General features: G+C 46.9%; 4 protein-coding genes across 8 annotated transcripts in view; 2 read left to right on the top strand and 2 right to left on the bottom strand.

The window, feature by feature from the left end:
- Nucleotides 1-17,709, bottom strand: part of HSPBP1 (HSPA (Hsp70) binding protein 1) — a 23,372-nt gene extending 5,663 nt beyond the window's left edge. Inside the window, exons 1-6 of one of the 4 annotated variants that reach the window (XM_030197853.1) lie at nucleotides 17,480-17,709; nucleotides 16,596-16,682; nucleotides 9,584-9,783; nucleotides 8,394-8,586; nucleotides 8,082-8,306; nucleotides 6,943-7,098 (exon numbers count right to left, since the gene is read on the bottom strand). In XM_030197853.1, the coding sequence (XP_030053713.1) occupies nucleotides 6,943-7,098; nucleotides 8,082-8,306; nucleotides 8,394-8,586; nucleotides 9,584-9,709 (700 nt within the window). In that variant the 5' untranslated portion in view covers nucleotides 9,710-9,783; nucleotides 16,596-16,682; nucleotides 17,480-17,709. The remainder of the gene's footprint in view (nucleotides 1-6,942; nucleotides 7,099-8,081; nucleotides 8,307-8,393; nucleotides 8,587-9,583; nucleotides 9,784-16,595; nucleotides 16,683-17,479) is intronic. The other 3 variants (XM_030197852.1, XM_030197854.1, XM_030197851.1) reach the window with 3 other exon arrangements.
- Nucleotides 17,710-26,463: 8,754 nt separating this feature from the next.
- BRSK1 (BR serine/threonine kinase 1) lies at nucleotides 26,464-76,606 on the top strand. The gene is given in 20 exon segments (XM_030197849.1): nucleotides 26,464-26,572; nucleotides 50,162-50,256; nucleotides 57,283-57,368; nucleotides 58,034-58,174; nucleotides 58,486-58,602; nucleotides 58,817-58,850; nucleotides 59,547-59,615; nucleotides 59,763-59,909; nucleotides 61,472-61,503; nucleotides 65,876-66,040; nucleotides 66,217-66,314; nucleotides 66,711-66,861; nucleotides 67,605-67,665; nucleotides 68,466-69,015; nucleotides 69,116-69,164; nucleotides 69,755-69,878; nucleotides 69,975-70,155; nucleotides 73,773-73,888; nucleotides 76,277-76,450; nucleotides 76,538-76,606. Coding segments are annotated over 20 exon segments (2,568 nt in total).
- A 9,000-nt stretch (nucleotides 76,607-85,606) lies between these two features.
- TMEM150B (transmembrane protein 150B) lies at nucleotides 85,607-97,615 on the bottom strand. The gene is made up of 7 exons (XM_030195410.1): nucleotides 97,550-97,615; nucleotides 94,901-94,976; nucleotides 90,947-91,006; nucleotides 90,033-90,100; nucleotides 88,073-88,200; nucleotides 87,024-87,201; nucleotides 85,607-86,440 (listed from the first exon to the last, which is right to left on the bottom strand). Exons 2-7 carry the CDS (start codon nucleotides 94,963-94,965, stop codon nucleotides 86,148-86,150), a joined length of 792 nt encoding a protein of 263 aa, XP_030051270.1. The 5' UTR covers nucleotides 94,966-94,976; nucleotides 97,550-97,615; the 3' UTR covers nucleotides 85,607-86,147.
- Nucleotides 97,616-117,680: 20,065 nt separating this feature from the next.
- On the top strand, nucleotides 117,681-141,429 carry KMT5C (lysine methyltransferase 5C). Of its 2 annotated transcripts, none has more exons than XM_030197847.1 (9): nucleotides 117,681-117,735; nucleotides 118,380-118,523; nucleotides 119,247-119,412; nucleotides 126,823-126,932; nucleotides 134,267-134,430; nucleotides 135,172-135,191; nucleotides 135,402-135,538; nucleotides 135,855-136,009; nucleotides 136,707-141,429. In XM_030197847.1, exons 2-9 carry the CDS (start codon nucleotides 118,414-118,416, stop codon nucleotides 138,113-138,115), a joined length of 2,271 nt encoding a protein of 756 aa, XP_030053707.1. In that variant the 5' UTR covers nucleotides 117,681-117,735; nucleotides 118,380-118,413; the 3' UTR covers nucleotides 138,116-141,429. The 2 variants fall into 2 exon arrangements, with proteins under 2 accessions (XP_030053707.1, XP_030053708.1); XM_030197848.1 differs by lacking the exon at nucleotides 117,681-117,735 and adding an exon at nucleotides 117,766-117,778.
- The last annotated feature ends 1,736 nt before the right edge of the window (nucleotides 141,430-143,165 follow it).

The raw sequence follows: 143,165 nt of genomic DNA, 5'->3' as shown, positions 1-143,165 counted from the left end.
ACAAACGAATGCAGCAAGGACCAGACCTCCGCTCTGCAAATATCTTGAGGCGGAACCAAACCGCTCTTAGCCCAGGAGGAAGCTACACCACTGGTTGAGTGCGCCTTCAGAACTTCAGGTACTCTACGGCCCTTAAGCAAATATGCCGAGGAAACCGCCTCCTTCAACCATCTGGAAATAGTTGCCTTAGAAGCCGCAGCCCCCTTCTTCAGACCTCCATACAAACAAACAACCTATCCGAAGACCGAAACTCTCAAGTCCTGGCCAAATAAGTCTTCAAGACTCGCCGAACATCCAGTTTAGCTAAACGACGCTGAGACGCATCTCCCAACTTATCACCCAGAACTGGCAAAGAAGTGTCCTGATTTACGTGAAAAGAAGACACTACCTTGGGTAAAAAGGAAGGGACCGGCTTCAAAGAGACCTTTTCCTTAGAAAAGGATAGAAAAAGCGCACGACAAGACGCCTGCAACTCCGAGACTCGACGAGCCAAAGTAATAGCCACCAAAAATACCAACTTCAAAGTAAGATCCTTAAGAGTACTCGACCCTAACGGCTCAAAGGGAGGCCCTACCAAAACTTCCAAAACCAAGTTACTACTACTACTACTACTATTTAGCATTTCTATAGCGCTACAATGCGTACGCAGCGCTGCACAAACATAGAAGAAAGACAGTCCCTGCTCAAAGAGCTTACAATCTAATAGACAAAAAATAAATAAAGTAAGCAAATCAAATCAATTAATGTGAACGGGAAGGAAGAGAGGAGGGTAGGTGGAGGCAAGTGGTTACAAGTAGTTACGAGTCAAAAGCAATGTTAAAGAGGTGGGCTTTCAGTCTAGATTTAAAGGTGGCCAAGGATGGGGCAAGACGTAGGGGCTCAGGAAGTTTATTCCAGGCGTAGGGTGCAGCGAGACAGAAGGCGCGAAGTCTGGAGTTGGCAGTAGTGGAGAAGGGAACAGATAAGAAGGATTTATCCATGGAGCGGAGTGCACGGGAAGGGGTGTAGGGAAGGACGAGTGTGGAGAGATACTGGGGAGCAGCAGAGTGAGTACATTTATAGGTTAGTAGAAGAAGTTTGAACAGGATGCGAACACGGATAGGGAGCCAGTGAAGGGTCTTGAGGAGAGGGGTAGTATGAGTAAAGCGACCCTGGCGGAAGATGAGACGGGCAGCAGAGTTTTGAACCGACTGGAGAGGGGAGAGGTGACTAAGTGGGAGGCCACCAAGAAGCAGATTGCAGTAGTCTAAACGAGAGGTGACAAGGGTGTGGATGAGGGTTTTGGTAGAGTGCTCGGAAAGCAAGGGGCAGATTTTACGGATGTTGTAAAGAAAGAAACGACAGGTCTTGGCAATCTGCTGGATATGAGCAGAGAAGGAGAGAGAAGAGTCAAAGATGACCCCAAGGTTTCGAGCTGAGGAGACACGGAGAACGAGAGAGCCATCAACAGAAATAGAAAACGAGGGGGGATTTTTTGAGCAGGCACATGTTGGACCCGGGAGAGTGGTCGGTTCAAATCCCACGGCGGTACAACCGTCCGACGAGGAGGAAAAATCAGCTTCACAGCTCTCAAAAAACGAAGCACATCAGGAGAAGACGCTAAGGAAACTCCCCGTATCCTCCCCCGGAAACACGACAGAGCCGCAATCTGCACCTTCAAAGAGGAGAGAGCAAGACCTTGATCTACACCATCCTGTAAAAACTCTAACACCTCCGGAACGGAAGCAGACCAAGGAGAACAAGATCGACTCTCACACCAGCCTTCAAAAATCCACCACACTCTAACATACGCGAAGGACGTGGACCGTTTACGGGACTGCAACATAGTCTCAATCACCTTAGCTGAAAAACCTTTCTTCTTCAGCCTGTCCCTCTCAAGAACCAGGCCGTAAGCAAGAACGGAGACGAGTCTGGCATCACGATTGGGCCTTGCACCAACACCACCGACTCCTCCAGTGCGAGAGGCCAGCCTATCGCCAGACGTACTAGATCGGCAAACCACGGCCAACGAGGCCAATTCGGAGCCACAAGAATAACTGTCCCGGCGTACCGCTCTATTCTTTGAACTATCCTTCCTATTAATGGCCAAGGAGGAAACACGTACAACAGCTGGTGAGGAAGCCACGAGAGCACCAGAGCATCGATCCCCTCGGCCCTTGAATCTCGTCGCCGACTGAAAAACCTGGGCACTTGAGCACTGGCTGACAAGGCCATGAGATCTATCACCGGAAGACCCCACTCCTTCACTAGGCGACGGAACAATGGACGATGTAGCGACCACTCTCCCGGGTCCAACGTGTGCCTGCTCAAAAAATCCGCACTGACGTTGTCTACCCCGGCTACATGACTTGCCGAAAGACTCTGAAGATGGAGTTCTGCTCAACACATTAACTCCACTGTCTCCTCTGCCACCTCTCGACTCTTGGTGCCCCCCTGATGATTTACGTACGCCACCGCCGTGGCATTGTCGGATAGAACCCGAACTGCCTTGCCCTCGAGAAGATACTGAAGGGACTGCAAAGCCAATCTTATCGCCCGAGTCTCTAACCGATTTATGGACCACAAGGTTTCCTCCTCTGACCAGCGACCCTGAGCTATCTCCCCGAGACAATGCGCCCCCCAACCTGCTAGACTGGCATCCGTCGTTAAGATCATCCACTCCGGAGGATCCAAGGGCATGCCCTTTTCCAGATTCGGCGTGTGAAGCCACCATCGCAGGCTGAGACGGACCGGATCCAGTAAGCGCAGTCTTTTGTCCAAGCTCTGAGTCTGAGGAGACCACCGCTCCAAGAGGGCCACCTGCAACCGCCTCATGTGAGCCCTGGCCCACGGCACTACCTCTATCGATGCCGCCATGAGCCCCAAGATCTGAAGGTAAGAGTGAGCTGATGGGAATCGTTTGGCACAAAACTGACGAATCAATAACTGCATCTTGGCAATTCGAACTGCTGGTAAAAACACCCGGCCCTTCGCCGTATCGAATCGAACTCCCAGATATTCAAGGGACTGAGACGGTACTAGATACGGGTGTACCAACCCTCGTTTCCTCAAGGCCGCCGCCACGACCACCATAACCTTGGAAAAGGTACGAGGCGCCGTAGCCAGACTGAACGGCAGCGCACAGAATTGAAAATGCTGCCCCAGAACTGCAAAACGGAGAAACCGATGATGGGCCGCCCGAATGGGAATATGAAGATAAGCCTCTGTCAGATCCAATGACGTGAGAAACTCGCCCTTCTGCACTGCTACAATAACCGAGCGCAACGTTTCCATGCGAAATGAGGGCACCTTCAAAGCCTCGTTGATCCTCTTGAGATCTAGAATAGGCCGGCAGGAACCCTCCTTCTTGGGGACCACAAAATAAATCGAAAAACAACCTGTCCCCCTTTCTGAAACTGGCACGGGAACGACCGCCCCCAGATCTAGTAGCCGACGAAGCGTCTGCCGAATCGCCCTGGCCTTGACCCGAGAGCGGCACGGAGAGGCGACGAAAAAATCTGGAAGGAACGTCTCGAATTCTAGCACGTACCCGTCTCGCACTACTTCGAGGACCCACTGATCCGACGTGATATGGGTCCACCTCTGATAGAATTGACTCAAACGAGCCCCTACCCTTACCAGAGGCTGGACCCGCACACCTTCATTGAGAAGCACGTCCGGAGGACAGACTGCCCCCCGGTGCGTCACGGCCCCCTCACCGACCTCCACGAAAGGGCTGAGTACGCTGGAAATATCGACCTCTAGGCGCAACACTGAACCTACCCAGCCTATAGCGCCGAGTATCCTTGAAACGCGCACGCCCTGCCATACCTTGACCCCCTGCTTTGGGGCGCAACTCCGGCAATCGCGGCATTTTGGACTCTCCCAGGCCACGAACCAACTTATCCAACTCTTCTCCAAACAGCAAGGTCCCCTTGAAGGGAGAGAACATAACTTGGACTTTGACGCCGCATCCGCCGTCCAACCACGAAGCCAAAGAGCCCGACGAGCTCCAACTGCCAATGCTATATTCTTAGCAGAAGCTCTCAGGAGATCATAACTAGAATCTGCCAGGAAAGAAGAGCCCATCTCTAACTTGGCTAACTCCTGCACCAAGGAAGCCCTATCTAAGGCCGGGCTATCCAAAAGTCTTTCAGCCCAACGGAAACACGCCCTGGCTACTAAACCCCCGCACAGAGCAGCCTGAAGGGACAATGCCGAGAGATCAAAACTGCGCCGAATGAAAGACTCTAATCTCCTATCCTACGGATCTCTGAGGGCAGCCCCCCATCAACCGGAATAGCTGTAGCCTTGGTAACCGCGGTCACCACCGCATCCACTGTCGGCGACTTAAAGGAGTCTTTATCCTCTTGCGGAATAGGATATAGACTCAAACCTAAAAGAGTGGACACTACCTGCTCAATCAACTCCGGGAGCTCATCCCTGGGAAAAATACGCACCACTGAGGGATCTTCGCCTGGCCAGGGCCCCTCCTCCTCAGAGAACTTGTCCCCCAGGAACTCATCCCCCAACAGACTACCCTCGTCGTCTGAGGGAGGCAAAGAAAACAAGTCTGGATCTTCTGACCAATCCAGACGCTGTCGCTTAGCTACCAAAGGCTCTGCTCCCTTGGAAGAATCTGCCTGAGAAGGGCCTGCCTGCCAAGCCTGAAACATGGCCCAAATAAATTCAGGAGAGAACCCCATGGCCCCCGCACCCTCAGGAGGCCTGCAAACACTCTGCCCCAGAGCATCCAACACGGGGCGCGATCCCCCTGGGACGCCCGAATCCAAGATGGCGGCGGTTCCCGCCAAAATCGGAACCGCTGCTACAGCCCCGGAGGGCAAATCAGTGCCAGGCAAAGCCTTACTGCTACCCGAAACTTCCTCAGCCAACACCGGAGGCGAAGAATCAGACTGTTTAGGCTCCCCGCAGAAGCGGCTTTGAGCTCCTGGTGCGTCTATGCCCCTTCGCGCACAGGAACGCCAGCGCGATGGCTTTCCCGCCAACATCGCTAATTTGAAGCGATACACACACCAAAAATACACAATCGCCCCAGCTCTCTCAAACTTGCTGAAAATTCACAGGCTTCTTTGTCAGCTTCCCAAACAACCAGCAAAGCACTGCCAAACAGCCAAACGCTGTCTGAGGCTCCTCTTTTTTTTTTTTTTTTTTACACTCACAATCACACCAGAGCCCAGTTGCTACAAGCTGACAGGGGCTAAAGCACTCAAGGTTCCTACAGAGCAGGAGCCGAGGCAAAAGGCAGAGAGCTCAGAAAGAGAAGCAAAGAGCTTAAACCTGCCAGAAGCTATGGCTCTCAAGGTTCATCACTAGAGGAGCCGAGGCACAGGGCTGCCTAACCAAAGGCCAGCAGAGGAATAGCCACACAAAGCCTAAATTCCCCAGAGGAAAGTGAATCCCACTGGACCCGCTTATCCCGAAGCTCTCAAAATTCCAAGTACAGGGTACTATCCAAGTAAATCTAATCCTACTAGACCAGACTGACTGCTCAGGCTGCACGTCTACCCTCTGCTGGAGACTGAGATTTACTGGCTGCTGGGGGTTTGGCTGCTAGCTTATGTTGGTTTAAGTTTTAGTGTTCTCAGTCTCCCTCTGCTGGTAGGCGTGCATAACCCAAGCGTCTTGACCGGTCTGGAGGGTCGCTGAGGAAGTTGTAAATTTATGATGGTCTGTTTGTATTATTTTTGAACACCGCACTGAACCCTTTTAGGGAAATTTGCAGTTAATTAGAGCTATATTGACAGCACCTTGACATAACAGCCCCGACAAAAAAGCCTGGTAACAAAATAGCCCTTGACAAATTTGACTCTAGCAAAATAGCCTAATCATTTCTATAGCGCTATACTAGACGTACGTAGCGCTGTACACTTGAACATGAAGAGATAGTCCCTGCTAGACAGAGCTTACAATCTAATTAGGACAGACAAACAGGACAAATAAGGGATAACGACAAAGGGTAGCAAGATTCCATGCAGAATCCCAAAGAGTAGCAAGATTCCGGAATCCCAAAGAGTAGCGAATAAGGGAGAAGGACAAAGAGTAATAAGATTCCGGAAGAACAAAGAGTAATAAGATTCCGGAATCCCAAAGAGTAGCAAATATGGGAAAAGGACAAAGAGTTGCAAGATTCCGGAATCCAAAAGAGTAGCAAATATGGGAAAAGAACAAAGAGTAGCAAGATTCCGGAATCCCAGAGTAGCAAATATGGGAAAGGACAAAAAGTAATAAGATTCTGAAGTCCCATAATAAAAAGAAACAGTAAATAAAAAGGGGTGGGGGGGAAGGGGGACAAGGACAAGCCGCTAGCCTCAATAATTGGTAAGAAGGTATTGCTCAGATATCCATGATTTAACGCCGGCGGATTCCAGAGGCCAGGCGCCAAATGTAGAGAAACAAGCCTGCCCAGTGGTATCTAAAACAACGCTCGGCGGGGGCGGGAATGGCCAGTCGATTAGCTTGTACATAATCAATCCAGAATTTGAGTGGCAGATCAGAATAATAGGCACAAAGCATTGATGACGTGCCCTGTTCCAAGTCTGGGCTCGAGGCGAGGTACAATTCAGGTACTGTAGGTATTAACCTTCCTGACGGGCCTCATGTTCTGCTGTATCTCAGACCGTGGAGGGTGAAGTGACCTGTCGAAGGTCACAAGGAGCATCGGCAGGAAGAGAACCCTGGTTTCCTGCTTTTTCACCCACTAGACTATTCTTCCAGTAACTGAACGACAGAGGGCAGAAGGTTGGAGAATGGCCACAGCTATGTGAATACTTACTCACATGGTCCAGGGGTATAGATTGTGGACAAGGAGCTGTTCTGAGTAGCCTTTTCACTCATCTACCCCCCCCCCCCCCCCCAAAAGCTGGGCCACACAGAAGAGTCGGGCGAATGTCCCTGTCTCTCTTCTACTAGAATCTCTCCCCAGCCTCCCAACCTGCTTACCTTTGTGCTCAGGGTGGCTGAGAAGCAAGTTCTGTAAGAGGAAGGCCGATTTGACCTTCAGTTTCATCACGTCACTCTGCATGGCCCGCATCAGCACGGAGAAACCATCCTCCTTCAGGAACTCCAGCAAGCCGACCTCCTGCTCCCGTACCAGACCTAAGGCAGAGAAGCAGAGGGGAGGAGAAACAAGAAAGCGAGCGAGTGAGCGAGCAAGCTGCAGAAATCGGCAGCCCCCTGTGACAATACTACGACTCGGGCTGGGTCATAGTAAAATACAGTGGTTAAACTGATCTTCAGTAGAGGTTATTTTGAATCTGTGACTGTTTTTATGAGAAATCTTCATTGGCTATCTATTGATCAGCAGATTAGATTTAAGCTTGCTTGGTTTTCAAATCAATCTGTGGATCATTTGTTTTTTCCAGCCTCTGGGCGCAGTAATTGTTTTTTTGCTCACTTTACAAATTGGCTATTCCACACTTAAAAATATATGTTTAAAAACTGTTCCAGAGAGTTTATTTCCTTTTCAGGCAGTTAAGATACTAGATTTCTCTCTATATAATAATTGGTCAAGCTGCCTCCCTGGATGGCTCACTGGCTGGGTTCGTAACCATATACTAATGAGTTTACGTCAGCTCGCCTCCAGCATTCTCTTCCCTGTGTCCCGCCCTCGCGGAAAGACAAAATGATGTCAGAGGAGGGAGGGACACTGAAAGGGAAGGCAAGGGAAGGCTGGAGGCAACGCAAGCCAAGCCTGCCGCTGCTGTGACCTGAGGTATGGATGGGAGGGGAGGGGAGAGAAAGACGAGAAAACGCTTACATGATAGCCTTCCTAGGGCCCGTTTCATTTGTTCCGAAATGGGCGTTTTTGCTTGCACCATCATACTTTGCATTTAGAAAGGCTTTTAAAATATTTTTGTTTGAGCTTTAGTATGGATGTAAAATGATTGTAACGCTTAGGGGATTATAATATGTAATTTTTTTCATATGTGCAGGTTATTTCCTGCTTGTTAACGGCTTTGAATCTTTCGGGAAAGCTGGCAGTACACGAGAAGTGCATAGAATAGAATCCCAGCTGTGTCGGAGGCCTCTGTACAAGGCCTTCTCGCCCCCCAGTGATGCCCCTCAGATGCTTCACTCACAAGAGGTTGCAAACAGGGCCTTCACCCTGACGGTCTCGTGATGGTCCCGGTCCAGCAGCCTCAGCAGCATTCCCATTGCGCCCAGGGCCAGGGCGTGCTCCTGAACGAAGGGCACATTCTGACTGCAAGTGCCCACCAGGTGCGCTGCCCTCCACCGCAGCTCCGCCTCTGGCCGCTCCAGGTAGCGCTCCACCAGCAGGCGCATTCCGTCCAGTTTACAGAAGTCTGCAAAAGAAATCAGTAAGGACAAGAAGAGGTGTTGATCTGCTCTTCAGCCTAAATCTCTCCCCTCACCCTGTCTTGTTCACTTACCTGCGGCGTTGTCTATGTTCTCGCACAGGTCAGCTAGTAAATCCAGGGCCTGCTCTCGCCTCTCTTCCTCCTCCTCCTCCACGCCGTCTCCGGGCTCCCCCTGCAAACACTGCAGGCACTCTTTGATCTGCTGCACCTCATCTGCCGGCCCCAAAAAGGCACTCGCCAGGGCCTCCTGCAACCACTGCCGTCTCTGACAAGGGGAAGGACGGGGAGTGGGAAGGCGCGAAGAAAGGATTTAAAAAAAAGAGAGAAAAACAGTCCGTTAGTACAAAGATCATACCACAAAGAGAAGGGAAGGGAGCCTCTGCAGGCTCAGCCCCGCCAGTCCATGAATTCCCTAAAAATGTTGCCTCCTAAGTGGCTGTTTGCTCGAGGTATCGTTCCCAAAACACCTGCTCTCTACACTGAGCTCTCCCTTCCCAGGATACAACTCTGGCTTTATGTTATATTTGACTTATTTTGTTTAGTGGGAGGCCTATACTATGCCCAAGTCCCTGCTTATCCTTCACCTATTTAAAAAACTAAATTCCTTCCCTGGGTCTCTTCTTCAGCTGTCCGTGCTGTATTCATGCTTTAGGTGTGTATTAGTGTGACATCTGCATGGGGATGGGATGAAGAACTGCTCTTCAGCTGTATTCATCTTTTACATTTATCAGTACAGTATTTTTCCTGAATTCAGATACCCCCTGTTGTTGTTCTATGATGCCAAGTAAGCCTCAGGGTGATCAGAGAAAAATAAAATTGATGGGAAAGTGGAACAGAACACCAGGATCCCACACATGCCGACAGTTCATTAGTCTAAATTGGGGAGTGAGGGGTAAATCCTGGGATAAGCTCAGAGGATCCTCAGTGGTGGTGGAGTGAGGGGTAAAGCCTGGGAGGGGCACAGAGGATCCTCTGGTTTGTAGTGCTGTAGAACAAGGATCCCAACTGCTGTCATATTTTCTATAAGATTTCATAAATTAAAAATACCCCTCTATAAGGCTCTGTTCCTCCTCACATCAGTAACAATGTAACATCTCAAATTTATCTTTGCTGAGAGAAATCAGCGGGATCAAGGGACACTTGGCCCTTTCCTCATTTCTCTGCTGATGGTGATCGATCAAAGCTGCTGGGCTCACATTCCATTGTACTAGACAGAAAATTCAGTAATTTCAGAATGAGGGTACAGCAGGATCTCTCCTCACCTCTTGCGGCATGGGCTCGGCGGCGCTGCCCTCTCCGGATGCTGCTCCTGCCTCCACGGCCATGCGCAGGAGGCCCTGCAGATTCTGTGGCAGCTGTCTATTTCTCTCGGATCCTCCGTCTGCCATCCTCTGCGTTCCTGTTAATTAATGTCTTCTGCCTTCGTCTGCCAGAGGAGACTTTGCAATATCAGCAAGTTAATCTGAAAAACAGCAAAATAAAATTTGAAAAAAAGATGATTCCCCCCATCCCTCACAATTTAAACCTCTCACTACATAGTAACATAGCAGATAAAGACCTGTACGGTCCATCCAGTCTGCCCAACCAGATAAACTCATAGCATAAAGTATGATGTGATACTACATATGCAAACTTGATCTTGATTTGTCCTTGCCAGACTGTAGAAGTCTGACCGGCACTGGCTTCGCTTCCCAATTACTTGCGTTACCATCTAATCATTGATAAGGTTGTTTCGTACTGGGCCTTCTATACATATTCCTTTGTGTTTATCCCACACATATTTGAAGTTCATTACTGTTTTCTTCTCCACCACCTCCTACGGGAGGGCATTCAAGGTATCTACCACCCACTTTGTAAAAAAAAGTTCTTCCTGACGTTACTCCTGCCTCCCTTCAACCTCAAGGGCTGAGGGGAGATATGAGAGGGGTCTATAAAATAATGAATGGAGTTGAACGGGTAGGTGTGAAGCGTCTGTTTACGCTTTCCAAAAATACTAGGATTAGGGGACATGCAATGAAGCTACAAAGTAGTAAATTTAAAACGAATCGGAGAAACCTTTTTTTCACTCAATGTGTAATTAAACTCTGGAATTCGTTACCGGAGAATGTGGTAAAGGCGGTTGGCTTAGCGGGGTTTAAATAAAAAAAGGTTTGGACGGCTTCCTAAAGGAAAAGTCCATAGACCATTATTAAATTGGACTTGGGGAAAATCCACTATTTCTGGGATAAGCAGTATAAAATGTTTTGTACTTTTTTGGGATCTTGCCAGGTATTTGTGACCTGGATTGGCCACTGTTGGAAACAGGATGCTGGGCTTGATGGACCTTTGGTCTGTCCCCAGTATGGCAATACTTATGTACCAACTGGTCAGTGGAGCTTAAAGTGAAAATATAGCAAGTTTTAAAGTGTCCCTTAAACAGGAGGAAAAATCCAACCTCTACAAACTTTGTCTAACAAATGGAACCTCAAACCTCCAACAAGGGACCATACCCAAGTACTTGTAACACCTTGTAAATACTGGAGTAAATTCCTATCATTGGTTCCTACTAAGAAAGGAGAACAGAAAAAAAGCCCAACCGAAAAAACTCATCCTAAATGAGAAAACCGTATGGGTTAAAAAACTGTCCTCCTTTCTTGTATATAAATAGACACTGTAAAAGGAACACCAAAACCTAACCTACCTACGCTAACCCCAACCCAGAACCAAACTATTTAATAGGAGACCCCTCAGAAAAGAGAGCCCTAAGTAAATTATTCAAACACTAGAGCAGTAGGGAAAAAACCCTACCCTGCCCTCTATTAGAAAAACTTAGAAGCCCCCCGTAGCCAAGCTTCCAAAACGTAAAAAGTCTTATACTTAGCTTTGTCCCCAACTCGAAAGCTTCAAAACAAGCCTGCAAAGATGACGTATCAGGAATGCTGGCCACTAGCGATCTGCAGACCCTCAAGGGCTCCGGAGCCTCACTCAAAATACCAAAAATTCAACGACAGGCGCCGACCCTCCAACAAGAGCGCCTTGTTTCGCCAGCTCCTATTCCATTTGTGGCACCTATACGACAGAGACTCAGTTTCCAACGTCATTTTTCAGTAGCGGATGGATTTCAAGCGCCCTTCCTGAGGCAGCCACGCGAAACAAGGCTCTCTTGTTGGAGGGTCGGCGCCTGTCGTTGAATTTTTGGTATTTTGAGTGAGGCTCCGGAGCCCTTGAGGGTCTGCAGATCGCTAGTGGCCAGCATTCCTGATACGTCATCTTTGCAGGCTTGTTTTGAAGCTTTCGAGTTGGGGACAAAGCTAAGTATAAGACTTTTTACGTTTTGGAAGCTTGGCTACGGAGGGCTTCTAAGTTTTTCTAATAGAGGGCAGGGTAGGGTTTTTTCCCTACTGCTCTAGTGTTTGAATAATTTACTTAGGGCTCTCTTTTCTGAGGGGTCTCCTATTAAATAGTTTGGTTCTGGGTTGGGGTTAGCGTAGGTAGGTTAGGTTTTGGTGTTCCTTTTACAGTGTCTATTTATATACAAGAAAGGAGGACAGTTTTTTAACCCATACGGTTTTCTCATTTAGGATGAGTTTTTTCGGTTGGGCTTTTTTTCTGTTCTCCTTTCTTAGTAGGAACCAATGATAGGAATTTACTCCAGTATTTACAAGGTGTTACAAGTACTTGGGTATGGTCCCTTGTTGGAGGTTTGAGGTTCCATTTGTTAGACAAAGTTTGTAGAGGTTGGATTTTTCCTCCTGTTTAAGGGACACTTTAAAACTTGCTATATTTTCACTTTAAGCTCCACTGACCAGTTTGTAATAATTTATTTAGAGCTTGAGTTCTCCAGTAATTGTTAGATTTTCAATACTTATGTACCACCATCCCGTCTCCGGAAAAGGTTTGTTTGTGGATTAATACCTTTCAAATATTTGAACGTCTGTATCATATCACCCCTGTCTCTCCTTTCCTCCAGGGTATAATATGAAGGTCATCAAGTCTCTCCTCATGCCATCTTACATAAAACACAGTAGTAACATAGTAAGTGATGGCAGATAAAGACCTGTACGGTCCATCCAGTCTGCCCTGCGGCACAAACCCCATACTATTTTTGTTGCTTTTCTCTGAACCACTTTAAGTCTTTTTCCATTTTTAGCAAGATACAGCCTCCAAAACTGAACACAATACTCCAAGTGGGGCCTCACAGACGACTTGTACAGGGGCATCAACACCTCCTTCCTTCTGCTGGTTATACCCCTCTCTATGCATCCTAGCATCGTTCTGGCTGCAGCCACCGCGTTGTCGCACTGTTTCTTCACCTTCAGATCCTCAGATACATCACCACAAAGGCCCCGCCCGCGCCTGAGCTGTACTTACCAATCTCTCTCCTCCTACCTGGTCCATCTCTTTTGGATTTCTTCACCCCAAGTGCATCATTCTGCTCTTCTTTGCATTAAACTTTACCTGCCAGACCCTTGATCATTCTTCTAACCTTTGGAGATCCCAGTTTCTACTCCTTCTGTGGTATCCACTCTATTGGCTATCTTCGTGTCATCAGAATCAGCCCCAGCACCAACCCGTGAGTCACTCTACTGCTCACTTTCTTTTTCTCAGAGCCGATTCCATTGACCACCACCTCTGCTGCCCGTCAGTCAACCAGTTTCCAATTCAGTTCACCGCTTTGGGTTCTAAGTTCAGCCCTATCAGCTTATTCAAGAGTCTGCTGCAATGTAACTCCGATTTTTAAAAAGAGTTCCAGGGGTGATACGGGAAATTACAGACTGGTAAACCTGACATCAGTGCTGGAGAAAATAGTGTAAACTATTACAAAAAATAAAATTACAGAACACACAAGACAAACATGGTTTAATCTGACAGAGTCAGAATGAGTTCAGCCAAGGGAAGTCTTGCCTCACCAATTTGCTTCATTTCTTTGAAGGCGTGAATAAACGTGGATAAAGGTGAGCTGGTTGATGTAGTGTATCTGGATTTTCAGAAAGGTTTTCATAAAGTTCCTCATAAGTAAATTTAAAAGTAATGGGGTAGGAGGCAATGTCCTTCTGTGGATTAGGAATTGGTTATTGGATAGAAAACAGACGGTAGGATTAAATGGCCATTTTTGTCATGGAGCAGGGTGAAAAGTGGAGTGCCACAGGGATCTGTATTGGGACCAGTGCTATTTAACATATTTATAAATGATTTGGAAATCGGAAGACGAGCGAGTTGATTACATTTGCAGATGATACAGAACTATTCAAAGTTGTCAAAACACATGTAGACTGTGAAAAGTTGCAGGAAGACCAAATGGCAAATGAAATTTAATGTGGACAAATGGACAGTGATGCACATTGGGAAGAATAATCCGAATCATAGTTACCTGACGGGGTTCAGCACTTAAGAAAAAGATCTAGGTGTTCTTGTAGGCAATACACTGAAATATTCTGCTTGGTGTGTGTAAGTGACAAAAAAAAAAACAGCAAACAGGATGCTAGGGATTATTAGGAAAGGGATGTAAAATACATAAGTACATAAGTAATGCCATACTGGGAAAAGACCAAGGGTCCATCGAGCCCAGCATCCTGTCCACGACAGCGGCCAATCCAGGCCAAGGGCACCTGGCAAGCTTCCCAAACGTACAAACATTCTATACATGTTATTCCTGGAATATTATAATGCCTCTGTATCAATCCATGGTGTGACTCACCTTGAAGACTGCATTAAATTATCGTCACTATATCTCAAAAAGATACAGCGGAATTAGAAAAGGTTCAAAGAACAATGACCAAAATGATAAAGGGGATGAACTCCTCTCGTATGAGGAAAGGCTAAAGAGGTAGGGCTCTTCACCCTGGAAAAGAGAAGGATGAGGGGGGATATGATCCAGGTCTATAAAATCCTGAATGGTGTAGAAAGGGTAGAAGTAAATCGATTTTTCACTCTTTCAAAAAGTACAAAGATGAGGGGACACTCAAGGAAATTACATGGAAATACTTTTCAAACAAATAGGAGGAAATATTTTTTTCACTAAAGAATAGTTAAGCTCTGGAACTCACTGCTGGAGGATGTGGTAACAGCGGTTAGTATATCTGGGTTTAAAAAAAGGTTTGGACAAGTCCATATACTGTCATTAAGATGGACATGGGGGAAGCCACTGCTTGCCCTGGGATTAGTTACATAGAATGGTGCTATTATTTGGGTTCCTGCCAGGTACTTGTGGGGTTAAATGGGCAGTATTCACAATGGAAAAGGGTAGTTAGTGGGGTTCCTCAGGGGTCTGTGCTAGGACCGCTGCTTTTTAATATATTTATAAATGATTTAGAGATGGGAGTAACTAGCGAGGTAATTAAATTTGCTGATGACACAAAGTTATTCAAAGTCGTTAACTCGCAACAGGATTGTGAAAAATTACAAGAGGAACTTACGAGACTGGGAGACTGGGCGGCTAAATGGCAGATGACGTTTAATGTGAGCAAGTGCAAGGTGATGCATGTGGGAAAAAAGAGCCCGAATTATAGCTACGTCATGCAAGGTTCCACGTTAGGAGTTACGGACCAAGAAAGGGATCTGGGTGTCGTCGTCGATAACACACTGAAACCTTCTGCTCAGTGTGCTGCTGCGGCTAGGAAAGCGAATAGAATGTTGGGTATTATTAGGAAAGGTATGGAAAACAGGTGTGAGGATGTTATAATGCCGTTGTATCGCTCCATGGTGCGACCGCACCTTGAGAATTGTGTTCAATTCTGGTCGCCGCATCTCAAGAAAGACATAGTACAATTGGAAAAGGTGCAGCGAAGGGCGACTAAAATGATAGCGGGGATGGGACGACTTCCCTATGAAGAAAGACTAAGGAGGCTAGGGCTTTTCAGCTTGGAGAAGAGACAGCTGAGGGGAGACATGATAGAGGTATATAAAACAATGAGTGGAGTGGAACAGGTGGATCTGAAGCGTCTGTTCACGCTTTCCAAAAATACTAGGACTAGGGGGCATGTGATGAAACTACAGTGTAGTAAATTTAAAACAAATCGGAGAAAATTTTTCTTCACCCAACGTGTAATTAAACTCTGGAATTCATTGCCGGAAAATGTGGTGAAGGCAGTTAGCTTAGCAGAGTTTAAAAAGGGGTTGGACGGTTTCCTAAAGGACGAGTCCATAAACCGCTACTAAACAGACTTGGAAAAATCCAAAATCCCAGGAATAACATGTATAGAATGTTTGTACATTTGGGAAGCTTGCCAGGTGCCCTTGGCCTGGATTGGCCGCTGTCGTGGACAAGATGCTGGGCTCGATGGACCCTTAGTCTTTTCCCAGTATGGCATTACTTATGTACTTATGGATTGGCCACTGTTGGAAAGCAGGATACTGGGATAGATGGACCATTGGTCTGACCCAGTATAGTTATTCTTATGTAATCCAAATAGATTATATCTAGCACGTCCTTCATCCAGTTCTTTGGTCACCCAGTGAAAGAAATAAATCAGATTCATTTGGCAGGATTTTCCTTTAGGAAAGCCATGTTGCCTCAGATCCTACAACCTGTTAAGATTCTAGAAATTTAACTCTCTTTTCCTTCAGCAGCAAATCCATTATTGTTCCTACCACAGATGTAAGGCTTACCGGCCTGTAGTTTCCCCACTTCTTCCCTGTCCCCACTTTTGTGAAGAAAGACCACATCCGCTTGTCTCCAATATCACGGAACCTCTTCCGTCTCTAAAGATCTATTAAATAAATCCATAAGAGGTCATACCAGGATTTCTCTGAGCTCTCTCAGTATCCTGGGTTGTACCCCATAGCTTTGTCCACTTTCAGATTTTCAAGTTGTTTATAAACGCTTTCTTCTGTCAACGGTGCAATATCCACTCCACTCCCAGATTTACCCTCGACAGCAACCCTGGTCCTTCTCCAGGATTTTCTTTCGCGAACACCAACGAGAAATATTTGCTTAGCACATATGCTTTAGCCTCATCACTTTCCACAAAGCTATTCTCAGCATCTTTCAGTCTTCCAATTCCATTCACAGCTTTTCTCCTTTCCCCAATATATCTGAAAAAAAGCCTAGTCACTTCTCTTAGTAATTTTTTTTCTTCTGCCTGCGCTTTCACTAGTCATATTTCCCTCTTCATTTCTTTGAGCTTTTCTGTATTTTTTTGAACAAAGCCTCTTTTGCTTTTATTTTTTCAGCCACTTGTTTGGAGAACAATATAGGCTTCCTGTTTGTTTTGTTTCCTTGTATAAAGATCTGTTGTCATATTTATAGCAGCTTTTCAGCTTGGACGATTGTGCTTTCACTTCTGCTATGCCTACCCTTGCTGTCAGCTCCTTCTTCAAGTATTCCCTCATTTTATCGAAATCAGCACGTCTGAAATCCAGTACTTTTGAGTTTTGAGTCACCTGCGGAAAGATATAGACAGGATGGAGTCGGTCCAGAGGGCGGCTATCAAATTGGTAAACAGTCTCTGTCATAAAACATATAAGGACAGGCTTATGGAGCTCAACATGTATACGCTGGAAGAGAGGCAGGAGAGAGGGGATACGATAAAGATGTTTAGTGGTGTTAAAGTACAGAAAGTGAGCCTTTTTTAAATGAATGAAAATTCAGGTATGAGGGGGCATTATATAAAGTTAAGAGGAAACAGGCTTAGGAAAAATTTAATAAAATACTCTTTCACGGAAAGGGTGGTGGAATGGCCTCTCGGTGTAGGTCATGGAGACGAAGGCTGTCAGAATTTAAGAAAGCATGGGCCAGGCATATGGGCTCCCCTAGAAAAAGGAGGAGTTATTGGTAACGGAGGATGGGAAGACTGGATGGGCCATTCGGCTCTTATCTGCGGTCATGTTTACCTTACACAATTAGAAAGACCATCAATCTAGTCTGAGACCCCACATCATTTCTAACCCCTTCTAGCCAATTATAAACAATAAAATTGTACTGCTTTGTCACCTTCATATCTGCATGCACATCTCCCTGTCTCTCACCTATCCCATCCCTCATTCTGTTAGACTGTCACTGAAATGATTTATACTTATATATACTGTCATCTACCAACATTTGCTTATTTCCGATTATTTTCTTTTCCACGTTTTATTTTATTTCTATTGCAAGTGGGTGGGGGTGGGCGGCGAAACAGACTTTTAGAAAAAATGGCGCCTATGCGCCGCCGCCGCCACATTACAATATTGTTCTCTACCTCCGTCCTCTCACCTCCCGTACGACCTTCTCCTGCCTCTCCCATCCGCGTGGCCGTTTTTACAGCCCTGAAGCGTTCTCCGTCCGGCACCGGCGATTCAGATAGTCAGCCTTCTTGCCTGCGTCGGGGCCTCTCCTCAGGCGCGTCCCTACTGTAATGCAACGTCGCGTTTTCCGCAGAGGTGGGACACGCCTGAGAAGAGGCCCCGACGCTGGCATGAAGGCTGACTATGTGAATCGCCGGTGCGGTACTATACACGGTGTCCTGGGAAGGGGAGGGGCTGATGTACTATAAATAGTGCCCTGGGAGGGGCGGGGCTACTGCCCTACATCTAGCCTGGCTTCAACTAGGTGTCTCTGTGGGGAGGGGGTGCAACTGCAGGGTCTGAGCGCTGCCCTGTATATAGTATCCTGGGAGTGGGAGGAGTGAACAGACTGATGTCCACTCCTGTCTATACAGTTAGGAAGGGGAGGGGGGGGGGAGTTGGGCTGTAAGGGACTTGTATGTATCCACTCGCCTCCACCTACCCTCCTCTCCTCTTTCCTCTACACATAATTGATTTGTTTGCTTTATTTATTTATTTATTTATGTAAGCTCTTTGAGAAGGGACTGGCTTTCTTCTATGTTTGTGCAGCGCTGCGTAGGCTTTGTAGCGCTATACAAATGCTAAATAGTAGTAGTAGTAGTTCTGTTCTCTATACAGTGTTTTCGGAGGGAAGAGGTGGAGAGACTGCTGCCCTGTATGCAGTGTCCTGGGATGGGGAGGGGTGAATGACCTGCTACTCTATATACAGTGTCCTTGGAGGCGGAGGGGTGAAGGGACTGCTGCCCTACATATATAGTGTCCGGGGGGGGGGGGGGGGTTGGCATAGAATCTGCTGCCCTGTATACGTTGCCATAGGGTGGGGTGGTGTGAAGGGATTGGTTGTGCCTTCAGCCAGGGAAAGTGGCTAAGTAGGAGCCTCTGCAGCCTGTATGCTGTACCCCTGGGAGAGGACAATTGCAGAGATGCCAAGTTCTCCAGTTCCAGGCTAGAGACTTTTTGGTTACATCCTAGACCAGTGTGGGATTTACAGTGCCTCATCGTGCCCATTGAAATCGTGCTGCAAGTCCCATAATGCACCCGGATGGGGTACTCAAAAATCCAGGACTTTCACAAAATCTCCAGCCTGGACCAGGGTAACTTGGCATCTCTGTAATTGACTCACTGAAGGTCTCTGGGGGGAGTGGTGGGACACTGCCACCTTGTAACCTCTGACCTGAGAAAGGGAGGAGTGGGAGCACTGTAATCCTGCAGTCTGTGCCCTGGGAGGAGGAGAGGTGAAGAGACTGGACAGGAGGCATTGCTGATTGAGTTTGTGGTGTCAAGTCCCCAAGGTCTGGCCTTAGTGCTCACAAGTTTAACACTTTGCTAATTCAGTCCCTCTTGACCATCTGTTTCCTTGTTCCCAATATGCAGACAGCTGTGTCATATATTCTAAGCTCTTGAAAGCAGGGACTTTATTCAAAAATCCACACATTGTAAATGAGCTGAATTTCTAACCCTTTGGCTGGTGCATGGCCTAACCTCTTCTTTCCAAGCCATCTACCTCTGCTCTTTCCACCATCTCACGTTTGGACAGGGATGTGCAGTGACATACAACACCCATTCTGCACCTGGACCAGCTTGCTAGACATACTGTAACTTAGATCAGTTCCTTATCTCTTGCTTAACTATACAAAGAACTTGCCTTGAGTTTAGCTAACGATCAAATTATCCCAACTGACTCTGTACCACGCATCTTGTTCCCATCATATATCTGCACTTGGTCCCTCAGCTATTGGTAAGCTGTATTGTAGAAAATTTTTAGCATCATGTCTATGTTAGTTGAATGTTCTAATGCTTATTAGATGTATCATTAGTATTATGCTAACATTGTATTATATCTCTGGTATTTGAATTCCACTGCTGTTAAATGTGTATATTTTTTATACCGTCTCACGGTAGTTCTATTATTAGCTTTCAATTTACCGTTTTCAAGTTTACCTCATTTACTGTATTTATGTTTATTCTTGGTTATTTTACTATTGTTATGCTGTTAACAAAATTGTAAGTTTTATGTTAAACTGTACCTACTGTACACCACGTTGAGTAAATCTCTTCATAAATGCGGTTAATAAATCCCAATAAATAAATATCCTCCCCAAAATATAAACACTCCCTCATTTCTTCTGAAATTCCCCTTGTCCTCAACGCTCATTGAAGGTGCTGACAGGTTAAAACTTTACAATGATTTTAAGTCTATTTAGGTTTAGTATAAAGCGAAGGACAATGCAGCTTTCTTCTGCCCCCTTCCCCAGAAATGTTTAACATTCTTCATCTTTTTTTCTTTTTTTTTTTATAATCCCTGCTCTTTTTAAAATCTTGGTATTGAAACTTCCTAGCAGAGTAATATCGAAGGGTGTTTTAAGGGAATTTAAAGACCATAAACTATTAGAACTAGAAGTTTTTCTCATTCCATGAAAATAATGAACTGGTCCTAAGCCAGGGTATGTGGTGTATGATCTCAGGCTGTCAAATTTACTGGTAACGCTTGCATAGTCCAAAGAGAGCTTCCCTCTGGGGTTCATAAGATGTAACATGTACAAGCAACTTATCTAGGTGCACTTGGATATTCTTTTTGATGATGTTGTGGCACCAAAAATGATGGGAAGTATTTCAGCATCTTTCTACCACATTTTCTTGGTCTCAGACTGCATTTCTTGGTACTTGAGGATCTTTTCTCTCTCCACACGGAGTTGGAAGAAGACTGTAAAACAGAAGACCCATGTTCAAATCCTATTAAGTGCAAGCAGAAGCACCATACCATACACCTGGTTGCTGCAAACCACCCTGGGTTCAAAGCTTCAGCACTGAGGCACACAGCACAGAAACACAGCCCTCCAATGCTCAAAGCTAATGGCATTCAAGCTATATGCACACTGCAAAAGCAAGGGAAGTACATGAGTGGGACATGCACAGATTAGTTTCACAGTAAGCACAGCTCTTGTGCATACACACCAGGCAAAGCACATATCAATGCTCTTCTGCACCTTTAAATATAAGCTTCTCAATAATTTTTTTAATATTTAAGTGCAGAAAACAGGCACCACTATGCTTATTTTTTTAGTTTGCTCAGACTCGAACACATTTGTTTTTCAGTACCAGCGCACAGAGGCTAGCACGGGCTTTCTTCCACCTTCCAAAACAAATGAAAACCGACAGATTGTAAAGAGAAAATGACAAAACATTCTCTCTTCAAACCCCTAAACACCAGCTCTAAGCTGGTGTTATTTTCCAGCGGTAAGAACAGGGTTTGTTTATGCGCTGTTCTCTGAGCACTGAGAGGTTCTAGCAAATCACCTCATTTACATTCCGTTTGACTATGTTTCAAATCAATTCGCAGCCATCTCTGGCGCGCATGCTGTTTCCTGCGCTAGAGTTCTTTGAGCATTCCGTGCAGATTAGCACCAGTGCTGGTCCAGCACTATTCGGCTCTAATGCCTGTTGTTGGGTTTTGAGCATTTGGGCTCACAGAAAATTAAAAGTTTACACTGATTACAGAAAAGGACTGATTGACACACCCAGTTTCCTCATTCATTTGGATTCCCCTCCACACTGCTAAGGACATATTCCAGTTGTCAGTTAGTTCTGTGGGCGCCAGTGGGTTCTGAGCACCCCCAGTATTGAGCAGGCTCCTTCATTGTGTTCATGGAGGGGTGAATTGTATTGGGTTTGCCCCCCCCCCCCCCCCTATCATTTGGAAATGTTGGCACCTATCCTTGTAGGATATTATTTCCAGACCGTTGGTTTCTCTTTTCCCCTTCCTTGGGTTAGACAACCCCCCTCCAACAGTCCAAACAGCTGCCAAAACCAGTGACACGGTGCCTAGTTCTCCAGTCTCCTAGATCCTCTTAGCTTTGCTGGACGGCACCCAGACGCAACCAACTTACCAGTATTAATCCACTTGGTTTCTGGGACACTCTAGTTTGTTGGTATCAACTTGGCTAGCCAGCGACCTATAGTGTTGCTAGGTCTTAAGTAATCCATGCATGAAATGTGATAAAACCAGGCCTAAATTGGCCTGTTCTGTTGTTCTGAAGCAAGGTGGCAACTCAAAGCTGTACTGCCATCTTGTGTTGTATGCGCTTGAGTGCTTGAGGTGTTGACATTTTTTTCAGCCAAACTCTTGTGTCCCTAGGGTCACCAGCTAATCCAAGTCGAACTTAAAGAGGCTGTTAGAGTCCTGATTTTATCACCATTGAATGCAAGTCTGCAATAGGTTTGAGTTCCCCTAAGGAAAATAGGACCATTATCTTCCTGCATCAACTTCTCTAGGTTGACTTTGGTGAGGTGGCAGACCTGTGTGTCATCATGAGATTATTATGATCCAGTCTTGGTTTTATAGCAACCATCCCAAAGTACTGTCTAGCACAAGCAGCCTGCTGCATAGGGAGAGGCATTAGAAGATCAGGACAGGACTTCCATGTTAGGATGGCATGGAGCTCAGGAGAAGGTATCCAATGCCTCCTTAGAATATTTCTTGGTGAATAGCTGCTATCACCCACTTCCCTCACATCAGCCCTTCCTACCCCAGAGCCATGCATGCCTGGGGCAACTCAGTACTGCTCACAGTCACCATTTATCATTGTGTCGTTTCATTGTCCCTCAGCTCTTTAAATATTCTGTCAAAAGAATCCAAACGTTAGCAAAATACCTTTGAGACCAAAAGCAGATGGTAGGGCTCTGATTTGGATGCTCTTAAAAACTAATCTCATGTGATATAAATGTGAGACAGTCCTTGCTGCAGTGTTTGTAGTTATTTGTGCATTTAAAGCCCCCAAACACTCTTGTCTTCCAGAGATTGTCTAAGAAGCTGGACAATATTTTCTATCACAGCTCAAAATTTGCTAGAGTCTTCTGATTTTCATTCCCCCATCCTACTGGAGTCTCCTTTGGAATTTTCCTGGACTCTCCTCTGGTATTTTCAGGCCCCTGTGCTTTCTGCATGTTGCTGGAGTTTTCCTCTGATTGTTCTAGGCCCCATTTGATATAAGGCTGTTCACATGGTTGCAAAACACATGTGCTACAGAGTAGAATTTGATGCCATTCTAGAAGTCTCTATTAGCCATGGTATCACTGTTAATTTGGAGGGTGTTGTACTGTAGGTCTCCTTCTCACATGGTATCACTGTTAGTGTGGAGGGTGTTGCACTTCTGAAAGTATTCTGTCCTCTAGTCTTGTGGAATTGCTGTCAGGTAAACTGGGAGACTCTTGTCTCTCTTACCTCTGGTGAATGTGGTAGCTTCTGTCATGTGCTATACAACAGGAATTCCTTCCTTATCAAAGAGTTCAGTAGGAAGGCATCCCACACTATATTGTCAAATGGTGACAGCACATCCACTGGAGGTCAGAGTGTCTTTAAAAGGAAGCACCCCAAAAGTATATCATTATTAGATGGTATAGTGTCGGACTCTATCCTTCTGAAAGTTCTCCAGTTTCTGGTGGATGTGTATCAATACTGGCAGGTATTCTATGGGTCTCTATCCTGCCAAAGAATCTCCTGATCCAGTGTACATGGCATTACTGTCCGGAGCAATAGCATGGGATTTCCTTCTCCATGGCTTGGGTGGATATATAGTAGGATTTCAAAGGTATGTTGGCGTTCGCTGGAGGTGATCTCACTGGTGGTTTTCTGTAGGACTCCTTTCTGAAGCTTCTCTTTGATTAGCGGATGTGGTTTCACTATCAGATGGCATACTGTGGGACTCTTTCCTTATGAAGGTTTGCTGGTCATCACTGGATGTCATACCGCTGTTATAAAGTCACTATGGCCTCTGATAGATGTGTTGTCAATGGAAGATGCTCTACCATGGGTCTCCTTCCTTCTGAAGTCACTTTTAGTGGACACAGTTTCACTGTCTGGTGGTATACCGTGCTACTCTTTTTCTGGCCTCCATTGAATATGGTACCACTATTGGGTGATATACTTTGAGACTCTTTGCTTCTGAAGATGTTCTGATGTCCAGTAGATGTGGTATTATTATTGGGTGATATTCAGTGGGTCTGCTTCCTTTTAAAGACACTCTGACTTCCAGTGGATGTGTGAGGAAAGGGGGAGTAGGAGGAGTAGGCTCTTGAACAACACCAGTAGGCGACGTAGATAGGAACAATCTCTTTATTTAAATATACACTCGACTCAACACAGCCGTGTTTCGGCGCTACAGACGCCTTCTTCAGGAGTCTTGTGATATATAAATATACGAATATTAAGCTCAAAGAGAATGAAAGCAAGGCTTCTGCTACAATTGTAATCCACTGCCGATGCAGGAAAAAAGCTCAGCGTATTCAACTGAGCTTTTTTCCTGCATCGGCAGTGGATTACAATTGTAGCAGAAGCCTTGCTTTCATTCTCTTTGAGCTTAATATTCGTATATTTATATATCACAAGACTCCTGAAGAAGGCGTCTGTAGCGCCGAAACAAGGCTGTGTTGAGTCGAGTGTATATTTAAATAAAGAGATTGTTCCTATCTACGTCGCCTACTGGTGTTGTTCAAGAGCCTACTCCGCCTACTCCCCCTTTCCTCAGATTCTACTTTTCGTAGGAATTTGTGTACCTCCACCCATGTGGTGGTTTGGCTTGCTTCCAGTGGATGTGTGTCACGATTGGGTGATATTGTGAGGGACTCCTTCCTTCTGAAGATGTTCTAGCCTCCAGCTGATGTGCTTTCACTGTTTTGTGATATACTGAGGAACTTCTTCCTTCTGAAGATATGCTGACTTCCAGTAGACGTGGTATCACTATTGGGTAATATACTTTGGGACTCCTTCCTTCTGAAGATGTTCTGACATCCAATGGATGTGCTATCGTTATTGAGTGATATACTGTGGGTCTGCTTCCTTCTGAAGACACTCTGGCCTCCAGTAGATGTGGTATCGTGATTGGGTGATATTCATGGAACTGCTTCCTTCTGAATACAATCTGGCCTCTAGTGGATGTGGTATTGTGATTGGGAGATATACTGTGGGATGTCTTCCTTCTGAAGAGACTCTGGCCTCCAGTAGATGTGGTATCATCATTGGGAGATATACTGTGGAATGTCTTCCTTTTATAGCGACTCTGGCCTCCAGTAGATGCGGTATCATGATTGGGTGATATTTATGAGACTGCTTTCTTCTGAAAACATTCTGGCCTCTAGTGGATGTGGTATCATGATTGGGAAATAGCTTCTGGCTTCCATTAGATGGGGGTATTATGATTGGGGAGATATACTGTGGGATGCCTTCCTTTTGAAGAGACTCTGGCCTCCTGTAGATGTGGTGTCTTGATTGGGTGATATACTGTGCATCTGCTTCTCTGGTCTCCAGTGGGTGTGGTGTCACTATTGGGTGACATACTGTGGGACTTCTTCTTTCTGAAGATGTTATGACATCTAGGTGATATTCTATGGGACTACTACCTTCTGAAGACACTTTAGTCTCCAGTGGATATTATGTCACTATTGGTTGATATACTATGGGACGCCTTCCTTCTGAAGATATTCTGGTCTCCAGTGGATGCTCCAAAGATGCTTCTTCTGTGGTGGATGTGGTATTGCTGTCTGGCAGTATACTGAAGATCCCCTTCCTATGGCATACATTCTGGCTCCCTCATTGATGTGCTAGGACTGCTGGGTTGTATACTACTGAAGGTGATCTGTGGATATGTGCCCTGAAAATGGTAGATATAAATCAAGGCCAGGTATACATATAAAGTAGCGCATATGAGTTTATCTTGTTGGGCAGACTGGATGGACCGTATAGGTCTTTTTCTGCAGTCACCTACTATGTTATGTTTTATATATATATATATATGTTATATGATATGACATGATATCGCGGTCAGGAGATCTATAATGGGAATACTTCCTTAAATAGGTAGACATGGTTTCACAGGTGCTCCTTTCTTCTGAAGGTCTTTTGGCCTTAGGGACTCCTTCCTTCTGAATATGCTCTGGTGGGCGGTATTGCACAGGACTCCTCCATCCTGGAGCTTGCATATACGTTATTGGATGATGAAATCACTGGGTCGGGTTTGAGAGAACATCTGAACATTCAGTCTTGAAAAAAGATTGCATGTCCTCTTCTCTTGCTGGTCCAAACACTGCCTGTTTCTCTTCTATCTCATCCCTGGGACTCTTTCTTTCTCTTCTGTTATGTCGCACTCCTTCCCTCTGTCTCCGTCCTTGCACAAGTCCTGGCAGTGAAATCACTCTCTCTCAGCTCTTTGCAGGTTGTCAGGTTGTGAATGACTTAGAGCCAGAAGTGAATATGATAGGTTCCCTCTATGCCCCTCCCTCCCTAATCTGCTGTTCCCTTCTCATTCCCCAGGACAGGCTGCAGAAGACCCAAGCTGGGAAATAGAAAAGGGGGGGATGGGAGGAGCAGCAGCAGTGAAAGGGTTAAACCAATTTTAGCTGTCAGCCAGTCCCCGGATGCTGATGAAAGAAAAGAAAGAAAGAGCCAGAGGAGAGAGAGAGAGAGAACATAGAGGAGAAAGGAGAGAAGGAGAAAGGGAGGAGGGAGCAGAGGGAGGGAGGGAGGAGGGAGCTGCAGCCTCAGCATCACTGAGAAAGCAGCATCCAGTGGAGGACCACACAGCTCGGATGATGCTAGTACCAGGACCCTAGCATTGGTTCCCCCCCCCCCTCTCTTTCCCCTCCCACTTGGATGCATCAGCAAAGAGGACAAGCAGCAATCCACTTCCTACCCTCCCCCCTTGTGCCCCCCATCCAGGGCGAAAAAAGAGATCAAGCATTTAAATCGAGGGAAAGGACCGTAGAAAAGGAGGAGGCGGAGGGAGGGCTAGGAAGAGACAAATCCGGCATCTGTGTCTCCTTTTTTTTATTCCCCCCCCCCCCCATTGTTCTAGCCCTGGGAGGGGAAGGCCGGGCCCCGCTGGAGGAGTGACAAAGCCGGGACAGTATGTCTGGGGGTAAGGAGACAGGAGGCGTGCATCCTTACCAGCAAACCCAGCACGCGCAGTATGTGGGACCATACCGGCTGGAGAAGACACTGGGCAAGGGACAGACAGGTGGGCCTTCTTCCTCTCTGTACTATTGCTGGGTTTTGTGGGGGAGGGAGAGGCGGGAGACGAAGCAGGTGTCAGTAGGTATGGGGATGTGCGTGGAGGTGGGGGGGGCTGATTTGGGAATGGTAATGATGCATGATACCCTTGGGGACTGTGGGACAGCTTTGTACATCAAGGCAAGAGAAAGCAGCACCTCTGTATCTCTCCTGCAGTGTATTCCCAGGATTTCTCTAGCTCATCTGTCTGCAGGCTGCAGATCCCCCTGCCAGGTATTTCCTAATCATTCATCCATGATCCGGTTCTCACTCTGCAGACGCTAGCTTGAGCACACATCCCTGGTACCAGCTGCTAATCTCTCGCTGCCCTTGACTGTCTTCCCCCTTCCCCAGCCAGAAATAACTAACCCCCCCTCTCAACCCCGTTCCATGCCAGAAATGAGGAAGAGATTCCTGGGAAGAGATGGCGACGCTGCTCAGATTTTGGCCCTGCAAATGGATATTTGATACGTGACAATTAGATCAACTCAGGGAAATAGGGTTTGCTGAGTCTCATTTACTGTTGCTGCTAATGCTAGAGGCGAAGGGAGAAATGAAAGATGTTTTTTTTTTTGGCGGGGGGAGGCATTCTCTGCAGAGAGGAGGTATGGCCTGACGTGGTTTGAGAGAATCAGGTCAGGGGAATCCCATCACTTTGAAATATTAATAATCCAAATGGGCTTGACAGAGAGAGGGGCAGAAGTCGAGGGGGGGGGGGGTTATTTTCTGAGCATGGAGAGAGGAGAGCAATTGATCTGGCAGGTGGCCTGGTATACAGAGAGATGGAGGCTCAAAATTGGGCAGACTTTGTGAGAGAGAAATTCCCTGTCTCTGAGGTGTGCAGACACACTGCACTGGGATCTGATACTGGGAACGGTGTGTCTGTGAGAGAGAAGCTTCCGGCCTCTGAGGTGTGCAGACCAGGACCACAGAGAGACAAAGATGGATCTGGGGGAAACAATCTTAAGGGCCTTGCCCCCGCCCCCATGGTCTGCCATCTCTGACCCTCTCCGCCGTTCTTGCTCACTGGCATCTCCCTGCCTGCACATGGGCTGGCATCTTTTACCCTTCTTCCCCCCTCCACCCCCGCGGTCCAGTATGGCTGTCGTCCTTTCCTCCTCCCCTTCAGTGGTCTTTTTGCAGGCTGCCGTCAGAGTCAATAAGGAGATCAAGCTGTCTCTGGCTGGCCCTGGAAGCATTTCCTCTGCGCTATGTCTCACCTACACAGACACAGGAAGTTGTGTCAGAGGAGGCGGAACACAGCAGAGGAAATGCTTCCAGGGTCAGCGATTGGCAGCCTGCTCTCCTTATTGACGCTGCTGACAGCCCGCAGAAATGATGGAGGACTGCTCAAGGTGAGGAGGGAAGGATGATAGTGATATCGGACCGCGGAGGGCACATCTAGGTTTCTATGGTCAGCGCCAGGCCCTCATCCCCCCCCCCCCCCCCCCCCACTTGGCAGCCCTGATGCAGACACACTGCTTTGGGATCTGATACTGGGAATAGTGTATCAGTGAGAGAGAACTTCTTGCTGCTGTGGTGATGATGGGAATCACTTTTCTCCTGCTTCCTGATTGCAGAAGTTTGCATGCTGTGTGCACTTGCTGCTGGATAATTATACAGCTTGCCCTCCTCGTCACGTAATGCTGAACAACTGTCAGTGGGCATGCTGGGAAATGTAGTTCCTGTCCTGTTCATCACCCTAGGCCAGGAGGCCATTGGTCACTTCTTCCAGCTCTGCTGATGGAAGCACTGGAATGCCCATGGGGTTTTGTGCTGTTACGGGATTAAATTGGCACTATTTTAGGAGGGCTGGACTTGCCAGCATCATGGCTGTTTTGTTTACATGTGGAATTGACTGTGGATGAGGCCATGATAATGTAGTATACAGCTGTTATCTCCAGGATCAGAGAATATGCGAATGGCGAGGGCCAGCAGCCCAGAAGTAGAGAACAGGGCAGAAAGCTGACTGGAAATAGAAACATAGAAATAGAGAAAAATGAAGGCAGATAAAGACCATATGCTCATCCATGCCGTCTACTATCCCTATCACTCATTTAGAGATCCTATGTACTTGTCCCAAGCACTCTTCAGTTCAGATACTGTTTTCGTCTCCACCACTTCCACCACCCTTTCCTTGAAGAAGTATTTCCTCAGGTTACTTATCACCTTCATCCTATGCCCTCTCTTTCCAGACCTTCCTTTCAGTTGAAAGAGACTCGACTCCTGTGCATTTATGCCGCATAAGTATTTAAACGCCTCTATCGTATCTCCCCTCTCCTGCCTTTCTTCCAAAGTATACATACTGAGATTATTAAGTCTATCCCCAGACGTTTTATGGCGAAGACCACTGACCATTTTAGTAGCTGCCTTCTGGACCGACTCCATCCTGCTTATATCTTTTTGAAGGTTCAGTCTCCAGAATTGTACACAATATTGTAAATGAGGTCTCACCAGAGTCTAATACAGGGGCAGCATCACCTCCTTTTTCCTGCTGGACATTCCTCTCCCTATGCACCCAAGCATCCTTCTAGCTTTCGCCGTCGCCTTTTCTACCTGTTTGGCCATCTTAAGATCATCACATACGATCACACCCAAGTCCTGCTCCTCTTTCATGCACAAAAGTTCTTCACCCCCTAAACTGTACCATTCCCTCGGGTTTTCACATTTCAAATCCACGACCCTGCATTTTTTAATATTAAATCTAAGCTGCCAAATTTCAGTCCATTCCTCTAGCTTTGCTAAATCCTTCCTCGTGTTATCCACACTACCAAGGGTGTCTACCCTATTGCAGATTTTGGTGTCATCCGTAAATTCTAGTGGAATTAGAAAAGGTACAGAGAAGGGCAATGAAAATGATAAAGGGGATGGGACGACTTCCCTGTGAGGAAAGGCTAAAGTGACTAGGTCTCTTCAACTTGGAGAAAAGGCGGCTGAGAGAAGATATGATAGAAGTCTATAAAATAATGAGTGGAGTTGAACGGGTAGATGTGAAGTGTCTGTTTACGCTTTCCAAAAATACTAGGACTAGGGGGCATGTAATGAAGCTACAATTTAAAACGAATCAGAGAAAATGTTTCTTCAATCAACGTGTAATTAAACTCTGGAATTCGTTCCCAGAGACTGTGGTAAAGGCGGTTAGCTTAGCGGAGTTTAAAAAAGGTTTGAACGGCTTCCTAAAGGAAAAGTCCATAGACCATTATTAAGTGGACTTGGGGAAAATCCACTATTTCTGGGATAATCAGTAACATAGTAACATACCAGCTTATTTTCGAACAAGAAGGCCGGCGATCTTCCAACATTACTACTACTACTTATCATTTCTATAGCACTACTAGACGTACGCAGCACTGTACAATTGAACATGAAGAGACAGTCCCTGCTCGACAGAGCTTACAATCTAATTAGGACAGACAAACAGGACAAACAAGAGATAAGGGAATATTAAAGTGAGGATGATAAAATAAGGGTTCTGAATAAGTGAACAAGGGTTAGGAGTTAAAAGCAGCATCAAACAGGTGGACTTTTAGCTTAGATTTGAAGACGGCCAGAGATGGAGCTTGACGTACCGGCTCCGGAAGTCTATTCCAGGCATAAGTTGCAGCAAGATAAAAGGAACGGAGTCTGGAGTTAGCAGTGGAGGAGAAGGGTGCAGATAAGAGAGATTTACCCAGTGAACGGAGTTCCTGGGGAGGAATGTAGGGAGAGATGAGAGCGGAGAGGTACTGAGGAGCTGCAGAGTGAATGCACTTATAGGTCAATAAGAGGAGTTTGAACTGTATGTGGAAATGGATAGGAAGCCAGTGAAGTGACTTGAGGGAGAGGGCTAATATGAGCATAACGACACTGGCGGAATACTAGTCGTGCAGCAGAATTTTGAACAGATTGAAAAGGAGAGAGATGGCTAAGTGGGAGACCTGTGAGAAACAAGTTGCAATAGTCTAAGTGAGAGGTGAAAAGAGTGTGGATGAGGGTTCTGGTAGTGTGCTCAGAAAGGAAAGGGCGAATTTTGGTGATATTATAGAGAAAGAAACAACAGGTTTTAGCAGTCTGTTGAATATGTGCAGAGAAGGAGAGGGAGGAGTCGAAGATGACCCCAAGGTTACGAGCTGATGAGACAGGAAGGATGAGAGTGTTATCCACAGAAATAGAGAATGGAGGAGGAGGAGAGGTTGGTTTAGGGGGAAAGATAAGAAGCTCAGTCTTGGTCATGTTTAGTTTCAGATGGCGCTGAGACATCCAGGCGGCAATGTCAGACAAGCAGGCTGATACTTTGGCCTGGATTTCGGCTAGATTTCTGGTGTGAAGAGGTAGATCTGGGAGTCATCAGCGTAAAGATGATACTGAAAACCATGGGATAAGATCAGAGTACCAAGGGAAGAAGTGTAGATGGAGAAAAGAAGAGGTCCCAGGACAGATCCCTGAGGTACACCAACTGACAGTGGGATAGAAGTAGAGGAGGATCCACTAGATTATACACTAAAGGTACGCTGGGAGAGATAAGAAGAAAATCAGGAAAGAACAGAACCCTGAAAGCCAAGTGAGGATAGTGTATCAAGGAGTAGGCAGTAAAAAAGTAAAGCAGCCTAGCTGTATCATAAGCAGCCTAGCTGCGCATCTCAATACTAGCGAACACAATGCAAAGCATAAAGTATACCGTACAGGTAAAGTAAAACAGCCTAGCTGCATAGGGAAATCAAACATAAGCAGCATAGCTGCACATCTCAATATTAGCAAAGCAATGCAAACATATGGCATACATATGGCATTCATGTGTACATTAAAAGCCATATGATCCCGCATGACTTGCGAATAGATGCAAGCCATAGCGTTAGGGCATGGCCGCAGCCAGGAGGGGTGGGGGACCACGGCAAATGAGGTGTCGTTGCCGTGGCCTGTGGTGTTAGACTACAATGTTTACACACAGCCAGCAATGGGTACACAGCAGCTTGAGTTGATAGGTCTGAGTGTGTGCCGAATGCCCGAGTTGAGGCAATGGGTACACAGCAGCTTGAGTTGATACGTCTGAGTGTGTGCCGAATGCCCGAGTTGAGAACCAGGCACACCCGTTTAAGGGGGGCTGCCCACAACCGAGCTGAAGGCCAGCGAAAACAGAAGGGTGGGGGAGGGTACAGGGAGGGCCAGCTAGAGAGCACAGGTAGTAGTGGGAGGGAAACAAGGGGTAGCAAGGGGAGGGGGCAGGAAAGAAGGGGAGGAGCAAGAGAGGAGGAGAGAGGAATTCGAAATGCACAAGAAGTCCTTTTGAATTTGGAGGCAGGAGAAGAGCAACACAAGTCGGGAGATGGCTGGCGAAATCGGTATAAATCGAAAGCCGATTTTCACCGGCTTCAACTGCTTTCCGTCGCAGGGCCAGCCAAACTTCAAGGGGTATGGAAGGCGGGACGGGGGCGTGGTTACGAGATGGCCGGCTTCGGCCAATAATGGAAAAAAGAAGGCCGGCTCTGATGAGCACTTCGCCAGCTTCACTTGGGACATTTATTTTTAGGACCAAGCCTCAAAAAAGTGCCCCAACTGAGCAGATGACCACCGGAGGGAATCAGGGATGACCTCCCCTTACTCCCCCAGTGGTCACCAACCCCCTCCCACCCCCCCAAAAAAATTAAAAATCATTCTTTTGCCAGCCTCTATGCCAGCCTCAAATGTCATACCCAGCTCCATGACAGCAGTATGCAGGTCCCTGGAGCAGTTTTTAGTGGGTGCAGTGGACTTCAGGCAGGTGAACCCAGGCCCATCCCCCCTACCTGTTACACTTGTGGTGGTAAATGTGAGCCCTCCAACCCCCCCCCCCCAAACCCACTGTACCCACATGTAGGTGCCCCCCTTCACCCCTTAGGGCTATGGTAGTGTTGTACAGTTGTGGGTAGTGGGTTTTGGGGGGGATTTGGGGGGCTCAGCACACAAGGTAAGGGAGGTATGCACCTGGGAGCAATTTTTGAAGTCCACTGCAGTGCCACCTAGGGTGCCCGGTTGGTGTCCTAGCATGTGAGGGGGACCAGTGCACTACAAATGCTGGCTCCTCCCACGACCATAAGCCTTGGATTTGGCTGGGTTTGAGATGGCTGGCATCGGTTTCCATTATTGGCGAAAACCGATGCCGGCCATCTCAAACCTGGCCATCTCTGACATTTGGCCGGCCCCAACCGTATTATCGAAATGAAAGATGGCCGGCCATCTTTTTCGATAATACGGTTCGGGACCGCCGTTTGCAGCACTGGCCATATAGATGGCCGCCCATATAGATGGCCGGCACCGTTCGATTATGCCCCTCATAGTAACATAGTAGACGACGGCAGAGAAAGACCTGCACGGTCTAGCGGCCATCCAGTCTGCCCAACAAGATAACTCATATGTGCTACTTTTTGTGTATACCTGACCTTGATTTGTATCTGCCATTTTCAGGGCACAGACTGTAGAAGTCTGCCCAGCACTAGCCCCGCCTCCCAACCACCAGCCCCACCTCCCACCACCGGCTCTGTAACCCAATCTCGGCTAAGCTTCTGAGGATCCATTCCTTCTGAACAGGATTCCTTTATGTTTATCCCACGCATTTTTGAATTCCGTTACCTTTTTCATCTCCACCACCTCCCGCGAGAGGGCATTCCAAGTATCCACCACTCTCTCCATGAAAAAATACTTCCTGACGTTTTTCTTGAGTCTGTCCCCCTTCAATCTCATTTCATGTCCTCTCGTTCTATCGCCTTCCCATTTACGGAAAAGGTTTGTTTGCGGATTAATACCTTTCAAATATTTGAACGTCTGTATCATGTCACCCCTGTTTCTCCTTTCCTCCAGGGTATACATGTTCAGGTCAGCAAGTCCCTCCTCATACGTCTTGTAACGCAAATCTCATACCATTTTCGTAGCTTTTCTTTACACCGCTTCAATTCTTTTTACATCCTTAACAAGATACGGCCTCCAAAACTGAACACAATAATCCAGGTGGGGCCTCACCAACGACTTATACAGGGGCATCAACTCCTCCTTTCTTCTGCTGGTCACACCTCTCTCTATACAGCCTAAAATGTTTTGTACTTTTTTGGGATATTGCCAGGTATTTGTGACCTGGATTGGCCACTGTTGGAAACAGGATGCTGGGCTTGGTGGACCTTTGGTCTGTCCCAGTATGGCAACACTTATGTACTTATGACTGCCCTTCAGTAATATCACTTACAAAACTGTTAAAAAGAACTGGCCCAATAACCAAACCTTGCGTCATACCACTGGTAACATCCTTTTCCTCAGAATGAGCTCTCTTTACCACAACCCTCTGTCACCTTCCACTTAACCAGTTCCTAATCCAGTCAGTCACTTTAAAGCTCATACGGAGGGCACTCAGTTTATTTATAAGTCGTCTATGTGGAACTGTGTCAAAGGCTTTGCTAAAATCTAAATACACCACATCTAACGCTTTCCCTCGATCAAATTCTCTGGTCACTCAGTCCTTGCTATTAATGATCAAGCACTACCTCCTTAAACCTTATGTCAAATAGGGTCTCTCTATAGTCGATGACCTAATGTATGTTATAATCCTATTTATTACTCAGGAACCTTCATTCAATACCATAAAGTATTATTCTTTACCATGTATGTATGCACATGGTTTATATATACAGTGGTGGAAATAAGTATTTGATCCCTTGCTGATTTTGTAAGTTTGCCCACTGACAAAGACATGAGCAGCCCATAATTGAAGGGTAGGTTATTGGTAACAGTGAGAGATAGCACATCACAAATTAAATCCGGAAAATCACATTGTGGAAAGTATATGAATTTATTTGCATTCTGCAGAGGGAAATAAGTATTTAATCCCTCTGGCAAACAAGACCTAATACTTGGTGGCAAAACCCTTGTTGGCAAGCACAGCGGTCAGACGTCTTCTGTAGTTGATGATGAGGTTTGCACACATGTCAGGAGGAATTTTGGTCCACTCCTCTTTGCAGATCATCTCTAAATCATTAAGAGTTCTGGGCTGTCGCTTGGCAACTCGCAGCTTCAGCTCCCTCCATAAGTTTTTTATGGGATTAAGGTCTGGTGACTGGCTAGGCCACTCCATGACCCTAATGTGCTTCTTCCTGAGCCACTCCTTTGTTGCCTTGGCTGTATGTTTTGGGTCATTGTCGTGCTGGAAGACCCAGCCACGACCCATTTTTAAGGCCCTGGCGGAGGGAAGGAGGTTGTCACTCAGAATTGTACGGTACATGGCCCCATCCATTCTCCCATTGATGCGGTGAAGTAGTCCTGTGCCCTTAGCAGAGAAACACCCCCAAAACATAACATTTCCACCTCCATGCTTGACAGTGGGGACGGTGTTCTTTGGGTCATAGGCAGCATTTCTCTTCCTCCAAACACGGCGAGTTGAGTTCATGCCAAAGAGCTCAATTTTTGTCTCATCTGACCACAGCACCTTCTCCCAATCACTCTCGGCATCATCCAGGTGTTCACTGGCAAACTTCAGACGGGCCGTCACATGTGCCTTCCGGAGCAGGGGGACCTTGCGGGCACTGCAGGATTGCAATCCGTTATGTCGTAATGTGTTACCAATGGTTTTCGTGGTGACAGTGGTCCCAGCTGCCTTGAGATCATTGACAAGTTCCCCCCTTGTAGTTGTAGGCTGATTTCTAACCTTCCTCATGATCAAGGATACCCCACGAGGTGAGATTTTGCGTGGAGCCCCAGATCTTTGTCGATTGACAGTCATTTTGTACTTCTTCCATTTTCTTACTATGGCACCAACAGTTGTCTCCTTCTCGCCCAGCATCTTACTGATGGTTTTGTAGCCCATTCCAGCCTTGTGCAGGTGTATGATCTTGTCCCTGACATCCTTAGACAGCTCCTTGCTCTTGGCCATTTTGTAGAGGTTAGAGTCTGACTGATTCACTGAGTCTGTGGACAGGTGTCTTTCATACAGGTGACCATTGCCGACAGCTGTCTGTCATGCAGGTAACGAGTTGATTTGGAGCATCTACCTGGTCTGTAGGGGCCAGATCTCTTACTGGTTGGTGGGGGATCAAATACTTATTTCCCTCTGCAGAATGCAAATAAATTCATATACTTTCCACAATGTGATTTTCCGGATTTAATTTGTGATGTGCTATCTCTCACTGTTACCAATAACCTACCCTTCAATTATGGGCTGCTCATGTCTTTGTCAGTGGGCAAACTTACAAAATCAGCAAGGGATCAAATACTTATTTCCACCACTGTATACCATAATCTGTTCCATTTATGTTATGTTCCATGTATGTTACCATGTATGTATGCATCTCAATGTATGTATGCATTAAGGTGCAGTACCGTTTGTAATGCTACTACCCGGAAATGGCAACCGCCATTACGGCAAATGTAAGCCATATTGAGCCTGCAAATTGGTGGGAAAATGTGGGATACAAATGCTACAAATAAATAAATAAAAGAAATCAATCAGATTTGTCTGACAAGACCTGCCTCTAGTGAAACCATTGGATTCCAAAAACTTTACTATTCTCTGTTTTTAAAGCGTTTCTATTAATTGACACCACAGAAGTCAGACTTACCAGCCTGTAGTTCCCAATCTCTTCTTTACTTCCACTTTTATGGACAGGGACCGCATCTGCTCTTCTCCAGTCCTCCGGGACCACTCCTGACTCCAAAGCATTGAAAAGGTCAGCCAGCGGAGCCGCTTGAATGTCCCTAAATTCCTTCAATACCCTCAGATGTATCCACTTTTGCACTTCCTCCTTTCACTGACATATCTTAAAAATGTATTGTCCCCCGATCAAACACCCAGACTCTTCTGCCTTCACTAACCTGGCTCTAAATTTCGGAAGGGTTGCAGTGTTAGTCTATAGGGAGCAATGGATATTGCTCAGCTCGCAGTCATATGCACTGGTCCATATGCAACAGATCACTCTCTCCATGTTGGAAATGCAGAAGTTTCAACCTGTAGCTGCAGATGTGGCTCATGGCCTCCTTTTCCTGCTTAGATGTGACGGGACACTGAAATCTCTTTCAGGGAGTTTGATGCACTGTAATGGGGGGTAGGGGGCACGTACTGATCCCTCTTTGGCCTTCTGTAGATCCATACCATGAGCAGAGAGGATTCCATAACCCGCATTATATCAGTGCAAGGACTTTGTGTGTGAGAGAGAAAGGGGATTATTGTAGGAAGGGTTAGGGTCACTTTCACCATTCTCTGTCCCCTCTACCATCCCGGCCTCTGCTGGGGGCTCACATCTGGTGTCACACACCTCCTTTCTCCTGTTGAGAGCTGAGATCTCACTGATTTAAATGGGCAGGATCAGGCACTACAAATCCCACAGTGCTTTGGAATGGAAGTTTAAAACCAGGACTGGCCCAAAAACTCCAGCCTGAACTTAGCATCTCTGATTGATCTAGCCCTGGGTTTACTCTAGTGCTTGCAAGGACTTGGTCTTGCTTTTCCGAAGGAACGCAATTATGAAATCAGAACTACGAGTCCCTGCATGCAATGGGGTAAACCCAGGATCGGATCAACCCCATCAGGTGAATCTGGATACAGTTGGCAACCCTAACACATATATTTCAAAAAAAGTGATCTACAGAACTGTCCATTCTGCAGCCTTCACTTACCTGGGAACCAAATGGTGGAACTCCTTACCACCCAAAATAAGAAATATACAAGAATTGCTAGATTCCGCAAAATCCTCAAATCGTTCCTATTCAAACAAACCCTCATAAAGAACAACCATATATCAAACAATTAATTATTACCTGAATTGGTTATTACTTTATTTACTTTCTCTTTGCTTCATGTACAATTTCTCATTCATAATAGATTTTCTAAATGTTAAACATCCATAGCTATCCCAGTATGTTTATGATATTGTATTGTAAAATTGGATTCTTACAACAAATTACTTTCTTGTGCATTATTCTTTGTTATGTATCCTATACTGTTTATTGTAAGCCACACTGAACTCAAACTTGTTTGGGATAATGTGGGATATAAATGTCACAAATAAAGAAATATACAGGCCTTTAGAGATTACTTATCTGTTTAAAGTTAGGACTACTATTTCTGTCAGTTTCCAGATGGAGGCTGAATAATATTGCTCTGTGGGTATCTTTTGACCCCATCCCTGGAATGTACCTAACCCTTCCTTTTGTTATGCGGACAAATTTTGAACGGGCAGAGAGATGTCAGGCGGCTGCCACAGAATTTTTAAATGAAAGCACTTATGCTGGGGCCCCCCAGTGCAAGACGGATGCAGCCCACCTGCCCTGGCCCATGTGAGATATTTTAGGAAAAGATTTTGAAGTATTGCAGAACTGTTCGCTGGATATGAAGACACAATGTAAGAAGAGATTGACAGGTTTTGACAAGTATAAATCATTGCTATAATGGTAATATATTCATGGAGCCCAGTATAAAAAGATTGCAGTTTCGGTTCATGCGGCCCCCTTGTGGGGAATACCTGGATGCCCCTGACTTATGTAATCATCAACAGAGGATAACGGCATAAGTGCTTTCAAATTGTAACCCTTGTATTGTCAAGGCTACGTCTATTAATTTCCATGTTAAACAATCATCAAGCGACATTGTCCAGGATTAATTGTTCCTGCCACACATGTTCCACAGGTCTAGCATGACACTGCATGTATTCTATAGTGTCCAAAGGCTCTGGTGTGGTGCTTTGTACAGCATTAAGGTCACTGTTTGTATGTGCATGTTCTCTTGTGAGCAATTGTGAAGTGACGCATGTAGGGAAAAATGTCTCTGTATCGCTCCATTGTGCGACCTCAGCTTGAGTATTGCATTCAGTTCTGGTCACTGTATCTCAAAAAAGATGTAGCGGAATTAGAAAAGGTTCAAAGAAGAGCGATCAAAATGATAAAAGGGGATGGAACTCCTCTCGTATGAAGAAAGGCTAGAGAGGTTATGGCTCTTCGGCTTGGAAAAGAGACGGCTGGGAGGGGGGGGGGTATATAATTGAGGTCTACAAACTCCTGAGTGGTGTAAAACGAGCAGAAGTAAATCGATTTTTTTTCCTCGTTCCAAAAGTACAAAGACTAGGGTACACTTGAGGAAGTTACATGGAAATACTTTTAAAACAAATATGAGGAAATATTTTTTTCACTCAATGAAGAGTTAAGCTCTGGAACTCTTTGCCGGAGGATGTAGTAACAGTGGTTAGCGTATCTGGGTTTAAAAAAGGTTTGGACAAATTCCTGGAGGAAAAGTCCATAGTCTGTTATTGAGACAGACATGGGGGAAGCCACTGTTTGTCCCGGGATTGGTAGCATGGAACGTTGCTGCTAATTGGGTTTCTGCCAGGTACTTGTGACCTGGTTTGGCCACTGTTTGGAAAACAGGATACTGGGCTAGATGGACCATTGGTCTGACCCAGTATGGCTACTCTTATGTTCTTATACAGCTATAGTGCTATAGTGCTGAAATCTTCTGCTCAGTGTGCAGCGGCGGTCAAAAAAGCAAACGAGATGCTAGGAATTATTAGGAAAGGGATGGTGAAAAAGACCAAAAATACTATAATGCCTCTGTATTGCTCCATGGTGCGTTTGCACCTTGAGTATTTTGTTCAGTTCTGGTCGCCGTATCTCAAATAAGATGTAGCGGAATTAGAAAAGGTTCAAAGAAGAGCGACCAAAATGATAAAGGGGATGGAACTCCTCCCGTATGAGGAAAGGCTAAAGAGGTTAGGGCTCCTCAGCTTGGAAAACAGGCGGTTGAGGAGGAAATGATAGAGGTCTACAATATCCTGAAGGGTAAATGTGGATCAATTGTTTTACTGTTTCAAACTGCACAAAGGATAAGCAGCATTCACTGAAGTCACAGAGCGGCACGTTGAAAACAAATAGGAGAACAACGTTTTTCACTCAGTGTACAGTATAGTCAAGCTCTGGATCTTGTTGCGGGAAGATGTGGTAAAAGCAGTTAATGTAGTTGGGTTTGAAAAAGGTTTGGACAAGTTCCTGCAGAAAAAGTCCATAAACCCTTATTAACAAAGACGCGGAGAAAGACACTGCTTGACCTGGGGTTAAGGAGCAGGGAATATTGCTAATTTTGGAGACTCTGCCACTGCTGGAAACAGGATGCTGGGCTAGATGGACTCTTGGTCTGACCCAGTATGGCAACTCTTATGTTCTTATACAGCTATAGTGCTATAGTGTTACATATTGCACAAGATTAACATGACTGTATGTGCTCGTTGTGTTGTGCTGTGAGGTTGTAGTGTAACACGTTGCACACAATTAAGGTGCTTGTTCTGTTGTACTAGAAGGTTATGGTATAAGGTCACTGTATATGGGGTTATAGTGTGACATTGCACAAGGATTAAGATCACTGTATGTGCTCATTGTGTTGTGCTGTGGGGTTGTAGTGTGACACGTTGCACAAGGTTAAGGTCACTCTTGTTCTGTTGTGCTAGAGGGTTATAGTGTAAGGTCACTGTATGTGGGATTATAGTGTTACATATTGCACAAGATTAACATGACTGTATGTGCTTGTTCTGTTGTGCCAGGGGGTTATAGTGTGACACATTGCACAAGATTAAGGTCACTGTATGTGCTTGTTCTGTTGTATTTTCGGGCTATAGTGTGACACGTTGCACGACTGTATGTGCTTAATCTGGTGTGCTGGAAAGATATAGTGTGACATGCTCAGGATTAAGGTCACTGTAAGTGCTTGTCTGCTGTGTTATATTGTTACAATGTGACACATTGCACAAGATTAAGATCACTATATCTGCTTGTTCTGTTGTGCTGTGGGGTTATAGTGTAATAAATTGCACAGGATTAAGGTCACTCTATGCAGTCATTGTGTTATGCACAAAATTAAGGTCACTGTGGAGCTCATTTTCTAACAAGAAAAACGTTCAAAAAGTGACATAAATCTGCATTTGGATGTTTTTCTCACAAGAACGTGCAAATTGGTATTTTCAAAACCAATTTTTAGACGTTTTTCTATGAAGTCCGTCAGAAGTGCGTTGAAATCACAAGGGAGCGTGTCAGGAGCATGTTAAGGGTGTAATCTGGGCGTTCCTAACACTTGGACGTTTTTCAACCATAATGGAAGAAAACCAAACCGTCTAGTACTAAAACTAAGATGTTTTGAGTTAGAACTGTTTTTAGGGATTGCACATGTTGCATAAGATTAAGATCACTGTATCTGCTTGTTCAGTTGTGCTAGGTTATAGTGTAACGTCACTGTATATGCTTGCTATGTTGTGCTGTGAGGTTATAGTGTGACACGTTGCACAAGATTAATGTAACTGTATGTGTTTGTTCTTTTGTGCTGTGAGGATATAGTGTGACACGTTGCACAAGATTAAGGTCACTGTATCTGCTTGTTCTGTTGTGGTTTGCTGTTATAGTACATAAGTGTTGCCATACTGAGACAGACTGAAGGTCCATCAAGCCCAGAATAGTATTTCCAACAGTGGCCAATCCAGGTGACTACCTGGCATGATCCCAAAATAGTACAATACATTTATGCTGCTTATCCTAGAAATAAGCAGTGGATTATCCTCAAGTCCATCTTAATAATGGCTTATCGACTTTTCTTTTAGGAAGTTAGCCAAACCCTTTTTTAAACCCTGCTAAGCTAACTGCTTTTACCATATTCTCTGGCAACAAATTCCAGAGTTTAATTACACGTTGAGTGAAGAAAGATTTCCTCTGATTTGTTTTAAAATTTACTACTTTTGTAGCTTCATTGCATGCCCCCTAGTACTAGTATTTTTGGAAAGAGTAAACAAGCAATTCACATCTACCCATTCAACTCCACTCATTATTTTATAGACCTCTATTACATCTTCCCTCAGCCGTCTTTTCTCCAAGCTGAAGAGCACAGGATTAAGTTCACTGTATGTGCTTGTTCTGCTGTGCTGTAAGGGTATAGTGTGAAATGTTGCGCAAAATTAAGGTCACTTTCCTGCTTATAATCGAACGAGAAAAACGCCCAAGTTCCGACCTAAATCGGGAGATGGACGTTTATCTCACAAAAATGAATTACGCGGTATAATCGAAAGCCAAACTTGGACGTTTTCAACTGCACTCCATCGCAGAAGCGTACAAAGTTGACGGGGGCGTGTCGGAGGCATGGTGAAGGCGGGAATGGGGCATGGTTATCACCCGAACAGAGATGGGCGCCTTTCGCCGATAATGGAAAAAAAGTATGCGTTTGTAGCTAGAATTTAGGGCACTTTTCCTGGACCCTGTTTTTTCACGAATAAGGCCCCAAAAAGTGCCCTAAATGACCAGATGACCACCGGAGGGAATCGGGGATGACCTCCCCTGACTCCCCCAGTGGTCACTAACCCCCTCCCACCACAAAAAATGATGTTTCACAACTTTTTATTTTCACCCTCAAATGTCATACTCACCTCCCTAGCAGCAGTATGCAGGTCCCTGGAGCAGTTGTTAGGAGGTGCAGTGGACTTCAGGCAGGTGGACCCAGGCCCATCCCCCCCTACCTGTTACAATTGTGCTGCTTAATGCTTAGTCGTCTAACCCCCCCAAACCCACTGTACCCACATGTAGGTGCCCCCCTTCACCCCTTAGGGCTGTAGTAATGGTGTAGACTTGTGGGCAGTGGGTTTTGAGGGGGATTTGGGGGGCTCAACACACAAGGGAAGGGTGCTATGCACCTGGGAGCTCTTTAAATTTTTTTTTTTTTTTTTTTGTAAAAGTGCCCCCTAGGGTGCCCGGTTGGTGTCCTGGCATGTGAGGGGGACCAGTGCACTACGAATCCTGGCCCCTCCCACGAACAAATGCCTTGGATTTAGTTGTTTTTGAGCTAGGCGCTTTCATTTTCCATTATCGCTGAAAAACAAAAACGCCCAGCTCACAAATTGTTGAATAAAACATGGACGTCTATTTTTTGCGAAAATACGGTTCAGTCCGCCCCTTCACGGACCCGTTCTCGGAGATAAACGCCCATGGCGATAGACGTTTTTGTTCGATTATGCCCCTCTGTATGTGCTTGCTGTGTTGTGCTAAAGGATTATAGTGTAATACGTTGCACAGGATAAAGATCACTGTATCTTCTTGTTCTATTGTGCTGGAGAGATATAGAGGCGTGTTTGTAAAGCAATTAGCCTTAGAAAGTTACATATTAACCTATGGAAATTTTTAAGTCTAAGTGCTTTGAAAATGAGCCCTGATAGTGTGACAGGTTGCACAAGACTAAGATCACTGTCCAGCTTATTTTCGAAAGAGAAAGATGCCCATATTTCGACCCAAATTGGGAGATGGGCACCTTTCTCCCATGGGTGCCCAAATCGGTATAATCGAAAGCTGATTTTGGGCGCCTCCAACTGCAGTCTGTCGCGGGAACAAACAAAGTTGACGGGGGGTGTCGGCGGCGTGGTGAAGGTCGGACTGGGGCGTGTTTATCGGTCGAGGAGAGATGGGTGCGCTCGGGCGATAATGGAAAAAAGAAGGGCGGCAGAAGCGAGAATTTGGGCCGCTTTTTTGGACCCTTTTTTTCATGAACAAGTCCCCAAAAAGTGCCCCAACTGCCCAGATGACCACCGGAGGGAATCGGGGATCACCTCCCCTGACTCCCCCAGTGGTCATTAACCCCCTCCCACCAAAACAAAAGAACTTTAAAAACTTTTTTTTCCAACCTGTATGCCAGCCTCAAATGTCATACCCAAGCACCATCACAGCGTCCCTGGAGCAGTTGTTAGTGGGTGCAGTGCACTTCAGGCAGGTGGACCCAGGCCCCCCCTCTACCTGTTACACTTGTGGTGGTAAATGTGAGCCCTCCAAACCGCCCCCAAAACCCACTGTACCCACATGTAGGTGCCCCCCTTCACCCATCAGTGCTATGGTACTGGTGTAGAGTTGTGGGGTTTTGGGGGGCTCAGCACCCAAGGGAAGGGAGCTATGGACTTGGAATGTATTTTACTGTTTTTTTTTCACTGTTTACAAGTGGCCCCTAGGGTGCCCGGTTGGTGTCCTGGCATGTGAGGGGGACCAGTGACCTACGAATCCTGGCCCCTCCCACGACCAAATGCCTTGGGTGTGTTTGTTTTTGAGCTGGGTGGCTTCGGTTTCCATTATCGCTGACAACCGATACCGCCCATCTCAAATCCGCCCAAATCCGATGCATTTTCCCGGCACCAACCGTATTATCGAAACAAAAGATGGACGCCCATCTTTTTCGAAAATACGGTCTGTCCTGTTCCTTTGCGTACCCGTCCTCAGAGAAAGTGCCCATGGAGATGGGCGTTCGCGTTCGATTATACCCCTTTGTGTGTGCGTATTCTGGTGTGCTGGAAAGATATCATGTGACATGTTGCTCAGGATTAAGGTCACTATGAGGTGTATTTTCAAAGCATTTAGACTTGTAAAGTTACATAGCAACCTGTAGAAGTTTGTAAGTCTAAGTGCTTTGAAAATGAGCCTCTTAATGTACTAGTCTGCTGTGTTGTATTATTACAGTGTGACACATTGCACAAGATTAAAGTCATTGTATCTGTTTGTTATGTTGTGTTGTAGGGTTATAGTATGACATATTGCACCACTGTATGTGCTTGTTAAGTTGTGCCAGAGGGTTATAGTGTAATAAATTGCACAGGATTAAGGTCACTGTATATGGTCGTCGTGTTGTGCTGTGAGGTTATAGTGTGACACGTTGCACAAGATTCAGCTCACTGTATGTGCTTGCTGTGTTGTGCTAAAGGGTTATAGTGTAACACTTTGCCCAGGATTAAGGTTACTGTATCTGCTTGTTCTGTTGTGCCAGAGGGTTATGGTGTAATAAATTGCACAGGATTAAGGTAACTGTATGTGGTCGTTTTGTTGTGCTGTAGGATTCTTTGTCTAATATGGCTTAATTGAGGATTTCCCTGATCTAGCAGTTGGAAGGCACACACGAGCTTTCATGATACGCATGAGGAGGTGTACCCAGATGCATGCTCAGACCCATCTAGGAAATGTTGCACGGAGCGTGACATTTCACAAATTTATGAACTTTTATCCCTCTCTCAGCCACCCAATCAGAAAAAGCAGATGCACATTGCACGGCTGCTCTTTGAAGTATGTTTTGAGGAGAAAGCACTAATCATCTTATTTTCTGAAAATTTGCAGAAATTTGTATGCTAAGAGCAAGAAAGTGTGGCACCTTATAATTGCTGTCTATAATATTTCATGGGTACAGCACAATAATGTCACTGACTGAGCAATCTCCATAGTGTTCCACGATTATTTTCTAGCTCACTGCACCGTAATAATATCATAATCTATGCAGGCTCCATAGTGATAAAGAATTATCTTCTAACCCATTGTACTGTAATAAAATCACAGTCTGTACATGCTCCATAGTGTTTTTACAGTTATCTTCTAACCTGTTCTAGCATAATAGCATCATAGATTGTGCACACTTCATAGTGTTGCACGATTATCTTCTAACCTGTTACACTATAATAATTTCAGAGATTGTGCACACTCCATAGTGTTTCACAGTTATCTTTCTAACCTGTTCTAGCATAATAGCATCATAGTTTGTGCACACTTCATAGTGTTACACTGTTATCTTCTAACCTGTTACACTATAATAACTTCAGAGTTTGTGAACACTCCATAGGGTTACACAGTTATTTTGTAACCTTTTCTAGCATAATAGCATCATAGTTAGTGCACACTTCATAAGTACATAAGTACATAAGTATTGCCATACTGGGAAAGACCAAAGGTCCATCGAACCCAGCATCCTGTTTCCAACAGTGGCCAATCCAGGTCACAAATACCCGGCAAGATCCCAAAAATGTACAAAACATTTTATACTGCTTATCCCAGAAATAGTGGATTTTCCCCAAGTCCATTTAATAACGGTCTATGGACTTTTCCTTTAGGAAGCCATCCAAACCTTTTTAAAACTCCGCTAAGCTGACCGCCTTTACCACATTCTCTGGCAACGAATCCCAGTGTTTAATTACACGTTGAGTGAAGAAAAATTTATCCGATTCGTTTTAAATTTACTACATTGTATCTTCATCGCATGCCCCCTAGTCCTAGTCAACAGACGCTTCATATCTACCCGTTCAACTCCACTCATTATTTTATAGACCTCTATCATATCTCCCCTCAGCCGCCTTTTCTCCAAGCTGAAGAGCCCTAGCCGCTTTAGCCTTTCCTCATAGGGAAGTCGTCCCATCCCCTTTATCATTTTCGTCGCCCTTCTCTGTACCTTTTCTAATTCCACTATATCTTTTTTGAGATGCGGCAACCAGAATTGAACACAATATTCGAGGTGCGGTCGCACCATGGAGCGATACAAAGGCATTATAACACCCTCATTTTTGTTTTCCATTCCTTTCCTAATAATACCTAACATTCTATTTGCTTTCTTAGCCACAGCAGCCAACTGAGCAGAAGTTTTCAATGTATCATCAACAACGACACCTAGATCCCTTTCTTGGTCCGTGACTCCTAACGTGGAACCTTGCATGATATAGCTATAATTCGGGTTCCTCTTTCCCACATGCATCACTTTGCACTTGCTCACATTAAACGTCATCTGCCATTTAGACGTCCAGTCTCGTAAGGTTCTCTTGTAATTTTTCTCAATCCTCCCGCGATATAATGACTTTGAATAACTTTGTGTCATCAGCAAATTTAATTACCTCACTAGTTATTCCCATCTCTAGGTCATTTATAAATATGTTAAAAAGCAGCGGTCCGAGCACAGACCCCTGGAGAACCCCACTAACTTCCCTTCTCCATTGAGAATAATGACCATTTAACCCTACTCTCTGTTTTTTATCTTTTAACCGGTTTTTAATCCACAATAGAACACTACCTCCTATCCCATGACTCTCCAATTTCCTCTGGAGTCTTTCATGAGGTACTTTGTCAAACGCCTTCCGAAAATCCAGATACACAATATCAACCGGCTCCCCGTTATCCACGTGTTTGTTCACACCTTCAAAGAAATGTAGTGGATTGGTGAGACAAGATTTCCCTTCACTAAATCCATGTTGACTTTGTCTCATTAATCCATGCTTTTGAATATGCTCTGTAATTTTGTTCTTAATAATAGTCTCTACCATTTTGCCTGGCACAGACGTCAGACTCACTGGTCTATAATTCCCCGGATCTCCTCTGGAACCTTTTTTTAAAAATCGGCGTTACATTGGCCACCCTCCAATCTTCCAGTACCATGCTCGATTTCAAGGATAAATTACATATTTCTAACAATAGCTCCGCAAGCTCATTTTTCAGTTCTATCAATACTCTGGGATGAATACCATCTGGTCCAGGAGATTTGCTACTCTTCAGTTTGTAGAACTGCCCCATTACATCCTTCAGGTTTACAGAGAATTCATTAAGTTTCTCCGACTCGCCAGCTTCGAATACCATTTCCGGCACCGGTATCCCACCCAAACCTTCCTCGGTGAAGACCGAAGCAAAGAATTCATTTAATCTCTCCGCTACGGCTTTGTCTTCCCTGATCACCCCTTTTACTCCTCGGTTATCTAGCGGTCCAACTGATTCTTTTGCTGGCTTCCTGCTTTTAATATATCTAAAAAATTTTTACTATGTGTTTTTGCCTCCAACGCAATCTTTTTTTTCTTTTTTTTATTATTCATTTATTTATAATTAACAAGCATTACATCTTGAATTTAGAAACACAGAAAAGCAAAAATCTTTTTTTCGAAATCCCTCTTAGCTTTCCTTATCAGCGCTTTGCATTTGACTTGACATTCCTTATGCCGTTTCTTATTATTTTCAGTCGGTTCCTTTTTCCATTTTCTGAAGGATTTTCTTTTAGCTCTAATAGCTTCCTTCACCTCACTATTTAACCACGCCGGCTGTAGTTTGGTCTTCCGTCCTCCTTTTTTAATACGTGGAATATATTTGGCCTGGGCTTCCAGGATGGTGTTTTTGAACAGCATCCACACCTGATGTAAATTTTTGACCCTCGTAGTCGCTCCTCTAAGTTTTCTTTTCACCGTTCTTCTCATTTTATCATAGTCTCCTTTTAAAAAATTAAACGCTAACGTATTTCATTTCCTATCTATACTTACTTCAAAGCTAATATCAAATCCGATCATATTATGATCACTGTTATCAAGCGGCCCCAGCACCATTACCTCCCGCACCAGATCATGCGCTCCACTAAGGACTAGGTCTAGAAGTTTTCCTTCTCTCGTCGGTTCCTGTACTAGCTGCTCCATAAAGCTGTCCTTGATTTCATCAAGGAATTTTTCCTCCCTAGCGTGTCCCGATGTTACATTTACCCAGTCAATATCAGGGTAATTGAAATCACCCATTATTATTGTGTTGCCCAGTTTGTTTGTGTCCCTAATTTCCTTGCATGATTATCTTCTAACCTGTTATACTATAATAACTTCAGAGTTTGTGCACACTCCATAGTGTTTCACAGTTATCCTGTAACCTGTTACAATGCAATAAAATCGTAGTTTGTGCACACTTCATAATGTTACACTGTTATCTTCTAACCCGTTGCACTTTAATAATATCATAGTCTGCACACGCTCCATAGTGTTTCACAGTTATCTTTCTAACCTGCATAATAGCATCATAGTTTGTGCACACTTCATAGTGTTACATGGTTATCTTCTAACCCATTATACTGTAATAATATAGTTTGTGTTTCACTCTTATCTTCTAACTTGTTAGTAGTAGTAGTAGTAGTAGTTATAGCATAATAGAATCATAGTTTGTGCACACATCATAGTGTCACACAATTATCTTCTAACCTGTTACACTGTAATAACTTCAAAGTTTGTGCACATTTCATAGTGTTACACTGTTGTCTTATAACCCATTGCACTTTAATAATATCACAGTGTGCACACTTCATAGTGTTTCACAGTTACCCACTACACTGTAATAGCATCTTAATTTATGTGTGCTCCATAGTGTTTCACATTTATAGTCTGACATATGGCATATTATTTGATACTGGCATCATTTTCTTTGTGTATTTTGTGGTGTTAAGTGGTTTGAGTATCAAAGTTACCTGTTTCTGAATGATACACAGCTTTAGTGTGATGTGATTTATGGTTATATGACCATTTGTGAGTGCTCCATAGTATTACATGGAAATAATGTGTTGTGTTCTAAGTTGGTCAGTGTCTCTGGGTTGTGTGTAATGTTTTGTGCTTATAATTTGATGTAATTATGAAATGGCATGTTTTAAGTAATGATTATTCTCAGAAGCATGTTCCATAGTGTTATGTTGCAGATTTGTCAGTATTAACTACCATTTGTGTGTGTTCTATAGTATTAAACGGCCTTAATGTCACTTATTAGATAGCATTACCATTGTTGATTCTGCATGCTCGGAAGTGTTTCTCGGTTCGAGTCTGACCTGTTATAACACCGTCAGCGTTTCCTTAGCATCCATACCAGACCAGTCCGGGGCATGTGAGTTCTGTCTGTCAGCCAGCAGATGGAGACAGAGTAAAACAAAGTAATTCCTCATGATCTGCTCTGCAAGAGCACCACACAGCTGTGGAATGTTCAGTATTTCTCTGTCTCCAGCGGATGGTGACGTGCAGACCATGTAGCTGCTGAACAGGATTTTGGTGGCTCCTGACCAGGTTGGAGGACTTGATATCAATTGAACAGGGGGTTTATGAATTATCTGTCAGACGTAAATGTTGAAGATGGATTTAAGGGGATATCTCAGAGGAGTATCAGATCCCTCCCCACCCCCTTCCCTCCTCACAACCCATCTGTGTTTGGCAGTATGGTAAAACCAGAACTCTCTTCATATTTCTCCTCTTCTTGGAACAGTATATTTTATTTACTGTTTTTATTTGTGGTCGCTGAGAAAGAGTTCCAATTGGGTTAAGTCTTGAGTTTTGCAGTCAGTCTTTGCTTCCAGGAAGGCTGCAGCAGAATATCGACATAGCTGGTTATCTTCAAACCGGCTGAAAAAAACCCTGGATATTCAGTGCCAGTCAACGGAAACAGCCTGGCATTGAACATCCAGGTTCAGCGTGGACTGAGGGAGACTATCTACCACAGTCTGAATATTGGGGCCTTTGTCTTTACCTGATAATTTTCTTTCCTTTAGTCCCACCAGACCAGTCCAGAATCTACCCAAGGATATTTATTCTCTCAATGTACTTTTGTTATTTCTATTTTTCTAAATTTTCACAAAGTTTAGAGTTCTGTTTTTTTTCCCCAGTTCAACAGTTCATATGTTTTCCTTAAAAAAACAAACAAACAAAAAGAGACAAAAGTTAAACAAGATTAAGCGCCAGATAATGCAGAATCTCCTGTTCATCATTGCTTGATCATTTGAGTGTTCCACAGTTGCACTGTTCCCTTGAAGGGCGAATTGTGTGGAACTGCTTTGTTTTTTTCTATTTTCATCCACTGGTCGATGGACAAACCTACATGTTCTGGACTGGTCTGTTAGGGCTAAAGGAAAGAAAATGATCAGGTAAGACTTAAATTCTCCTTGTGCGTGCAGCTCCATATTGCACAGTTCTGGTGTGACATCTTACACAGCAGTACTGCCTCTCTTTGCCATTCGCTGATGGGTCCCTCCTCTCTCTCTCCACCTCCGTTACAGGGCTGGTGAAATTGGGCGTGCATTGCATCACGGGACAGAAAGTAGCCATAAAGATCGTGAACCGGGAGAAGCTGTCCGAGTCGGTGCTGATGAAGGTGAGTTGGTTTCAGCCTCCACTGTATCTGTGGTTGCGCCATGATCACTGGCTCAACATTCACTGATGTAAAGTTTTTAAATTTTTATTTTACACCCTTAGAGATGAAAAACCCTGCTTAGAGAAATTCATTTTCCCTTAATTTCTAACTCCCTCTTATTCACAGAAATCTTTAAACTATGTCGGACAAGGGTTGGGGGAGGGGCTCGCCTTCTCTGTGGGCTCCTGATGCAACACTGCTGAGACTGCACCATGCTCAAGTTTTACCTCTCACACCTAAAACTCCTCTGTGCTTATCCCAGACTTTAATCCTCACACCTAAGACTCCTCTATGCTAATCCAAGACTTTAGCCCTCATACCTAAGACTCCTCTGTGCTTCTCCCGGACTTTACCGCTCACACCTAAGACTCCTCTGTGCTAATCCCAGACTTTACCCCTCACACCTAAGACTCCTCTGTGCTTCTCCCAGACTTTACCCCTCACACCTATTATTATTATTATTATTATTATTATTAGCATTTACATAGCGCTACCAAGACTCCTCTGTGCTTATTGCAGACTTTCTACCATGCTCTGATGTTCAAAACCTCTCCTCCAAGAATCAGCTAATTCCTTGTCATCAGCAGCAGATGAATCCATTAACTGATGGGTTGTATCCGCCTACCAGCAGGTGGAGATAGAGAACACTGAAGAACCACAGTGACCCTTGGACGACTAGCCCCATCTGCCTTTAGTATTTCTCTATCTCCCAGCAGGTGTGGACGTAGCTTAATCAGCTCCTGGATTTCTGCCTGGGGTGGCTCCTCTGCTTTGCCAGTTGAGCAGGGGTGTTGTGGCTGGTGTTGCCCACTTTAAAGGCATATAGGTTCACCCTTTCCCTGCCTTACCTATTCCCCCCTTCTCCCGGAGTCCCTCTGTTGCTGCCTGCCTCCAACTTTCCTCACAGCGTTAAAAAAAAAACAACAACGGCGCGCTTGTACAGCGTTGTTATTTCTGAGGCTTTCTCCAGAGATTCTGGTTCAGTGCAGCTTGACTGGAGCTTGTTGACTCGGTCTTCTGAGGTGAGAGTGGTGCCCAGCTCCTCCTGGGAGGTTTCTGCGGACAGCGTTCCAAGTAGGGTAAGTTTTGGTGCAAAGCCACCATTTTATTGCTATATTTTTGTCCAGTCGGGCGATGGCTGCTGAAGGAGTTAAGCGCTGCTCCCGCTGTGGTAAACGCAGGTCAGCAGCGGGGCTTTGCAGTAAGTGCTCCTTAGACGCTCGCACTAGTACAAGCATGGCGAGTGGTGATTCTTCCCGCTCGATGGAGGTGGCAGCGGGCGCCATTTTGGAAGCGCCGCATGACTCGACCCTTGCGGTGGCAGAGGAGTCTGAGTGCAGGGGGATGCCTCGTTTCGAGGCTGCTAGAGGAGCTCCAACCTCCGTTTCTCCTAATTCGGGGACGGAGGGTCAGGGTGAATTTTTCTCCCGAGTTTGTGCTACTGATGCATAAGGCCTTCATGCTGAAAAGAGCTCTGCCGCAGGTGTCTAACACTGCGTTGCATTCTGGATTCCCTCCGGGTGTTGATGCCCCAGGGATGGCTACAGATGGTATTTCTTCCCCCGAGTGTTGGAAGGACGCTAAATTCCCCGTCTGAAAGTGGCGCATCTCCATTTCCCCCCCCGTGGTCAGGCTGTGGGGAGTCTGAGGGATCTGGCAGGCCCTCATGGATGGATGATCCAGAGGAGGGTGCCTGTTTGCCACTGGATTCGGATGATCCCAATGTGGTTCAGGTTTTCCACCGTGATGAGCTGCCAGCTCTCATTGCTGACGCCTTGCAGGCCTTCTCGATTGATGATCCTGCTGAGGGCGATGCCTCCTCTGTTAATCTTAGGATGGCGAGTACTATGAAGCCTATGCAGGCCTTTCCTGTGCATGACTCCATCCAGGAGCTTATTTCAGCTCAATGGTCTGACCCCGATGGGCCTTTGAAAGTGGCTAGGGCTATGGGTCAGCTTTACCCTCTGAGTGAGGATCACTTGGCCCTTTTTGGGATGCCTAAAGTGGACGCGTTGGTCATGGCGGTGACTAAAAAGACCACTCTTCCAGTAGAGGGAGGGGTCGCATTGAAAGACATGCAGGACCGGCGGCTAGAATCCACGCTGAAGCGGTCCTTTGAAATATCGGGCCTTGCCTTAAGGGCGTCTGTTTACAGTTCCTATGCAGCTCGGGCCTGTCTTTCCTGGTTACAACCGGCGGTGGATCAGCCCGCGGATGGTGCGGGGTCCCTCTCTGAGGTTGCCCCGCGGATGTAGTCGGCCCTTTATGACCTGGTCAGAGCTTCGGCTAAGCAGATGTCTGTGGCGGTTTCTGCTCTGCCGCCTTCTTTGGCTGTGGCATTGGGCGGCTGATATGGCCTCTAAGCAAAGGCTGGTGAGGTTACCCTTTCGGGGCCTCCTGTTATTTGGAGAGGAATTGGAGAAGATTGTTAAAGACCTAGGGGACTCTAAGCCCCAGCAGTTACCTGAGGATAGGCCGAGGCCTTCTTCTAAGGGTCCTGTGTTTCCCTCCTCTTCCAGACCTTGTTCCGTGAAGCTGACAGGTATCGCCTGGGGCGCTCTGCTGGGTTTTCTCAACGTGCCCGTTTTCAGCAGAGGAACTCCTTTCGCTCGGACAAATGCTCCGCAGCGGCTGGGTCATGGCCAGGAGTTCAGGGGCATCCTCCACAATGATGGGACGCCGGTCCACTCCTCGATTCCTGCAGGTTGAGGACGTCTTTCCCTCTTTCTCGAGGAGTGGACCAAGATTACTTCGGATCAGTGGGTCCTGGACCTGATCAGAGAAGGTTACCGATTGGAATTCGGTGCCCCGGTGAGAGACATGTTTTTGGAGTCCCGATGCAGCACTGCCATCAAACGGGTGGCGGTAGAGGAGACCTTGCAAGTCTTGCTGCACCTTGGAGCGGTGATCCCGGTGCCTTCCGCCAAGGCGGCTGTGGCCGCTACTCCATTTATTTTGTGGTGCCTCGAAAAGGCGGGTCTTTCAGACCGATCCTCGACATATGGAGAGTCAATGAGGCTCTAAGAGTGCGTCATTTTCACATGGAAACCCTGCGCTTCGTCATTGAGGTGGTACAACCAGGAGAGTTTCTCACGTCTCTGGATCTAAAAGAAGCGTATTTGCACATTCCTATTTGGCCCCTGCATCAGCGGTTTCTCCAGTTTACGGTGTTGGGACAACATTTCCAGTTTCGGGCCTTGCCTTTCGGCCTAGCCACAGCTCCCCGTACCTTTTCCAAGGTAATGGTGGTGGTAGCTGCCTATCTCAGGCAAGAGGGTATCAGAGTTCACCCTTATCTTAACGACTGGCTCATCAGAGCGGATTCGGCAGACGAAAGTCGTCTTGTCACAGCCAGAGTGGTTACAGTCCTGCAGACTCTAGGCTGGGTGGTCAATATACCCAAAAGTCACCTGACCCCCTCTCACTCTCGAGTATTTGGGGGTCCGGTTCGACACGGCCTCGGGGTTTGTCTTTCTCCCCGACCAAAGGCGGTGCAAGCTTCAGAATGAGGTCCGTCTGCTCCCGCGGATGCCTCGCCCTCGAGCTTGGGACTTTGTCCAGCTGCTGGGGTCGATGACGGCCACCTTGGAGGTGGTTCCATGGGCGAGAGTGCATATGAGGCCACTGCAGATTGCCCTGCTCCAACAATGGTCTCCGATTTTCCAGGAATATCAACGCAGACTAACGTGGCTCCCTGCGGCCCGGCACAGTATGGATTGGTGGCTCTCCGACAGGATGCTGCGTCAAGTAATGTCGCTCGCGCTTCCTTCTTGGTGCCTGGTGATAACGGATGCCAGCCTTTTGGACTGGGGAGCGCATTGCCAGGGACGCTATGCTCAGGGTCAGTGGACACCCGTGGAAGCGGGGTGGTCCATCAATCGCTTGGAACTGAGAGCAATATTCCAGGCTCTTATGGCCTTCCACAGGACTCTGAAGGCGCTTGCTGTCCGGGTTCTGTCAGACAACACGACAGCGGTGGCCTACATAAATCGTCAGGGCAGCACTCAGTGCAGGGCCCTGGCTGCGGAGGCCGCTCAGATTTGCCACTGGGCCGAGCTCCACCTGTAGCTTCTCTCAGCAGCTCACATAGCAGGTCAGAGCAATGTGCAAGCTGATTTTCTCAGCAGGCATCAAATCAACCCGTGGAATGGGAACTGGCAGAAGAAGTTTTTCTTCAGATTTGTGCCAAATGGGGGACTCCCGGAATGGATCTAATGGCGTCAAGTGCAAATGCCAAAGTCCCTCACTTTTTCAGCAGAAGGAGAGATCCTCGCTCGGCGGGGTTGGATGCACTGGCTCAACCCTGGCCCTCGGGCTTCCTGTATGTGTTCCCTCCTTGGCCCTTGATAGGGCGAGTCCTCCTGCGGATTCGACTACACCGGGGATTGGTGATTCTCATCGCTCCGGACTGGCCAAGGCGTCCGTGGTATGCGGATCTCCGTTGGATGATGGTGGAGGCTCCATTTCCTTTGCCTCTGGTGCCGAACTTGTTGGTTCAAGGTCCGGTGTCTATGGAGGATCCCTGCCGATTTGGTCTTACAGCCTGGCTCTTGAGAGGGCGCAATTGAGAGATAAGGGCTACTCTAACAAGGTCATATCCACTCTCTTGCAGGCCCGCAAGCAGTCTACCTCCGCAGCTTATGCTCGGATCTGGCGCAAGTTTGAGGCGTGGTGTGTTTCAAAGGCGATCACACCCACGCGGGCTACAGTCTCGCCGGTGCTGGACTTTTTGCAGGATGGCTTACAAAAAGGTCTGGCTTACAATTCCCTGCGAGTTCAAGTGGCAGCATTGGCATGCTTCCGAGGGAAAGTCTAGGGCTTATCCCTTGTTGCTCATCCGGACATTGCCCGATTTCTCAGAGGGGCGCTTCGGCTCCATCCTCCTGTGCGGGCGCCTTGTCCGGCCTGGAACCTGGGGCTGGTGTTGAAGGCTCTCCAGCGTTCGCCTTTCGAGCCGCTTAAGCAAGCTTCGGAGAAGGATGTGACTCTCAAGACAGTCTTTTTGGTGGCCATGACATCGGCTAGACGCATGTCTGAGCTTCAGGCGCTGTCCTGTCGGGACCCTTTTCTACAATTCTCGGAGTCCAGAGTAATGGTACGTACAGTGCCTTCCTTCCTGCCTAAAGTGGTTTCAGCGTTTCACCTGAACCAGCCCATTTTTCTTCCTTCCTTTTCTAGGGAAGATTTTCCGGATTCCTTTGGACAATTACATCTTTTGGATGTCTGCAGGGCTCTGTTGCAGTATCTACAGATGTCAAATGACTTCAGGACTTCTGATCACCTTTTTGTATTGTTGTCAGGTCCTCAGTGTGGGTGTCCGGCGTCTAAGGCCACTATAGCCCGTTGGGTCAAGGAAGTTATTTTTTCTGCGTATCTGCTTTCAGGACGGTCTCCACCTGAAGCGTTTAGGGCGCATTTCACGAGAGCGATTTCCTCCTCGTGGGCTGAAACGGGTGCACTCTCTCTTCAAGAGAGCTGTAGTGCAGCTACTTGGGCTTCTCAGCTCTCATTTGTCCGGCATTACAGGCTGGATGTTGCAGCGAAGCAGGACGCACTTTCTGGAGCGCAAGTGCTTGCTCGTGGAGTGGCCTGTTCCCACCTTAAGTAGGGAGTGCTTTTGTACATCCCATCAGTTAATGGATTCATCTGCTGCTCATGACAAGGAAGGGAAAATTAGGTTCTTACCTTGGTAATTTTCTTTCCTTTAGTCACAGCAGATGAATCCATGATCCCTCCCTGGCTGACTTTGTTTTTTTGTTCAGATCTTTCATACAGATATTGTATCTCATCAGGAGGAGTTGAAGACCAGCTCTCAGAGCTTCTACATGCTGTTCTATTGCAGGAGGTTGAGTTCGTCCCTCCTTTGTGTGGTTATTGCTCCGGTTCTGGGGCATTTGTTCGCTGTGAGGAAAGTTTATGTTATTCTACCTTTATGATTCACAATGCTTTGGAAATTTCAAATACTGAAGGCTAGCTGTCCAAGGGTCACTGTGGTTCTTCAGTGTTCTCTATCTCCACCTGCTGGTGGGCGGATACAACCCATCAGTTAATGGATTCATCTGCTGTGACTAAAGGAAAGAAAATTACCAAGGTAAGAACCTAATTTTCCCATTTTGGCCGTGCAAATCATTGCTCAGACAAAATTTAACTGGAAAAGAAAGAGATGGTATTTGTGCTGCAGGGGTGACATTCCCAGAGCTGATATTCAGCCATGGGCAGGTAAAACATCGCCTGGGTAACTCAGGCTGGCTAAGTAGGTGCTCTAGAATTAACCAGATAACTTTACTGGACTCACTTTAGACCTGTTCATGTGTCCGAGAGGTCTTTCCATCGAATATCCTGGTGAAGTTAACAGACCAATGCTGTCGAGCATTCTGCCTGCAGGTGACACCGTGTTAGCCTCTTTCTTTAAAGAAATATTCTCGTTAGCCTTGGTTTTACCCCTTGATGTCTCATTCTGTGGCCTCTCCTGGTACCACCTTTCCTCTGATCTTTGCTTTTCAGGTATTTGAATGTCTTGGTTATATCCCGTCTGAATCTCCTGCTCTTCAGTGGATGTACAGCTATGTTTACTAAAAGGCATTGCCGTGTTACCACATGCTAACACATGTTATCGCATGATGTTTACTAACAAGTCACACTGTAGCTCACTTTAGTAAATCAAGCAGTTATGTTTTCACCTATTGTTCACCACCTTGCGTGAATCTCTTCATAACAGTGGTTAATAAATTCCAATGAATAAATACGTGAGTTTCATTCTTAGAACTTCTCGTGAAGTTCCTGCACCCTTTTGGTTGCCCTTCTTGGGACTGTTTCCAGTTTTTCTGTATCCTTGTAGAGGTACAATCTCCGGAAATGGACACAGTACTCCAGATGAGGTCTCATCGATATCCCGTACAGAGCTATTATCTCCGTTCTCTCTCCCCGTTTCCAAAACCCTGTGTTCAGGAAACTGCTCTTTTTGTCTCTCGCTGTCATCTCTTGCAGGTGGAGCGTGAGATCGCCATCCTGAAATTGATTGAGCATCCGCATGTCCTGAAACTCCATGATGTATACGAGAACAAGAAATATTTGTAGGTATTTAGAGACATTCCCTGACTTTACCAGGCTTAGCTACTGCTTGCATGTGCTATTAGTAAGACAGTGTATCCACATGACAGGGCGTTATGATATGCTGGTGAGTGGGTGTGTTGTAGAGACACCAGCTAGTGTGTACTAGTGAGGGGTGATGGTGAAAAATACCAGTTAGCATGTGCTGGTGTATGGGTGTCTGTGGAGATACCAGTTAGTGTGTACTTGTGAGAAAGCAATGGTGAAAAACACCACTTAGCATGTGCTGGTGAGTGGCTGTCTGCAGAGGTACCAGTTATTGTGTACTTGTGAGAAAGCAATGGTGAAAAACACCACTTAGCATGTGCTGGTGAATGGGTATTTGCAGAGACACCAGTTAGTGTGTACTTATGAGAGGGTGATGGTGAAAAACACCGGTTAGCATGTGCTGGTGAGCGGTTGTCAGTAGAGACACTAGTTAGTGTGTACTTGTGAGAGGGTGATAGTGAAAAACACCAGTTAGTATGTGGTGGTGAATCATTGTCTGTGGAGATACCAGTTAGCGTGTACTTGTGACAGGGTGATGGTGAAAACCCCGATAAGCCTGTGCTGGTGGGAAGATGTCAGTGCAGACGCTGGTTAGTGTGTGTTGGTGACTGACTATGGGCAGTGTTTCCCTCTCTGGCAGGTACCTGGTATTGGAGCATGTATCAGGAGGGGAGCTTTTTGATTACCTGGTCAAGAAAGGGCGCCTGACACCCAAGGAGGCTCGGAAGTTTTTCCGGCAGATCATCTCCGCTCTGGACTTCTGCCACAGTTATTCTATCTGGTGAGCAGGAGGACTTGCCGGACTCTCTATCCCAGCATACAACGGGGCCAGCTAAGACACCCTGCTGACTTGGAGCTTGGAGGAGGAGGGATGGTGGGCAGAGGGAAACGTTCATAATTGTCCGTATCCGTGTATGTGAATGTTGTTACATCCATTTCTGAGTGTCGTTATGGTTATCTTTGTGCGCGCACGTATGTTTTTGCATTTCTGGGTGTAGATATATGTTTGTGTCTGCCTCTGTCGGTTTTTCTGAGGGATGGCGAGCTTTGGTAAGGGGTGGGATCTGATCTCTGACCTTTGCCTGCTGCCAGTCATAGAGACCTGAAGCCGGAGAACCTGCTCTTAGATGAGAAGAACAACATGCGGATTGCGGATTTCGGCATGGCCTCCCTGCAAGTGGGGGGTAACCTGCTGGAGACCAGCTGTGGGTGAGTGCCAGACCTGGGGCACCCAGGGGGAAGGGGGGGCAGGGGAGGTGGAGGTGGCTGTTCTCTTCCAACGGTTTTTGCAACAAGTAGGTGTGTGGAGGATGGATCTAAAAAAGGGAAGCTTACGCTGTTCACAGGGTGTCACCTCCATTAGTGCTCTCTGGCCTGGATGAGCCCCAACGGTCTTACTCTTAATTCTTCCTCCTTTTCCCAGGTCCCCGCACTATGCTTGTCCAGAGGTGATCAAGGTAAGTTGCAGCAGCCGTGAACCATATATTCTCTTCCTGTAATCTGCGTGGTGCTCGGCAGGTATGGAACGCCTGTGGATTTGGGGTTCACTTCTTCCCCTCTGTGGCAAAACAGTAGGTTTCCAAACCTGAAAACTGTATTATTTCATGATGTGTATTTCTCCTAATTGGTTAACAAATGGCGCTTGTTTTAAGCTTTAAAGCAGTTGCAGAAAAAGATTTCCTCTTCTCCAGTTTCAGCTAATGGAAAGGCAATCTGCAGTACCATTGGGCATCTACTTTCAAAATTTATGCCCTGGGCTCTGATTGGCCCTGGTCAAATCTAGCCTGAAGGTACTGGATTTTCCCCCGTCTCAACCGGGGAGAGAGAAAGATCTTTTTACTGAGGCCCTGTGAGCAGTTATATTTTATAACCTGTGAGCAATTACAGTTCCTGAACTCCCCAGGGACTACCCAGGTAGTAAACAAATGTCTAGATTTCTAATTGATCCATATTCAGTTACCTGTTATTGCTTGCTAATTTCACATTTTTCTGTTCACTGTTCAAGTTCTATGATAATAAACCTTATTTAGTTTACTGACTCTGCTGTCCTGGACTGACCCTGTCACATGTATGTGGGATGACAGTGCTGGAAGCTCGCCACATGCAGTGTCAGGGCTCAGTGAGTTTCTCTATTCTTTTTTTTCTCACTGCAGGGAGAGAAGTATGACGGACGACGAGCAGACGTCTGGAGCTGTGGCGTCATCCTCTTTGCCCTGTTGGTGGTAAGGCATTTCCTCCTCTGATTCTCCTGTAGAAATCCTTGGACCTTCTAATTTGCAACACATGAGCCCTAAGTCAGGAATGGAACCCAAGGACATACTCAGCTCCAAAAGTAGCTCTGATTGACCCGTCTTTTCCCCCACTTGCAGGGGGCACTGCCCTTTGATGATGACAACCTGCGCCAGCTGTTAGAGAAGGTGAAACGGGGGGTCTTCCACATGCCTCACTTCATTCCACCCGACTGCCAAAATCTTCTGCGGGGTATGATCGAGGTGGAGCCTGAAAAAAGACTCAGCGTGAGTATCAGAGTCCTATCTCTGTGCCAGTCAGTGCTATACAACCTTGAACCCCACGTTCAGCCAGAACTGCTCCCTTCACCCTTATAACAGGGAATGCCACTCCCTAGTGCTAGCTACAACTGTGCCCCCATCCCTATACTAGTGATTGCCACCCTGGTGCCAACTATACCCCATCCCTATTCCAGTGAATGGCACCCCCATGCCAGCTACAACCACCCCTATACCAGTGAACGCCACCTTTCCCCTTGAAATTCCATGTCGTCCTCTTCTCCTTCTCCACTTTCAGTCTGTGCAGCTTCTGTGTTCCCCTTTCCATGCTGAGCTGCCATTCGTATATTTCCTTCCCAACAGAGAGGGAAGTGACAGAGCAAGAACTGTGTTAGAAAACATACATTCTTATAGCAAAAAACATGTTCAAGTCACTTACAAAATTACCCTTAAAGAGAGTGGTCTTGCTTTCAGAAATGTTCGCTTAGTGAGATGCATTTTATACCTGTGAAGGCTCCTTCCTATTCTTAATTTATGATTTGCTTCCCCAGTGTTTGTGTCAGATCATGTATACTATAGTCATACACAACTCCACAATTCTCCTCTCCTCAAACTGTATTCGGTTTTCCCTGGGTGTTTTGAACAAGGATGTGATTTTCTTGGAGATGATTCTGCTATTCAAAAATTGCATATCCTGTGCATAGGTAGAACTATGTGTGGGCATCAACACTTCTTGTGTTTATCCCTGAAGGCCAAAGTAGGTGGGATGAGAAGCGGGATTTTAGGTCAGGAGAGGCAACAACATGCAGGGTTCTGCATTTTCTAAACTGTATGCGTTTTCCCGGGAAAGAGTATTTGCAGAAGAAGCAGATGCGATTGCTATGGGCACTTTTTCCCTGGGCCAAGCGGTCCTGTTCAGAGCTGGCTCTTTGGTTCACATCCATTTCATCTTAGTGGGTGATTTCTGAAACAAGATCATTTTTTCGATGATTTCATAATCAAGGTAATTAAAGAGAACTTTAGCAGCCTAGGAGAATAGAAAACATCTGAAATTAAGAGGCTGTAACAGAGTATGCAGACAACCTCATGCGTACCATGTTTTTATTAGATTTTATATGTGTTTTAATTGTACCCCTCCTGGATTTGTGGATAGTGCATGTAATACATGTTTTAAATAAAGAAATAAAAACCCCAGTGTAACTACACTTTCTTTAGTGTTCAACTGATCAGTCCAGAACGCTGATCTGTTGGGATTAAAGGAAAGAAAATGATCAGGTAAGACATAATTTTCCCCTCTCTTCACTGAATTGATGAAGAGAACAGAGCTCTCAAATGCTCACTACAGATATATCAAGTTGGGCAACGTATATGCTGTCACCTAAACGTGTTTCTACATATCCCCTTGAAAATGAAAGGAAAATGTTTGGCTTGTGCTCAGAACAGGCAAGATGAGCAGCAGCTGATTTGAATCCAGGCTTCCTCCGTAAAGATTAAATTACTAAGCTGCTATATTAGAAGCCCCTTCTGACTTTGCAGTTAACTTTTTATTTTTATATTTGATCTCTCGACAGCTGGAGCAGATCCAGAAGCACCCTTGGTACCTGTGAGTAACTTATATATAATCTAAGAGGTAGATCTTTGTTTGTTAATGTTTATTGGAAATTTGATGAGCTCGCCCTTAATTGTAAAGCAACTCAGAGCAATTTACAATAAAACCTAGTAAAATGAAAAGAACTCTATTAAATAAAAGGAAAGATACCAGACATTCCAAAGAGACATTCAAATAATAAAGCTAAAGGGGTCAGGAGGAGATAGTCAATGGCCCTTAACTGGGCAGTGCCACTGAATATCTCCTCTGACTGCTGTGCTGGGGCAAAAGCTGGCAGATATGCAGTCATCAGTCATATTCCATGCTGGTCTGGTGCCAAGTGTATCTAAGCAGGGCAGATAGGACCACATCAGAAAAAGATATAGTGGAGTTAGAAAAGGCACAGCGAAGGGCAACAAAAGAGATAAAGAGGGTGGGATGACTTCCCTATGAGGAAAGGCTGAGGGGAGATATGATAGAGGTCTATAAAATAATGAGTGGAGTGGAACGGGTAGACGTGAATCGCTTGTTTATTCTTTCCAAATATACTAGGACTAGGGAGCACACAATGAAGCTATTAAGTAGTAAATTTAAAACAAATTGGAAAAAATATTTCTTCACTCAGTGTGTAATTAAATTCTGGAATTCGTTGCCAGAGAATGTGGTAAAAGCAGTTAGCATAGCAGGGTTTAAAAAAGGTTTGGCTAATTTCCTAAAAGAAAAGTCCATAAGCCATTATTAAGATGGACTTGGGAAAATCCACTGCTTATTTCTAAGATAAGCAGCATAAAATCTGTTTTCTTTGGGATCTTGCCAGGTACTTGTAACCTGGATTTGCCGCTGTTGGAAGCAGGATACTGGGCTTGATGGACCTTCGGTCTGTCCCACTATAGCAACGCTTATGTTCTTATGTACTTAAAAGAAGTTCTACCTTGCTCCAGTCAGCTATACAGATGCCAGTACTAAATCTATTCACTAGTACCTACTACTTATCATTTCTATAGCGCTACTAGATGCTGGGTGTTTTGAATGAGGATGTGATTTTCTTGGAGATGATTCTACTATTGAAAAATTGCACACCTTGTGCATGGGTAGAACTTTGTGCAGAGTGGTAGACTTAAGAGTAATGTCAGAAAATTCTTTTTCAAGGAGAGGGTGGTTGATGCCTGGAATGCCCTCCCGAGGGAGGTGGTGGAGAAAAAAACGGTGGCGGAATTCAAAAAGGCATTGGATGAACACAGAGGATCTCTAATTAAAAAAGGTTTGGACGGCTTCCTAAAGGAATAGTCCATATACTGTTATTAAATTGGACTTGGGGAAAATCCACTATTTCTGGGATAAGCAGTTTAAAATGTTTTGTACTTTTTTGGGATCTTGCCAGGTATTTGAGACCTGGATTGGCCACTGTTGGAAACAAGATGCTGGTTGCATATGTGTTTGCATATCAAGTGGTGCTTAGACGGCGACTCTGGCTGTAAAAACTAAGGCCGATGCTTGGGAGACTTGTATAATCTGGGTCCCGCATATGGCAATCCAGTTTAGGATGGGCTGGAGAGGGCTTCGACGGAAACTCCAGTAATTTGTAATGTGTGAGGACAGTGCCGGGCTGAATTTTACAGTCTATTTCTGGCAAATGACAAGACAGATTCGGATAGGCTAGAGTGGGCTTTGACAGCAACTCCAGTCGTTGAAACATAATGACAGAGCCGGGCGGACTTCTACGGTCTGTGTCCCAGAAACACCAAAGAAAGACCATGATCAAGTATATAATATCATGTTCATTGCTGATTTAATTATGAATCGATAATGAATATGACAGTTGGGCAGACTGGATGGAGCGTGCAGGTCTTTATCTACCGTCACTTACTGTTACTATGTTGGCTGTTATTCCACTGCTGGCCACCAGGTGTCTATTTGCTCTGTGCTATTGAGTAAAGGTTTACTAGATGGCAGAGTAAGACTGAAAATAGAAGTCTCTGTAGATACAGCACTGAACTGCTATGGATTTAAGCCTGCCTCACTGACACAGACTACCCAATAATTACTGTGGATTCTTTTGGATTCGTATCAAGTAAATAAGACCTTTATTAGAGGAGCTAAATTCTACAATGATTAAGGTATATACAATGATTAGCTCTATACACACAATGGTTAGCTAAACAATCATTACATCACTGGTCTCTACATCTAAGCAATGCAAAGAGACCAGGAAAAGAAGCAATACATACACTATACATACAACATCACTGGTCCTTACATCATCCAGACTCGTAACATCAGCTGGGGGGGGGGGGGGGGCAGTTCAGTTGCTTAGATGTAGAGACCAGTGATGTAATGATTGTTTAGCTAATCATGGAACCAGAACTGTCCTACTCTATTACTTGCTAAGATATTATCATGTTTTATTATTATCACCTTACCCTTAGATCCTTTTGCTATACTAAATGTATTTTTTCAGACAGATTTCCACAACTCATGATGTATTGTAAGCCACATTGAGCCTGCAAAAAGGTGGGAAAATGTGGGATAAAAATGCAATAAATAAATATATGTGCTAACCGTTGTATATACCTTAATCATTGTAGAATTTAGTTCCTCTAATAAAGGTCTTATTTACTTGATACGAATCCAAAAGAATCCACAGTAATTATTGGGTAGTCTGTGTCAGTGAGGCAGGTTGTAAATCCATAGCAGTTCAAGCACTTGAGGGAGAAGTACAGAACCCCTGCAAAGGAGACTTACAGTTATCGCTGAAACAAGGACATGCTAGCTTCTTTTATTGTGCTAAGGCACTGACCCAAGAGTAAGAAAAGCTCATAAGAACACAAGAATAACCTTAACCATACTGGGTCAGACCAATGGTCCATCCAGCCCAGTATCCTGCTTCCGACAGTGGCCAATCTGGGTCACCTGTACCTGGCAGAAACCCAAATAGTAGCAACATTACATGCTACCAATCCCAGGGCAAGCAGTGGCTTCCCCATGTCTATCTCCTTAGTTTGCATACAGTTTCCAAGGACTCAGATTCACCCTTTCTAAAACTGACAGGGAAGAAGTTCTGTTTCCTAGTGGTTACTGGCTAAAACTAGTGCCGAGAAGGTCCCCACAGACTTAGTCTTGTGGAAATAGATCCAGTGATGTTCAGTCCTGGGTTTCAGCGGTGCACCATGCAATGGCTTTGGTACAGACTGATAAAAACATATTAAACTTTAGTGTCCAGTGTCCCCATCAATGTGTTCCCATATGGCTTATTATGGGAACATTGGATACTAAAGGGTTAAATTCAGATAGCCAGACAGTTCTATTTGCTGGTAGGGTCTGTTCCTATCAATGACCAGATTCGAGTCAGAGAGGATGGGGACCCTTCTCTTTCCCTCTGAGGCAGGATCTCTACAGGCTAAGGATAGGAATGCATGCATGCAGAAAGAGCAGATTTAGAAGAGTGGAGGAGTGGCTTAGTGGTTAGAGCACCGGTCTTGCCAGTGGCGTTCCTAGGGTGGCTGACACCCGGGGCGGATCGGCGATGCGCACCCCCCCGGGTGCAGTGGCCCGCCCGGCAAAACGATACCTTCTCCCCCCCCCCCCCAGCAAAACGACACCTCCCCCCCCCCCCCGGCGAAGTGACACTCCTTCCTGGGTGCAATTTTACCTGCTGGGGGGGGGGGGGGGTGCCACGTGCCTGTCGGCGTCGCTCGTTCCATGCTCCCTCTGCCCCGGAACAGGAAGTAACCTGTTCCGGGGCAGAGGGAGCACGGAACGAGCGGCGCCGACAGGCGCATGACACTACCCCTAGCGGACCGCACCTGGGGCGGACCGCACCCACCGCCCTCCCCCCCTAGTAACGCCACTGGGTCTTGCAATCCAGAGGTGGCCGGTTCAAATCCCACTGCTGCTCCTTGTGATCTTGGGCAAGTCACTTAACCCTCCATTGCCTCAGGTACAAACTTAGATTGTGAGTCCTCCTGGGACAGAGAAATATCCAGAGTACCTGAATGTAACTCACCTTGAGCTACTAATGAAAAAGGTGTGAGCAAAATCTAAATAAATAAATAAGATAAGAATCAGGAATCCACAGTGCTGGATTGAAGCACTTGCTTGTGATCAGTGCAGTGTCAACACCTGTGCCTGATGATGGTTTTATTCTATACGAATTCTGGAACATAAAAGTGTGTGCAACCAAGCTATTATGCAAAAACAAAAAAGCAATGGGAATGTTTATTCGGGTTCTCTTGCCAAGTTCACACATCCTCCCCTTTTCTTCTGAAGTTGTTGAAATTAAAATCCTCGAGCCCAAAGCTGAGTAGTTTAAAAATTGAGTGGTCTGGGTATCACTGGGTGGAATGAGATCATTCACTGCACGTTGCCATTCCTTTTGTTGTAATTTCAGGGGGGGTAAGAATGAGCCAGAGCCAGAACAACCCAGCCCGCGGAAGGTGGCGATTGGCAGGATCCACTCTGTCAGCGAGTTTGACCCCGATGTGCTTGACAGCATGCACTCTCTGGGCTGCTTCAGAGACAAAACGCGGCTGAAACTTGAACTGCAGAATGAGGAGTGAGTGCCAGGGAAGGATAGAACTGGGGGGGGGGGGGGGGGGGTCTCGTGAATAGGAACTGGTTTGTGGGCTGGCAGAGGAGTGGTCTTAGTGCTGCTTCTATGTTCCCCCCACCCCACTCCACCGGGTCTTCCTGCTGTCTCTTTTTCCATCCTTAGCAATCTCTCTCTTCCAGGGAGAATCAGGAGAAGATGATTTATTACTTGCTTCTGGACCGTAAAGAGCGATATCCCAGCTGTGAGGATGAAGATCTGCCCCCAAGAAATGACATTGGTAACAGCAACCCCTAACCTCAGAAAGTCTGGCAAGATTCCTCAGGGGAACATTTAGAATCAGAGAAAGATGGGGCTGGGAAGGAGCTCAGGAGATCATCTAGAATCTTGGAAAGATGGGGCTGGGAAGGAGCTCAGGAGATCATCTAGAATCAAAGAAAGGTGGGACTTGGAAGAACTTCAGGGGATCATCTAGAATCTTGGAAAGATGGGGCTGGGAAGGAGCTCAGGAGATCATCTAGAATCAAAGAAAGGTGGGACTGGGAAGAACTTCAGGGGATCATCTAGAATCTTGGAAAGATGGGGCTGGGAAGGAGCTCAGGAGATCATCTAGAATTAGAGAAAGATGCCACCATATTGGGAGATTTGTCACTGCAGTTCTCTCTCTTTTATCCAGACCCTCCACGGAAACGTGTCGACTCGCCAATGCTGAACCGTCATGGGAAGCGCCGGCCTGAAAGGAAGTCCATGGAGGTCCTAAGTGTGACAGACGGAGGGTCTCCCGTGCCTGCCCGGCGGGCTATAGAGATGGCCCAGCACAGTCAGAGGTGAGTCCAGCCTCTCTCCCATGCGCCTTCCTCATCTTCGCCCATCCCATGTGGATATGTTAGTCTGCAGTATCAAAGAGTGCTAGAAAACATACATTCATATCTCAAAAACCACAACCACAGAACTGAATCATACAAGGTAACCTAGTATTTCTTCTAGATGCACTGTGTGATACATGTGTAGGAAGTTGTCATGAGTTTTAATTGCTGAGCCACCAAATTCACAGGATCCTGCCTGAGAGTCCTAGAGAATGACACGGGGACAAAGTTTGTCCCCATCCCCGTGGGTTCTGTCTCCAACCCCACCCCATCCTCGTGGGACCTGTCTCCATCCTCACCTCATCCCCGCAGGTCCTGTCTCCATCCCCGTCCTGTCCCCGCAGGTTCTGTCCCCGTCCCATCCCCGTGGGCTCTGTCCTCATTTACAGAAGCCTTGAACACTTATGATTTTATATTTAAATCTTATTAAAGTATAAAAAGGAACAATATACTGTGCGACTGTTGTGTATAAATTACAAATAAAAAACAGTAATAACAATGAGCAGCTATAATAAACCCTCCTTCCCACCACCACCCTCTGCCCTTCCAACTAGAAAATGACACGGGGACAAAGTTTGTCCCCATCCCCGCCCCATCCCCATCCCCATCCCCGCGGTTACTGCAGTTCCCCATCCCCGTGTCATTCTCTAGTGAGTCTTCAGACATAACCTGTGACCAGTGTCCTTCTGTCCTGTCTACCTCAGGTCACGATCTGTCAGTGGTGCCTCCACAGGCCTCTCTTCCAGCCCCCTCAGCAGCCCCAGGGTAAGTATATGCCTGGATATGGCTTCAATTCGATTTTCCCCATCCCGTCTAACTCAGGACAGTCATCAACCCTGTTAGAAAGATGCTGAATGAAAATCAAAGGGGAGTCAGGGAAGGGGGAGATAGGGAGGTGAGGGACAGCCGAAGAATCAAAGCATCCCTCTGGTGCATCAGCCCCTCTTGTTCACTTCCAATTTTTTGAAGTGTGTCTGTCTTTTATGTTTTTTTCATATAATGTTTTATTATTTCACATTAACAAAAATGTGTTTGATGTTCCCCACCTTAAAACCCTTTGGGGTAAAGGGAGCATATAAATGGTTAAATTAAATTAATTAAATTATATTTGTGTTATATATCAACAGCCAGTGCTGAGGTCCAGTCCACAGGCTTTAGTAGACAGTGGGCTCAAGGCTTGAGACTAATTAAACCCAGAGGATGGGACAGGAGGAGGCAGTAGAGAGCTGGAATAAAGAATGGCATCTTCCTGTAATCTCTAGGAGTCTCGACCACCCTCCCAAGAGGACTGTATTCTCTGTAGTAGTATGCACCCACTTTACGGGACTCAGGGAATAGGACGTCTCATGGAGATGTTGTGCCAGCGGTTCTTCAGTATTTCAGCCTTGGGTTGGTCTATGGTTGATTTGGGGAGGTGGGGGGGTGAAGGGAGAGGATGCAGTTGTGCCTGTTCGCAGAGGAGAGTGAGTTGAGGCCCCCGCCTGTATCATGCTGTACCATTCTGCCATTTCATGTCAAACCTCAATGCCCACAGGCCCATTTTCTGTCACCTCCCCCTTTGCCAGAGCCCAGTTTTCACGTTTTCCCCTGCACCGCTGGAGCCCACCGAAGGGGAGGACCCTCGTGCCATCTGGCAGTCCAAAGCCACGCCGCGTCAGGCTGACCCGAAGACCCAAACGCTGCCGGCCAAACCCAGCCTGGGAGAGAAGCCCCTGCAGAGCATCAAGTCAAACCCTTTCCCTATGCCCACCTCTGTCACCTCCTCCTCCTGCTCCCCCCAGCATGAGCCCTCCTCATCTCCACCTCGTCGTTCTCCCCTCTCCCCTCCCTTCTTTTCCCCCACCTCATTCCCTGCTCGGTTCTTCCCTGGTACTAAATCCACCACCAAATCTGTCCCTCTGACACAGGTGACTCCCCATCCTTCCCCCCGAGGTAGCCCCCTCCCTACCCCGCTGGGAACCCCGGTGCACACGCCCAAGGACAGCCCAACAGGAACCCCCGGAGGTACTCCACCCACCAGCCCCGGCATCGGAGGCATGGCCTGGAAGACGCGTCTCAACTCTATCAAGAACAGCTTTCTTGGGTCGCCTCGCTTCCACCGTCGGAAACTGCAAGGTCAGCCCTGAAACCTTTACTCCCCTCCCCATCTGTCTGAGTCTGTCTTTGTCAGGGAAGGGGTGAGATCTGTTTTAATTATGTCTTTCTATCCTTCTAGTTCCTACCCCTGAGGAAATGTCCAGCCTGACACCTGAATCCTCTCCTGAGTGAGTAGTCATCTGGTACTTGCAGTTGGGGGGAAGGGAGCTGGCACCAGGATGATGCTCTCAGAATTCTTGCCCTATGTCAAACCCTGGGGGAAGACCATCACTTTTACTGCCCTTGAGGTTGTATACTGCTCATTCATTAGTAGACTTAAGAGTGACTCAATTGAATCTCCTTGCAGAAGTTGGGGAGGGCAGGACTTAAAACTCTACCCCAGAGGATGCCTCACTATTCCAGCCCTGGAGGGAGTGTCCTCCATGCTGTCTCCTTCACAGGGCCGCATCACCTATTAGGCAAAACTAGGCAATCACCTAGGGCAACAGCTTGGGGGGGGGGGGGGGGAAGACAGCAAAGAGCAGCAGTAGTCAAAGCACCACAATAGGTCCTGACGGCCAAACAAACTCCAAGAACCGTCGATGTATAGCTCTTACTTGCATGAATTGTGGGCAGTTTTCAAAAACGCCCATTGGAAATTACACTCATTACAAGTTACGGTCGATATTTTGCGGGAGGGGCAGATTAAAGGTCTGAAAATACGGCACCCAACACTCTTGCACCGGCTCTGCTCCTTTACCTTCTTTCTGTCTTTCAGGCTTGCCAAAAAGTCCTGGTTTGGGAATTTCATTAACTTAGATAAAGAGGAACAGATTTTCGTAGTGATCAAAGACAAGCCTTTGAGTTCCATTAAGGCGGACATTGTCCATGCTTTCCTGTCTGTGAGTATCTGGGCTGGGAGGTTGACAGGTTGGGTAGGGGGAACGGGAACCGGATCCCACCCAACAGAGTCTGAATGCTCCTGTGTGTTCCGGCAGATCCCAAGCTTGAGCCACAGCGTGGTCTCACAAACCAGCTTCCGAGCAGAGTACAAGTCTTCGGGCGGGCCATCTGTCTTCCAGAAACCTATCAAGTTCCAGGTGGACATCAGCTACTCAGAGGGGGCAGAGGCGCAGAAGGAGAACGGGATCTATTCTGTGACCTTCACACTAATATCAGGTCAGCTTGGGCTAGCAACAGCCAGCTTAATATAGAGAACAACCCAGTTCATAGATCCAACAGCCACTTCCGAGGCGCATATATCAAAGCTGCATTGTATCAAAGCTTGTCAAGAGGGAAGAAGAGGAAAGGAACGTTGTACAAGAAGCCCTCAGTATTTAATTACATTTGTTCCTAACTCAAGTTTTACTGGTCTAACATTATATGATGTATTTTACTTTCTGTTAATATATTCTGAACATGTTCATGTTTTTCTAATTGTCACATAAGCCACATTGAACCCAAGTTCTACTCGGGCTAATGTGGGATATCCTATGTAATAATTTGCACCTCCGTCTGGCTGCCTGGGTTCGTAACCGAGTTCCTATTGGTCCGCTCTGGGGATGACGTCACAGGGCGGACCAATGGGAAGTGAGAGAGAAGGGAACCCAGCAGCAGCCACTGGAGGTGAGAAACCAAATGCCACCTCGAGTTCCATGATCCTCAACCTCCCTCCCTCCTTCCATTCCCGTCGTCCGAATTCTGGGCCCACTGCAGTCCAACGGGCCCACTCCTGTACGAGTACCACGCCCCCCCTTTCCTCTGATTAAAACGTTTTACCTCTTGCTCCGCGTCCGAGTTCCAGGCCCACTGCAATCCAACGGCCCCACTCCCATACGAGTACCACACCCCCCTCTCCTTCGTTCCGTGGCCCCCCCCTCTCCTCCAAAGAAAACGTTTTACCTCCTGCTCGGCGTCCGAGTTCCAGGCCCACTGCAGTCCGACGGCCCCACTTCCGTACGAGTACCACGCCCCCTCTCTTCCATTCCGCGCCCCCTCTCTCCTCCGATGAAAACGTTTTACCTCCTGCTCCACGCTCCTCCTCCGTTCCGCGCCCCCCTCCTCCGATGAAAACGTTTTGCCTCCTGCTCTGCCAGCAATGCTGAAGTCCAGCACGCACGGACGCTGCTTCTCACTGCCTTTGCTTTCTTTCTGTTTCAGCTGTTCCTCTGGTCCCGCCATCATTTCCTGTTTGAGGAAACCAGAGGAAGAGCAGAAACAGAAGCGAAAGTGAAGGCACTGTGAAGCGGCGTTCGTGCGTGCTCCCCTTCACTCTTGCTGGCGCTGCAGGAGGTATTAACGAAGGCAAGGGGCAGCAGCACATGTCCTGCTTGCAGTCGGAGTCCACAGACAGAGAGGGAGGGAGCTGCGGGGTGGGGGTCCTGAGACGACAGAGGAGGGGTCCTGAAACAAGAGAGGAGGGGGGAGGCGGGTCCTGAAATGAGAGGAGGGGGGAGGGGGTCCTGAAACGAGGGGGGGAGGGAAGGGGGGTCCTGAAACAACAGGGGAGGTGGGGATGGGGGTCCTGAGACCAGAGAGGAGGGGGAAGGGGCGTCCTGAAACCTGAGAGGAGAGGGGGGGTCCTGAGACCTGAGAGGAGCAGGAGGGGGGTTCTGAGACTAGAGGTGGGGTCCAGAGACCGGAAAGCAGGGGGGAGGGGGGTCCTGAGACGAGAGGGGAGGGGAAGGGGGGTCCTGAGACCTGAGAGGAGGGGGGGTCCTGAGACCACAAAGGAGGGAGGGTGGGGGTCCTGAAACCACAGAGAGGAGGGGGGTCCTGAGACTGGAGGGGGTCCTGAGAACAGACAGCGGGGGAGGGGGAGGGGGTGTCCTGAGACCACAGGGGATGGAGTCCAGAGACCAGAGGGGGGGGAGGGGGGTTCAGATCAGAGAGGGGGAGGGGTCCAGAGACCAAAATGGGGGAGGGGGGTCCTGAGACCTGATACAGGGAGGAGGGGGTCCAGAGACCACATGGGGGGAGGGGGTCCTGGCACAAGATGTTGGGGGGGGGGGGAACGGGGTCCAGAGACAATAGGTGGGGGGGGAGTGCTGACACAGAGGGAGGGGTGCCTGCACCTCGGCCGGAAGGGGGGCCCTGCTGCCTTTCACAGTGTCTGTCTCTCACACTCTTTCTCTGTCTCTCACACACACACTTATATCACTCACTCTCACACACTCTCAGACTCTCACTCTGTCTCACACACTCACTGTCTCACACACAGTCGCACACAATCTCTCTCTGTCTCACACACTCTCACACTCTTTCTCTCAATCACTGTCACACACTCTGTCTCTCACACATTCACTCTCTATCTTTCATACAGTCAGTCTCCGTCTCATACACTCAGTCTCTCACATACTCGCACATACTGTCTCACTCTGTCTCTCTCACACACACTCTCTCTGTCTCTCACACACACTGTATCTGTCTCTAACACACTATCTCTCTGTCTCACATACACACTCGCACACAGTGTAATTCTTACACACCAACTCTGTCTCACACACACACTGTCTCACATACACACTCTCTCTCAAAGATACACTTTTTCACTCTCTCTCACACTCTATCTGTGGCTTTTTCACGAGTTCGAACATCTTGTGATGCAATGGTAAAAGTCATAGATGGTCCTGAACAAGGAAAGCTTTTCCCTCTTTGTAACAAAGTTTTCACAAAAAATATTGTTTATAAAGAAATCTTGCAAATATAAACAAACATTATATTTCTATTAAACATTTTATTATTTCGTCGTCCTCTTTCTCTTTTCAACAATCCTATATAATATTTTCCACCTCCAACATTATATGTCTGCATGGCTTGGTTTCTAACACTATTCCCATTGCTCTGCCCTCGCATGTAAAGGAGGACAGCGAGGCAGCCAATGACCAGGGGCTGGCCCTTGAACTCAGAGGACACAGACGGCGTCCTGCAACTCAGACGACAGAGAACGAGGGAGGGTCAGCAACAACTCCGAGACCAGGGGAGCATGCAACTCCGACAACCGGGAGGGGGCTCTGTAATTCACATGACAAGGAGGGAGGCTGGAGGCCAAGCTGCAACTGCGAGGAATACCTTGCTAGCGCCCGTTTCATTTCTGTCAGAAACGGGCCTTTTTTACATTTTGAGAGAGCCTGTGTAGTTACAAACTATGTGGGCTGTTTTAACCTGTGAGGATAGTACACCGGCTATCATATACCTTAAATATTTATTTAAAAACAAGCAAAAAACAAGTAAAACCCTACACAGTTATGTGTTGGCACACGCCCTCATCAACAGACGTTCTACATCATAAGACAAAAATAAGGGAAAGGGAAATGGGACTTGATATACCGCCTTTCTGAGGTTTTTGCAACTACATTCAAAGCGGTTTACATATATTCAGGCACAAGGAGCTGTAGTGGGAATCGAACATAAAGATCAAAATACATCGTATAAATAAAACCAAATACAAATAACATTAAAAAACATGTAAACAAATAAATACATTTGTAGAAAACAAAGATACATAAATAAAATGTACACTTGATTTATTCTATCTTGGTTTTTCTATATATATGTACTTGTGCTGGAGGAAAGTGGGAGATAGCCAGAGGTGATAAAGGCATTATTACTACAGATTCTGTCTGTGAAGGCAGTAGGGAGTAATTTCATGTTGGAATGTCTGCAGCACTTTATATGCTGGGCAGACTGGTCCTCTGCCATCATTTATTGTGCTAGACAGCCACTTGGACTAGAGTATGAACATCATGTAATGTTTACTGATCTCTGCTGTTTCTGTCCAATCTCTTCTTCCCCAGGTCCCAGCCGCAGGTTTAAAAGAGTGGTGGAAACAATTCAAGCTCAGCTCTTGAGCACACATGACCAGCCCTCAGTGCAAGCCCTGGCAGGTAAGGGAGAGGAAGAGACAGAGAGAGTGGGAGAAAGAGAGGGGGGGAGGGACGGGAGAGGGAAAAGAAGAGGGAGACAGAGGGAGAGGAGAGAGAGAAAGTGGGAGAAATGGACAGAGAGAGAGAGAGGGAGGGAGGGAAAGACAGGGAGGAGAGAGAGAGTGGGAGAAACAGAGGGACAGAGTGATAGAGAGGGGGAGAGGGAGGGAGAGAGAGAGTGGGAGAAACAGAGGGACAGAGTGATACAGAGGGGGGGAGAGGGTAGGGTTACCATTTTGTGTCCTCTGAAAAAGAGGACACACGCCACGCCCCCGCCACGCCCACTGCCACGCCCCTTTCATATCCTCATTCCGCCCCCTTTCCCCTTCCCCGTCACATAGTCCCCTCCCCCACACCCCCCATCACATACTCCCCTCCCCCATCACATGCTCCCCTCCCCTTCCTTACCATCTTCCCTGGTGGTCTAGTGACGTCTTCGGGGCAGGAAAGAGCCCCCTCTTTCCTGCTGGGAGCGCTGCCTGCCCTTGCCTACATCCTTCTCGGTCTCGGCTGGGGATTCAAAATGGCCACTGAGAGTTGAAGCGGCCTGGCGGGACTTCAACTCTCGGCGGCCATTTTGAATCCCCAGCCGAGACCGAGAAGGAGGATGGGCAAGGCAGCGCTCCGGGCAGGAAAGAGGGGGCTCTTTCCTGCCTCAAAGACGTCATTAGACCACCAGGGAAGATGGTAAGGAAGGGGAGGGGAGAGCCACTGCGCCGATGGATCATGCAACCGCACGCACGCCCTCCCGCACGCACGTTTGTCCAGAAATCTGGACAAACATGCGTGCGGGCAAAACCCGCCGGACGCCCCGGACATGCCGTCAAAAAGAGGACATGTCCGGGGAAATCCGGACGAATGGTAACCCTAGGAGAGGGAGAGAGAGAGGGAGGGAGGGACAAGGGAGAAACAGGAAGGAAGAGAGGGGTGAGAGAAAATGAGTGGGAGAAACGGGGGGAAGAGAGAGGGAGAAGGGGAAGAGAGCAACAGAGGGAGGAAGGAAGAGACAGAAGAGGAGAGAGAGTGGGAGAAGCAGAGGGAGAGAGAGGAGGAGAGGGAGACTGGGAGAAATGGGGGAGGGAGAGGGAGGGAGGGAGAGATAAGGGGAAAGAGAGAGGGGGTGAGGAGAGAGAGACAGAGTGTGAGAAAGAGGGAAAGGAACAGGGAGAGGGGAAGGAGAGAGAGAGACACACACACAAGAGGAGGAAGTGAGAGCAGAGAGAAAGAGAGTCATTTGGCTAGAAACGTAATTGGATCATAGAAGGTATGGACCAGCACCGGAACTTGGAAATTGCCTTGGGTATTCTTCTTGGTCTGCTCTGTAATTTCATCTCACTGTTATGACCACTATTAGATCTAAAACTTCAGGAAGTGATGACGTGTTTTCCAGAAAGAGTCACCAAAGTCAGTGAACTTGGGTAGTCAGCTCTTGGAGTCACAAGGGTTCAGGATAAGTTACTCCAGCTCCCGCCTGGAATTTGTAGGCACATTACCTTGTTATCTGTCATTTCAGAGATAAAGGAAAGTAGACTCAATATGTGGAGGTGATTCAGCAGGACATGAAGCTCCCTTTGCACCTCTAGTATAAGTCCAGTAGATCTTTCTCTTTCAGTGTATTCAGGCCAATCCGAGCTTCTGAGGCACCTTCTGAGTCAGCCAGCAGCTCGAGGACTCTGTCCTAGTGGCTAATTGCATGAAATCTGCCAGGGGCATCTTTTTCCAGATTCCTCAGACCCAAATTATCCTACTCAAGAATGTGGCCAGACTGTGCCAGGAGTTCATGTAGGACCTTTAGCCTGTTCAGGAAAACGTCATCCGATAAAATTCTAAGAGCTCAGGGTGATCTGGAACGTTTTAAAGCAGAGCTTCCCAAACTGTGGTTTACGACCCCAAACAGGGTCCCACAACCCATGTTGGGAGTTGTGTCTTGGGCAGATGCTCTGTAGGATGTCTTGTCCTGCACCACCCGGGGGTCGTGGCCACAGAAAGATCTTAATTCGGACAACAGACAATCAGATACTGATGTTCTGCTAGACCAGCAAGGTGGAACTGGGCCACAACTGCTGTGTCGGGAGACTGTCAGAATGTGGAACTGAGTCATCTCATGGGGTGACCCTCAAGAGTTGTGACCTAGAAGGATAGGACACATTCATGGACAAGCAGAATCATGAGTGGTCCCTGGACAGATGGGAAAACGAACAAGGTATTCTGAGAGAGGGAAACAGCCTAATAGGTCTGTGGGTGTCTCCTCTGAACAGGAAAGTTCTCAATCTGTGAGATGGTGGGTTGGGAGAGAGAAGGTGACAGAGTGAGAGACACATACACAGAGATAGAGACAGGGAAGGAAAGAGACAGACAGAAACGAATAAAGATAGAGCGAGAGACCAGAATGATCACTCAGTTCTTCATTTCTCCACCTCCTCTGTCCACCCCTCCCTCTCCTCTCCTCCTCCTCTGCAGATGAGAAGAACGGGCAGCAGAGCCGGCCCCCGGGAACCCCAACCAGATCCTGCCAGAGCTCACGCCGACCAGAGCCAGATGGTGCCGAGCAGCAGCTGCCAACGCCACCACCGCCACCGCCGCCTCCGCCGCCTCCACCCCCCCCACCACAGCATCACCACCACCACCACCCACACCACCACCGTCGAGGTTCCTCCAAGGACAAAAAAGTGCTAGCATCGAACGGGATGCAAGCGCAGCCCTGACCCTTCCTACCGCTGCCATCAACAGCAGGCACCTCCGCGAGCGGAGCAGAGGCCGGCCGGCCGCGCAGGGAGCATGGGCCGCGCCAAGCAGAGCACGGACAGGACACAGCCTTGGCGCTAACTGTGAAGATTGTAAATATTTCAGGACAGATGAAGAAAAAAAAATCTACCCCAGCAACCGCTGATCAAACTGAACCTCGGCCACAAGGATGTTAGAAACCTCAGCAGGAAACAGCGCAGAACCAGCAGCAAGAAGTCACAAGAGACAGGAAAAAAGTGTCCCATCTTATAGTCCTTTTTAAGCCATTTATTTGAAGGGTGTCCTTTTTTATTTCTGTAATTTTGGCTAAAATGTACCTGCCTTCCCCCTCAGGACAGGATCAGGGTGTGCAAAGGGAGACCTGCTTCCCATGGGTATGGGATCAGGGCGTGCAAAGGGAGACCTGCTTCCTGTGGGATCAGGGTATGAAAAGGGAGACCTACTTCCAGTGGCATAGCCACGGGGGGAGGGGGGGAGCTCACCTTCAGCTTGGGACCTCTGTGCTTTCCTGGCTGGCAGGGATACCAAGCCCCGCCAGCTGAAGACCTCTCCTGCCTGAGTCGCGCCTGTAGTAGCATTTATTCAGCAGGTGCACTTCGTGGCTCTCTCGTTCAGGTCTAACTGAGCATGCGCGGGAGAGCCAACAAAGGTAATATTTTATTGCAGGGGGAGGGGGAGAGAATGCAGGGACTCCCTCAGTCCACTTTTGGGACCCCCCCAAAAGTAGACCTGGCTACGCCTTTGCCTGCTTCCCATGGGATCAGAGTATGAAAAGGGAGAACGACTCATGGTATGGAATCAGGATATGCAAAGGGAGACATACCTTTCCCTTGGGCCAGGGGCATGCAAAAGGAGACCTACTTCCCATGGGATCAGGGTGTGCAAAGGGAGACCTGCTTCTCATGGGATCAGGGTGTGCAACGGGAGACCTGCTTCTCAAGTGCCCCCTGTCCCATGTAAGTGAAACTTCTTTCCCAGTCTTCTGTTTTTTTCTGGGGCGTTTACCATTTCCTGCCTGGTCCACTGCCGGCACAGGGGGAAGGATTTATTTTGGGGACTGAGGTAATGTGTGGTTGGGGGTCAAGAGAAAACCAGGGAGGTGAAAATGGTTATGCATCCCTTTTCTGTCTGGTAGCTGCTTCCAAAGGGAGACCTGCCTTTTCTTTGAACTGGGATTAGGATGTGAAAAAGGAGCCCTGCCTTCTCTTGGATTGGATCTTTCTGTATTCACACTTTAGCCATATGCCTCCTTTTGGGAAGGGCTGTCTCCCTTGTGTGCAGTGATCCTGTGCTGAGGGAAGGGAAGGTCTCCTTTATTAAATGTAAGTGTGGTGGAGGAGGCAGCCTCTCCATGTCTCTTCCTCAGTGCTGTCTCTTGTTGCAGGCCTAGGAGTTGGTATTTTTTTTTTCTTTTGCTGCTTTTACTGAATGTGAATTTTTTTTTCTTTTTCTGTATTTTTAAAATTATTTAATATCTATCTATTTATTTATTTATTTATAATTTAACGTTCCTCCCGTAAGTAATTCGCACTGTGAAAATAAAACGCTGCCGTTGAATATGTATTTCCCATTTTTGACATCCAGGGCCACAGTAAAACGTTTTCCAGCTGAGGCTCCTGAAGAGCCAATCTAGCAGAGGAAGACTTAGCAGTGGTCCTGGCTGTTTAAAAATCACCTTCTTTAAAAAAAAGAAGATGAAGAAGAGGAAAGAGTTGAATTTTCAGAGTGAGCTACACAGCATGCTGGCGTGCACATACTGAGGCTAAAGCCTGTATTAAAGCCCTCTTCCCATCAGACGTGCCCTGCTCCTCACTGTCTTCCAGTTGTCTGCCTTCTTCCCAGACACACAGGCTGCCCCGGATCTGCAGTCTCAGGCCTTGGAATTCCCTCTCGGTCTCCTTCCCTGTGCCTCTCATATGCTTTTCTCTCATTTTCTAAATCTGCTCTAACATGCAAGAACTAAATTACAAATAGAAGAAAATAAAAATGCATTTCCTGCTGGAGAGGCTTCCTTTGGCACTCGCTATATAAACTTTAAACCAAGTGGAAAAGAAATAGACATCCCCCCCCCCCCCATCACTCCACAGTCCAACTTGCCACCTCCCATTTTCACCCTTTCCAGCAGCTGCAGTTACTCCTTTAGAACAGACTGTATGACACAGGAAATGTGCCCCCCACCCAGCCCATCCAGCAGAGTCAACCCTTCCCTCACCATCACCTTCAGTAGAGCCAGAGTGACACAGGAAATGCATCCCCCAGCCCATCCAGCAGTGGCAGTGTAGCCCAGGGTACCCCCACCATCACCTTTAAGGAAGCCAGGACACAAGAAACATGCCCCCCCCCAGTCCATCCAGCAGAATCATTGCAGCCCAGGAAACGTGACCTCTCCACCATCACCTTTAGCAGAGCCAGGATGACACAAATGTGTGTCCCCCCCCCCCCCCCCCCCACTTCAGCCCATCCAATAGAGTCATTGCAGCCCTGGAAGAGTGAAACCCCCATTACCTTGGTCTGAGCCAGGATGACGTGGGAAGAAAATGTTAGGAAGGGGGTGAATGTAGTCCAAGCTATCTCTGTGGACTGGAGACACTTGTGATTAGCTGACATTTGAGAAGAAAATAATTCTTAGTGCACTTTTCTCTGCAGTGTGCATTTTACTCTCAGATTTAAGATGGTCTTTGGTGAGTTTAAAAAAAAATAGCACTGCAAAAATGTTATCTTAAATTTAGCCCAAGACCCTGGACAGGCCAAATCCCTGGTGACTCGAATGTTCTGCCCCTTCTTAAAAGGCCCTGGTAGGTGGTCCTTGGTACCCTTCCCTCTTCTTTTCAAGGGCTGATCCCTACTCGCTCCTGTCCTGAGGCCATGTTATAAAATGGAGGCACCTGATCCCTAGTGGTACATTCCAGGAACTTCAGACACCCCAGAGAGGTCCCTCAATGGGGCTACTGGACTCCTACTATGGATTTAGCCCCCTCCCCGGGCCTACTATCCCCAGGTTCTTTTTTTAATTGTAGTAAAGTTCTAGCGCACAGCCCCATGTGAAAATATGGACCGAGTCTTCAATTTACTGCAGATTTATGTGTTAGCATATCAATAACTGCACTGGACATTCACAAGTTGTTTTATAGTATGAGTAAAGGAAAATCCATGCTCAAAATGAGTGGTTCATGAGACCAGGCTATGCTCTCTCTAGAATGCTACCTGTCTAATTCACAGCAATAGAAAAAAAAAAAAAGTGCCACAGCTACAGCTTCATGTTCTTGTGCCACTCTGCAGTGACTGCACGGTAAGCAAAGAATATGTAACTGAAATAGGTAAGAGGAGAGAGAAAGAGTTCATTTGGAGAGTCAGACCTTTATCACTAAAGAAACGCTTTAACAAAGACCCTACTCATACATAAGGTTGTGCCCTGCCCCACAGCTGCCTGGAGTTCTTGGTATATGGGATCCCGAGGGATCACAGCAATTGGAGGGGATGGCAGGGCTAAATCCCAGCCTGTGTTCCCTTGCCTTCCTCCGTAAGTGAAAAGAGCTCAGCTAGAGAGCTACACTGGCAGGCGGGCAAACCTCTCCCCCCTCCCCAACAAGAAAGTGACAGCACAAAAAGCCTGCTAGTTCTTCTTTTCTGCCCAGTGTCCCAGGGCTCTCTGGGAATAAGGCATCCTGCTTCTCTATCTTATCGAAAGGCAGCAAAAAGTCTCATCTTTCAGTTTTCACATCTTTGATCTGCCCAGCTTTGAGCAGGAGGCACTTTCAAAGTCCAAGTGCCACGTTACAATAGGACACGGTTCACAACTGACAGCCACAGCCAGAGCTGGCCTTCATCATCAAGCTAGTTAGGCAGCCACCTAGGGAGGAGGGGGAGGAGGCAAATTATAGCAGTTAGGGCATGGGAAATTTTAAAATAGCCCAGTGTATCTCTATACCAAAGTTTAATTTTAAGAAAGTTTCAAGTCTAGATATATTTATTTATTGCATTTGTATCCCACATTATCCCACCTATTTGCAGGCTCAATGTGGCTTACATAGTTTTGTTAACATTGTCATTACAGGGTGACAGATACATTTAATATTGTGCAGAGGTTAAATAGGGGTAGAAAGAGGAAGGAAAGGAATGATTAAGGTAGTTATAGTAGGTGAGCTATCTTAACTGATTGACAGGATTGTTCAGGGAGGGGTGGTGTCAGAGTGATCATGATTGTTGAGTTTAATAATAAAAACCCTGGGGGGAGGGGGAACAACCTTAGGAGATTAAAACCCTGTAGAAAGGCATGGGGGTGGGGAACCTGCAAGGAATGCAAGCTACAACCCCAAAGGCAAGGGGGATTAACCTGCTGAAAATGGCAGCTGCTTACAACCTTAAACACACAACAGGGAGCCTGGGAAGACTAGAATGGACCCTTTCAGAAGCACAGGTACCAAAACAATAGCAATACCAGTGGCACCAGCAAGAACAATGACAGTAGCAGCAGCAGCTGGAACAAGAGGAACAATAGCAGTACCAAGGTCATGAAACAGCAGCACTGCTAAGAATAATGACTGTAGAACCATAAGCAATGACAGCAGCAGCAACAATAGCAGCAGCAGCAGCAGCAGCACTGCTAATATACTGACTCTAGAACCATAAGCAATGACAGCAGCAGCAGTACCACCATCAGAACAATGACAGCAGCAGCACCACCACCAGAGCAATGACTACAACAGCAGCACTGCTAAGAATAATTATTGTAGTACTATAAGCAATAACAGCAGTAGTAACAACACCACACCAATGACAGGAGCAGTAGCAGCAGCAGCAGCAGGACCACCACCACAAGCAATGACAGCAGCAGCAACAACAGCAGCAGCAGCAGCAGCAGCAGCACTAAAGCAATGACAACAGCAGCAGCAGCAGCAGCAGAGCAATGACAACAGCAGCAGCACTGCTAAGAATAATGACTCTAGAACCATAAGCAATGACAGCTGCAGTAGCAGCACCACCACCACAGCAATGACAGCAGCAGCAACAACAACAGCAGCAGCAGCAGCAGCAGCACTAGAGCAATGACAACAGCAGCAGCAGTACCACCAGCAGAGCAATAACAGCAGAAGCAGTAGCAGCAGCACCACCACCACCAGAGCAATGACTACAACAGCAGCACTGCTAAGAATAATGATTGTAGTACTATAAGCAATAACAGCAGCAGTAGCAACACCAGACCAATGACAGGAGCAGTAGCAGCAGCAGCAGCAGCAGCACCACCACCACAAGCAATGACAGCAGCAGCAACAACAGCAGCAGCAGCAGCAGCAGCACTAGAGCAATGACAACAGCAGCAGCAGTACCACCAGCAGAGCAATAACAGCAGCAGCAGTAGCAGCAGCACCACCAGAGCAATGACAACAGCAGTAGCACTGCTAAGAATAATGATTGTAGTATTATAAGCAGTAACAGCAGCAGCAGCACCACCACCACCACCAGAGCAATGACAGCAGCAGCAGCAGCACCACCACCACCAGAGCAACGACAGCAACAGTAGCACCACCACTGGAGCAATGACAGCATCAGCATTACCAGAACAATGACAGCAGCAGGCACCACCACCACCAGAGCAATAACAGCAGCAGTACTACCAACACCACCAGCTGCACCAAGAGCAAAGGTAGTAGCAGCAGCAGAAGAAGTAAGAACAGCCATAGCGGTAGCACCAAGAGCAGTGACACAAGCAACAAGAACAACATCAGCAGTTCAAAGAGCAGAAACAACAGGAGAAACAGCAGCAGCAGTAGTACAAAGAGCATAAGAATAGCCATATAAGAATAGCCATGCTGGGTTAGACAAATGGTCCATCTAGCCCAGTATCCTGCTTCCAGCAGTGAGATAAAAAACAAGAGCAACAACACAACCAAGGATAGCAGCAAGAGCAGCAGCACCAAGATCAAGAACAGGAGCAACAACAACAAAACCAAGAACAGCAGCAACAGGAGTAACAGCAGCAGTACAAAGAACAGCAGCACTGAGACCAAGAATAGCAGCAACAGGAACAACAACAAAACAATGAGCAACAGGAACAGCAACAACAACAAAACCAAGAACAGCAGCAACAGGAGTAACAGCAGCAGCACAAAGAGCAGCAGCACTGAGACCAAGAATAGCAGTAACAGAAGTAACAACAAAACCAAGAACAGCAGCACCAAGACCAAGAACAGCAGCAACAGGAGCAACAGCAAAACCATCAGGAACAGCAACAACAACAAAACCAAGAACAGCAGCAACAGGAGTAACAGCAGCAGTACAAAGAGCAGTAATACTGAGACCAAGAATAGCAGCAGCAACAGCAGCAGCACTAAAACCAAGAACAGGAGTAACAGCAGCAGTACAAAGAATAGCAGCAACAGGAACAACAACAGCAGTTCAAAGAGCAGTAATACCAAGACAAAGAATAGCTGCTGCAGCAACAACAGTAGCACCAAAACCAAGAGCAGGAGTAACAGCAGCATTGAGACCAAGAATAGCAGCAACAGGAGCAACAACAGCAGTTCAAAGAGCAGTAATACCGAGACCAAGAATAGCAGCAACAACAGTAGCACCAAAACCAAGAACAGGAATAACAGCAGCAGCACTGAGACCAAGAATAACAGCAACAGAAGTATCAGCAGCAGTACAAAGATCAGTAATACCAAGACCAAGAACAGCAGCAAGAGGAGTAACAACAAAACCAAGAACAGTAGGAACAGTAGCACTGAAACCAAGAACAGCAGCAACAGTACAAAGGGCAGCAGCACCGCAACCCAGAACAACAGCATCAGGAGTAACGGCAGCAATACATAGACTAGTAATACTGATAATAAAAAATAGTAACAACATGAGTAATAACAAATCCATGAACAGCAGCAACAGGAGTAACAGCAGCAATGCAAAGAACAGTAATACCAAGACCAAGAACAGCAGCAACAGAAGTAACAACAAAACAAAAAACAGCAGCAACAGTACAAAGGGCAGCAGCACTGAGACCAAGAATAGCAGCAACAGGAGTAACAGCAGCAATACAAAGAGCATTAATACTGAGATGAAGAATAGTAGCAACAGGAGTAGCAACAAAGAACTGCAACAACAGTAGTACCAAAACCAAGAACAGGAGCAACAGGAGTAACATCAGCAGTACAAAAAAAAACAGTAATAGACCAAGAATGGCACCAACAGGCGTAATTAAGACCAAGAACAGCAGCAACAGGAGCAACAACAACAATACAAAGAACAGTGATACTGAAGCTAAGAACAGAAACAACCATAGCAACAGAAGTAGCAGTAGAAGAGCAGTGTGTAAGCAATGATGGGAACAACCACACCAAGAGCATAAAAACTGTGAGTTTCAGCTGCTTATTCAAAGCACTGTACTTCAGTGGGTCTGGATCTGTGAACTGAAAAAAATCTCTGGACTGTCCACCCCCTCCCAGAACACGAAGACTCTAGATTTAGCACAGCCCTCCTGCATGTCATCTTTCCATGCCTTTGATCAGTTCTGCATCCAGGCTGCCCCCTTCCTTCTGTATGAAGCACTGAGGGTGAGTGGGGGCTCTGTCATTTGACCCTCACCACCTGGAGTCCAGTAACAGCACACTGCTATATTTTAAAAATAAATCTTTTATTGTCAATATAATTATGAAAGCAGAGGATTTTTAAGGATCTATGCAGAAACTGAGGTTCCAGTTGCAGTCTTACACCTCAGTACTCAAATGAAGAGCACTATTACAGGACAGGAACAGCACAGGTAGAGGCAGTGCAACACACACACACACACACCACTGTGCCCCATCACAACACAGGTACAGCACAGGCAGAAGCAGTAGAAATTCCACAGACAGACAGACACACATCACTCTGCCTCATCACAACACAGATACAGCACAGGCAGGAACAGTAGAAACTCCACAGACAGACACATCAATCTGCCCCATCACAATACAGATTCAGCACAGGCAGGATCAGTAGAAACTCCACAGACAGACACACACACATCACTCTACCCCATCACAGCACAGGCAGGAATAGTAGATATTCCACAGACAGACAGGCACACATCACTCTACCTCATCACAACATAGGTACAGCACAGGCAAGAACAGTAGAAACTCCACAGACACACACACATACATCACTCTGCCCCATCACAACACAAGTACAGCACAGGCATGAACAGTAGAAACTCCACAGACACACACACATATATCACTCTGCCCCATCACAACACATGTAGAGCACAGGCAGGAACAGTAGAAACTGCACAGACAGACACACATCTGTGAAGAAACAGTGTGTTTTAAGCCTGTAAAATGTATTGGATATTTCCCTATTTTAATTATGTCTGAAGTGTATTTTTCCTATTTGGCCAGTAGATGATGCATGTTTATGCTTAAAGCTGTTATAGGGAAGTGGGTGTTCTTTTTCTTTAACACAGACAGAAAGCAAGCAGCAGTATACATTTAAAACTTGTTGACTGGGCTCTGATTGGCCTGGAGTTTGAAATTATCCAGTAGTGCTGACTGTTGCTTCAGTCTTAGCCAGGAAGAAAGAGAGATAGATCTATTTGCTGAGGCTTGGTGAATTATATGCCCTGATCTTCCCCGGTACTGTTGAGCCTGTATATACATGTTTAGTTAGTTTTCTAATTGATCCATTTGTCACTTCCTTGTTACTGTTTGCTATTTGCACATTTTTTTGTCCACTGTTCCAAGTTCTGAGAAGAAACACAATTGTTTGTTTGTTCTGCCTGTCTGAACTGATAAAAAATCCTGGTGGCTTGTCTGTTAGGTCTGTGAGTGCTTTCTGGGAACCATAGGACCACTGGGAGTGTAGCCCCAGTAATCTAGAAATCACTGGGGATAATTTGAGTGTGGGAGACTTGGCCAGAGGCGGTTGTGACCCAGTTGGTGGGAGGAGGGTTCTAGTGTAGAGCACAAGCGGCAGGTGCAGGCGGACCTGAGCTGTGCTGGGGATAGACCCAGGCAGGTTGCTAGGTGTTTCGTGACAGTGCCCCATCATAACACAGGTACAGCACAGGAAACTGCACAGACAGACACACGTCCCCCTATCCCATCACAACACAGGTACAACACAGGCAAGAGCAGTAGAAACTCCACAGACAGATAGACAGACACACACATACATCACTCTGCCCCATCACAACACAGGTACAGTACAGGCAGGAGAAGTAGAAACTCCACAGACAGACATACTCATATACACACACATACATAGCACAGACAGGAGCAGTAGACACACACACACACACACACACAAGAGGCACAGCACAGGCAGGAGCAGCTCATTCCCTCACCCCTTCTCACTGTTATACTGCTGTATTTCATGTTATTAGCTAAGAAGGGACTGAACGCATGGAGGGGAATGCAAATGTCCACAGCCATGTCCTTGCTGATTCTCTACTTGCCCTGTAGTATGAGTTGTGACAGTGATTCAGACTCCAGCCCAAGCGTGCTCCACAAACTCAAAGTGCAATGGTCAGAGAACGATTGGTCCATCCTGAGCTCCATTTTCTGCAGTCCCCACCTTCTGTTCCCTTTTTAGCCCTGGGGGGTCGCTCCGCACTGATGTGCAGTATGAGCCCAGGGTGGCACTGGAAGACGTCATCTCGTGGAACATGTCCAGCCGCTTCTTCTGTACGTGAAAGGAGTGGCCATCCAGGTGCCACAAATCCACAGCAAAGAGGCCGTAGAGGAAGAAAAGGATCATTGCCGCTATCCATTCGCAGATGGCTGCCACGGTTTTCAGGTTGTGCACGTGAAAAACCGCCACTGGCACCCAAAGTGAAGGAAAAGCGTTAGTACAAAGCAACCTCCCGCTCCACCCCTCGCTCCTCTTTCGTCTGCCTCTCCCCACTCCCTCTCTTCTTCCTCTCTTCCCTTCATACTAGTCCTCTTCCAACTTTTTTACTATTCCTTGGTTTGCCAGCTAGCTCCACTGTGTTCAGTACAGCATACTCTAGTCCTGGTTTTACCGTATTCAACCCCTAAAAGGAGGCTGAGTTACCAGTCTCAGGCTGACATAGGACTGGATTCAGTAAATAGCAGTTAACTTGTATAAAGGGCACTCCATGCCAGGTGCCCTTTACAAAAATAGCATTTAGTGCTGATTCCTGCACCCAAAACTTATGCTTGCTGAAACCTGGTGTCAATCCTGGCATGCATAGCAGGCGTGCAACCCAGGAATTCTATATCGCCTGGGCCAAAATGTTTGGAATGCCTCTGACCCACCCATGCCTCTCTTTCTTCCCTCTTGAATGACCCATCCATAAGACCCTCCCCAAGCCCCCCTCCCCCTCTTCCTGAACCCAAAAGATGTCAGAGTGGATGCAGGCTGGGGGAATGGAAAGGATACTCATCACGATGAGAGCTGTGCAGAATAAGCAGAGGCAGAACCGCAGAGGCCCAATCCAGTTGCCACCGTGCCGTGGCTTCACCTGGTAGGTGAGGGCCGTCTGAAGCCAGAAGTATGCCACGCCCACAAAGAAAGCCAGGAAGGCTCCCACCAGGTGCGTCTCTAGCTGGTTGGTTTGCTGGAAGCAGGAGGAACATGTTGGTAACAGAACAAAGCAGACCCTGCCGACCTCTTATCTCACTAAGAGACTCCCACAGGTATAAGATGCTGAATTTGGTTTTAATTTCCCTTTTTTTTTAAAAACAGCAAAGTTCTAGAACAACTGATTGATCTACTATCATCATGAGCATTATGATGTCAGAAAAGGTATTTCTCACACACAATGCTGGAGCCAATCAGACAGCTGCATTTGTATGAGATCACTGGGGCATTATTCTTAACACGGTTCCCCAGGGGATCTTGCAGACTGCCTTGTTCACGTTTGACAAACTGCAGTGGGAAGAACTGGTCTTTATATTATTAATCTGGGCCTGATATTCAGTGTTTTGCTCACCTTCCGGCATTACCCACAGAAATTCATTGCTGAGTCAGGCTCTGGTATTGATTTTCTGGGTATATAGAGCAATATTCAGCACTTCACCGGCTCTGGGTTACCACATAGAGACAGGACTGACTTTTATGTGGTCCTATTTATGACGTTACCTTGGCTGGTTAAGTGCTGAATCAGCATTTAACCGGCCAAGTGCTGACTCTGCCCCAGAACGCCCCCAAAATAGACGGTTTTACGTTGGACACTAACCGGACATTTTCAGCGGTGCTTCTGAATATGACCAGTTAGCTCCAAACAGGCAATTTAGCCAGCTAGGAGCTTTTTTTTGGCTGGTTAAATCACTTTGAATACTGTCCCATTTATGTTCATGGGATTGTTTGCTCTACCTATGCTGAGGGGACATGGGGGAGGGAGAGGTGCTGAAAGGAGAACTGCAGGCACCCCAAGCTAAGACACAATGGGGAGGGGGTCTCTGCTTTACCAGTGTCATGATTCTTACCTGGAAGTTGCCAACCATGGAGGTCCCTAGGATCGTCAACATTCCCAAGATCAGGCTGACTGTGTTCAGGCGACAGTGACACCCGTAATCTCGGATCTGCTGATAACGAATGAAGCTGATCCAAAGCCCTAAGGAAGAAGAGTCTTAAGTCACATGTGATAGATCAACTTATCCCCACAGTGTTTTCAGAGATGCCATTTGCTTCTTGAGCTGTGGTACATCACATTGATGAGCAGCTATGGTAGATACTACTACTACTACTTATCATTTCTATAGCGCTATTAGACATACGCAGCGTTGTACACTGGACATGAAGAGACAGTCACTGCTCGAAAGAGCTTATAATCTAATTAGGACAGACAAACAGGACAAATAAGGGATAAGGACAAAGGGTAGCAAGATTCCATGCAGAATCCCAAAGGGTAGCAAGATTCTGGAATCCCAAAGAGTAGCAAATAAGGGAAAAGGACAAAGAGTAGCAAGATTCCAGAATCCCAAAGAGTAGCAAATAAGGGGAAAGGACAAAAAGTAGCAAGATTCTGGAATCCCAAAGAGTAGCAAGAATCCGGAATCCCACAGACTACTACTACCTATCATTTCTATAGCGCTACTAGACGTACACAGCACTGTACGCTGGACATAAAGAGACAGTCCCTTCTCAACAGAGCTTACAATCTAATTAGGACAGACAAACAGGACAAATAAGAGATAAGGGAATTACTAAGGTGGGGATGATAAAATAAGGGTACTGAACAAGAGAGTAAGGGTTAGGAGTTAAAAACAGTATCAAAAGGTGGGCTTTTAACCTAGATTGAAGACAGCCAGAGCTGGAGCTTGACCTACCAGCTCAGGAAGTCTATTCCAGGCATATGGTGCAGCAAGATAAAAGAAACGGAGTCTGGAGTTAGCGGTGGAGGAGAAGGGTGCAAATAAGAGAGATTTACCCAGTGAACGGAGTTCCCGGGGAGGAGTGTAGGGAGAGATGAGAGTGGAGAGGTACTGAGGAGCTGTTGTAAATGGTTGACCTAACTGTTGCCAGTTGGGAGCATAATCCCTAGAAATCTATAACCCACGTGCATGACTCCTAGGCATGCCCCTGACCCACCCATGCCTTTCCCAAGCCCACACCCCCTAGAAGTTGTGCTTGATAGAAATTCTGTGCACAATCGTGACTAACAGCAGTTCATTTTGCAACTGCTAGCAGGTGCCAATTATCACCAATTTAAAGCCCAGCCAATTATAAAATTATGTTGTGTGTGAGCAACTGCCCTTATTTTCTATAAATTGTGTGAAGTTGGTACCCAATTGTATTGAAGTAGGGGGAAAGCGTGTTGTGTTTCTTAGAAACATGACCTGGTAGAGGTCAAAAGAGACACTTAAAATGGTTCCAGGTCATGGTTACTCCTCACCCAGATGCCCAATAGGAAGAGACCAAGACCAGCCCAGCCTGGCCTCTTAAGTCAGGTTGGGGCTCTTCAGCTTGGAGAAAAGACGGCTGAGGGGAGATATGATAGAGGTCTATAAAATAATGAGTGGAGTGGAACAGGTAGACATGAATCGCTTGTTTACTCTGTCCAAAAATACTAGGACTAGGGGGCATGCAATGAAGCTACAAAGTAGTAAATTTAAAACAAATTGAAGAAAATTCTTCTTCACTCAACGTGTAATTCAACTCTGGAATTAATTGCCATAAAATTTGGTAAAGGCGGTTAGCTTAGCAGAGTTTTAAAAAAGCTGGCTTCCTAAAGGAAAAGTCCATAGACCATTATTAAATTGACTTGGGGAAAATGCACTGCTATTTCTGGGATAAGCAGCATAAAATGTTTTGTACTTTTTTGTGATCTTGCCAGGTATTTGTGACCTGGATTGGCCACTGTTGGAAGCAGGATACTGGGCTTGATGGACCTTTGGTCTGTCCCAGGTACTTATCTTATGTTGAAGCCTATAGTGCTCTACTTACCCAGAATGGCTCCAATATTAAGAACCTGAGCAAATATACAGCTCTGAGGAGCGTAGGACCCACAGGTGCTAGAAAATATAAAGATCAAGGGTCTCTGATTAGTGTTATCACAACTGGTACAAAAATAGAAGCACTGGAAACCGTGTGCCGTGGCTCCCAGATAAGAGACAGATGTAAGGAGCAAGAATGAGCAATGAGCCTTGAGGGTCAATGAAAGCACAACCCACTGCTGTTCAGCACCATAAGTGCTGGACAGCTCCTGAGAGGGACAAAGGGGTATTCTGAAGTTTTCAAAGATTTAAAAAAGAGAAGAGATCGAAAAGAACTAGAGGCAGGAAGGAGAAGAAAGTGTAGCCCTGAAGAATAAGAATCTCTCACGCTATCTGGCTGTTGAAGAGATGTCTGTGTGAGCAGCTGCTCTCTGCACTTTAGAATGGGGGTGAATGGGAGAGATCCATAGTAGATGACGGCAGATAAAGACCTGTTCGGTCCATCCAGTCTGCCCAACAAGATAAACTCATAGCTAAGGTATGATGGGATACTACATATGTATACTTGATCTTGATTTGCCTTTACCATTTTCAGGGCATGGACCGTAAAAGTCTGCCCGGCACTGGTCTTGTTCTCCAACTTCTGAAGTTGTCCTCAAAGCCCCACTCCAGCCCACCCAGCCCAGGTTAAAATCTATCCCCTTCCCTATCTGAGGGTGGCCCAGTCAAGCCTTGACATGCCATGGAAATGACTGCACCTTTAATCAGTCTATCAATGATAGTGAGGGAGCACTTTACTCTGAAGCCGGGCAAGGGGTGGGGAGAGGAGAGGAAAGACAGGACACCGCTTCAAAGCAAAAGAAAATAAAGATGCAGGTTAGCCAGGAACTCTGGCAGGGAAGATCTTGTCTGGTTGAGGCTTACCTGATGTAAGGGAAGACAACCGTGACATTAACAGAGCCGTTAGCCACAGCCATGGCATATCTAAGAGAGAAAAAGAGTGATATAAGGCAGAAAGCTGGCAGATTTCAAATTGCTGGGATGGAACATAGAAAGGTGAGATATCAACTTATCAAATAATAACATTATTGAATGGGGAGTGTGCAGCCTGAAAATTCAGATGTTATATCATTTCCTATGTCATGTATGAGAATTTTCATTATGTGTTGTGTGTGTGTGTGGGGGGGGGGGGGGGGGGTTTGCATTGTTTTCTTCAGAAGGCATGCTTTCTTGGAAACAGTGTGCAGTACTGGCAACAACAAAAAAAAATCCAAATTTTATTGTTTTCCCTGTTGTTTCAGAAAAAAAGATGACACAAAATGACATGAGAAATGACAAATTATTTCTAATTTCAAATTAATGCACATCACTAGAATTGAATTAAAGGGGGGAAGTGGTCCCAGAGCCAAAGTCTAGAGGGGGCTCATACAGGGTCAAATTAATGGTAAGAGTGAACATTATTTTCATATGAACGGGGGGGGGGGGGGAGCCATGACAAGAGTACAACCCAGAACCCAAGCATAGAGAGACCCATGCAGGGCTGCATTAAAGGGGGAGGGGCTCAGGACAAGGGTACTGTCTGGAGCACACAGCTCCTTTAAGCCATCACAGAATGAGGGTATTCATTGCAGAACTGATGTGATGAGTGATCTCAGAGGAAAGGGGGAGGAGGTAAGAGTTTAAAATTAATTTCAGTGAGGTTTAGGACCAGAGTGTGACAACCTGCACCATTTTTGAGGCGAGGGAACAAGGATTCAGTGGCCTGTACAATATGTTCAAATGACCACTTGTATTTGAGGTGGGGGGTAGTGACACAGAGCAGAGGAGGGGGAGGGTTCACAATGCAGTACTCACAGCTTCTCACCTCCCTCATCTCCCAAGCCATCATCCTGCTTCCCTTGGCTAGCCAGAAGGTTAACCCCTCCCCCCCCCTAGAATGGAATGTTGCCCACCTGTATGCTGAATTCATTCCCTGTACAGATGTGACACAACCCTGAGCAAGTGGCATAGTGCCAAGGAAAAACTATCAAAGAGCTGTTAGTCTGCACTGGCAAAAGCCGGCAGTGGGTAATAGGAAGTCCATTCCTCAAAGACTCACCTCACCCATCAAGGGCTAACAGAGCAGTGTCAAGGGCCTGTCAGAGTGGTTGAGTTATTTTAGCTCTGAAGAGGTTTGGAAAGCTGCAAATAAAAAAAACAACCTTCTCCACCCATCACCTTGAGATCTCTCCTTCCACCAGATGTTTTATGGGTCACCCAGTCAAGGTTGACAGTTTCTCATGTGTGTTCCTGAAAACCTCACTTCACCCTCTCTTCCTCTTGGGGTTTTGAGGAGTTTGCTGAGCAGAATTTGTCCCTTCCGGTGTAACACATGCATCCTGTCTGTGGCCTCACCTTTTTAAAATGTCCTGTCACACTTCACCTTCAGGCCCAAAACAGCCAAATGGTTAGTGCAGCTGCTGAGAACCAGGGGAACTGGGTTGAATCCCCACTGCAGCTCCTTGTGACCCTGGACAAGTCACTTAACCCTCCATTGCCCCAGGTACAAAAGCTTAGATTGGGAGCCCACTAGGGACAGTGAAAATACATGCATGGGGGAGGGAGGGAGGGAGGGGGAGGGATCTATAAATGGCACTCAAAATTCAGGACTAAGCACAATTCTATCAGAGTGAGACGTATTTATTTATTTATTTCATGGATTTATATCCCACTTTAGAATCAAAACAGGCTACAAGAAAAACAGTCACAATATCAAAATACACACTGACAATCACTTGCAACAGTAAATCTTAATTGCCATAGACAAAACAGGTAGAACTGCCAAAGAAATAGACTTGGTTTTATCCATCGTTCAATGCTTTTACAAAATAAAAAGTGTTTAACAGTTTCTTAAATTGCCAATAGTCAGTGCAAAGTCTTAAATAACCTGGAAGAAGGTTCCACAAATTCCCTCCAGCTACTGAAAAAGTACAATTCCGCGTTTCTGATAAATGACAAACAGGCACAGAGCGCGAAGATCTTGTTGTGGTTCACACATAATCGAAGCATCCATAAAATATTGCGGAGTTACACCATATATGCGTCGATGGATGAAAGTCAATATTTTCTACATAAGTACATAAGTATTGCCATACTGGGAAAGACCAAAGGTCCATCAAGCCCAGCATCCTGTTTCCAATCCAGGTCACAAATACCTGGCAAGATCCCAAAAAAGTACAAAACATTTTATGCTACTTATCCCAGAAATAGTGGATTTTCCCCAAGTCCATTTATTTATTTATAGCATTTATATCCCACATTTTCCCACCCACGGGCAGGCTCAATGTGGCTTACATCAGTCTGCAAAAAACATACATCAATGTAGCTAACAATCAAAATCAATAAAGTAAAGAGAGGCAAGTAACAGCAAAGGAGTGGAAAAGGAGAAAGTGTAATAGAATTCAATATGTCGTAATGTCTGCAGCAGTTCAGAAGTTAGAGATGCTAGGCGGGTCTGCAGCCTAAGCTTTCGCAAATAATAGGGTCTCTAGAGACTTTCGGAAGGCCAAATGATCTTGAATAGATTTTACAGGTTTTGGTAATCCATTCCACAAGTGAGCACTAACATAAGGAAAGGTGGATGCGTAGGTGGTTTTATATTTGATGCCACAACTGGCTGGGTAGTGAAGATTCAAGTGCGTGCGTGACGATCTGGAAGAGTTCCTAGGTGGTAAGCTGATAAGGGCATCCATTTAATAATGGTCTATGGACTTTTCCTTTAGGAAGCTGTCCAAACCTTTTTTTAAACTCCGCTAAGCCAACCACCTTTACCACATTCTCTTCTACGATACGCAAAATTTTACTGGCAGCCAGTGCAAACATTTCTGCTGATTCCCACACCAGACTTACACCAGCTGAAACCTGGTGTAAATGTTGGCACCCGAGTTAGGCGTGCTGAGGCAGTGTTCTGCAACTACGTACGCATCTTTTCAGAATGCCCATGGCCACGCCCCCTTTTGACTTATACGCTAGTAGAGTTAGACGCCATGCCGTATGGAATAGCGTGTAGCCAGATCCATGCAAATTTTTATTAATTTCAATAACTGATTGTTAGCACCCAATTATTGATGTTAATTGGCTCGTTAATTAATTTGCATGCGCATCTCAGGAGTGCACCCAAATTTCAATGCGCAAATCTGAGCACCATATATCGAATCCGGGGGCTAATGTACATAAGCCAGTTTGAGGTATATCAAATCTTGTACAGAACAGAATCGCAAACAACTGTATGAAGATTTTCATGCAAAGGCTGAAAATGAAATCAGTGGCTCCAGCACTTGATTTTCTATTACTTTTTTTTGGAGGGGAGCGGGAATCTGTAGGTGGAATAAATCATAGATAGGTGACAACTCCTACGAAAATGTCTCAGGGATGTTTCCCCCTTGTGTAATAATTTAGGAACTGTAGCCAAAGGTCCAGAGCACTTTTGGTCAAAGACTTTTCCTTCTAGAATTTCAGGAATGTCTTTGACCAAAAGTGCTCTGGACCTTTGGCTGCAGTTCCTAAATTATTCCACAAGGGGGAATCTGTAGGATTTCAGGAATGTGATGGGTGATTTTACAGAGAGCTGGGAGGTGAGGATCATGGACTGAGCCAGGATGTTTAGAGGGGTGAAGCAAATTTGGGGGGGTGAAGAGGACTTAGCTGGAGGGAGCTGGTGGGGAGGGGGAGGGGTGGAGGGAAGTGTTATAATGGTTTTCTCAGACCCTTTGCACCACGCTACTTACCACAGGAGCCCCCACTATTGAGAAATCACCTTGACTATGTCCAGGGAGGGATCATTTCTACAGTGTTTGTCTCCCTCAATCATTCTGGAATGTTGATACCTGTGATACTCACACTATCCATAAACCAAGCGTGGCCCAGACGCTCAGGAAGATGGGAAGCAGAGCCCAGGTCCACATTGTCTGTAGATCTGTAATGGATTAAAGGCAGGGCAGGAGTGAGAACTCGCCAGCAATTACCACGTCCTCCAAATGCAGAAGAGAAGCATAGGAGATGGGACGTTCTTTGCTTTGGGCTTCCCTGATCCCAGCTGCATCACTGCTGAAAAAAACACCAAAGCCAGGAGGAATTCTAGGATGGGAGTGGGGCAAAATAAACAATTCATATTCCCCTCATTGTAGGAGACAGGAATAGAGAAAAGTACCAGACACACAGCTTATGTCCATCCCCTGTACCCTCCAGTCCTAGAGGTGACAGGCTGTGTGTCCTTGTGTCCATTCCCTGAACCCTCCAGTCCTAGAGGTGACAGTCCCTGTGTCCATCCCCTGAGCCCTCCAGTCCTAAAGGTGACAGACTCCGTGTCCCTGTGTCCATCTCCTGAGCCCTCCAGTCCTAGAGGTCAAAGGCTCTGTATCCCTGTGTCCATCCCCTGAACCTTCCAGTCCTAAAGGTGACAGGCTCTGTATCCCTGTGTCCATCCCCTGAACCCTCCAGTCCTAAAGGTGACAGACTCCGTGTCCCTGTGTCCATCTCCTGAGCCCTCCAGTCCTAGAGGTCAAAGGCTCTGTATCCCTGGGTCCATCCCCTGAACCTTCCAGTCCTAAAGGTGACAGGCTCTGTATCCCTGTGTCCATCCCCTGAACCCTCCAGTCCTAGAGGTCAAAGGCTCTGTATCCCTGTGTCCATCCCCTGAACCCTCCAGTCCTAAAGGTGACAGACTCCGTGTCCCTGTGTCCATCCCCTGTACCCTCCAGTCCTAGAGGCGACAGGCTCTGTATCCCTGTGTCCATCCCTTGAACCCTCCAGTCCTAGAGGTGACCGGCTTTGTATCCCTGTGCCTGTTAACTCATTCAGCTCAGGCTGGTTATAGCAGAGTGGCTGTGAATGAAGCACCGCCTCCCCTTCTGTGCCTGGAAAGCTTGTGTGGGGTCTTCACAATATTTCATAACACCTTGACCTCTGGCAGAGAACTTGTTCCGGGTTCTTGAATTCCCATGCCGAAAGAGGCAGGATTATTTCACCCTGTCCTTATCCCTACCCCCCCCCCCCCCCACACACACACACACAAATATTTCCAATTAAAAAACTGCTGGTTTCTCTCCTTATTCCAGGTGACACACCAGTGTTTTCCAGGATGCCATTTTGCTAACAGGATTTTGACCTGCTGCACCCTGCTCCCTGGAGAGCTCCCTCCTGATCCAAAGTGCAGCCCTGCAGCCAGCTCTAAACTGTTGCCTTCTTTCCTAGCACAAGTCATCCCCCCTGTTCTGGAAATTTCCCTTTCTATCTTCCAACAAGGAAAACGGGGGTAATAGAGGAGGGGGGGGGGGGGTCCCACCATACTGTCCACAGAGCAGGTAATGGGCTTCTAACTCTGGCTTCACACTGCCTGTAGCTGAACCTCCCTCCCCTCCCTCCTAGTTTGCTGGATGCTTCCCTTGGAAATGGGCACTTTGGATATGACTACACTGGTGTGAGGTCATAATGCAGAGGATGTGACATCACAATGTGGTAATTTACATGTTTTCATGTCTCCAAAGGAATGTTACCACTAGTGTGATGTCACAATGCAAAGACAGTCCAGGCTGTGACATCACAGTGTGGTGATGTCAGAGACAAGCCCCATCCATGTGAATTGTCAGTGAAGCTGAAAAAATGCTGCTTTATCTTCCCTCTCTCTCCCTCCCTCTTTCCTCATTTGATCTCCCTCTCCCTACCTCCCTTTCTGTCCGTGCACCCCCCTCTCTCTATAACCTATTCATTAACCTCCCACCCTCCCCAGAATGGTAACTTTCCCTTATCATCTCCACCTTTCCTAAGGCAGGCAGCAAGTTTTGGACGCTTATTAGAAAGATTTGCTGCCTTGGCCAGGGGATCCCAGGGGGAACACCTGAAAACCAGTGGGATCCAGGGACGGCCATGCAGTTGAATCTGCAGTCATGGCAGACTCCGGTCCGGGCGGGGGAGGTGGTCTGGTCCCGGGACAGCCAAAGTTGTGTAAGTAAGGGAGAGGGCTTGATTAATACCAGACTCTTTCCAAAACAGAACACAAACATTTCCCTAACAGTCAGATGCTATAACTAGTTCCAGAAATTATGCTTGCAAAATTCAACTTTGTATTTTTTTTTTTTACTTTTGGTTTCCTTCTCACGCCAGCCTACGGTTCTCCAGCCCTGAAACCACCAAAGATCTGCAGTGCCACGGGATGCTGGAGCTTTGCCTTCAGCCGAAATCTCCAGGATGCTGGCGGGGAGGGGGGGGGGGGGGGGGGGAGGCGGTAGCAGCCCCTTCCCTTTCTGACTAGGGCCAGTCACACTTTTGTGGCAAGAGGAAAGCAACTTCTCCTCTCACCCCCTTCAGGGAAACGGGAGGGCTGGGGACCAGTGTAGCCCCTGAGACCTCCCCATTTCAGAGTGCGACCTTCTCCTTAACCCCCTCGGGCTGAAGGAAGAGGACAGAAGTGTCCCAGACTTTTAAATGAAGTTTGATTCCCAGAAAGGCTAGAAAGACTGATCCTGAAGACGTCTCCCCTTCCCTACTTACCTCTCTGCTCTTCTCCCCCTCCGGGCTCTAGTGCTGCCTCCCCAACTCCTTCCCTAGTGCTGCAGGCTAAAGCCACGCCTCCTTCTCTCCGCCCCACGAGAAACTCAGCCCTCCTGGGTGAAAAGTCCCCTCAGTGTCGGTTTCCTCTTTCTCGCCTTGGCACACCCATTGCTGCTGTGCTTCTTATCTCTACTTTAATTAACTCTTGTTCTTTTATTTTTTTTTATTAAGCACGGGGGAAAAGGTCAGAAAGAAGACATCCCAGTCGAGAAATGAGTTTGCTTCCCATCACACCTTAACTAACCCCCCAAAATAAATGAAATTCATCCTATACTGCCTTACATCTGCTTTAGCAATGAAGACAGGAGAGAAAAAAAAAAACCCAGCAGCCTGCACCCCTTTATTTTAGGGGAGCTAGACCCGAGCAGTCCTTCTTCCTGGGGGAGAAGGGACAGAGGTGGGCACCCTTTACAAGCTGTGGGACCCTGTAATAAGGCAAGGACTGGGCTTTTGAGGTTGCCATTTCTCAAATTCAGGTTCGATTTACAGTCAAGTACAGTAGACAGTTCCCTACCTCGGAGGGCTTAATTTGAGGCTGATAGTAGAAGGTGAAAGGGTCTGTCAAGGATGGCGAGCGGGAGTCCAGGGATTTCAACCCTAGTTTCCAACCTAACTTTCAAGAGAGCCTATGGAAGTGTCTCTGGGGACCATTCCTACAGTGGGGGAAATAAGTATTTGATCCCTTGCTGATTTTGTAAGTTTGCCCACTGACAAAGACATGAGCAGCCCATAATTGAAGGGTAGGTTATTGGTAACAGTGAGAGATAGCACATCACAAATTAAATCCGGAAAATCACATTGTGGAAAGTATATGAATTTATTTGCATTCTGCAGAGGGAAATAAGTATTTAATCCCTCTGGCAAACAAGACCTAATACTTGGTGGCAAAACCCTTGTTGGCAAGCACAGCGGTCAGACGTCTTCTGTAGTTGATGATGAGGTTTGCACACATGTCAGGAGGAATTTTGGTCCACTCCTCTTTGCAGATCATCTCTAAATCATTAAGAGTTCTGGGCTGTCGCTTGGCAACTCGCAGCTTCAGCTCCCTCCATAAGTTTTCAATGGGATTAAGGTCTGGTGACTGGCTAGGCCACTCCATGACCCTAATGTGCTTCTTCCTGAGCCACTCCTTTGTTGCCTTGGCTGTATGTTTTGGGTCATTGTCGTGCTGGAAGACCCAGCCACGACCCATTTTTAAGGCCCTGGCGGAGGGAAGGAGGTTGTCACTCAGAATTGTACGGTACATGGCCCCATCCATTCTCCCATTGATGCGGTGAAGTAGTCCTGTGCCCTTAGCAGAGAAACACCCCCAAAACATAACATTTCCACCTCCATGCTTGACAGTGGGGACGGTGTTCTTTGGGTCATAGGCAGCATTTTTCTTCCTCCAAACACGGCGAGTTGAGTTCATGCCAAAGAGCTCAATTTTTGTCTCATCTGACCACAGCACCTTCTCCCAATCACTCTCGGCATCATCCAGGTGTTCACTGGCAAACTTCAGACGGGCCGTCACATGTGCCTTCCGGAGCAGGGGGACCTTGCGGGCACTGCAGGATTGCAATCCGTTATGTCGTAATGTGTTACCAATGGTTTTCGTGGTGACAGTGGTCCCAGCTGCCTTGAGATCATTGACAAGTTCCCCCCTTGTAGTTGTAGGCTGATTTCTAACCTTCCTCATGATCAAGGATACCCCACGAGGTGAGATTTTGCGTGGAGCCCCAGATCTTTGTCGATTGACAGTCATTTTGTACTTCTTCCATTTTCTTACTATGGCACCAACAGTTGTCTCCTTCTCGCCCAGCGTCTTACTGATGGTTTTGTAGCCCATTCCAGCCTTGTGCAGGTGTATGATCTTGTCCCTGACATCCTTAGACAGCTCCTTGCTCTTGGCCATTTTGTAGAGGTTAGAGTCTGACTGATTCACTGAGTCTGTGGACAGGTGTCTTTCATACAGGTGACCATTGCCGACAGCTGTCTGTCATGCAGGTAACGAGTTGATTTGGAGCATCTACCTGGTCTGTAGGGGCCAGATCTCTTACTGGTTGGTGGGGGATCAAATACTTATTTCCCTCTGCAGAATGCAAATAAATTCATATACTTTCCACAATGTGATTTTCCGGATTTAATTTGTGATGTGCTATCTCTCACTGTTACCAATAACCTACCCTTCAATTATGGGCTGCTCATGTCTTTGTCAGTGGGCAAACTTACAAAATCAGCAAGGGATCAAATACTTATTTCCCCCACTGTATATACTTCCACCTTCTCACCTGCCTGTCCCTTTATACTCATCAAAATGTCTTTTCCTGGCTTGGCAGGGTCCCAGTGGGATGAGAATTTCATTTGCAAAGCAAGAGACCCTCCAGCTTATAATTGAAAAAGAAAAACGCCTATATTACGACCCAAATCGGGAGATAGGCGTTTATCTCACAAAAACGAATAAAGCGGTATAATGGAAAGCCGACTTTGGACGTTTTCAACTGCACTCCGTCGCGGATGCGGACAAAGTTGATGGGGGCGTGTCGAAGGCGTGGTGAAGGCGGAACTGGGGCATGGTTATCAGGCGATCAGAGATGGGCGCCTTTCGCCGATAATGGAAGAAAAATATGCGTTTTTAGCGAGAATTTAGGGCACTTTTCCTGGACCCTGTTTTTCCACGAATAAGGCCCCAAAAAGTGCCCTAAATGACCAGATGACCACTGGAGGGAATCGGGGATGACCTCCCCTGACTCCTCCAGTGGTCACAAACCCCCTCCCACCACAAAATATGCCGTTTCACAACTTTTTATTTTCACCCTCAAATGTCATACCCACCTCCCTGGCAGCAGTATGCAGGTCACTGGAGCAGTTATTAGGGGGTGCAATGGACTTCAGGCAGGTGGACCCAGGCCCATCCCCCCCCACCTGTTACAATTGTGCTGCTTAAGGCTTAGTCGTCCAACCCCCCCAAACCCACTGTACCCACATGTAGGTGCCCCCCTTCACCCCTTAGGGCTATAGTAATGGTGTAGACTTGTGGGCAGTGGGTTTTGAGGGGGATTTGGGGGCTGAACACACAAGGGAAGGGTGCTATGCACCTGGAAGCTGTTTTACCTTTTTTTTGTTTTTGTAAAAGTGCCCCCTAGGGTGCCCGGTTGGTGTTGTGGCATGTGAGGGGGACCAGTGCTCTACGACTCCTGGCCCCTCCCACGAACAAATGCCTTGGATTTATTCATTTTTGAGCTGGGCGCTTTCATTTTCCATTATCACTGAAAAACAAAAACGCCCAGCTCACAAATTGTCGAATAAAACATGGACGTCTATTTTTTTCAAAAATACGGTTCGGTCCGCCCCTTCACAGACCCGTTCTTGGAGATAAACGCCCATGGAGATAGACGTTTTTGTTCAATTATGTCCCTCCCTGTGACCTTCAGGGCTGGTGACCCCAGATCCAGGACTCCTCCAATATTTGAAAAAGGTCACCTTTTTTTCTATTACGGAGAATATTTCAGTAACATTTGTTCCAAAGAGAAATGATGGTCTCCTGGCTGATCCAATGGACACTGGAGTTTCCTTCCATTGCACTGTGGAAACGGTTCTTACAGCGGGAACCCTTTCTGTAGACATGGCATGCAGATCCTGGGACCAGGGCTTCGGCTGGGAGTTACAGGTAACTTCTGCTCCAGTTCAGCTGAGATAAAGAATAAAATGTGTTTGGATCGCCAGAACAACCCTGCTCCCCTCTGCCTCCCCCTACCCTGGTGGCAGTAAAAGAGAAGGGTCAGAACACCTGCTGGGGGTACAGCTTCGGACACGTTTCTAGAAGCCAGAGCCAACATTTGAGCCTGGTAGACACTGGGATCACCTCTCTCAAATCCCTCCATTAGGATCGACTGTGCACGTCCCATGGAGGGATGCCACTTGTAATACTCTTAATCTCAACGTTCAAACCACTCTGCCAGGACTCAGGCAGGGTTTTGAGTAGCCGGCTGTGGCAGATGACATTACTAATTAACACTACCATTATTAGCAGAGAAACTTTCCCTAGAAACCAAAACAACTCAAATTGTTTAAGCTCCAAAAAATAGGAAATTAGCTGAACCACAAGTTATGAAACATTTACATGGGGAATTGTAAAGAAAATGTTGCCCCAAGAGCCAAGACACGAGGCCGTGAGGTCAGAAAGTCCTGTCTCTCCTTAAATCTGGAAAAACTCTTACTTTACTGCCTAAAAAAGCCATATCCGTTTTTCTGAAGTATGAACGCAGAACTAAGGGGTCCTTTTACTAAGACGCTTTAACAGATTTAGCGTGTGCTAGTAATTAGCATTCACTAAATGCTAAGATGACTATTATATGCCTGGGGGCGTCTTATTATTTAGCACCCCTAAATGATAAGACAGGGGTTCGCCTCTTTCCCCAACACTTTTTAATGTATTTTTACATAAATTAGGTTGGGTACTAGCAGATAAGGGATTTTTTATTCATAGCTATGCGGATGATATCACCATCCTTATTCCAATTTTAGATTCATTGGGTTGTATATCTACATCTATTCAGTGCTATATGTCTACTTGGATGTTGAATCATAAGCTTAAATTAAACTTTGAGAAAAGTACGTTTTTGCTTTTAGACAATAATCCTGATCCATTAGTTGATCATATTATTGTAGACCAAGTTAAATCTCCTCTTTCTCCCGTTGTTAAAATATTGGGAATCTTCTTGGCTCAATCGCTTTCATTAGAACCACAAGTTAATGGTCAAAAGTTTGTTCTTTCTCATGAGGAATTTGAGAAGAATCAGAATGTGTTTTGAGATTGAACAATTTAAGTTGCTTGTTCAAGCTTTACTGTTGTCTATTGTAACTTGATTTTTGTAGGGACTTCTAGGTATGATCGTCAACATTTACAGACGATTCAAACTACTGCAGTTTGATTGATATATGCCTTTCGTAAATATGATAGGATTTCTAAATTTTATTTGGACCTCCATTGGCTTCTGATGGAGGTCAGGATTTTGTTTAACTTCTCTTGTGTTTCAGGTGGTGACTGTCCAGAGTATTTATTAGCCCATTTTGAATTTTCAAGCTCTTCTAGGAGCAGAACTGTAAATTGTTCTTCTTTTGCATTTCCATCAATTAAGAGCATTAAGAGGTCTAAGGTTTGTGATATGCTTCTCGCTTACCAGACTCCTAAAATTTGGCAATATGCACATTTTAGAAAGATTTTAAAAACCTTTCTTGCTATTTCTGATTAAGCTTCTGATCATTTTTGTTTTATTTATTTATTTATTGCATTTGTATCCCACCTATTTGCAGGTTCAATGTGGCTTACATAGTAATTGTGAAGATGATCGCCAGTTCCGGTATAGCAGATACAGAGTGACAATGTAGAAGGTTCGTGTAGGATAAACACATCAGGGAATAAGGAGGAAGGGTTGAGTAGTGATCAACTCGAGTCTTAGTTTCGTTGTGTTGTGGGATCGAGGCATTTAAGTTGGGTCATCAGGGTATGCCTTTTTGAATAAGTAAGTTTTTAGTGATTTCCGAAAGTTTGATAGGTCGTCGTGCGTTGTTTTCAAGGTGTTTGGTAGTGCGTTCCATAGTTGCGTGCTTATAAAGGAGAAGCTGGATGCATGTTCCATAGTTGCGTGCTTATAAAGGAGAAGCTGGATGCATAGGTTAATTTGCATTTAATTCTTTTGCAGCTTGGGTGGTGTAGGTTTAGGTATGTGCATGTTGATCTTGTGGTGTTTCTGGCTGGAAGGTCAATGAGGTCTGTCATGTATCCCGGGGTAGATGATTTTATGCACTAGAATACAGATTTTGAAGGCAATCCGTTCTTTGATCGGGAGCCAATGTAGTTGTTCTCTTAGGGGTTTGGCGCTTTTGTATTTCATTTTTCCAAAAATCAGTCTGGCTGCGGTGTTTTGAGCGGTTTGGAGTTTCTTTATGATTTGTTCTTTGCATCCCAGGTAGATTGCATTACAATAGTCTAGGTGACAAGGGGCATAATCGAACGCGAACGCCCATCTCCATGGGCAACTATCTCCGAGGACGGGTACGCGATGGGGTGGGACAGACCATATTTTCAAAAAAGATGGGCGTCCATCTTTTGTTTCGATAATACGGTTAGTGCCGGGCAAATGCATCGGATTTGGGTGGATTTGAGCTGGGCGGTATCGGTTTTCAGCGATAATGGAAACCGAAGCCGCCCAGCTCAAAAACAAACACATCCAAGGCATTTGGTCATGGGAGGGGCCAGGATTCGTAGTGCACTGGTCCCCCTCACATGCCAGGACACCAACCGGGCACCCTAGGAGGCACTTGTAAACAGTAAAAAAAAACAGTAAAATACCTCCCAAGTCCATAGCTCCCTTCCCTTGGGTGCTGAGCCCCCCCAATTTTCCCCCCAAACTCACTCCCCACAACTGTACACCAGTGCCATAGCACTTATGGGTGAAGGGGGGCACCTACATGTGGGTACAGTGGGTTTGGGGGGGGGGGGTTGGAGGGCTCACATTTACCACCACAAGTGTAACAGGTAGGGGGGGTGGGCCTGGGTCCACCTGCCTGAAGTGCACTGCACCCAGGGCCGTGCCTAGGGTCTCTGGCGCCCCCCTGCAGACTATCAGTTGGCGCCCCCACCACCCTTCCCCAATCCCCTTCTCCCCTCTGACCACCCCTCTGAGCTCCCCCACCCTCCCCAATCCCCTTCTCCCCTCTGAGAACCCCTGAGCTCCCCCACCCCTCCCCCAATCCCCTTCTCCCCTGTGAGCTCCCCCTCTCCCATCTGAGCACCCCCTCCGTTGAGAGCCAACAGAGCCCTCTTCTCCTGCCACCACCCTGCCTTTTTTTTTTTAAATCCATGCAGCGACGCAGGCAGCGCCTCCCGTCTGCCCTGCGTGTGCTGTGAATGGAGAAAATTGCCTCGCTGGCATCGGGTCTTCCCTCGCTGTGTCCCGCCCTCTTCTGAGGTAACTTCCTTTTCCTCAAGGGTGGGACACAGCGAGGGAAGGCCCGACGCCAGCGAGGCGATTTTCTCCCTTCACAGGCGCACACGCAGGGCAGAAGATGGCTGCCCTTCTCCTTCGAAAATAAGCAGGATTGTCTCACAGACTCTCTCTTTGTGAATTAAAAAAATATACATTCATCAAAGGCAGCCAAGTCACAGCAGTGAGGAGACAAATCAGGGGCTTGGGGTTCACGCAGGGGTGTGCTGGTAAATTGTTAACAGGGGGCTCTCTCTCGCCAGCAAAGTAAAAGAGAATTCAGGAGGGGCCCAAGCCCACATTTTGGGATCCATTTGTTAAAGTAGCCATGGAGAACCGGCTCCCAAAATTCTTAAAAACTTAACAAACGGCAATCGAGAGCCTGTGAGAGCCTGCTCCAGCACACCACTGGTTCACGACACCTAGTTTGGAGCATGAGCACTCATAAGAGATTGGATTACTCAAAAGGAATGTTGCACAAAGCCTTTTACAGCTAGGACACCAAATTTAAATCAAGTTCCAGGCAGTGGAGTTTAAAAGGGAGGCCTGTATGAATTCTGCTCCACACCATTACTATTACTACTACTACTATTTAGCATTTCTATAGTGCTACAAGGCATACGCAGCGCTGCACAAACATAGAAGAAAGACAGCCCCTGCTCAAAGGGCTTACAATCTAATAGACAAAAAATAAATAAAGTAAGCAAGTCAAATCAATTAATGTGAACGGGAAGGAAGAGAGGAGGGTAGGTGGAGGCGAGTGGTTACAAGTGGTTACGAGTCAAAAGCAATGTTAAAGAGGTGGGCTTTCAGTCTAGATTTAAAGGTGGCCAAGGATGGGGCAAGACGTAGGGGCTCAGGAAGTTTATTCCAGGCATAGGGTGCAGCGAGACAGAAGGCGCGAAGTCTGGAGTTGGCAGTAGTGGAGAAGGGAACAGATAAGAAGGATTTATCCATGGAGTGGAGTGCACGGGAAGGGGTGTAGGGAAGGACGAGTGTGGAGAGATACTGGGGAGCAGCAGAGTGAATACATTTATAGGTTAGTAGAAGAAGTTTGAACAGGATGCGAAAACGGATAGGGAGCCAGTGAAGGGTCTTAAGGAGAGGGGTAGTATGAGTAAAGCGACCCTGGCGGAAGATGAGACGGGCAGACAAGAATCTATGACCAGGACATGAGAAAGGAAAGGGTGCATCTTTTACGATAAGACTATCAAAGGCTCAATGGTTTAGTGCTGTACAATCTGTATATACTAATTTAAACGAGAGTTAAGGTAATAAATTATTTGAAGCAAATGAGGTAATTAAATTGTCAAAAATAAAGGAATTTATTCACTTATTCTAACTGCATTCGTTTTCTAACTGAAAATGTATCAACAGGATTAAAAAAAAAAATCGAACATTTAGTGGTTGGATTTAATTCAGTATTTATGATTTATTTGTTTTAATTAAGACTCATTATGGATGTGTGTACTAGAGCACAATACAGTCAGTTCAGTGGTCTTACAAACCAGCTGTAAGGATATTCAGTGAGAGAGTGCTAGCAATACAGGGAAACAAAAATATTTTACAAAATTTTCAAATCATCTTGCCAGTCCATGTAAAACTATCTTTCAGATTACATTTTTTAAATGTATTTTAACAACTATAACAGTATGAATACTTCTATTCATTGGTACACTTGTTTTTCTTTAAATATCCTTAATAGGGACAATGGTAACAACAACAAACGGTTACTTTAACACAACCATACAGGTTGGAAGCACAGCATAGCTGTCCAAAGTACTGTTCAGTGCATAATGCTTGCTGTGGAATGCACGTACTCTGAATAGTGTACTTTTGAGTGCTGAAATATTTTAACAAAAACGTTCAGCAAGACATATATCGATCAGACAAAAAAATTACAACATTATGCTGTTCTATGCCATTATTTTTTTCTGTCTCTCAACCTCCACTGAAACATATAGCGCCTTAAACAAATGTCAAGGTACAAAACACTCTTCTCCTTTTCAGGCTAATTGTTACCAAATGAGTCTATAGTCCTTGCAAAGTCACCTGACCCATTTCTGTAAAAGCACTGCTGAAGTGTAAGCTAGCTGGCTGGAAGTTAAAACTAGTAGATTTAAACAATTCTAGAACTGCCTGGCTCAGCGACAACTTCCGGGGATCTTACCTTGTGCCTGAAGTCCCTGGCCACCTTTCTCTCCATGACCCCTGCACGAGCAGCCGTCAGCCTTGGCCCTCCTTACCGGCTCGCTCTACTTATCACAATTTACCCCAGAGCACAAATTGAAGTAACATACATAGTAGATGACGGCAGAAAAAAGACCTGCATGGTCCATCCAGTCTGCCCAAGACAAACTCATATGTGTATACCTTACCTTGAATTTGTACCTGTCCTTTTCAGGGCACAGACCGTATAAGTCTACCCAGCAGTATTTCCCGCCTCCCAACCACCAGTCCCGCCTCCCATCACCGGCTCTGGTACAGACCGTATAAGCCTGCCCTCCCCTATCCTAGCCTCCCAACCACCAACCCCTCTTCCCCCCACCTGCTCCGCCACCCAATTTCAGCTAAGCTTCTGAGGATCCATTCCTTATGCACAGGATTCCTTTATGCATATCCCACGCATGTTTGAACTCCATTACCGTTTTCATCTCCACCACCTCCCGCGGGAGGGCATTCCAAGCGTCCACCACCCTCTCCGTGAAAAAATACTTCCTGACATCTTTCCTGAGTCTGCCCCCCTTCAATCTCATTTCATGTCCTCTCGTTCTACCGCCTTCCCATCTCCGGAAAAGATTCGTTTGCGGATTAATACCTTTCAAATATTTGAACGCCTGTATCATATCACCCCTGTCCCTCCTTTCCTCCAGGGTATACATGTTCAGGTCAGCAAGTCTCTCTTCATACGTCTTGGAACGCAAATCCCATACCATCCTCGTAGCTTTTCTTTGCACCGCTTCCATTTTTTTTAACATCCTTCGCAAGATACGGCCTCCAAAACTGAACACAATACTCCAGGTGTAAGCCTAGTCCTGATTGGGCGACCTCTTAGACCTCCCCTAGATAGCCTTTGAAAGCTTTCATCTGATTGGCTCGCCGTATTTACCTGCCCGACACCAGCGAGGCAATTTTCTCCCTTCACAGGCGCACACGCAGGGCAGACGCGAGGCGCTGCCTGCGTTGCTGCATGGATTTAAAAAAAAACAGGCAGGGTGGTGGCAGGAGACGAGAGCAGAGCAGCGTGAGCGGAGCGGTATGGCAGGGCAGCACCGCAGCAGCGCCCTTGAAGGCAGGCACCCCCCCTGCGGTGCTTATCCCGCTTACCGTGTTGGCACGGCCCTGACTGCACCCACTAACAACTGCTCCAGGGACCTGCATACTGCTGTGATGGAGATGGGTATGACATTTGAGGCTGGCATACAGGCTGGAAAAAAAGCTTTTAAAGCTCTTTTTTTTTTGGTGGGAGGGGGTTAGTGACCACTGGGGGAGTCAGGGGAGGTCATTCCCAATGCCCTCCGGTGGTCATCTGGGCAGTTGGGGCACTTTTTGGGGACTTGTTCGTGAAAAAAAGGGTCCAAAAAAAGCGGCCCAAATTCTCGCTTCTTCCGCCCTGCTTTTTTCCATTATCGGCCAAGCGCGCCCATCTCTCCTCGGCCGATAAACACGCCCCAGTCCTGCCTTCACCATGCCTCCGACACGCCCCTGTCAGCTTTGTTCATTCCCGCGACAGACTGCAGTTGGAGGTGCCCAAAATCGGCTTTCGATTATACTGATTTGGGCGCCCACGGGAGAAAGGCGCCGATCTCCCGATTTGGGTCGAAATATGGGCGTCTTTCTCTTTCAAAAATAAGCTGGTTAGTACCATTGATTATTAAGAAAATGTTGTGATCTTAATTTTTATTGTAAACTGCTTCGAACTGTGGTGTTATATAAATTGTAACCTGTAACAAGTGTCATAAAGCAACATTTGGATAGATTTCTTCGTAAAAACATCCAAATCAGTATTTTTGAAGCCTATTTTGCAGATGTTTATCTATGCAATTCGTCTGCAGTGCGTTCAAATCACAAGGGGGGGGGGGGGGGTTGGGGCGTTTCAAAGGTGGGATTAGGGCATTCTAACACTCAAACGTTTTACAGCCATAATGGAACAAAACCAAAACCTCTAGGGCTACAACGTTTTGATCTAGACCTCTTTTTAGAATAAATAAGGCACAAGAAGGTGCCCTAAATGACCAGATGACCACTGGAGGGACTTACCAGCCTCTCTGACAGCTTCAGATGTTATAGCCAGTCCTATTAGAGCAGGAAGCAGGTCCCTGGTGTAGTATACTGATCAGTAATGCACTGTAGAGAAGGGGGACCCAGTCTCATATTCCATTCTACCTGTTATACTTGTGTTGGAAAGGATGAGACCTCCATAACTCACCAGAACCCTACTGTAGCCATATATAGGCAACCCCTTCACCCATAAGGGCTATTGTAATGGTGTACAGCTGAGGGCGGTGGGTTTTGGAGGGCTCAGCAGACAAGATAAGGGGTAACAGTGAGATGTGTACCTGGGAGCTTTTATATTGTCCAGTGCAGTGCACCATTGCTCTCCTGGGATGTCCGTGTGTCCAGTCCACTAAAAATGCTGGCCCTTCCCACGTCCCAATGGCTTGATTTTTTTATGTTTTTCACTTGTACTTTTTTTTTTTTTAAATGGGCCTAAAAATATAAATGCACAGAGTACAAAAAGATTTTTTGCTTTTTCGAAAATGGCTATATTTCTGCTTCGGATTTGGGACATATAGCACAAAACGTCCAAAGTCCAACTTAGACATCATATTGAAAATTCCCCTCCCTATGATACAAAAACAAATCTGGTAAGTTAACACCACCATGTTGTCTGGATGCTTTTAATTTGCGAATTGCTAACATGTGGTGCTTTTTTTTTTTGTCACAGGAATGATAGTTCCTATTTTATTACTGCCTGAATAATAACCAGTTGCCTGTAGAAATAATTCATTTCTAGGTTTGAATGACAATAATATTTGTATTTACTTTTGATCAATTGACGATAAACCTGAGCTGAATGATCAGATATATGTTTTAGCTTCTAAATGAACAATATCTAGTTCAAGTGGTTTTTTCAAGAGCTAATTCTTTTTTTTACATTTCCATGAAGTTAGACTTATGACTTCCCCTCTGAGGGTGGCCTTGAATGCCTTCCATATGATGGGAGGGAACACATCCGGGGTATTGTTAATAGTGAAGAAGTCTGTGCTGAAGTCATGAAGTATTCTTTGCCAGAGATTCTATATATCGCGCCTTAATTTCTACGTGGAAATCAAAGTGTATTCTATAACAATGCACATAACTTAATTGTTTAACTAGCCAATCAGCACTGTTAATTGGATGTTAACAAGCATTAAGAATTTGTTGCCAGAGAATGTGGTAAAGGCGGTTAGCTTAGCAGAGTTTTAAAAAGGTTTGGACGGCTTCCTAAAGGAGAAGTCCATAGACCATTATTAAATTGGACTTGGGGAAAATCCACTATATCTGGGATAAGCGGTATAAAATGTTTTGTACTTTTTTGGTATCTTGCCAGGTATTTGTGACCTGGATTGGCCACTGTTGGAAACAGGATGCTGGGCTTGATGGACCTTTGGTCTGTCCCAGTATGGCAATACTTATGTACCTATGTACTAAGCAGGTCTGTTATTAAAGCTCCATAATTTACCTGCTGTATTTGATTTAGGGATTTTCAAGATTAAGGGCCCTGTTTATTAAGGTGCACTAGCATTTTTAGTGCATGCACAAAATTAGCGCACGCTATGTGGGCACCCGTAGGGATATTGCGGGCACCTACAGAGTTAGCGCATGGTAAAAATGCTAACGTGCCTCTAGCGTAGCTTAGTAAACAGGGCCCTAAGGAAACCGTGGCATGATCAGATAAGTGAAGAGGATGTATGGTGACTCTATTTAAACATTTTTGATTATATTTTGGGAAATCAAAAAATAATCTAACCTACCATACATATTATATGGAGCAGAATAATGGGTATATTCCCTATTTGTGAGGTGTATTAAATGCTACATGTCAATTAAATTGGAGTTTCTAATCATATTCCCTGGGATTCTATATATGGCGCCTTAATTTCTGTGTGGGAATTGAAGTGCATTCTATAACAATGCGCGTAACTTAATTGTTTAACTAGCCAATCAGCACTGCTAATTGAATGTTGACAAGCAATTATCAGCACTAATTGGCATTAAGACTTACACACAGAACTCGCTAAGCGTATTCTGTAACATGGTGCACGTAAATTCTAAGTCGCATACTTGAAAAGGGGGCGGGGCATGGGCGTTTCTCAAAATCTACACGTGTTGTTATAGGATACACCCGCTCTGCACCTAATTTGGTCATTGGGATTTACGCAATGTTGACCATGACTACATTTGGTCATGTGGAGAGGTGCTCTGCGTTATTCTTTATACCATGTGGAAATTACTACTACTTAACATTTCTAAAGCGCTACTAGGGTTACGCAGCGCTGTACAAATTAACATAAAGGACAGTCCCTGCTCAAATAGCTTACAATCTAAAGGACAAGTGAACAGTCAGTCTGATAGGGGCAGTCAAATTGGGGCAGTCTGGATTTCCTGAAAGGTGAGAGTTAGGTGCCGAAAGCAGCATTGAAGAGGTGGGCTTTAAGCAAAGACTTGAAGATGGGCAGGGAGGGGGCTTGGCGTAAGGGCTCAGGAAGGTTGTTCCAGGCATAGGGTGAGGCGAGGCAGAATGAGCGGAGCCTGGAGTTGGCGGTGGTGGAGAAGGGTACTGAGAGGAGGGATTTGTCCTGTGAACGGAGGTTTTGGGTGGGAACGTAAGGGGAGATGAGGGTAGAGAGGTAGTGAGGGGCAGCAGACTGAGTGCATTTGTAGGTAAGAAGGAGAAGCTTGAACTGAATGCAGTATCTGATTGGAAGCCAGTGAAGTGACCTGAGGAGAGGGGTGATATGAGTATATCGGTTCTGGCGGAATATAAGACGTGCAGCAGAGTTCTGAACAGATTGAAGGGGGGGATAGATGGCTAAGTGGGAGGCCAGTGAGGAGTAGGTTGCAGTAGTCAAGGCGAGAGGTAATGAGAGCGTGGACGAGAGTTCGGGTGGTGTGTTCAGAGAGGAAAGGGCGAATTTTGCTGATGTTGAAGAGGAAGAAGCGACAGGTCTTGGCTATCTGCTGGATATGCGCGGAGAAGGAGAGGGAGGAGTCGAAGATGACTCCGAGGTTACGGGCAGATGAGCCGGGGAGGATGAGGGTGTTATCAACTGAGATAGAGAGTGGAGGAAGAGGAGAAGTGGGTTTAGGTGGAAAGACGAGGAGCTCGGTTTTGGACATGTTCAGTTTCAGGTGGCGGTTGGACATCCAGGCAGCAATGTCAGATAAGCAGGCTGATACCTTTGCCTGGGTCTCCGCGGTGATGTCTGGTGTGGAGAGATACAGCTGGGTGTCATCAGCATAGAGATGATACTGGAAGCCATGAGATGAGATCAGGGAGCCCAGGGAAGAGGTGTAGATTGAGAAGAGAAGGGGTCCAAGGACAGATCCCTGGGGAACACCAACAGATAGTGGGATGGGGGTGGAGGAAGATCCATGAGAGTGTGGTGGGAGAGATAGGAGGAGAACCAGGAGAGGACAGAGCCCTGGAACCCAAATGAGGACAGTGTGGCAAGGAGTAAATCATGATTGACAGTGTCAAAAGCGGCGGATAGATCGAGGAGGATGAGGATGGAGTAGTGGCCTCTGGATTTGGCAAGGAACAGGTCATTACAGACTTTAGAGAGTGCTGTTTCTGTCGAGTGAAGAGGGCGAAAACCGGATTGAAGTGGATCGAGGATGGCATGAGAGGAGAGAAAATCAAGGCAGCTGCTGTGAACGGCATGCTCAAGTATTTTGGAGAGGAAGGGTAGGAGGGAGATGGGGCGGTAGTTGGAGGGACAGGTAGGGTCAAGTGATGGTTTTTTGAGGAGAGGTGTGACTACGGCGTGCTTGAAGGTGTCAGGGACAGTTGCAGTGGAGAGAGAGAGGTTGAGGATATGACAGATGGAGGGGGTGATAGTATGAGAGATGGTGGTAAGTAATTTAAGCCTGTTCGGTAAAATTTAAATGTACTTTACAGAATAAGCCTAGGCGTATTTTTTTTTCCGTGCAGAATTTTCAGGTGTCATGTATAGAATCAAACCCATTGTGTATTTCGGACACTGATTTAGATTTTAAGGGTCCACATAATGAGGTCCTATCCAGAATCACATCTAAAGGTTGATTCAAATCACCACCGAAGGATTAAGTGACCAACACCATGTGTCAATCATACATATTAACATAGTAGATGATGGCAGATAAAGACCTGTATGGTCCATCCAGTCTGCTCAACAAGATAAACTCATATGTGCTACTTTATATGTATACCTGACCTTGATTTATCCTTGCCATTTTCGGGACATAGATCGTAGACGTCTGCCCAGTACTTGCCCCGCCTCCCAACCACCGGTGCTGCCACCCAATCTCCGCTAAGCTTCTGAGGATCCATTCCTTCTGAACAGGATTCCTTTATGTTTATCCGTTACCATTTTTATCTCCACCACCTCCCGCAGGAGGGCATTCCAAGTTTCCATACAATTGTTTATTGTTTATTGAACTTGCTATACCGCTTTCCTTGCGAACAAATTAACAGTTCTTCCCGAGGGAAACATTTCACAACCTGGTACAATCAACGGTACTAAGCCATGTAGACTACTGCAATGGAATTTATGCGGAATTGAAAGAACAAACCTTAAAGAAATTTCAGACCGCTCAAAACACGGCAGCTAGGCTTATCTTCAGAAAAACGCGATTTGAAAGTGCAAAACCCCTTCACAAAAAACTACACTGGCTCCCAATCAAAGAACGCATTGCTTTCAAAATCTGCACTCTGGTTCACAAAATTGTCTACGGTGAAGCCCCGGGATATATGACAGACCTGATCAACCTACCAACTAGAAACACATCCGAATCAACACGAACGTATCTAAATCTGCACTACCCAAGCTGCAAAGGATTCAAATACAAATCAACCTATGCATTCAGTTTTTCCTTCATAAGCAGACAACTGTGGAATGCATTACCAAAAGCCTTTAAAACTATGAATGACCACCTAAACTTCCAGAAAACACTAAAAACTAACCTGTTTAAAAAGGCATACCCTACCAATCCAACATAAATGCCTGATCTCTGCAACACAACAAAACTAAAATACGTAATGGACATAACACAACTCTTCCGCTGAATGATTCCCTAATGTGGCTGTGCCACATGAACTCTATCTTACCACAACATCACATTGTATTTGTTTACACCGGAGTCTGCAAATGCCTCTCCGGTACTATGTAAGCCGCAATGAGCCTGCAAATAGGTGGGAAAATGTGGGATACAAATGAAACAAATAAATAAATACATAAATAAAGTGGTTCACAATTTTTAAAAAACAAGATAAGAAGACAAGAACGCCAATTTTAGACAGGAAAGAATTAGATAAACGCTGAGACGCCTATAGGAATATAATGAGATCTCAGCATTTAGTGCCAGCTGATTTTTAGCGTGAGCTAAAAACGCTAGCGCACCTTAGTAAAAGACTGGCCCCCCACAAGTGAGACATCTGAGACACCGTTTTTCTTATTTACAGCAGAAGAGAAAAAGTGATGTGAGAAACCAGGGATTAAGCTTTTCACAACCTGTAAAGATCAGATTGTAATGATTTTAAATATCGTGACACTTTTTTTTCTTTTGATATGGTGGCTCAACCCATTTACATTAAGAGCCCCTTTTACTAAACTGAGCCAGTGATTCCCGGTGCGGCAAATGCAACACAGCCCTTGCACGGTTTAGTATAAGGGGTCCCAAAATGGAGATCAGCCATGCTTATAATAGAGCTTAAGCTGAGAAATAAAATACTCTTAAGCATAAAGACAATGGAATAGGAACCAGAGAACAAACAGTATATTAAAGCATATCAAGTCCCCTTTTCTCCATAAAACTGGTATGGTGTGTCCATGCAACAAACAGGACACTGACTGGTAACTAGTCTTATCTTTAAGATCAGAGCTGTCTCACTCCAATTCTCTATCTGAAAGAATCAAAGCTGATTGGGTTCCCGCCTTCCGCTCCCCTGGGCATGAGAATATCAGCCACCAGTAGTCTACTATTGTGAACACAGTTCCTTTTTTCATTCTTCTTTCCTGTTTTTGCCTGTCCCTTTCCTATCAACCTTTGTAGTTTATTTAATGCTAAAGAATGACAGGGGGGTGGGAACAGAGCATGCGGAGAAAGGGACAAATTTGTCCCTGTGTCATGCTCTGCCGAAGGCTGTTAATGAACTGGACAGTTATTTATGTTCGATTGATGCAGACAACGATAATTTCATTTATTTATTTGTTGCATTTGTATCCCACCTTATCCCACCTCTTTGCAGGCTCAAAGTGGCTTACTTACAATACATCATGAGTAGTGGAAGAATGTTAGTAGATAAATATTTGGTATTGCAGGATCTTGGTCATCATGATGTTAATAAAACAAACAAAATAAACGAAGTCTTAGTATACAAGCAGATATTATGAAACAGTTCTGAATATAGATGTGCGCGTTGTGCATATTCACATTTGTTGATCTTTGTGGTATGCTTTATTGGAAAAACAAGCAAAAGTGCTGGTCACAACTGGCAAAATTTTCACGGGGGGGGGGGGGGGGGGGGGGGGGGGGGGGGGGCGGATCCTGTGCATTCCTGCTACCAGCACATCTTCTATTGCAGGAAGGACTGTGGAAGACAGGAGAGTTGGACTGAATCCTGAAAATGTTGCTGACTTATTATTCATCCACAGATTTAAAAATCTAAAGAGTGGTTCATAGGGCATATTTCTCCCCCAAGGGCATACAGCATGGGTTGTATTTTGTACCCCTGGACATTTTAACAGGGTGGATTAGGATTCCTCGGGGTAGTAGAAGTCAGCTATTGTTGGGGTTGGAAGGGTAGAGGGTGGTTATTATAATTTCTGGTTTTATTATTATTTTTGGAGTGGAGGAGTAGCCTAGTGGTTAGTGCAGTGGACTTTGATCCTAGGGAACTGGGTTCAATTCCCACTGCAGCTCCTTGTGACTCTGGGCAAGTCACTTAACCCTCCATTGCCCCAGGTACAAAATAAGCACCTGTATATATGTAAACCACTTTGAATGTAGTTGCAAAATACCACAGAAAGGCAGTATATCAAGTCCCATTTCCCTTTCTATGTGTGATTTATAAACAACAGTTGCATACAGGGGTGTACCCAGAAAACAGATTTTGGGTGGGCCTAGGTAAGAAGTGGATGGGCACCATGTGTCCCGTCCCCCCACCCAAACCACCACCCCAAAAAATCTCAGCTGGCAGGAAAACACTTCTTTCCACCTTGGCAGTCTGCAGCACGCATGCGCTGAAAACGAATATGCTAGTGCTGGTATCATGGAGAGTAGCATTTTAATTTCCATCAGGTGGAAGTCTTCAGCTGGTGGAGCTTGGGATGTGTGCTACTGTTGGGTGGGCCTGAGCCCTAATTAGATGGTCCCTGGCCCATCCAAGCCCACCTGTGGCTACGCCACTGGTTGATTAGAATATTGTTCCTTTTTATACTTTAATAAAAAGATTTAAACATAAAATTATAAGTGTTCAGGCTTCTGCAGATGACGGCAGCGCTTGCCAAGATGGGGTGGGGAAGGGGCCAGAGCACTTTTAATACAGCCCACCCATCCAGTCATCTGAGCAGAGTACAAAAAGAAAACAAAACTCATAAAATAAAAGAATACAAATAACCCATAAAATACTGAAAACCGCAAAAAGTACAGAAAACCCTCCCGTCAAGAAAATGCCTTACAAACAGTAGGGTCTTGAACTGCTTCTTGAATAAGAATAAAGTTCTTTGGATTTGATCATATCGGAAATGGCGGTATAAGAAAGTTATAGTGAGAAAAGATGGCCCTGGGTGGGCTGTGCTTGTACCGAGCCGAATACACGCCCTCTCCCCCACACCGGCCTCATAGATGTAGATGGACAGAAGTAGGAAGAGGTTTATTGCAAGGACAGTTGCATATATTATTGTAGGCGATGTGCTGGTCATCTATTTCCACTTACAAAAACGTATTTTTCAGACCGAAATGGAGGGGGGGGGGGGTCTCCCCTTCCCTGTGAACTAGGCTAGGCCTAGGGGGTATGTAACGCAACCAAGATGCAAAGTCGTAAATTTAAAACGAATTGGAGAAAATGTTTCTACACTCAAAGTGTAATTAACTCTGGAATTCGCTGCCAGAGAATGTCGTAAACGCAGTTAGCATAGCAGGGTTTTAAAAAGGGTTGGATAGCTTCCTAAAAGAAAAGTCCATAAGCCATTATTAAGATGGACTGGGGGAAAATTAACAGCTTATTTCTAGGATAAGCAGCATAAAATGTACTGTTTGGGAGTCTTGCCAGGTACTTGTGACCTGGATTGGCCACTGTTGGAAACATGCTGGGCTTGATGGACCTTCGATCTGTACTTATGTACTTGTGACAACCCGGTCACCGTAAGCCCCTCCCCTCCTTCTGACGCCACACCCCTTAGCGTCTTCTGAGGAACAAGCCCCGCCCCACCATGCCATCTCCAGCCGCTGAGAAAAGCCACGCCCTCCGCCGTGAGAACAAGCCCCGCCCCTCTTCAACAAGACCTACCCTTCCCGCCTCTACCCAGGGAGACAAGCCCCGCCCCCTCCTTTCCCCTCCTCCTCTGCTGTCATGGAGACACACCCCTGCCTTCCTTGCCAGGGAGCGCGGGGAATTCCGGGAGGGAGGGAGAACCCAGGTGAGGAGGCGACCGAGGCAAACCCGAGCGCCGGAGAACAGCGAGCCGGGCGCACCCGCTGCTGCCCAGAAATAGAACAAAGAAACGAGCAGCAGTCTCAAACCCGCCCACTCGCTTCCACCAATCGCAGCTGGCTCCGCCCCGGCCTAGCGTCACCACGCCGGCCGGAGAAGCGGGAGGTCGACGCGCCGTTGCGTCATTGTGCTGCGGCCGTTGGTGATGGCGGTGAAGGCGACAGCGGCAGCGGCAGCGGCGGCTGGGGGTGGGGGGTGAGGTGAGGCGAGGCGAGGCGAGGCGAGGCGGTTGTGGTGGTGGTGGTGAGTGAGGGCGGGGCGTCGGAGGGGTGTCACGAAGGTGACCTGTGGGGGAGGGGAACAGCCAGGGTGAGACATGCGGAGGGTGAAGGGTTGCCCAGAGGGGAGGGGATAGCTGAAGTGGAGGAGGATGGGTCAGGTTGGGGGGGGGGAGTAGATGAAAAGGAAGGGGGAAATAGAGGGTGGGGTGGGTCAAAGGGCATAGAAAGAAAATGGGCGTAGCCTAATCTAAGGAGAAATGGGCTGAGTGAGGTGAATTAGGGCTGAGGTGGGGTAGGTGGGAGGGAAGGGGGAAATGGCGGGTGTGGTGGAGCAGGTGGGGGAGGGGAGTACGGTGGGGTGGGGTGGGTCAAAGGGCATAGAAAGAAAGTGGGGGTAGCTTAATTAGGGAGAAATGGGCTGAGTGAATTAAAGTAGGTATGATGGGGGTGATGGGCGGGGTAGCCTGAGATAAGGGGAACTGGTGAGGTAGGGGAAAGAGATGAGTGTTGTCTGCAGGGTGAGGGACAGGCTAGTGTTTCTACTTTCCCTATTAATTTTTTTTTCTTTCTCACTGGGTTGGGTGTGTTTTTGTTTTTTGTTTTCTTTTTCTCATGCTGTGTAGGTGGTTGCAGTATGGTCCCAGGCTTGGACGTGCCATGGGTTCAACTCGGATGACAGCCAGAGAGCTGTGTGAAAATGATGACCTCGCCACTAGCCTGGCACTGGACCCCTGCCTGGGCTTTAGGACGCACAAGATGGGCATTAGGTGGGAACCACATTTTCTCTTGGCCAGCCCTTGCTAACTAGTCAATATTCCCAAGGCTGTGGCCAAGAATACTATCTTGTTCAGTTCTGCTACTGATGCAGTGTTTTTAAAATAAAATACTATTGCCACGCCAGTCAGGGATTTGGAGTCTTGATAGCAGCTGACACTTCCCCTGCATGTTGGAATGTCACGAAGATTGGCATGAAGCATGACTTTGTTTTTTGAAGGCAGTATCTGGAAACATTGAGTGTGTGGGGGTGGGGAATGTAATAGAGTTGCTCTGTACACATCCCAAGAGTTCAGCTGTGTAAGATGCCTGGTTCTGTACAGCTACCCAAAGGCACCATTCCTTTTAAGGGCATATGCAGAAACAAATAGATGTATTGGGATTGTGGGGGGAAAAGCACAATCCTTCCTATTTGTGATATAATCTTGCTGTTTGTTGGAGAGGTTAGGAACAGCAAGTTTGGACATTTCTTGTTTTATTAAAGAAGATAATTCATTTTAAACTTAACACTATTTTTCCTCTAGTAGAATTATGGTTCTGCTTAGCAGGATCACATTTGCTGTATGATAGTGTTGTTTTAATATGACATTGACAGGCAGAATTAGATAATCACACTATTAGCCTTCATCTGCATTTGAAGGGGGTTGGAAAGGGTTGAATGTCACATAGCAGGTCTTTGCTGTTTTAACTGTCTCTGTGTTTTCTTCCCTTCGCAGTCCCCTGCCTGCGATTCGGAGGAGGCAACACCTACGGGAGGCATTGCAGACTTTTCGGAAGAGACGGGACCTGGAGGGCGCCTTCCGGGCACTGACCATGGGCGAGTGGGCATGCCAGTACTTCCAGAATCGCACAAGCCAGCAAGAGGCCATGCTGAAGGCACATGTAAGTCCATTTCTTTATGTCCCTGCTCATGATGAGAAGTCTAGGGTTACCAGATGGCACAAGATGGGCCAAGAGTATTTCCCAGACTAAATCCCCAGCTACCTCTTTTCTTTCCTCTCCGTTTTCCACCTTCTTTTTATTGCCATTTTTGACTCTTCACCATTTCCTTTCTGTGCCACTCTGTTTATGTGAGGGGTATAACCTATATAGAGCAGTGAGTAGAACTTTAAACAACGGTGTGACGGGTAACCAGCATGGAGTGTCACCTGCAAGGAGTGACAGGTAGAACCCTAAGCAAAGGCAGAGAGGATTGGCAGGTACAACCTTAAACAAAGGCAGAGAAGGGGGTAACCAGCACAGAGTGGCAGGTACAACCCTTAGCAAAGGTAGAGAGAGAGTAACCTACCTAGAGTGGCAGGTACACTCCAGCCACCTTAGCTTGCAGAATAGATGGACCATGCTGATCTATATCTGCTATCGTTTACTATGTTATGAATTTGTTCTCGTTGTGCCTCTTCCTGCTCTTCAGGCTCTTCCCATTCTATTGTTGCCCCTTAGATTCTCCCCTTTCAGACCACTGCTTTTCTTTCTGGGCCAGGGGTTGGGATTTACGTTCCTTCCACTGGTACTGACCCACTAAGGGATGGGTTTGTGGAAGGCTTCTCCTCATGTTGACACCATGAATAAAACTGCTCGTTTGATGTTAATTGAAGAGCATGGATGATGATGGTGGAGAGCAAGCAGAAAAACAGATGGTTTGCATTGCTGCTTCTGCTGACATGGTTTCAACAACTGCGGCTTGTGGAGGGGGGAGGCAGAGATGCCCTGACTAGGAAAATTAAGGTATCCAGTATTTCTAGACAAGCAGCTCTTCGTTCTTATACTTCATTCTTGCATTCCGGTCCCGTCATTTTCTGTCAGCGCTCCAAAGTACATAGGAGTTTACGACAGATAGTGACTGATTGGTCCGTTTTCGTTCCCTGATTCTCCATTGACAGGCAAGGGGGAAGTAACCACGCTAACACATCCTGACAGTTCCCAGCTGTGGTGTTCTCACTTAGCTCATGATGCACAGGGATTCTCATAGTACGTCTTGACCTCCTCCTGCCTCGCGTTACCACTCCATAAAATGGTACTGTGTTCTCTGTGCTTCCTTTCACTTCATTAATACAAAAACAAAACAGAAGAGGGAACAAAAACCTGAACGGACGTTGATATGACAGATAATGGAACCCTGCTTGGACCAACTCAGGCTCTCCGTCCTTCCAACAGGCCCATACCTGGTACCTGCAAGAGTAACCTTTCAGGCAGCAGTTTCTGCACACTTGGCTGCTAATAACACACCGACTCCTGGCAAGCTGCACAAAACAGGCACTCCAGCATGCCACATCAACCATGCTGCATGTTTCCTCTATCTTTCCAGTGGCAGATTTCTCACGTGTCGCAATCAGTCTGGCCCCATGAAGCTAAGCCCGCCATCAGGCTGGACAGTGCCCCTCAGCTTTCCACTGCCTCCATGGTGGCCTGCTCCAAACACTGAAAATAGGACAAGTCAAGATACCATCCGTTCCTTTTAAAGCCACAGACTCTTCTGCCCGAGAACACAGAAGGTCAACCAAAAGACTGTCTCCCCTGGAACATGGCGCTCCCTCCGGGGGATCACAAAAAATCCCTCCCCCTAGCCTCACTACGCAGTTGGAAATGCCCTATCATCGGACCATACAGGAGATTCTTCACAATCACCTATGCTATGATTCCTGCAGAAATTCCTTCTGGAGAGTACATCATTATTACAGAACTCTTCTCAAAGCTCAATTATACCACAGTCTCCACCTGAACTCTCAGGGGACGCTTCAGATTTTCCTGATCCAGAAGACTGCACATGGAGCGTCTTGTCCCCTTACACAGGACCACTTCAGTTCACTCTCGTCTTAGGCTCTGGAAGAACTCACCATTTTAGATGACACCCTCCCCCCCCCCCCCCCCCCCCCCCCCCCGCCTTCAGATCCTGCAAGTCTTCAACAAAACCTTCTTCAGGGGTTGAGGATCACTGTTGCACCAAATTTATGCAGAAAATCCCCAAATTGCTCTCTCTTCAGTCTCTTGCAGCTTTTCAAAATAAGCAATTTTAATGCTATTCTTCGTTCACTTAATGATCCTAAGGAAGTTGTCAGCTTCCACATTCACCAGGTCCTTTAGGATCTCCAGCCCAAGATCTGGAAGACACCACTAACTACCTTATCAGCCTCACCTGGATCAAAAATAGAAGGTCTATCTTGCTCCAGTCATATTCATATCCAGGATCTCCACCAATCTGTTATATCTGAAGCAGTCTTGAAAAAGGCTAAAACTACTCAGATTTAAGCCGATATACCACCTGGGAAAGACCAGAAAATCCTAGGTACTATAGGCTTAAGGAGTGTACCAACATGCTATGCTCAACCTCAAGATTGCAGCTTATCAACTTCAATTGCTGTGCTACCATCATTCCCTCATACAGCAGTTGACTGACTTTGCCTACCCTCTTCTTGAAGATTGGCAAGAACAGCTATCGCTTCTCTGACAAGATCATCATGAATGTGGTTTTCACCTCAACAGGAGGAAAACCATCTGCTGAACTTTCTACTCCTACTAGTAAGTAGCCAACACTGTTCAGAAGAGGACTACAAGAAGCCACCTTTCTCTCAGCCCTATTATTCACGTTCCAACGGTGTCAGCCCACAAAGCACTATCAACAGCATCAGAAACCTCGAGAGCAGAAATGCAGCTCACTGTAGCATCGATGTCTAACAAATCTAACCATAGTTTTTCACAATCTGCCAGTAGGAGGCAGACTACAGTTTTTCAAAGAGGTATGGCAATCCATCACCACAAACAAGTGATTCCATAGCCCTGACAAAGAACATTTGTCAGAGCTATAGAATCAGCTTCTTCAAATTCCCCCCATCATCACAACAGGCAAACAAACCACCCAGACTCCCGCACCAACATATCAGCAAATTCTCCTTGGAACTAGAATCCCTTTTCAAAACACGTCCTGTAGAACCTGAACAGCTGCCTCATCACGGAACAGGGTTCTTTTCTTCCTCATTCCGAAAAAAAACTTCAACATCCTCAACAGATTAGTTTGTAGGGAGAAGATCAAAATGAGTTTCTTAGCCACAACTCGATCTAAAGAATTGGCTCACCTGTTTGGACCTCAGTGATGCCTATGCCCACACCACTGGCAGTTTCTGTGATTCAGCATTACCAATACAAGATCCCCTTCGGTTCATCCTCGGGGCTTCAGCAAATGCCTTGCAGTGGCTCACTTTTTGAAGGAGAGGATATTTTGTTTTACCTTATCTCAGTGATTGTCTGGTTTCAGGTCCTACCTCAGAGGTTACAGCCAACACCATACAGGCAATGATACTGATATTTCAGAGCCTGGGCTTCTTCATAAATGAGGAAAAGTCCCATCTTATTCCTGCCAGACAGTATGTTAAATTGGCATATTACTGGACACACCTGCAGAGCCAAACTCTTCCTTCTAGACGACGGAGAACAGAACGTGCAGATTTTGTGTTCAGAAAGTAGTATCAGACTTCCACATTTATCAGCCAATAATGCTTCTAGTTTTCTGTCCAAAGTTGCATTCTGTGCTGGTACATGGCACTTTGCGGACTGTGGACTTCCAACATATGCTCTTCTACTAGCTTCATGCCACTAAAGCAGTGGCGTAGCCAGACTGCCAATTTTGGGTGGGCCTGAACCCAAAGTAGGTGGGCACAAAATTTTCTCTCTACCCCCCCCCCCCCCCCCCCCAGCAAAATGTAGTCACACTCAGATGCATTTGTCACACAGGGTAAAGTGCTGCTTTTCAGTGCATCAGATTTCAGACAATTTATTTAATAGCCTTAACACCCTTTTCAGTGAGCTTTCAGAGGCCAAAACCTCCTGCCTCAGGTCAGTATAATGCTGTTACGGTATCCTCTCCTGACCTAAGGAAGGAAGTATTGGTCTCTGAAACTTTATTAACACCATATTACTTTATCCTAAATTAAAAATAAAATTATTTTCTTTACCTTTGTTGTATGGCCATTTACTTTTTCTCATTGTGTTGCTCCCAGTCTCTAGATTCTGCTTTCCTTCGTTTTCGCTTGACTCTTCTGCCAGGGTTTCCTGGCCATTTGTCATTTTTCTCTCCTTTTTCTTTGCTTTCTTCAATATTTTTCTGCCTCTCTCTGTGTCCAGATTTAATTAATTCTTACTATCCATTCTTTAATTTCCTTCATCTACTTATGGCTTTTCATCTTTTTCTCACCCTTGTTCTCCCCATGCCCCTTCCTCTTATTCTCCAATCTTTCACTACTCCCCCTTTCCATGCAGCAGCTCTCCTCTTTCTCTCCCCATCCTTCCAGTGTCTCCCCTCTCTCTCCCCATCCTTCCAATAGTCTCCCCTCTTTCTTTCTGCATCCTTCCATCCAGTGTCACCTTTCTCCCTACCCTTCCATCCAGCGTCTTCCCTCTTTCTCTCCCCATCCTTCCACCCATCTACCCTCTCTCCTGATCCTTCCATCTAATGTCTCTCTCCCTCCTTCTAACCAGTGTCTATCTCTCTACCCTTTTCTGTTCAGTGTCCCTTCTCTCTCCACATCCTTCCACTCTCCCCTTTTTCTCTGCATCCTTTCATCCATCTCCCCTCTTTCTCTGCTATCCTACCATCTGTTTTCCCTCTTTCTCTCCCCATCCTCCGTTTTCCCTCTTTCTCTGCCATCCTCCCATCTGTTTTCTCTCTTTCTCTCCCCATCCTTCCATTTCCCTCTTTCTCCCCATCCTGCCATCTGTTTTCCCTCTTTCTCTCCCCATCCTTCCATTTTCCCTCTTTCTTTGCCATCCTCCCATCTGTTTTCCCTCTTTCTCTCCCCATCAATCCATTTTCCCTCTTTCTCTCCCCATCCTTCCATTTTCCCTCTTTCTCCCCATCCTGCCATCTGTTTTCCCTCTTTCTCTCCCCATCCTTCCATTTTCCCTCTTTCTCTGCCATCCTCCCATCTGTTTTCCCTCTTTCTCTCCCCATCCTTCCATTTTCCCTCTTTCTCCCCATCCTGCCATCTGTTTTCCCTCTTTCTCTCCCCATCCTTCCATTTTCCCTCTTTCTCTGCCATCCTCCCATCTGTTTTCCCTCTTTCTCTCCCCATCCTTCCATTTTTCCTCTTTCTCCCCATCCTGCCATCTGTTTTCCCTCTTTCTCTCCCCATCCTTCCATTTTCCCTCTTTCTCTGCCATCCTCCCATCTGTTTTCCCTCTTTCTCTCCCCATCCTTCCATTTTTCCTCTTTCTCCCCATCCTGCCATCCATTTTCCCTCTCCCATTCAGGCCCACCAGCCCCAGCTCCCATTGCCGGCCACTGCTGCATTTCCTGATGAGCAGCAGGGCCGGCGCGCGGCGCTACAAAAAGAAGAAGCGCTCAGCTGACTGAGCGCCAACGCGTCGCTAACCCGACGAGAAAAAATGTTTAAAAAAAAACGCGGCACTGCAGGCAGCCTCGAAGCATTGGCTGCTGCCTCTGCAGGCTCCTTCCGTCTCTTACGTCACTGCCCCTGCTTCGCTACAGGGCAGTGATGTAAGAGACGGGAGGAGCCTGCACAGAGCCAGCAGCCAATGCTTCGAGGCTGCCTGCGGTGCCGCATTTTTTTAAAAACATTTTTTTCTTGTCCTTAGCGACGCGTTGGCGCTCAGCTCAGTCAGCTGAGCGCTTCTTCTTTTTATAGCGCCGCGCGCCGGCCCTGCTGCTCATCAGGAAAAGCAGCAGTGGCCGGCAATGGGAGCTGGCGCTGGGCGGGCCTGGGCTGGAATTGGGTGGGCCTGGGCCCACCCAGGCCCACCCGTAGCTACGCCCCTGCACTAAAGACCTTCAGAAAATCTCTCGACTCTTCATCTCCTTCAGCCTAGCCAAACCAACTTTCCTGGGAGCTGTTAAGATGACCACGCATTAATGTGTCTGCTATCTAAGGAGAACGTCCGTTACAGGTAAGCAGTCAAGCTTTCTTTCCATCCCCCACTGTTCTAACATATTTTCTATGTTTATTACATATGTTTTATATATTGCTGATCCAACACATGCAATGTGTTACGTTTGTGAACAAAAATATATATATGAAACGTTCAGGTTCCAAAATGTAATGATAACTTCTCAGTTCTACAGGCTTGCTTGCCATCAGGAAGTGTCTCGTTATCCAAGTCAGATTTGGTATTTTCCCTCTTTACATCCTGCCCCTCTCAGCAGAGGAACATACCCATCACCGTATGTATATCAAGACTCAGGAGCTTTCCATGTCTTTAACTCCAATGTCAGACCTGCTGAGAGGCGATCACAGGGATTTACTACTTAATCAATAAAAAAGGATTACTAGCACACCTCCACATTCCTACCAGGATTTCTTGTCTTTGATTTTTTTTTTTTTAATGTAGAAATAAAGGTCACATAATCCGCTGTACATGACACCACTGGGCTAATTCAGTACCCATCTGATTAACTGCTGGATTTGTATAGCAGATTCTACCTTAACTGCCCTTTCCTTAACATCCACACCAGACCAGTTCAGAACGTGTGAATTATGTCCATTGCTGGTTGGTAGACATAACTCACAGATTCTGGACTAGTCTGATGTGGATGCTAAGGAAGGAAAATTAAGAAGTAAGACATATTTTCCTTCCTTAGCACTCATACCAGACCAGTCCAGAACTTGTGAGTTATGTCTGTTAACCTGCAGTGGACATAACTCACAGTTTCTGGATTGTTGTGGTGGGACTAAAGGAAAGAGGATTATCAGGTAAGGCACAATCTTTCCTTTTTGAAGCCGGATAATTACTTCCAACATTTCTGTTATCTCCGCTTTCTCTCTTCTTCCAGCAGGCGTGCTTTCAGTGTCTGAAGCCTCTCTAGGGTTTACGTAGTAGGCCTTGTATCATTTTAATGGCCCTTCTTTGAATTGCTGCCATGTTCTTAATGCTATTATAAAGAATTGACCATAGTACTCGAGGTAGGGCCTGATTGGTAACTCCTTATTACCTGTTCTGTGCCTGAGCATACTGTTAGCTTTGCTGGTTTTGTTATTAAAATGCCTGGCTGTCTTTAAAGCACCCTTCTCTGGCAGGCAGGCCATCCTTCTTCCTCCCAGTGTCTCCTCTGAGAGAGACTGTCCTCACCTTCATTGTCCTTCTGCTGTGAAAGATGGACCCCTCCCCTGCTTCGGCCCTCTGCTCTGGAAGATGTCCCCTCCCCCTTCTAGCTCGCTGCTGTGGGGGGAAGAAAGCCCCCTCCTATTTCCAGTTCCTAGTCCTTTGTTTATCTTCACCTAGTACAATGTAGATCTGCCCTAATCTTCTCCTGCTTTTAATTCCGTCCCTCCTCTCCCCACCCTCCAGATTTTTAGATACCTGCGTATGTTCTTGCCAGAGAGTGGCTTCATGATCCTGCCTTGCGGTCGATACTCTCTTGAAACCAACGGGGCCAAGGTCATCTCATCGAAGTCATGGTACGTCCAAAACACAACTATGTCTTGTCTGGAGACTGATGCTAAACTATGTTTCCATATCATCATGCTGATCAATCCATAGACTGGTGGGTTGTGTCCATCTACCAGCAGGTGGAGATAGAGAGCAAACTTTTGCCTCCCTATATGTGGTCATGTGCTGCCCAGTGTTGCCAGGTGGGCGGTTTTCCGCGACCCGCCGCGGGAAATTTTTGCCCACGGCGGGTTGCGGTTTTTTGGGCTGCTTTTTGGGCTTCAGGGCGGATTTTTTGGGCGGCTTTTTCGGCCGTGGGGGGCGGGGTTAGTGACGTTTTTGGGCGGGGTTAGTGACGTTTTGGGTGGGAGCCGATGACGGGGGAGGCGGAGCCGATGACGGGGGAGGTGGGGCCGGTGACGGGGGAGGCGGGGTTGATGACGGCGGGGGCGGGGGTGATGACGCGGGGGTGGGGGTGTCAGGGGCGGGGTTTGAGTTTGGGCGGTTTTTGTGCTGGATTGGGTGGGAAAAAAATTTTCCACCTGGCAACACTGGTGCTGCCGGAAACTCCTCAGTATGTTCTCTATCTCAGCAGGTGGTGGTCACACACAGCAGCAGCTCTGGCTAGGCCTCCAAGCCTAATTTTTAGGTTTTGTTGAGTGCCTGGGGTTGAGGGCTCTTCTTGAGCAAGTGCAAACCTGGTGGCGCCAGGTCCCTCCTTTTCTCCCCCTTCCCGCTGGCTCCGTTAAAAAAAAAAAAAAAATTTTGAACGTCCTTAAAGGCGTTTATTTCGACGTTTATTTAAACGTTTATTGCAGCTACTCACTGGGACACCAGGTCGTTACAGCTCGGAGCGGAAAGCAGGTAATTTTTACCTTTTTATAGCGGGCAGGGGTTCCCCGATTGATCTCCACGTGGCCTATGGCGTCGGAGGGCGAGGGCGCAAAGAGTCGCTCCCCTGATCGCTTGGGCGCTTCTAGAGGGGATGCGGGGGTCTTAAAGTCTGATTCGCCCTTGTTGGGTGACAGTTTCGTGACCGATGAGTGTCCCGGTCCTTCCTCCGGTGTGGCGGTTTTTCCCGCCATAAACGCCCATCCCCCGCTGCTCGCCTCCGCCATCTTGGCCGGCCACGCGGCTCGGACGGCTTCTTCTTGGGCCGCCCTTGAGGTGGGAGACATTAATGCCATGAACGCCCTTAATTTGGGCGACGGCACCAAAGCGGCTAAAGTTAAGCGCCGTTCTTCCCGCACGGCTCCTTCGCGGAGTGTCGCGCAGGACGCCATCTTGGATGCGCAGCATGTCTCTCCCCCGCTCTTGCGAGCGCCGGTTGAGGGTGCGTCTAGGGCTGTAGCCCAGGCTGCGGAAGTGCACAGTCTGGGGGGTTTCTCCCCCGAGTTTGTTTTGCTGCTGCATCAGGCCTTCCTTATGCAAAACGCTGCCCCTGCTCCCTCGTCTGGTAAAGAGGTTGAGGCCCCCGGAGGTAAATGCCCTCGGGTTGATTCCCGGGCCTTGGAGGACTTTGTCTCCTCCGATGTAGATGAGGGCAGCGTATCTGAGTTCTCCCAACGGTCCTTTGCGGATTCCTTGGAGGAGACGGATCCCCGCTCGGATGGAGCGGATGACCCCTCTGCAGCGCGGCTCTTTAGCTCAGAGGATTTGCCCAACCTGTTAGTGCAGGCCATGGGCATTTTGAAGATTTCCTCTCCGGAGGACGTCTCTCCCTCAGCCCCTGTTGGCTCTGCCATTATGCTGGGGACGAAGCGCCCGCCTAGAACCTTCCACGTGCATGATGCCATGCACACCTTAATTTCGGCTCAATGGGATGTCCCGGAAGCGAGCCTTAAAGTGGCTAGGGCTATGTCCTGCCTCTATCCTTTGCCTGAAAGTGAACGTGAGGCCTATCTGTGGCCTACCGTGGATTCTTTAATCACTGCGGTGACTAAGAAAACGGCGTTGCCGGTGGAAGGTGGCACGGCCCTAAAGGACGCCCAAGACAGAAGATTGGAGGCGGCCTTAAGGTCGTCCTTTGAGGCGGCTGCTTTAAGTTTGCAGGCCTCAGTTTGCGGCTCCTATGTGGCGAGGGCGTGCCTGACTATGGTGCAGCGGGCTTCCCCCTCGGATCATTCCTTGAGGGCTGATTGGCCGGCCCTGGAATCGGGCTTAGCCTATTTGGCAGACTTGCTGTATGATGTCTTGAGGGCCTCAGCTAAAGGCATGGCTCAGACAATCTCTGCGCGGCGGTGGCTTTGGCTGAAGCATTGGTCTGCTGACCACGCCTCTAAATCCCGCCTGGCTAGATTGCCTTTTAAAGGCAAGCTGCTCTTTGGGGTCGAGCTGGACAAAATCGTGACCGATCTCGGCACGTCTAAGGGCAAGAAGTTACCAGAGGTCAGGGCTCGGGCTAGTACTCGCCCCGGTACCTCCAGAGGACGGTTTCAGGAAGCCCGTCGGTACCGCCCGGGCAGGTCGGGCTCCTCTGCCCCCTCTTCCTTCAAGAGGAACTTCTCCCCCAAGCAGCATTCCTTTCGCAGAGACCGCCGTCCCGGAGGTGCGCCCTCCGGTCCTCCCCCAGGGTCTCGTACCCAATGACGGGGCCCTGGTCCATGGCCCAGTGCAGATTGGAGGACGCCTGTCCTCGTTTCTGGGCGAGTGGACCAGGGTAACTTCAGACGCTTGGGTGCTGGAAGTCATCAGAGACGGCTACAAGCTAGAGTTCTGCCGACCCTTAAGAGACGGGTTTGTACTCTCTCCCTGCAAGTCTCCGGTCAAAGCTGTGGCAGTGCAGCAGACCTTGGACAATCTGATCCGCCTGGGCGCGGTCGTTCCGGTGCCAGAAAGTCAGCTTGGCAAGGGGCGTTACTCCATTTACTTTGTGGTACCAAAGAAAGGAGGTTCTGTCCGGCCTATCCTCGACCTCAAAGGGGTCAATCGGGCCTTGAAAGTGCGGCACTTTCGCATGGAGACTCTCCGCTCTGTTATAGCGGCAGTGAAGGCAGGAGAGTTCCTGGCATCCTTGGCCATCAAGGAAGCGTACCTGCATATTCCCATCTGGCCTCCTCATCAACGCTTTCTGCGTTTTGCAGTCCTGGGACGACACTTCCAGTTCAGAGCCCTCCCGTTCGGGTTGGCTACTGCTCCGCGGACCTTTTCCAAAGTAATGGTGGTCATCGCGGCCTTCCTACGAAAGGAAGGGGTACAAGTCCATCCTTATCTGGACGACTGGTTGATCCGAGCCCCCTCTTATGCAGAGTGCGGCAAAGCTGTGAACCGGGTGGTTGCTCTTTTGAGCTCCCTGGGGTGGATCATCAACTGGGAGAAAAGCCAGCTGCGCCCAACTCAGCCCCTGGAGTATCTGGGAGTTCGATTCGACACCCAAGTGGGCAGAGTGTTCCTGCCAGAAATTCGGATTGTCAAACTTCAGGCTCAGGTGGACCAGTTCCTAGTAGCCTCTCCTCTTCGGGCTTGGGACTATGTGCAGCTGTTGGGCTCTATGACGGCCACGATGGAAGTAGTGCCCTGGGCCAGGGCTCATATGAGATCACTACAACTCTCTCTGCTGCAGCGCTGGACTCCGATGTCGGAGGATTATGCTGTGCGCCTTCCCTTGGACCCAGCAGTGCGCAAGGCGCTGAGCTGGTGGACGCAGACAGACAAGTTGTCTGCAGGAATGCCTCTGGTGACCCCGGAGTGGATTGTCGTCACGACGGACGCCTCTTTGTCGGGCTGGGGAGCCCACTGCTTGGGAAGGACAGCGCAGGGGCTCTGGTCTCCTGCAGAGGCAAAGTGGTCTATCAACCTCCTGGAACTCAGAGCCATTCGGTTGGCGCTTTTGGAGTTCATCCCGGTACTGGCGTTGAAGCCTGTATGGGTCCTGTCGGACAATGCCACGGCTGTGGCCTATGTCAACCGCCAGGGAGGTACCAAGAGCGCCCCTCTAGCCAAGGAGGCCATGAATCTATGCCAGTGGGCGGAAGCGAACCTGGAACAGCTGTCAGCGGCCCACATTGCCGGAGTCATGAATGTCAAGGCGGACTTTCTCAGTCGCCATACCTTGGAGCCCGGAGAGTGGCAGCTATCTGCTCAGGCGTTCTTGGACATCACGAAGCGCTGGGGCCAGCCGAGCCTAGATCTGATGGCGTCATCGGCCAATTGCCAAGTGCCGCGCTTTTTCAGCAGAGGACGGGACCCTCGATCCCTGGGAGTAGATGCTCTTCTCCAACAGTGGCCGACACAAGAGCTTCTCTGTGTGTTCCCGCCCTGGCCCATGTTGGGCAGGGTGCTAGACCGGGTGGCAAAGCATCCGGGCCGGATAATCCTGGTGGGTCCGGATTGGCCCAGACGTCCCTGGTATGCGGACTTGATCAGGCTCTCAGTCGACGATCCTCTGCGGCTGCCAGTGGAGCAGGGTCTGTTACATCAGGGTCACGTGGTGATGGAGGATCCCTCCCCCTTTGGTCTTACGGCCTGGCTATTGAGCGGCAGCGTCTGAGGAAGAAGGGCTTCTCAGACAAGGTCATCGCCACTATGCTGAGAGCGAGGAAGCGCTCTACTTCTACTGCTTACGCCAGGGTTTGGCGTACCTTTGCAGCGTGGTGTGAAGCAGGCTCATTTTCTCCATTCACTGCTCCAATTTCTTCAGTGTTGGCATTCCTGCAAGAAGGTCTGGAGAAAGGCCTGTCGCTCAGTTCCCTTAAAGTCCAGGTAGCGGCCCTGGCTTGCTTCAGGGGCCGCCTGAAGGGTGCTTCCCTGGCTTTGCAGCCAGATGTGGTGCGTTTTCTCAAGGGAGTTAATCACCTGCGCCCTCCTCTGCACTCGGTGGTGCCTGCGTGGAATCTCAACCTGGTGCTAAGAGCGTTACAGAAGCCGCCTTTTGAACCCTTGTCGAGGGCATCTCTGAAAGACCTGACGTTGAAAGCAGTCTTTTTGGTGGCTATCACTTCAGCCAGAAGAGTTTCCGAGCTCCAGGCACTCTCATGTCGAGAGCCTTTTCTGCAGTTCTCTGAGGCAGGAGTGACTATTCGCACAGTGCCTTCCTTCCTGCCCAAGATTGTTTCTCGCTTCCATATGAATCAGCAGCTCTGTCTCCCTTCCTTTCGTAGGGAGGACTACCCAGAGGAATACTCTGCTCTCAAATATCTGGATGTGAGACGAGTTATCATCAGATACTTGGAAGTGACCAATGATTTCCGGAAATCGGATCATCTGTTTGTCCTGTTTGCAGGTCCTCGTAAGGGTCTGCAGGCTGCTAAGCCTACAGTGGCAAGATGGGTCAAGGAAGCCATTGCAGCGGCTTATGTGGCCGCGGGGAAGGTGCCGCCTATCCAGCTGAAGGCTCACTCCACTAGAGCTCAGGCGGCCTCGATGGCAGAGGCCGGGTCCGTCTCCTTGGCAGAGATATGCAAGGCGGCAACTTGGGCATCGGCCCATACATTCTCCAAGCATTACCGCTTGACTGTGGCTGCTCGGGCGGAGGCCCGGTTTGGAGCTTCAGTGTTGAGGTCAGGGATTTCAATGTCCCGCCCTGGGTGAGTACTGCTTCGGTACATCCCACCAGTCTATGGATTGATCAGCATGATGATATGGAAGGTAAAATTATGTATCATACCTGATAATTTTCTTTCCATTAATCATAGCTGATCAATCCATAGCCCCTCCCAGATATCTGTACTGTTTATATTCTGGTTGAATTTTAGGTTCAAGTTTAGTCTTCAGTTACTTCAGGAGGACTTCGTGTTCAAGTTTTTTCGCTTGGATTCTTCAAGAGTTGAGACGAGTTTGTGTTACAGTGAGCTGCTGCATTCCTCTCCCCTCCGTTTTACGGGGCTGGATTGAGACTTAAATTCTGCCGGCACTCCCTCCCGCTTCGTGCGGCTGTAGGGCAGCTTTGTACCCCTCCCGCTTCGGCGGTGTTAGGGTCAGTCAGCTCCTCCCGCGGTTGCGGTTGCAGGATAAGCCAGATCCCCCCGCATCGGCGGGGTGGTGTCCCTCCCCCGCTCCGCGGGGATGAGCTGGACGGATTCCCCTCCCCCACTTGTGTGGGGATGAGCTGGGTTAATTCCCCTCCCCCGTTTCGGCGGTGGTGAGCTGGGCAGAGTGTCCCTTTGTGGGTGTAATTCTCTAAGTGCTGAGTCCTGCGGATGGAGCTTTGATATCGACATACTAAGGAGTTTCCGGCAGCACATGACCACATATAGGGAGGCAAAAGTTTGCTCTCTATCTCCACCTGCTGGTAGATGGACACAACCCACCAGTCTATGGATTGATCAGCTATGATTAATGGAAAGAAAATTATCAGGTGTGATACATAATTTTACCTTCCTTATTAGGAATGCATTACAGTAATTCTTTTATTAATTTGACATCTTATGACACTGAAGGTCAGTAAATGGAAAGAACTGAAGGTGAAGTGGTGAAGAAGCTTGGTGGGGGGGGGGGGGGGGGCGTTAGTCATTCAGGTGCTTCAGCTGGAAGAGAAAGTGATTGGCATTTTTATAGTGACCAACACGATAGTGAGGAGGAGGGTGTAGGATATATACAGTGGTGTTGAAACAGACTAGCATGTTGCAATGTTGTTGTCTGGAGAAAAAGTCTCAATGCGGAGCAGGGTTTAATGGTGATGAAGTTCATGGCACACTATTAGCAGAAAATCACTGAGAGTGAACCAAGATGAAGGTGGGGGAAGGAAGGGAATGGGACACGACTGCAAGAAGGAAATAGAGGGAGATTGCATAATGGTTGGAGAAAGGGACTGGGGCATCCAGGGGCAATGACAGAGGCCCAGGGATAACACGATGTAAGGTCCTGGTGAATAACTCACGTCTTAGGGGCCGTGACTGGGAAAACATTATGGCTGTGGTCTTGAAAGGCAGCAACAAAGAAAGTTGTATGCGTGCGTGCGTGTGTGGCCGAACTCCATGGGATAGCAGAGCGCCCAAGATAGGCCTTCAACACATGGGGAAAAGGTGTGGGGGGGGGGGGGGGGGGAGACTTGAAGGAACCTGTTCTCCCATGAGAGAGTGGTGAATGCTGGAGTGACTCGAAGCTTGGCAAAGTGTAAGCTGGCTCGACACAGAGGCCAGCAGTAGAAGAAATGAGGGTGGGGGAATACTGGCTCTTACCCTGCATGCTGAGCTTCTCCATCCACAGAGCATGTGGTGTGGCTGTGTCAGGCTCCGTGAAGTGTGAAACTGAGCATGGATCACAGGCTGCAAATGGATAGGGCATATCCCAGTGCTGCATTTTGTATTCTAGGCAACTTGTGTTAATGTAGAGGGTAAGCCCACAATGCATAATGTGTTTGTGTGCACAGAGATGGCAAATCCCCCCGCACCTCTTACCTTCTGTTTGCTGCGCTCTCCCACAGGGCTAAGAATGACAAGATTGAACTGCTGGTGGGCTGCATTGCCGAGCTGACGGAAGCAGACGAGAGCTTGCTGCGGCTGGGCGAGAACGACTTCAGTGTCATGTACTCCACACGAAAGAAATGCGCCCAGCTCTGGCTGGGTCCCGCCGCCTTCATCAACCACGGTAAGCCTAGCCTGTATCAACTCGTAGGGTTCTGTGGTGTGTCAGTTTTCAGTCATTCACTGGGTGAGAGGTGGAAGTTCCCTGGGGGAGGAAGGAGAGAGTAGAGATGGTGAGTCCATGCAGTGCGCAAAGAGAGAGGGTGTGGGCCTGTATTGTCCAATGGGTAGAGAGCAGGTAGACGCATATAAATCAAGTACAAATGTACAGCAAGATTGATAGACATTTACTTCTGGGTTCTATATATGGCGCTCAAATCTGTGTGCACGCAAATTAATTAACAAGTCCTGTGTTCCGAAAAGTTGCATGTGTAGTCGTAAAATACAACCTTCGGGCTCCAGCATTTACACCAGGTTTCAGCAGATGTAAGTCTTGGGCCAAGCGTGATTGTATTAAGGTCACGTGCCCTTGATAGAATAGTGGTTAGTGCCGATTTTTGAGTGTGTCCCCCCTCCGCCCCCCCACCAAATAGTGGAGGTGCAAAGATGTGACCGCTTGCTAAATGTCCGAGGCACCCACGTCTGCCTCGAGCCTAATATTCAGCTGGAATTGTGGGCATTAGCACAGAGCGTGACCTAGCGCAGATAGCCCTGTGCGCAAAGCTGGAGCATGAATGCCGCTCTGTATCGGGGGATGTCTGGGATGCTTCATAAAAACACTCATCTCTTTCCTTCTCTTTTTTTTTTGTCTTTGCTGGCGGATGTCTGTGTCCCTCTCCTCCTCCTCCCTCTGGTGGCTCCAAAGACTGCAGGCCAAACTGCAAGGTGGGTTACAGGGAACTCCTGGCAAAAGGGGCCATTACGTGGTCACCTCGCTAAGCTGGCCCAGAAGCCCTGCGCATCAAAGGAAACTGCGCCATTCGCTTCCTAACTGTGCAGACTTTTTTGCCGCTGTTCTGTAGTCTGGGTTTCCGCCTGCTTTTCACACGTGATCTGACTGTGTAAGAGTTGTCTTTCTTTCTCTTTTGATTCAAGTTTGTGCCAACAGAAGGCAATGCAGCTTGCGTGAAAGTTCTCAGGGACATCCAGCCAGGAGAGGAGATAACGTGCTTTTATGGTGATGGCTTTTTTGGGGAGCAGAACGAAGCATGTGAATGTCGCACATGTGAAAGGTGAGGAAGAGAGCGAGAGTAGGTTAGCAACCTCCAAGGATAGTTTTACCCCCCCCCCCCCCCCCCCCATCCCCACCATAAAAACAATTGCTTGTCTTACTGTGTCCTGTCGTTCATCCATATTACAAATTCACGTGCTTGCTCCCGTTTCCTGGTTAGTACCCTAGTCCAGCCTTCCTCTGATAACACTGCGACTCCCTCCTTTCCTGTCGTGCATCTCCTCTCAATTCTTACTTCCTCCCTCAGTATCTCTCAGGCTCTGCTCACCACTGTCGTCCCCCCCCCCCCCCCCCCCCCCCGCCTTTTGTGTTTCAAGGAAAGGGGAGGGAGCCTTCAGGCTGTGGAGAAAGGAGAAGTTGGAATCTACCTCACAGGAGAAGTACCAGCTGCGTGAGACGGACAGCCGGCTGCGGAGACTGCTGGGGCGGTGCAGCAAGCAGGCCCCGCACCGTGCTAACCGAAGGAGGCAGGGTAAGGTGGCAGGTGATTCCACAAAAGTGGGGAAAGGGAAGGGATTTGGGGTATAGTGTGTGCCTTTTATCTCAAAGTAAGTTACATTCAGGTATAGGAGGTATTTTTGAGACATTGTGCTCACTAGGATCCAGAGACCTACACTAGTCTGCCTACAGTGATTCTGCACAGGTTTGGACAGACTGTATTAAGCAGAATAGTGGAAGAGGGGGCTGAGAACCAGGGAAGCCAGGCCTCGTGGTCTTGAGTGAGTCGCCTCAGATGGATACTGTTCCGGTATTCTCGCTATTAGCCGCTTTGCACCTATTCAGGGAGCTGGCGGACTACAAATGCAGTGACTAGTGCAGAATATAAACAAGCTTGCACATCTGTTGTTAAGAATCCAAGCTTCTCTTTTAAGATGTCACTGCTTCGTTAGTTTCACCTGCCAGTGACTTTGGTTAAGAAGCATCTGTGGTTGTCTGAGGGGGGAGACACTGTCCAGCTCTGTCTTGGACATCTGTGTCTGAGACAAGGGGGGGAAAGTGTAAAAAGAGGCATTTGGTGGGGCCTAACTGAACCTTGGTGATTATTTGGAGTTGCCCAGGGTGTCACCTTTCACTTGAGCCCTTGAAGGCAGATTATCTGTACAAAGTGAATGCATGGGGTAGCTCAGAGCTGCTCTTATCCTACATTGATCTTTATTGTTTTCTTACAGGTGCACGGCATGGACTGTCTCTGAAAAGACATTCAAAATTCAGCAGCAGGGCACGCTCTCCGAGACTCAGGTCACTCCCCACCCCTCATTATTCCAGTTCCTGTTCCACCGTTGGGAAGAGGCTGCCCAGAGGAAATCTGCCATCGCCAATCCCCAGCAAAGGTGCAGGTCGTGAAGTGGCTTTGAGTGGCTTACACGAGCAGATTGTCCCGAATAACCACTTGAGGCACGGGAGAAGCTGGCAGAAGAAGGTTCCCCTGGTCTCTCTCTGCCGCAGTAGCTGCTGTAAAATCAGGATGCCTGTAGTCTCCCTCATGTGGCAGCAGGCAGTTCCCAACGAGGAACAGGAGGACGTTGTGGCAGAAAGCCAGGTCTGGACCCCAGCAGCTTCCGATTCTGATGAGGCAACAATTTCTGTGGCCACCAAAGAATCTGTTCTCACTGTTTGTAGCTCAGAAGAGGAAAGTCCCGCTTCAGCTGAGAGCTCTAGCCCAGCGCTCATATCAGACAGCCTGGGTACCCTGTCATTGCTTCCGGACTCTCAGGGATCAGCTGCTGGGATGGACTCACTAATATTAAAGGATGCAGGTTGTGTTTCACATGAGCATTTCTCTCCTGCGGTTACATGGACAGAAACCCTAGCAGAAGCCAGCTGGAGTCCCCTGGCTGCCGTGACTGAGTCTGTCAACGTGAATTCGGAGATGAATCAGTGCTCTTTCAAAACGTTGGATCTCAGCTTGCTAAAGCAGCTCGGCTTGACCCATTACATCAAAGTGGACCTGAGTAAGTCTGTGATAGCCTGTGCAGAGATGTCGAGGCCTGCTGGTGTTCAGGAAGCAACAAAGAGCTTGGAGGTGGGATCTGAGGAGAGCTCGATACAGAATACACTGAAATATAGGGGTTCCCGTGAAGCCTGTAAAGATGACGAAAGAGCATCCCAGCCCACCACCCGGAGGTCCTGCAAGGCCAGGCATCTCATTTTAAGAGCACGGACGGAAAGGAGAGCCACAAGGAGGAAGCCTTTGGAAGCTGCCAAGACATGGAATAGTAAGATCCAACCTGTGCACAAAATGCCCACAGGAAGGGCAACTCCAGATGACCCTGCCAGGAACATCCAGAAGTGGCTGACTGTGGAGATGGAGCTGGACCCCAAGCTGACCTCAGAAGCCTACGTAAACCTCAATGTGGGGCAAAACTGGAGGAGGAGCCGTTCCCAAGCAGAGGATTGCCCTAGCAGGGACAACACCAGCAGGATAGAACCCAAGCTGGCCCGAGCTGGCCCTGAGGACAAGACAAAAAGAATGGTGGCTTTCAACCCTTTCACTCCATGCAAGCGTCTGCGGCTGGTGGTTAGCCATGGCTCGATTGACCTCGATACCGCCTCCACCTCCAGCGAAGAGTCCAAATGAAGGACCAAACCTTGGTGCTTTGATATTTTATTTGTGATTTTTATTCTTTCCATCCGTTACAAAAGTTTCATAGTGCAGAGAGCCATGAACCACCCCCTCCATAAAAAAAAAACCTGAGTATCTTATTAAATAGAATGCCGTGAACAAATTCAGACGGCATTGGAAATGGAAGTACAGTATGCTCCAAATCAACAGTGTGTTTGGGCACTATAGAATGACTTAATTTTTTTGTGGTGGAAAAGTGTAGGGAGTGTGTGTGTGTGTGTTTTCCTCTGTCCTTTTATTCTCTTCCTCTCCTAAGCACATTGTGTGCCAGCATCCAGAAGAAGAAATCCAGAAGTGACTGGCAATCTCTGGTTGGGTTTGGTAAGAGGATGCGATCCCTCCTGAGGGAAGCAGCCGTCTCCGAACATTGCTGCCTTGCCCTTTCTCCATCTTTCTTCTCCTCTCTCTCTTTCTCACATACCTACAAATGGTGCTATGCTTCTAGGAGGTGAGAAACACTTGTTGACAGGGAGGTGACAGAGTCTCACTGAGGCTTCTCTCTTAAAATTAACAGCCTTTAAGGAGGATTGGTGATCTTCTACTCTGATGACTGGATTTGTGGCTCAGTTTTTCTTGCCTCAACACATCTCTTATCCTTTTGCCCCCCCCCCCCCCCCCCCCCAAATGTCCATCTCCCTACTCCACTTGCTGGTTTTGTTTTCAACAGTCAGGATAATTCTGTAATGCATTTTTTTGACCCCTCTCTCCTGGTGGGCAAAAGCCAGAAGGTGAAGATTAACATTTGGTCCCCTCGACCTCTTTTCTACCTTAATTGTTGAAGGCCCCTGTTGGAAAATCAACCTGCGAAAACCAGGTTTTTAGAGCTCAAGAAACTAATACATATTTCTGGCTCTAATATGCATAAAAATGCTGATTTTTTTTTTCCACAAATTTTCATGTCGTGGTATTTTTATTTTAGTGTGTTTTTTTTTTTTAAGATGTTTTTTCTTTTCAATATTTATATTGTCTCTAGGAGAGATTTCCCCTTGCCCAGGTGGTAACATCCTTCCCTTTGTTATACTTTATTGATGTTCTCAGTGCCGCTTCCTTTGGAAAAGGTCTTGGTGCCGTACCCCTTCCCCAAGAGCCAGATACAATCTAGAGCTGCGAGTCGGTGTTTGGAAAGATGCAAGTCAGTTTTAGTGAGGCAGAGCTGAATCTTGCTGCTTTTCCGATTATGCACTTGTGAGGGAAGGTTTTCATGGACCACACATCCGTAGATATATACTCAGTTTAAAACCTGGAGGTGGTATAAAAAAAGAAGTCTCTGGACAGTCTGGTCTTAGGTTTTCATGCTCGTTTGTCGACTGTGTACCCATTTGGCTTGGTGGGTGCACTGACACTTGATTTTTGCATGAGCTGGTTGTGGCAATGTGTTTTGGGAGTTTTTTTTTTTAATGCCATAGCAACCAAAACGAGAAACCATCCTGGGATGAACTGCTGCCTCATTTCTCTCCCTTCTTCTGCTTCATGCTATAGGGTGGGGTCTCTGAGGACCACAGGCACTTATTAAAAAATATTTCAGCATTGTTTGCACTAGCAGTTGAGGATGTAGAGTCCTGTTTTGATTCACCGATTCCTGAAACAAACTTCCATGGCCATCCTTTCCTACACTACTCTGGTCTTTTGGGGAGGTGTGTGTTGGGATCTGTGTTACTTTTGGGAGCCACAGAAATATTGAAGGGCTTCCGAAAACAAACTCTCTGCCATTGTGCTGGAAAGCTAGAGAGTTTGTGTGGGAGGAACATGTCCAGCCAAGACATCCCTGATGCCAATGCCAATATCTTTTTATATCCGTAAGTGGAAGGAAGGCAAATTCTCCCTGGGCGCCGTTCACCCTCATCATGTCCTTTCCTTGTAGAGATAAGTTTCCAAAATCACTGACAGCTTGAAGGTGGGCCTCCCTATGGATTTTGCACCTGCTCTTTTGCATGAGGTTTCAAATCCCTGAACAGATTTAACTCCTGCCTTTGGGGACCGCCACTTTGTTTACATGTAAAGCTCGACAGCTGCATTTAGTCATTGAAGGGAAGATATTATTTATCTCCAGGCCTCTAGCCAGGCAAGTCCCTCTGAAATTGTCTGCACTTCCTTTCTCTCCACACCTTGGCAATGAATCTTTTTAAAATGTCACCTGTCTGGTCATTTGTAAAAGCCCGGTCCCACCCACTGTAATGTGGGAGTCACAATGCCCTTTAAAGTGAGGCATTTTGATTGGAGGAAGGGTGTTAGGAATTTTGCAACCTCGCACATGTAACTGGCCTACCCGTTACCTCAATCTTCATCCTTGAACGTACACGTCACTTTACAGTTAGGTGCAGTACTGAATTCTTTGGCTATTACCTACCTACCCCACCCCCTTTTTCTTATTCCATCTCTCTTCCCTACCCAGAGGTTCTGGTCATTGACTGTACCGGAGAGTAAATCTTGCTGAGGTCCATGTGGCTCTTCCCAGCCTGGCCCCTCTGTTGGATGAGTGACAGGAAGTCCTTAAGTTTGAACTTTGCCACAGTTCCCTTAGGTTGGGTGTTTTTTGTGATAATAGCCTCTGGGATCAGCCCGGATGAAGTACGTCCCCATTGTAGTGTCAGACCACTTGGGACCTGCAGCTGCCCCTCTTTCTCATTAAACACAGATCTTCCGGAAAAGCTAAATACGATTCCAGCCATCGCAGTGTCATGACTTTTTCACTGTGTGAATTTTCCGTTCCGTTGTACTTTGCTTGCAGAAGATCATGGAAAGAGGGCGTGGAGGATTTCTTCTTTCGTGCCCCTGTCTGGGCAGGGATGTGTTAAGGAGTGGAGGTATCATGCTAGCTCACCCCCTCATATGCGTGGATTTGCAGTCGGTCTCAGTAAAGCAGCTTTCATGGACTAGTCAATGCCAGTTTGACTCTCGGTCAGCAGTTTGGAGAATTATTTATTTGTGGGTCTGAAAGAAGCTGCACCATGAATGCAGCTGTTGCTTTGCCCAATAGGGCTCACAGGGACACTACTAGAAGTGTGAGCAAGTGTCATAACTTAGGCAAGTTGTGGGAACGGTGTTGGGGGAGGGGGGAGCGCACTGTGGATTTGGCCTGAGACTGGGAGGCTGTGAGTTTTGAGCCATGTGGCCTCCATTAGGCCCGTAAAAACAGGATAAAAGTATAGTGTTCCACCAGTCCCAGGCTGTGTTCTCTAACACCATTCCTCTCTGTATGCCCTAACTGTTCTTTTTAAGAATATTGAATAAACGCTTTTTAAACAAAAGGGCCCTGTTGGGTGTGTGCTGCTTGCTTAGGCTGGAGCTCATAGGATGAAAGCAGTGGGGTGGACAGTTCAGCCCACGGCAGTCAGCGTTTTTTAAGCTGCTTACAGAAAGCCGAATTAACCCCAGATGTTCAGTTAATTAAAATTTGATATACAGCTCTTCCTGCGAGCATTACAGAGCGGTGAACTTAAACTCAAATAGAAAAGGAAAGGAATTCCATTGTGATCAGTCATGCAAAACTGACTCACTATCATGACTTCCACAAAGTACAGTTACGACACCATGTAGCAAAATATACAGAAAACAGAGCAATGCACATATACAGTGGCCCAGCCAGTGGAAGATGGGTAATTGCCAAAAGCCTTTTGAAATAGGGAAGCTTGTAAAATCTTCCTAAATTCTGGGCGTGATCATTCTAAACGAACCTGAGGGGGAAAGGAATTTCAGAGGGAAGTAGCAGTGTAGTAGAAGGCGATGTTTGCCATTCAAGAGGAAGGAATAGCCAACCAGCAATTGTTCAAGGAGCGGAGAAGTCTGGGCATGCGTAAGGGACGTTGGAAGAAGAAAGGTAAGGAGGGATGCCATGATATAAGGGTGTAAAAGTAAGGTGAAGAATCTTAATTGTATATGGTGCGTAATAGGCAGCCAGTGGTGGTGGATAAGTCGAGATGATCCTGATCAGCGGATAAAGTTAGAACAGACTTTACTGTCCAAACTTTATCTGCGTACTTTGCCAGTTAGCAGATTGAAGTTTCAGCTCTACCCTGGCACCCACCAGACTTGCCTGGTCAGTCGCAGGCAAGATTCAGTACCACTAACTGCTAAAGTCTCAATACTGCTAGATGTCCAGCTTAGCGGGGTTTAACCCAGTTCAGCTCTTTGGAATATCAGGCCCTGTGTTTATAACTGCAGACATTGCAAATATCTGCAATATTAAAATGTCAATGGGAGATGGCAGCACAGATCAATTCAGGGTCTTTTCCTAGCCACATGCAAAGGGAGAATGGCCCCTCAGTGATTATTTGCCATGCAGACTGTTGTGCAGTTGTGTTAGAAAAGGGTTGCGTTTTGAATCATTTCGCGGGTGTTCCTGAATGAACTATTTAGCAAGTTTTATTCTGCTTCCTGCCCCACGATTAATCTCTAATGCTGGATCTCTCTGCTTAACTTGCCGCTTGTCACAACTACTACTACTACAAATCATTTCTATAGCGCTACCAAAATGACTAAGCTGCCATAAAATGCCTATTTTCTTTAAACAATTTTTATTTATGCAGTTTCAGAGTGTGTTCGTTTGTCACCACCTTGAGTGAATTCCTTCAAAAAGGCGGTAAATAAATCCTAATAAATAAATAAATGATGACTGAGTGCAGAATTCTGATTCTGACACAGGGAGGCGCCATTGCTTTACGAATCACTGTTTAATAGCCAAACATAACATAGTAAATGACGGCAGATAAAGACCCAAACGAAGTGCTCAGTGTTCTATTTTCCAGAATACAGATTGAGCCACTTACCCGTTACCTGTACCACATTACAGCATCATTCCTGCTGGCATAAGGGCATCCTGCCAAATTTATTGGCCTGACCTTCCCCTGCATGAAAGCAAAAGGGCTGTTTAATCTCATCATGGTTTTATTACAGTAATCAGCTGTGCTAGAAAATTAATAAGATGTACGTTAACAGTGAAATGATTGAAAATTATAATTTCAAAGTTGGAGACCTCCTCTGGTTTATAAACATCACAATGCCCTTC

This window comes from Microcaecilia unicolor, chromosome 3 (genome assembly GCF_901765095.1).
Source record: "Microcaecilia unicolor chromosome 3, aMicUni1.1, whole genome shotgun sequence".
NCBI lineage: Eukaryota > Metazoa > Chordata > Amphibia > Gymnophiona > Siphonopidae > Microcaecilia > Microcaecilia unicolor.
This window is presented reverse-complemented; position numbering and strand designations above follow the sequence as displayed.

Coding starts and splice junctions, on each gene's coding strand:
- TMEM150B (XM_030195410.1), bottom strand. CDS start 94,965: ATGTGGACCTGGGCTCTGCTTCCCATCTTCCTGAGCGTCTGGGCCACG. Junction 90,101..90,946: donor GTTGTCTTCCCTTACATCAG/GTAAGCCTCAAC, acceptor TATATTTTCTAG/CACCTGTGGGTCCTACGCTC. Junction 87,202..88,072: donor CCATGGTTGGCAACTTCCAG/GTAAGAATCATG, acceptor TCCTGCTTCCAG/CAAACCAACCAGCTAGAGAC.
- KMT5C (XM_030197847.1), top strand. CDS start 118,414: ATGGGTTCAACTCGGATGACAGCCAGAGAGCTGTGTGAAAATGATGAC. Junction 118,524..119,246: donor ACGCACAAGATGGGCATTAG/GTGGGAACCACA, acceptor TTCCCTTCGCAG/TCCCCTGCCTGCGATTCGGA. Junction 135,192..135,401: donor ACTGCAGGCCAAACTGCAAG/GTGGGTTACAGG, acceptor TTTTGATTCAAG/TTTGTGCCAACAGAAGGCAA.